This window comes from Engystomops pustulosus, chromosome 6 (genome assembly GCF_040894005.1).
Source record: "Engystomops pustulosus chromosome 6, aEngPut4.maternal, whole genome shotgun sequence".
In the NCBI taxonomy this organism is placed as follows: Eukaryota; Metazoa; Chordata; class Amphibia; order Anura; family Leptodactylidae; genus Engystomops; species Engystomops pustulosus.
This window is the reverse complement of record NC_092416.1, coordinates 44,449,355-44,593,533: the sequence shown is the minus strand read 5'-3', so window position 1 is coordinate 44,593,533 and position 144,179 is coordinate 44,449,355. Positions and strand designations below refer to the sequence as shown.

General features: G+C 41.2%; 3 protein-coding genes across 6 annotated transcripts in view; 2 read left to right on the top strand and 1 right to left on the bottom strand.

The window, feature by feature from the left end:
* Positions 1–46,329: 46,329 nt before the first annotated feature.
* On the top strand, positions 46,330–86,931 carry TTLL10 (tubulin tyrosine ligase like 10). 4 transcript variants are annotated; one of them, XM_072155879.1, is made up of 12 exons: positions 46,330–46,469; positions 54,872–55,223; positions 61,941–62,094; positions 72,381–72,499; positions 73,357–73,468; positions 73,923–74,008; positions 75,763–75,928; positions 80,498–80,669; positions 83,102–83,242; positions 83,503–83,619; positions 84,241–84,334; positions 86,219–86,931. In XM_072155879.1, the coding sequence occupies exons 2-12, from the start codon at positions 54,908–54,910 to the stop codon at positions 86,896–86,898; spliced, it is 2,157 nt and encodes a 718-aa protein (XP_072011980.1). In that variant the 5' UTR covers positions 46,330–46,469; positions 54,872–54,907; the 3' UTR covers positions 86,899–86,931. The 4 variants fall into 4 exon arrangements, with proteins under 4 accessions (XP_072011980.1, XP_072011979.1, XP_072011981.1 ...); XM_072155878.1 differs by lacking the exon at positions 46,330–46,469 and adding an exon at positions 49,307–49,393; XM_072155880.1 differs by lacking the exon at positions 46,330–46,469 and adding an exon at positions 49,323–49,403.
* A 2,910-nt stretch (positions 86,932–89,841) lies between these two features.
* Positions 89,842–129,311, top strand: LOC140134992 (probable pleckstrin homology domain-containing family N member 1). Its single transcript, XM_072155877.1, has 12 exons — positions 89,842–90,350; positions 105,433–105,502; positions 108,076–108,132; positions 114,880–115,026; positions 118,096–118,182; positions 118,873–118,945; positions 119,268–119,410; positions 120,099–120,245; positions 121,321–121,407; positions 124,103–124,178; positions 126,698–126,774; positions 127,956–129,311. Exons 1-12 carry the CDS (start codon positions 90,259–90,261, stop codon positions 128,025–128,027), a joined length of 1,128 nt encoding a protein of 375 aa, XP_072011978.1. The 5' UTR covers positions 89,842–90,258; the 3' UTR covers positions 128,028–129,311.
* Positions 129,312–136,210: 6,899 nt separating this feature from the next.
* TNFRSF18 (TNF receptor superfamily member 18) overlaps positions 136,211–144,179 on the bottom strand; it is a 13,288-nt gene continuing 5,319 nt past the window's right edge. The window contains exons 4-6 of the mRNA XM_072113249.1: positions 142,775–142,881; positions 138,249–138,380; positions 136,211–137,460 (exon numbers count right to left, since the gene is read on the bottom strand). Of these exons, the coding sequence (XP_071969350.1) occupies positions 137,333–137,460; positions 138,249–138,380; positions 142,775–142,881 (367 nt within the window). The 3' untranslated portion in view covers positions 136,211–137,332. The remainder of the gene's footprint in view (positions 137,461–138,248; positions 138,381–142,774; positions 142,882–144,179) is intronic.

The following is a 144,179-nucleotide window of genomic DNA, read 5'->3' as shown; positions in this document are numbered from 1 at the left end:
AAAACACACAGTAAAGGCCCTGGTATTTAAGGTGCAAAATTGAGGTTGAATCTGAAAATCTGAAAAAAAAATTGTCTTTTTAAACTTGTATTTGAATAATTTTATCAATTATTTTGGAGACCACATGACGCAATTCCACTTTAAAAAAAAAAATATCATGTTTTTGAGCTACAGTCAAAAGTGGATCCAGCAGGAGGGAGACTAACAAATCCTGTCTTCATGTTTCCTATTTTTTTTTTAATCAACATCTGATCTTAACTTCATCTCTTTAGTGAAACGAGCAGCAGAATGAAAAATAGTTTCATTTTTTTAAAATTAAAAAAAAAGATTGTATGTTCTCTCTGGTTGTCGAACCAAAGTTCCCAAAATGCACCAAAAATGACAGACGATGATACAACTAGGAATGACATACATAACGGAGTCATGTTAGCTGGGCATCAAAACCTAGCACCCTTCTTTCTAGAAGTTTCCGTGAAGCACCCTAGGCAAGCTATCATCATTAATAAGATAAGATATAAATCCCCGATCAGTCAGATGTCAGTTTGTTGACACTATACGAGTGAGCGAAGGTGGATGCAAATCACTAGTGTTTGCCCTACCCCACTCCACTCATGGAGACACCTGTCTTTTCCACCTGTTTGTCTGCATTCCCATGTATTACACGGTGCATTTTGAGTTCAAACTTTTTGTTTGGAAGCAGTTAGAAATCTCATTGAGCCTGATTTGGCACTTTTTTGTCACCTACACTTTACTTTCTTCTTGACGTAGCCAGTGGAATAGGTGTGGGGGCTGGAATGCCAGTAACGGAGAGGGGGGTTGGGGGCGAAGGGGCGGGAGGTAATTCTCACGAAATATCTTCTGCAACACGCAAGTCAGCTCTACGTTGGCCTATCCCATTTGAGAAAGACACACCTGTTGAACACAGAGATTGGTTTGTTGGAAAAAATGCACCTGTATAGGGAGGGGTGAAGACCTACATGTAAGCCAAGCCCTTAGCCTCCTCATTCTCTTCTTGTTTCTCAGCTTAAACAAGCAGCATCGCTCCAGGGCTCTCAAGAAGAAGAACATCATTCAACACTTGAAGATTGCCTGTTTTTCCTAATGTCCTTGTTTGTCCTTAGTTTTATTTGCCATATTAGTTGAATGCTTTTTGGTTTTAGAATTTTTTTAAAATCTTTTTTGTCTACCATGTGTCACCGGGTAGAACGTGAAGGTAGACCTTACCTATCAAGACATCTGATGGATGCAACGGACAAAGACCACAGAGACCTTTTCGCTGTGTTTTGTTCTTCTCTTTTTATTGCATCGCCCCTGGTGGTATCCGGTCCTGAAGAACTACGCTCATCCTCCTTGGTGAAGTAACGTTACTGCAATTTGTTTTCTGGTGTCGAGATATTATCATTATGTGCCATTGTGAGGAATGTACCCGGTGCCACGTCTAAAAAGGGAAACAGTAGGACAATATTCCCTCTATTTTTGGTTTAAAAGTCTCTTTTCAGGTGGTTTGGAAGAATTGGTGCTTTTTTGATATCAGGTTTCATTCTGTTCTGTAATGCGTGGAGTAAAGAGTATGAATTCAAACTCTTTAGCCCTCAACCAGCCCAACCAGTTAGGGCAGGTACTCACACGCAGCCGCAAGGCATTCAGCATTGGGTACAAAGGCAGAGCACAAGTTACATGAGATTTATGGAGGGGGGAAGTGAGAGGATTCTGGCTTCAGAAATGCACACGTATAAAAGCGAGAGCCCAGAAAAAATAGTCGGTTTTAATTTTTAGATCTTGAAATGTTTTTAGGTTGGGTAAAACTAGCTTGAATTTAAAGGGGATAGATTCATTGAAATGTTGGCGGCAAATGAAATATCTTCTAGTATGGCCTCTTAGCTTGCGAAGAGATAACTATTGTTTCAAACTGGTGGTGCATTAGATCTTGAGTTTCATTGTAAGTCACTGACACCATGTCTCTTCAGCTCTTATCAGTTGTCTAATCTCTTCCTTTAACTCTTTTAATAAAGTCTTGCTAGTTGTCTCAAGCTAAGACTGGAGTTTGACCCCTGTTGCCAGAATGGACCTGCCCTTACCTGCAGTGTCACAATATTTAGAAGTCAACTGGTTTAAGACTAAACAAAGTCATACAGCTGCAGTACTTGGGCTCTAAGACTTTATTAATAGATATTTTGCATTTTAGTTGTTATGGCAGATTTTGGGGTAGTATTGATGGTTTTAGTAGACATCCATAGGACTTTATGGTAATTTAAGGAGCTGTGTGGCATTTGTAATGGAAAGAAATCTCCAGCTTTATGTCTACAACTTCAAAATTTCAGGATTGTAACATTAGAGTTCTTGAGTTTGCTATCTGTAGTTTACGGGTTGCTAAAATTCTCTGTTTTGTTACTACTCTAAAGAGAGATTTGTTGAAGTCATCATTTAACCGTACATGATTTTATATATATAAATTTTTGGCGGTCGCAAAAATAAGAGGGGCCAATATATATATATACATTGGTACCTCTTATTTTTTCAACCGCCAAAAATTTCTTTAAAATATTTTCTTATAGAAATTTCATAAATTTGATCTATCAAATTTAGAACATTGGTGATCTTCTCAAAGATGTGTTCTTTATCTATAATGTATAATTTCATTACTGTATTAATGTTCTTATGTCTAAATATGTTTTCATGGATTATATTATTTAAATGTCACAGCTAAAGCTAATATATGTAAAAACAGACATGAAAAGTCATATTATTCCTTCAAAATGGCTTCTCATCTCTTCCGTTGACCATCTCATCGACAACCCCTATGTTCAGGATGATGTCTTGCTCTGGTGGTTTGCTGCATATTGTTGGTTATTCATGACAATGTGTTATTTGTCTGACTTAAAGAAATAGTCATCTATACAGGTTCCCGCCATAATGTAGAGAGAGAAGTTTAACCCCTTGGATGCAGGGTGGATCTAAAGTTGAGCTAGTCTTTGAGAATCTTAAAAAGTGGGCCTAGTCTTGGATGGTCTTGGTTGTATTAGCTGTGGGTCAAAGTTAGATTTTGCTTTAATATGCAGATGAGGTGAGATGTCCTCAATGTGAGCGACAGCTTTCAGAATGAATAAGATCTTGGCGGTTGTGGCCAGACTCAGCATGTCTTATCTGTTAGAGCAGTAGATAAAGGTTTAGGTTTACAAGGCTTTGTTGAGCACACAGTCTCTTTACTATTGATTAAGATTTGACACTGGGGGTTAACCAGCAGGTTAGTTTTTCACACTGGAGTCACATTCCTCTTTGGGGCAGGAGCTACCTTCTCCAGGTATGGAAGCTTTAGAGGCCTTTATTTGATACTTGATACTATGCACAGGGCCAGGACGTAGCAGCTTGGAAATAACATGGGTAAGAATAGCAGGAGAGGGGGGAAGCTGGGCGGGAGAAGAGTGGCGGGCGGGGAGAAAATAGGTAAAGCAGGTAAAAGAAGATAATTACTGGTCTTAGAGGTGGAGCTGGCTTAGTTAAGTTTCTTGTTTTGCTCCATGCTTTATGTATTCTCTGTTGCTTTGCCCAAGGCCTGGTCACTGCTAATAACGGTGATGATTAACTAAGTGGGAACTGTAACCTGGGCGACCATGAGGTGGGTTTTAGATTTCAAGAGGACCTGATGCTTGAATGAAGCAGAGCTCCGAGCACCTGTGGAACCGTGAGATTTCAACCTTACTTTCTACTACTTCTTCCTGTGCTTTCATCGCTCTCTATTTGTCTCCAATCTTCCAGAATTCCAGGCAGATTTTTTTTTCTTGTTTGCGTTCCTTCCTCTTTACCTGCCTCCTTCTTGCTCTCTGTTCCGGTGCTTGCACGGAAGCCATTAAACTGATTCTTCTTCCCTTGTATTCAGCGCAGGTTGGCAGTGAGATATGTATACGTGTATTGCAACGATTTCCTATGGCTAGGTGTGTTCTGGGTATATATCAACCGTTTTTTGTTTGCTGTAAAACTTTATAAGTACGTTTTGTAGGGAGAATGAACTGGTTAAACACAGTCGCAGTGTGTGAGAAGGTTTTTGATGTGGTTTCCCTGTAGCCTCCTTTGTGCAGTGGTGCAGAAATGAAACGCAGAACCGAGTAACATATAAACAATAACCGGTCTGCCATGTTTGTCGCCTGATTATAAGGCCTCATTGTTTAGTTGTGAGAATCCAATGTCGGATCTATGAGAGGCTAAATCATCTCTATTACTAGATTACGAGTGCATTTGATCCATCTGTGTCCTGCTTTATGTAAGGTTAAAAGGAGGACTGTATATTGCTTAACTTGTAAATACATAGGGACTGTATTGTATATTTAGGTTACCAAAGTTTAATCATATACACACATATATTAAATAGGGGCAATAAATCCTTATTTTTAGTTGATTGCAGTACAGGGTATTGGTTGGATTGGATTGATTTTGTATTTGTGTTATAGGTATTGTATAATAATTAAAATTTAGGAGAAAAAAATCCAATCATGTCCTAAATTTTTGTACATGTTCAAGAAGGGCCTGGATGCCTTTCTGGAGAGTAAAAATATCATGGGTTATGGGGAAAAAACATTTGCTTAAAGGTTGGATTTGATGGTCTTTTTCCAGCCTTATATACTTTACTACATACTTAGTTATACCCAGTGCAACTTATAGTTTTTTATAGAGTTACATAAATATGCAATAATAATATATTTAGTTCCATAATAACATAGATTATTAGATCCAAATTCAGTGTAAAACACTATTAATCATTCAACTTAAATGGATATTTTGTACACCCAGTGATAACACTGTGTCATATACCAATCATTATAACAGTGTAGAAGAAAGTGACAGTAACTTTGTCATAAGGTCTCGTGCCTATCTATATTTATCAATGGGCATGCTGTGACTTCAATATTGAATGGTGGATCCATTTTTTTTAGCAACCAGTATTGAAACTGAAAAACGTTCAATCAATAAGTCGTCAGGATGTGCTAATTATTTCAGATTTCATCAATGACAGCCTAATAATTATATGAACACAGTTGTTTTATTTCAGAAAAGTCTGTGGTGACAAAGTGCCATAAAATTATTGCTTTGATTCTAACTGCTTAATTTTTAGTGTATTTTATAAAATGTTTCCGCTTTTAAAAATGAAGAAAAAGGCCACGTTTCGGTTATAAAACATTTCATACTTTATCTCATAGTGCTCTAGCAGGACATGTAAGGTACAAGTTACTATTGGTGGCATCACGACCACTACTTTGGCCCATAGAATTTAAATACAGGGCTCTAAACTGAGTCCTGAGTGTGAGGAAGGCCTTGTTATGATCTAGTTTTCATCTTATCCACGCGGCCTAAAAATAGTCTCAGGACCCACAGCATATTCCATTGGGATGCTGTGCCTTACGTCATCAACTGTCCCATTCCATGTCATTAGCTGTCACCATGACAATGTCCAGCAACAAATAGATGAAATCAAAAACAATGCAATGACCAATGAGATTACATTATTACATTGGAAAATTACCTTCAACAATTTTCTCAAATTCTTCTTAGAACTACTTCTATAGATATGATCCTGTTGCAGTCTTTTTTGAATTTTTTTTTTTCGAATATTATTTTTATTTGTTTTTTTAGTTTTCAGATATAAGATGTACATACAAAAATTTCATGAAACTTGACATATGTTCTGCAGGAATGCATAATGTAACATCTGCAGCCTTCTATCTTAAAATGTGACTGGCATGATACAACACATAGAGTAAATAATTGGCCGGCCAACTTTCCTAATTAAATGAAAGTGCCCCTGTCTGGTCTTTCCTTTCCCCATGACATCCTAGTAGGCCCTTGATAGTTGCTTAGCTTCAGTGTCCATTAAGCTCTGGTACCACTTAAGTTAAGCTTGATGTAATATGAAGATAATTTAGATAATGTAAAATATATTGATTTACCTTTTCTGGTCATTTTAATGCCTCGTGTCAGTTCAAGCTGCTTGGATTTTTACAGTAATAGGAAACGTAGTTCCTCGGCACCAAGCTCATTGTTTGTTTGCCTCTGTATGACTTGTTCCAACTCACCTTCCCCGTAAATATGGCATGCAGCAGGCTGACTCACAAAATCCTGCTCACTGATGGTTTTAAGTGTGGGTGTTTTTTAAGCAGCTGCAAATCCACATTCTCCTGATTCGAACCTGGAGGCCATTTTGCAGTTTCTTCTTTGCTTTCCTTCCACAAGACAAAATGGTGACATTCATAGTGATAACAATGCCTGTCCACATCCATTTACATGATCCATTTCTGAGCATTTGACGAGAAAATTATCGTTTTTTTTTTATCTTATGAAAATCGTTGACCTTTACTCATTATACTATATCAGTCACGCTGAAGAATGTGGTCTGTTTTAAAAGTCATTTTATTCCATTAGGATGTCTGCATAGTTTGGTTTAATGCCAGGATTTTTAAAGGTAAACTTGTGATTTAGAAAAATTCCATTTGGAAGGAATGGCAACGTAAATTACAGACGACCTAACATGACTAAACAAGTAGCTGCTAAATACCTGAGGGGAAACGAGAAACCCCTTTAAATGCATTGAAGATTCTTCCAGAGCTGTTTGACTGAACTCATATTTCTATGTATGTTTACACGGCTGGTATTAATGTTATTACTATGTTCATCTCTTTTTCTTTCTTCTGTTACATCCTTATTCCTTCATGGGATTGTTGGAAAACAGAACTCCTAAGGTAAGTGAGAACTACACCAATCTGGCTCTCTGTTTTCTCCTCTTATGCCTTCCCTCAGCTGAATACTATCTCTTGCCTCGTTCTTCATGCCCACTGCTATCAGATGCCCCCTGGATTATGTGACGCTATTGCCATCTTACTGGGCAGCATTGGATGTTATCTCTGTTTCTAATACTGCCTGGTAATGATGATTATGGCGTCCCACACACAACGATTAAGATGGCAAGTCTTAGAGAAATCAAAGTGCAATTTTTTTGTGCCCATTAGCTTTTTAGTAGCACCATTGTCCAAAGCCGGTTGGCAGTTTTATTAAAATGTATTTACATATTATCAATAAGTCTTAATTTAAGCTATAATAATAAGCTATAAAAATCACTAAGTGCTTACTATAAATGAGTAAACCTAATTATAGAGGTTTTTGATGTTTGAGAACACATCATATTGACCAGTTTTAGCGGAAAGGTCTACAAGTTGAAGAATCTAATATGGCCATAGACATTATATTATCTGGTAAAACTGCCAATTTTTTTTTTCATTAAAAATGTATGGGTGTGTCCCAACTTACCCCAGTGGTGGTGAGAAAGGATCAAGTTGATTTCAAAATGTCAGATCAGTTCACTAGGGAAATAAGTCACCAGAGAGATATATGGCTTACTGATCTGTTCTTATTTAGAATACATACATGACATGCATTCAGCAGACAACTATCTAACGTGTATGACCAGCCTTATTTTCCTAATGTTTTTTTTCCAAAAATTAGTTCTTTTACCAAGTTCTATACTCTTAATACTCAATACTTCCTTCAAACTTTTGTCTTCTTTATAATATGTTAATAATGGCCATTTTTACTTACTAAGATGATAGATATTTGAAAACATATTTGACTAGGTAATTCTTGACATCTGAGTAATGAAACAAATATGGTCCTCTATGGACATCTTACTAGACAGTGCTGGATTTATTCTACTTTTTCTAACACTGTCTGGTAACGATGTTTAAAGAGAGAACCAATATACGCCATGCACCAGAAGACCTATGGATGAGCCCTTGGAGATATGAAGGACAGTAGAAGGTATGGCAGACATTTTGGCATGACGCTTCCATTTGTTCTGTTGTTTTTTTGTTGTTGTTGTTTTTAGTTCAATTCAGAACATGCTACCATAATTTAATCATGAAGAATCCCCTACTGGCAATATTGTGTAGGCATCCACCAGGCATGATAGTCGATGATCTTTGACTAACTTTAACCAAAATCCAAACAAATCTAAATTTGTTGGTTTCTAATGTTTTATTCAATCCTTTTTTAATACAAGTCATAATTAATGGCCAAATTCTAAGCAAATTCAAAGAAATTCTGAAACGACTGTGTTGGCATGACAAATCTTTTACTTTACAAATCATTACTCTCCGTGTAACTTTTTGAAAAAAATTGTTTAAAGACGGATGAAAATAATTATTAATTAGTGATGATTCTTGATGAACTGTGACCATGAAACAATCGAATTACAGATTCTCAACATATGGCGATTTTTTTTGGATAAATTACACCATGATTCCTATTTTTTTGATAAGGGTAAAAAAGAACGATAGTCCTACTGTTCAAAAAATATTTTTACAGTAAATCAACAGAGCAGCATTGTTTTTCAGTCACCTAATGTATGCTGAGTCTACCTTAGACTTCCGTCATGCAATGGAAAATAAAATATAGGAGAGATCCTGGAACATAGGGGAGGGCCTAGCAATGGTCACTCTGCCCATTTTTCTAGAGTTTGTTTTCTCAACAATATTTTCTCTGATGCTGTAAATATATATGCAGTGGCCTTTTGTTGACTCACGTCGTTGAAGAAAAGAGCTCAATAACATGTCAAAACTTTTTGTCAAAGAGGACCAATTATTGTGTTTGTAGGTAAAGGATCAAGGTTTGTAGTGGTAAGTATTAAAATATAGGTTATTTTTCCAGGTTTAGCATCTATTTTTATTAGATAAAACTGTAAAGACCATAGATTCCAGTACAAAGTAAATTTGACACTGGTGGGAATGGTTGTTAGTAGTGAGAGCATTCCTGTAGCCCATGGATACATATAAGGTTGGCATTTTATTTTATTGTTGTTAGATCTCAATTGCTGATTGGTGCAGGTCCAATGAATAGGGTCCACTACGATTCCAGGACTGGAATCATGTTTTCCAACCCCTTTAAGTTATGGTTTCTAAGGACCTTTTTAATAAAATGGCCACTCCTTAAGCCTCCTTTTAGCCTTTATTTAGACCACTGAAAGCAAAAGGGCAATCAGAATAAAAAGTATTATAGTAACATATTTTAGCAACATGCAATGGTTGGAAGTCCCGTGTGCCTCTGAAGATTGCAGCCATTAATAAATATTTGCAATATTTTATGAAGAGGATTGTTCTACTGCCACATAACTGTAACCTGGGATTGGCAAAGACATCACACTGAGCATCGAGACACCTGACTCATCGCTTAATATTTTTAAAAATATGATTGGAAAAGGTCCATTGATCACTTTTTCCTGTGGTCATCTTGGGGCTTTAAAGCATAGCCAATGGGCAGATAACTTGGATTTTATTGGAGATGATTGTCAAGTCAGATGTATATCCTATAAATTCTGAATCAACAGAATCTGGATCTAAATGGCCTGGCCACATCTACACGATGTTATGACAAGACAATTATAATGGATTTGGATCCCTTGATTAAAAAAACAAACAAAACTATACTGGAAAAACTGTTAGGACTTTCCTTTGTGATTTAAACTTTTTGTAACTTAATTTACTATGATGTTGCTCCTTGTTGCTCCATCTTTTTGAACTAAGTCAGAGAGCCATGCTTACCCATCTGCCATGGGTTACTAAAGGAGAACAACTAAACAAATTTCCTAAGCCTTTGTTATTTACCAAAATTTATGATAACTTTTTAAAATATCTTTTCCATTGAGGATTAATACAACATGAATTTTTAATGTGCGGAAAACCACATACTAAGGTGATTCCAATATCAGCTTTTACAACAGCTTTAGGTGGAAATTCCAGCAGTAGAAGGAACATTTATTCCAGAAGTTGCTGAACTGGTTTCTAGTTAATTAACAAATGGAATTTGGGATTTTCTTAATCTATAGAGTTGTAATAAATAAGATCTAAGTTAGATGTGTAAAATATTAATTTGGCATTAGTTTTGAGTCTGGGTGTGGGGTCTAGGCCTGTCCCTTCTTCCACCCCCTCGAAAAATCTCATTCCTTCCTTTATTTGCTAAGAGGGATGGAGCTGATTAGCCCGGTGCAGGAATAAAGCTGGCTTTTGTTAAACATTTATTTATCCAAGCCTAATGTAGATACACCAGTCTGACACACAATGGAATCCAAGAGAGGGCCGGACCTGGCAAGTGACAGGCGTGATACTCAACTTCAAATATCTAAGCATTGTCTCATTCCACTGGGAAAGCTTTCCCATACTGCTTCCCTCGAAGCTGTGTAATCATTCATATATCAATTGTTCTCCCTGTATACCTTCCAATTCATCGTTCCGAAGAATCAAACAAAGTTGGAACCAGACATTACGATATACACAACTATATACAAAAATATCAAACCATATTCCCAATTTTACCATCATGTTTTTGTCAAGTTTTGCAAGAGGATCATCAACTATATTTGTAATGTAATGTAATGTACAAAAAAAGTTGTGCTAAGGGTGAAGATGCCTATACTATATTGGTCCAACAAAAACCAATTAGTAGAAAAAATATTTTTGGATTTATCCATTCGAGGCAAAAGACAACAGCAGAAAAAAAAGTTCTGTCACTAAAACGGTGGACTTTTAGAGATAGATGTATGATGTGATTGTGTGTTACGTACTTCTACATTGCTTTGCATGGTTCATAATTGTGTTAAATAGATTACATTTTATTTTCCTTCTATAAAGGTTCCAGACCAATGCCTGTTGACCAATGTCTTACCAGACAAGGTTAGATCTAAGTATCCTTGTCTAATACTGTCTGGTAATGCCGTTGGTCACAGTTTGCCAAGTCTTCAAGTTGAACTTTTCAAACCTATCGTTCCCTAGTCTATATTGTAGCCCGCTAGACGTGGAGGCCATACAAGGTTGTAACGGTAAGTTATAACAGGTCATATTAATCAATAACACCCAGCCATCTGCTACAATAAAGTACAGTCCAAGGAAGGAGATCAAGGTCCATCTTATCTCAGAGGTCATAAAGGAGATACAGTATGGTGGCCATACCCAACCTCTGAATGATAACTGTGCTTTTTATATGTCATGAACAAACAATGCATATGATATTCGAAGCAAGAGTTTTCCATGTGATATATACTATAGCCATGATATCAATTACAATATATATTTCATAGTTAAGCAGTTGATAGTATATTGCTGGGAAGTAATCTTCTTCATTGGTTGAATGAATATATAATGTTGTAATCTTTCTATGGATTAATAAAAAAAAACTAAAGTGATTCCACTGTTTCTGGTCTCTTGTTTGCATTCTATTACTTCTCTACAATATTTATGTGATGGACCCACTCCCCCCAAAAAAATAAAACCTGTTTCTCTGCTGGTATTGGTTCTGCTCTGCATAGGATAGTGGGAGCCGCATTATTCTCATTTTACATATGTATTACTTTACAAAGTAGCTCACCGTGGCCCCTCACCACCAGGATATAGGAACATGTCCAGAAAGTATAAAAAGACACCATGTACCTACCTTTTCTCCTTATATGCCAGTGTGCGCAAATACAGCTGTGCCAAATTCATCAGGCTCTGGCCTCCTAATGTATCTGGTGGCCGTCTTCACTGGTGTATAATTGTACTCTATTAGTGCTAGAATTGCACTCCCCTTTACACCCCTCCATGCCCAATTGGCATTGAGGTGACGCAAAGGGGGAAATAATCACAATTCCTGATGGTTCACAAGGAAATGTGATTATTTCAGGGTTTTTAAACCAGAAAACTGAAGTACAAGTCCTGATAAATATCCCCCATTGTGTCCATATGCCATACATGAATGAAAATATTGCTTTAAGTTTTATTGCAGTCCTTGGGAGTGGTGCAATCTAACAATGTGACCCTTGGACCAGAAAAGGTTGTGTATTCCAGCTATAAAAATAAAGGCATGTTTTAGATGTCTTTTACACAAAGGTTGCCTAAAGGCAGGGACAAAGACGTCTGCAAAGTAGTAAGGACCCAAAATGGGACGGAATTCTTTGCTTAGGGTAACACCATTGCACATCGATATCAGAGATATAAAGTATATATTTTAGACTGCACAACACTTAAGAATTAAAGGATATTGTATATGCAATATTAACTGGGCATCATGTTATGCAACGACAGAATTTGCACATTGTACATAACGTCCTATCGGCTGGAAGAATTTTTTAGAGCAGGTGGAGCTGAGCAGATTGTACATAGTGTCCTATCTGCAGGCAGTATGTTATAGAGCAGGAGAAGCTGAGCAGATTGTACATAGTGTCCTATCTGCAGGCAGTATGTTATAGAGCAGGAGGAGCTGAGAAGATTGTACATAGTGTCCTATCTGCAGGCAGCATGTTACAGGGCAGCAAGAGCTGATCAGATTGTACATAACGTCCTTACGGCAGGCAGCATGTTATAAAGCAGGAGTAACTGAGCAGATTGTACATAGTGTCCTATCTGTAGGTAGCATGTTATAGAGCAGGAGGAGCTTTTCATATTTTTGAGAGTAAAGCTTAATATAACTGAATGTATTCATTTAAACCTCTGATGAGACCAGTGGGTGGCCCTACTCAGCAAACATCAACATCAACTTTCATTGCAATAGTGTAAATGCAAAGGTATCATTCAATCATAGAACTGCCCACTAGACTCCTAAGCATTTAAAGGACATTTACCACCACGATAAAGGATTGTGAACCATGCACACTGACATACTGGTGTGTGTCCCCTCTGGCAAAATCTGCTCTACTGTTAGCTTTTTATGCCCTGTTTTTTTTTTACAAAAATAGGCGTTTTAAAATTATGCAAATAAGCATGATGGGTTCTGTGCTCCATAGGTGTTAATGGAGCCTGGATCCTCTTATGCTCATTTGCATAATTTTGAAAGTTTTTTTTTTTTAAAGGGCATAAGAAGCTAAAAGAAGAGTGGATCCTGCCAGAGGGGGCACACACCAGTATGTCAGTGTGCACGGTTTACAATCCTTCACCCTGGTGGTAGATGCCCTTTAATAAGAAGAGGTTTTAACAAATAACTGTGAAATATAACTGGTTTCCTTTAATATTAACAAGAAATGTAGATTTTTCAAAAACTTGAGTCTTGAAATGGAAGATATCTTGTGTGAATAAAAACTATTTATAAAAGAACACAATTTGTTCTTGTATCACCTTACGGCTCCTCGCGGTTGTCAATAGCTACAGAACACGGTGCTCAGTCGTGCATACATGTACAGTAATAACCCAGGAGTTATACAATATGTGGAAGATTAATAACTGTGTAGGTTGACACCTTCAATACAATCAGTGAGCTAGAAAAATGCTCAATTATATTTGCTTCATACATTCACATTTAGCTCTTAGACAGGTTTGAGGTCTGTAGAAAATACCTTACACACTCTGTAGAGTTCATCATCAGATTTTATTAAAAAAAAGGACCAAGGAACAATACTGTCATAAAACTTCCCACATAATAGAGCGGTGCCTGAGTTATATTACCACCCGAAGACAATTTTTTTAATAAAAGTGCCATATTGGACCTACATATTACTGTTACCTCCCCATCACAGACTGGATGGGGCAGATTTATCAGGGCTTGTATGCCAGTTCACGATTACTAGTGAACCGCCAGTAATTGTCAGTATTTTCCCCTTTACACTACCTCCTCGCCATATGGACATGGAGATGTGTGAAGGGGGAGCGACCAGTCAGTAGTGGATTATAGTACAGGCAGTTTGGGCAGTAGCCTGGGGCCCAGGCCTTTCTAGGGGGCTCATGGCCACCCAAACCACCCGCCAAATTTTATATGGAGAAAAAACTTCACCCATGAAATCCTCATACATCTATTGAAGGTCCTCCAAAGGTCCTGAAACTACAGATTGAAAGCAGACAGAAGGGACACATTGTCCAGTCCCCAATAAGCGTGATTCTAGAACCATATGTAGGAAGTGATTCCAGACTCGTAGGGGCTTTAATATTCATACAGCCCAGGGCACATGGCAGTCTTAATCCGCCCCTGCGCCCAGTGGCCTAGAGGGCCGAGACATGGCCTTCCTGCCTTTGTGCACAAACTATAGTCTGCCCCTTAGCACTGACAGGTTAAAGCACAATTTAATGCCAGGCACTGATCACTGGAGTAAAAGCTTTAATAAAAAGTGATCACATGGTCGTACCCTTCCCAAAATGGTATCAGTAAAAACATCGTCTTCTCCTGCGCAACATAACTCCTTATACAGCTCTGAACATGGGACCATAAAAAATCATGGGTTTCTGAATATGGCAAAATGGAAATGTCAAAAAATTTGAATTTTCTAAAGGTATTAAAACACGGAAAAAAACACATTATTTTTGGCTCTAGTTGCTCTTTTTTGGCACCCGATTTTAGCAGGGTTTTGCCCCATGATGATATAATGTGGCGCCAAAAAAATGAACCAAAAAAGGAAACTAGAAGTGCAGGGAAGGTGTCAGGATTCAAAAGCTGCGCCTAAATTAAGAAACAAAAAATGGTGTGAATGTCAGAAAAGAAGCTAAATTGTGGCACTGACATATATTAAATATGGCACCAAGGCAAAGCAACAAAAAAAAAACACCTGCGAATAACAAATGCCCCCCTCTAAATCTGGTATTTCTGTGATTGTAGTGACCCAAGGAATGTGTGCCATTAGGATCACACAGTGAGGAGCTGAAAAAAAACAAAGCGGATCAGAAAATGGAGCAGCTGTGTTTTTTCTTCTTTTTACAATTTTGCTGCATGTGGAAATTTTATTTTACAGTTTCCTAAGACTACATGAAATATTATATAGTGACACAAGATACAAAATAATGAAAAAGGCTGCTAAAAAAATTACCCATTTTGTGAAGGACACCATGGATTATGAGATGAAATTGTATAAACTGGGCAGTTTCTCCACCTCCAGTACATTATGCTCTCCATACAACTTAATAGAGACAGCTGCCCGTGTATAGTGGGTATGAAAATGTTGTGCCCAGTATGCAAATTACCTATTTTATTTTCTCTAATTTACATATGCAGGGGTTTATAACCAACTCCCATGCAAAACGTTTATCAATTTGCGCTTGCATTTGTGCTTTGCTGGCGCTAGACTAACTAGTAAAGCTAAATGGCCTCTACGTATTACTGTAATGCCACAGTTAAACCATAGTTAATGGTATAAACCATTTCTAGAACATCTCCTCTCACCACTCTATCCTGTAGTGTCCCTCTGTTATTCCTCCTGGAAAAATGCATACATTAATATTAAGCACACATGTTGTTCCTCTTGTCACTAAGGCTTGACCTTACACATTCTCTTATTATTAAATGTGTCATTGTGTATTTGGGCCATACCATCTTGGCAAGAAAAATGGTAAGAGAATAAATATATACGGTATATCTTGAAAAATATATATCTTGAAAAATATATAGTCTTGAGAAAGACTTCGGATGGAAGCTAAAACGTAGCTTGGAAATAAAGTCCAACTTTTCTTTTTGTTATACATACAGGCAGTCCCCGGGTTGCATACAAGATAGGGTCTGTAGGTTTGTTCTTAAGTTGAATTTGTATGTAAGTCGGAACTGTATACTTTATCATTGAAACCCCAGCTATTTTTTTTTTTGGTCTCTGTGACAATTGGATTTTAAAAATGTTTGATTGTCATTAGAACCAGGATTAACAATAAAGCTTCATTGTAGACACCAGTGATAACTGTTACAGCTGTTTATAGTAGCCTAAGGCTAATGTACAGTAAATTGCCAACATCCAGAGGTCCGTTTGTAACTAGGGGTCGTATGTAAGTCAGGTGTTCTTAAGTAGGGGACCACCTGTATATATATTTCCAGAAGGAATAACCAGGAAATGAAAACACCATATTATTCCTAAATGGAGATGGCTTATGGTCTAATCCCCCTCTATACAGGTGGCTGCCAATTTCAACAGCCAGTCACCTGGGGTCCACTGATTAGATGTCATGACAGACTGGAGCCTTGTCTTGTAAAGAAACATATTTTATTCTAGCCAATGAGGTTTATATATAATTATGATTATTGCTACTTGAAAGATCCCTATATCACCATGTTGTAGGCAGGGTGTAATAGGGAACCAGCACATTTACAATATACTGCAATACAATAGTTAAACAAAAATTAAAAATAAAACAGAACTTAAAATAAAGCGTGTAGTAGGGAATAGTACTCGGCACAATCCAATTTAAATGGTCACAATTTGAACCAATATTGGTCACCGTAAGAGACTCCGGCAATACAATCCTTTTATCATAACACGGCTGGTGGTGCTCTGCTAATGTGACATACAGTCCAATCAAAATCCAAATCGGGAGAAAGAATGAGCGGCACTCACCATTGCTGTGAAATATCTGTTTCTTTATTTCGGGTGCATAGCACAGGGAGGAGCGGGACCCGCTCCTCCCTGTACTGTACACCCGAAATAAAGAAACAGATATCTCACAGCAATGGTGAGTGCCGCTCATTCTTTCTCCCGATTTGGATTAAAATAAAGCGTGTAAGAAAATATTAAAACTTGTATTTTTCACTTTGCCTGCATTTGGAATTTCTTTAGTATATTGCGTACATTGCACAGGGTATTTAGTGGGCATTTTGCCCCACAGGAAACAAGCTCTCATGTGAGTCAGGATTGTTTTTTTTATGGGGATACACTATAAATATTTCCTAAAAAGGAAATGGGAAATGTCATTAGAGCTGACAGACCATACATTAAGCATACACTACTGGATGACTAATAACATAGAAAAAAATTATATATATATATATATATAAATAAATATATATATAGATATATATATATAGACATATATTATTTTGTATACATCACTTACAAACTTTGCATAAATCAATAGTACTCTGGCCCTTCATTTCCTGATAAATGAGTTTCTGTGTCTATGCTGAATTCCATCTTGCTTTATTAGGTGTCAGTTTTATGTAGAGGGGAGGAGCAGCAGTGAGTCACAGCAGCTAGATCTCCATTCACCAGCACAGAGACCAATGCAAACTACAAATGCAAACTGCAGAGATAAGAATTGCTACACATAAAAACTACAAATCCCCAATAAACGCTGCTATATATTGTAATAAGATAGACTTTAATATAATCCTAATTGTATGTCATTTTAATTGAAAGCAATATAATCCCTATGAAGTCCACAGGATTGTGTTTACTGCGACTCTTCCTCTCGTAATCACTTTATAACAATCGCCTTTACAATGAATCACTCTCCGGAGGAGAACTGAAAGAGATGCTGTGTTACATCCCCATTCAGATCCACCTAGAAATGAGAGGAGAATACAATCATGTTATACTCGACTATGCCATGTAACAACGTGCACATCATCACCGATGCCTGAAAATCTTCAGTCAGATGAATAAACTATGTGTTACCTTGCCTCTACTCAAATGTGCATGAAGGGTTAAATCAATGAGAATGGCACAAGGGTAAATGAGCTTTGCAGGCACGCATGGCTTCCTCAGATTGAAAGTGGACTTCCACACAATTGAACAGATGACGTTTCATGCTATCTGGAAGGTCATAGTAAGTGCACACTGTCTGTCCAGGTGAACTATAGCACATTCATCAGCACAATATTATGTAACACAATCCTTAGAAACATTGCAGATAGATAGCTACGGTGGACTGGGCTACATTGGTCCCACCAAAGGGCCATCACCTGAGGTGCCATCAGCCACCTGTAGAAATGTTCACTTTTGCATTCTAATGCATGACATATGATAAATTAGGTTGAGTCAGGTAATAAGAATATTAACTGTGAAGAGTCATGGCTCCAAAGTAAGTTCTATAAAAGTTCTGTGTTGCTCGACCTCTTGGTTGGACTGACAGCGCCTAGGCCCACTGGAGGGTCAATATCTGTATGAAGGAATGGATGAATCAAACAGTAGAAAAATGTAATATTCAGTAGAAGAGCACAATGGGGCACATTTACTTACCCGTCTCATTGACCACGCCAATCCTGAATGTCCGCGATTCACTAAGATCGTACGTCCAATTTCCTGCATGTGTTGCTTCCCCCGCTGAGGTCCGCCGGAGTTTACCATCTTCTTCCCGGTGTGTGTGAGTGCTGATCTTGCGTCACAATTTGGTTTTTAAATTCCGGGGTTGTCCAACGTCCGCACCCCCCACCGATTTGTGTCGCATGCAAGCCGGCGCCGATGCGCCACAGTCCGATCGCGTGCGCCAAAAACCTGGGTCAATTCAGGGCAAATCGGAAAAAGTCGGGAAACCCGACAAAAATGCGGTGTTCGGACCCTTAGTAAATGTGCCCCAATATTCTGATGATCATCTACATCCATTCCTTCAATGTCACTTGAGTGATGAGACCACCACAGATCTCTAGAATGATTACCTCCATCCGACCCCTCGTCACTCACCGAAATGAGTGGATAGACTGCCATGCGTGTCCGTTCTGCTCCATTCATCTCTATGGAGCTGAAGAGATTGCAGAAAAAAATAGTTTTTACAGTTAGTAGGGGATTTAATAAGCCCCATCTTCAAAAGTTTAAGGATTTTCTGCTCTGGACATGAGGCGGCTGGTGCCTGCAAGGCCGTGAACGGAGACTATAGCTGAAATTTCCGGTAAGTCTAACCCAGTGGAAATCCCTTGTGGATCTACCAAAAGGTGTGAGCCTCTTAGCAGGGCTGCCCTACACCGGCAGAGGTGAATATTCATGACCCTGAGCTATTTAATAATTTGCACATTTGGCAACAAAGTTACCGAATACAGGAAAATGATTAAATATCTAATGAAAAATGGTTGTGATCTTAATAACATAATATTAACAAGAAAAAAATCTCATCATTTCTGTTAAATGATACCACTTGTGAATCTCCAGTACTATGTTCATGGAGATGTTTGCATTGTAACGTGTCATTGATAGAATGATTGATTGCTATTATATGAGCTTAATAGCCTTGCAAATTTTTCTAATTAAGGCATAACCTATATATATTTAGCTGAAAGAACTTTAAAGTATACTCCGATGTTATAATTATATTTTTTTTTACCAAATTATGTGATTCCCCCTTTTAAAACAAACACTTTTGTGGTAAAAATGATACTCATGTTGTGTTCCCGTCCCTTTTTTCTAGAGTTATGGCATTTTCTGTTCTGAACCTAGTGGACGTAGACTAACCTCTTCCTGTTTCTGCCCTGAAGTGGTGTCAAATTTAGGTTGCCCATAATTCCTTTTAGTAATTAAAGGGGTTTTCCCGTGAAAGAAAGTTCTTAAATTTGATGCCCCTACTACAATATAGATTATATTAACCCTTTACTTTGCCATTTTAGTCAGTTTTATTGCTGTTTTTGGTCATATCACCCAGGCACGGTTAGTGTAAGATTCAGCAGTGTAGGACGGCACTGACTGAGCAAACACTTCATGGTTCCTCTGTGCTATGAGATGCTGTGTGCTGATAATGTGCTTAAATTATCAGGGTACATGATTTATCTACACTTTCATTTAGCTTCTGAATAGTCTGACACAGAAAAAGAGAGATGAGACAGATCAAAGTCATGAGATGGATATAACACACAATGACATACTCAGCTCAGCTGTCTCACCTAATCAATCAAACTCAGAGTCAGCACTGCAATGCCCCCTTCCCATCGGATCCAGAGCTTATCTTGTTTGTTGAGCTTCTGTTGTCTCCTCTCCATGCTACTGAGTGTAGAAGCATGGTGATGAACCAGGAAGTGCCAGTGTCTGTAGTATGCTGTTTTATACTCATACTGTTCACCTGTAGAAGCTAAAGGAACCTGCCTGACCATAGTCAGAAAACTTATGATCAGATCCTGGGGCTACCAAAATGGTATACATCAGGACTGATGGAGACAGGTTGGAATTATATCTGTGAAATGCTGTAGAAAAGTTCTGAAGAATCACTGACTGGATGGGAATGGGGGGACTGATACAGAAAAGGGGAAACCATATCCTCTGTGAAACCTTATCAAACCTGAACAACTCTACAGGATCAAAGTAAAAAACAGCACAGCCAGGAGACAGAGCTACAGCATATCCAGGCTAAACTGAGGAGGAAGGCAAAGAAACTGCTGTACATACATAATCATGATTAAAGAAAAACATTAAAAAAAGATTAAATAGAATATAAAACTTCTTACATGTTGATAATTCTTCTGACTTGCCGAAATCTTGCAGAAATACAGAGGGTTAAATAATTTCTATTTCAATTTGATAAAGTAAAATATCTTGTCCTTTTGCAGGCTCCTTCTACAGACAGTGATATGAAGGTTCATCTTAGCCTTTGGCCAAATTCTTTACAAAAAGCTATCCCTCCTCACATCCAACTACACATATACCCTAACTTCAGCTGAGTGTGTAAATGTTTTCAGTGGGCAGAGAGAAATAAGCCACTGACAGACTATAAAAAGAAATAGAGATATATTTTGGCCTCTTAGTACAAAGACACCCTATGATCAGCTTATCATTATGTTCAGCTTATCGTTATTATCATTATGATCAGCTTATCAAGTACAGTGCAGTTCACACATGCGTTCTGATTTCCATTATTATCATTTAAGTGATGGGAGATAATAATGAAGGTCTGAACGCAGGTGTGAACTGCACCTTACTTAAATTCTAATACATCCAATACATTTTTAGAACCCTCAAATAATAAAATCATAACTGACAATAACAAAGTCCATTAAAAGTCCACTAATATCAATGTACATTTTAATTGATGCGTTAGAATTCAGTTATTATCGTTGTATGGACGGAGAAGTTGTGAACTGGGTCTGACCTTGAATAATATTAAAAGGTATATGTGTAATACAAAAATGTATATATATATATATATATATATATATATATATATATATATATATATATTCCATCCATTGTCTATATACTTCACAGCGTCCCTTTAAGGAAAATAAAAGGGTTGCCATGAGTCTCTCTGACGTTTAGGCACCATTAGCAATTGTGAATGAGTTGGTGAAGGGGCCTGGGGAGAACTGAATAAACACGTAAGAGATACATAATGGGACGTCTACATTCAGCTGCCTAATTTTATTTACACATCTAACATTGGGTTTGTAGACTACACCCCTTTCTTCTCCTCTGCGGCTCATTATCCCGCTCTTGTCATGGTTCTGAATGGGGACGCCATTGTCTTCTTTTGTTAATGATAGATAAACACATCACAAACAGCAGGGGATTAAATGACGGCTAAAAAGGTAACCTGAGGGGTTTGCAGCCAAGAAGGGGAGTGGTGGAGACATCTAAAGGCTTCTGGCGAATACACAAGTCCAGGTGATCAGTCCTGGAGCATGGATGGATCTCACACTGTGGATTTGTTTCCAGCCAGTAGTTATTGTCTAATTTGCATGTAGAGAAATGAGGTTTCTTTGCAGAAACAGGCACAGGGGGTCTAGTTAAAGGCGTTAAGCAAATGTGGCTGTAGGAAAAGTCAACCTTTCACTGGTGGATGCTCGGAAGATGCAAATGGAATACTCCTGCAATCAAAGTGTATCAAGGCCGAAACTAGGATCCTCTGCAGCCTCACTTGTAATATTAGTCCTTGCTGCTGATGATTCATGTAAAAATAAGTAACATGTAACCAAACAGTATCCTGAGATTAAGAGGGGATGGTTTATTTGCTAAAAGGGATGGTTTTAGGACATCGGTGGTAGGAGTACAAGTCAACTATTAGACTTCTTCAGGTTATTTTGTAGGTCAATATGTCACATTCACTGGAATTTATCAAGATTCCCCATTGCAAAATATGTAACAAGGCTCACAAATAACTACAAGGCCTATTGCCCACTAGTAAGTTTGGTCTGAGAACCTCCTGAGACTTCCCGGAATGAACCTAGAATCACTGAAATCGACTTGATGCTGAGATTGGTTCAGTGGGGAAATCCTGCAAAGCACAGACCATACTTACTTGTAGGAAACAGGCTTAAATTTTACACCCCAGTTTGGTGAAGTTTTCTATAGGAAAAATTTTATGTAGTCCAAAAAAAATGTCAAGTGTAAATATGGCCAGTGGGTCATGCAATATGAAATTATGTGGTAATGTGGTTGTAAATTGTCACTCTACGGGTGTAGAATAATAATCTTTATTTATTTAGCACCATCATTTTCTGTTGCGCTTTTACAGATTGAAGGAGGACATATATAAATAAAAAAAACATAGTCATAGGAAACAATAGGAATGCAACAGAGTGTGCTGGTCAAAGCCACGGGTAACGTTTTAAAGTGGTTCTGCTTTGTAGTGATAGGACAGAGATTTGGGCCATGGAAAGACCATCTCATATGCCGATCTCTGAGAATGCGGTGGCTTTCAATGAGATAAAACATGCATCTTATGTTACACCAGTTCCCGGCTGTCTTGCACAGTTCAGACTGAATGGAGTAGACCATAAAGCGATCATGCCGTGACAGGAATTGTGGAGAGAATAAGGGAGACTGAGCTGGAGAACTGGAGAAACATACTCACACTGGGAGGTAGTAAACTGAACACCTAATTCACCTTTAAGGCACTTTAAAACCAAAAACCTCTGGTTCCGTTAAATTAACAAACCCCCCAAGAAGAAATGACAATGAGACTTCCTGTTGGGTGGAAAAGGTCACAGCTATTTATTAACTTGGTTTACCAATTTTCCAAAATGAAGCGGCACTGTTGGGTATTCTTTCTCTGTGTCGGGCAGCTGCCCGAAGCGGTTTGCTCGGCCGGACTCCCGGCCAACACTGCGACTTCTGGGCAAAACTCCATCATATCTCCACTAACCTCCTTTTTTTCCGTTAGCTGTGATTTCACGTTATGCAATAAAAAACAGAGACATCAAAAACCACAAAAATAGTAACAGTAGGGCGGGAGGGACAACTTAACCGGTGGTGCGGGCAAGAGGAAGTGCCTCGCCCAGATGCCCGATTTATAAACCACAAGGGGGAGGGGTGAACAGCAGGGGAGGAGAACCTGAAACAGGGCACTAACGCCCCCTTAAAGTGTAAACGCAGAAATATATCTATCTTGTGCAAAAAATATGGACAACCCCAGTCAAAGGGTACCCTCCATAGGCAGTCGGGGTACCCTTCAGACTTCTCAATGTAGGCAACTAATGTGGTGGTTTCCAATAAGTATAATAAGAGGCAATAGGTGGCTTGCACTTGTGAGACTTTTCTGACACTTGCAACACTTCAGATTCAGGAGATGTTCCGCAGACAATGTATTTGTTCTTTAGGACCACCACAGTCTCCTATCCTTCTCCGAGCCATGGGGCTACACTTCATTCATTATCAGTCATAGAAGAAGGGAGAGATTCCACTGCAACGTTCTAAAATGATAGACTGCAAAAGTAATTTGTTACTTTCCAACCAAAGTCTACTTCTCTGAAGAAAATGGAGAAAGCTGGTGCTTATATTCAGGTGCCGCCTTTTGGATTCTTGAAGTGCCCCTGGCTTCTCTACCTTGGAGTGGGGGACTTCGATTTGAAGGTACTAATCTGCGTTTGGAACCTGTCATTTAAAAACGCAACACAGATTCTCTCTTCTTTTATCGGTGATCTTGAACTTTATGATGTTTTACAACCTACACCAATACTGACTTCAGCTCCAATTTTGAATTGGATCATCTAACATAAGACCAGAAAGTAACTTATTATTACGGTGTGATTTAGAATAATTATAAAAGTTGATTTTAAAAGTAAGAAGGCCATGGATAACAAATATTTGAACATTACCACAGTCACAGTGCCTGGATCTATGAGTAAGTTTCCATTGACAGTAGATTTTCTTTAAGTCATGGTCGGATTCATCCACAAACTATGTACAACTATGGCACTGTTTGAGGAAGAAACTGTCATGTTTTTAAAAATTAATCATTGTTTTAATATTATTGCAGAAAAAAGACAGCCTTAGGCTATATTCACACGAACGTATGGGGGACATATATGCTGCCGACGTATATACAGCCGTTATATCTCCCCATACATCGCAATGGCCTCACAGTGCCCAACGTGAGCGGTACGGTGCGGCACTGTACCCCTCCGTACCCCGTAGAAAGATAGGACATGTCCTATCTTTCTCCGGAATAAAGCACCGCCCGCCATATATTCCTATGAAGAGGGGCGGGGGTGAGCTGCACTGAATGTAGCCTTAGACTCATGTAGCCTTTCATAGTTCTTAAAGGGTTAAGACCTGTGACCAAGTTATTTTATGGTACACAAGGAAGTGAAGCAGCTAGAAGGAACCACTCCTCTATGAGGGACAACAAGCAGTTAATGATTTGTCACTGACACCATTTCTAGCAGATTGGATATATGAAACTGATTTTCTATGCTGGGAAAGCAGTAAGATAACACACAGCCGTGGCTCCGGGCAGTAATTTATAGTGAAAAGAGACATTTCTAATAGAAATGTAACCAAATCTTTATGATTCAGGATTACATGATGGTATCACATCTACAATATATCCTGTATTCTGGTTACAGCAAGATATCCCATATCTAGAGGTATCTGGGCAGTCGGGATCCCTAGAATGGGTGTCCTTAGTACCCCAAAATGAATGGAGTGAGCACTCACACTCTGGATCTTCAGGATATGGAGTGCTGGTCTCAGTTATTTTAGGCTGTCCCATAGGACGAAATGGAGTTGCTGCAAATTCATAAACAGACACTCTATTTTAGGGGTACAAGGAGGTTGAAAATTTTTTTTCACTGACCAGTGATCAGTTTAGAACCTGTTCTTTTTGGGTTTACTGACAACATTGGATCAGTGGAAAAAATGAAGTGTCTAAAAGCCCATTGTAAGAATGGGTCAGTAAGGCAGGGCATCTGAAAAGCAGTCTGTACGTGTCCGTTAGCCAGAATGGGCTCAGTGAAAAATCACTGATGTGAAAAACAATGCAAATGTGAAACCACCCATTAGTGTGTGTGTGTGTGTGGGGGGGGGGGGGGGGGGCAGGATATTAGATAATTTACCACTATACAACTATTAAAAGTTCTGCTCCGCTTTCTTGATATGTAAAGTGAAGCCTCCTGTATTTTACCTCATCAGCCAGGCATTCCTGTCCATAGAATGGCCACAGATGGAGGGTCATGTGATCTCTATCTGTCCATGAGCAATCACCCTGCCAGGACCTTTGATCTATTCCTGAACACTTTCATAAGGTCCCGTCAGGGCGATTGTTCATGGACAGATAGAGATCACATGACCCTCCATCTGCAGCCATTTTATGTATAGGGATGTCTGGCTGATGAGGTAAAAGACAGGAGGCTTCACTTTACCAGTGGCGTAAATACCACCGTAGCAGGTGTAGCGGTTGCTACGGGGCCCGTGAGGTCCATGGGCCCGCGCTGCCGGGCCCAAACTGTCGTGCATCTTCACTTCAAAGATCCACCAGAAGAAGGGAGTGCAGGATCGGGTCTCCGCGCCACTGCATAAATTGTACTGCAGGGAGAAGCAGAGGAGGCACAGGTCCGCGGGGCGGAGTTCACACAGACGCTGCTCCTCCTCTCCAGGGTACGGGCCCGCGCGATACCCACTGTGTCCCCCAGTACTTGCACAGCAGCAGCAAGGCCCGGGCTGCTCCCTGCTGCAGCGTCTAATAATAGCGCTGCTGAGCCGACAGGGGCTTGAGGATTGACAGCCGCACAGCGCGCAGCACAGGCCGACCAGGCCCCAGAAGAAGGAAGATCCTGAAAAGCAATCATCGATCAGTCAGGAGGCTGCAGAGAAGATACATCTTCTGGTAAGTATATAAATATATATGTGTGTGTATTTATATGTATGCTGTATGAGTGTACATGCTGTAAATGCGTAGGAATATGATGTATGGTGTGTGTATATTATATCTATGTGTGTATGGTCTGTATATGTGTGTGTATATGACATACAGTGTGTATTTGCTATATCTATGTGTGTATGGTCTGTATATGCGTATGTATATGATTTATGGTGTGTATATACTAAATTTATGTGTGTATGGTTTGTATATACTGTAGATGCGTGTGTATATGATGTATGGTGTGTATATAATATATGTATGTGTGTATGGTGTGTATATACTGTATGTATGTCTGTATATGCTGTATATGTTTGTGTATATGATGCATGGTGTGTGTATATACTATATGTATGTGTGTATGGTGTATATATCTTGTATGTATGTCTGTTTATTCTCTATGTGTGTGCATATGATGCATGGTGTGCATATACGTATGCGTGCATATGCTATATGTATGTGTATGCAGTATGTGTGTATATGGTGTGTTTATTACTGTATGTATATATACACACACACAGACACACACAGGCAGTAATAAATATAATGTAAATATATATATATGGGGTTTGTATGTCTAAATATATTATATATAGAAGATTTATAATAGCTTCTATTCCAGTTTTCTGGTGTAGAAGCAGTGACATAATCGCAAATTCTTGCGCAATGCAAGAATTTGATATTAAAATTGTGAATATGCCACATGTTGTGGAGGGGGCACAGAGGGGCATGGTGGCCGGTGGAGATGGTGGGGTACAGGGCTTAGTTTTGCCAACCGCTGAATACATCCAGAGACATAAGCCTCTTAATGTATCCGACGCGACAAGGGAATGGGGGGCATGGCAGGAGCCCCGACGTATGATAAATCTGCCTCTGAATTTATAATGTATATGTGCTATACATAATGTTTTATACAATGTGTATTTACTGTACGTGTAAATGTATTGATGTGTATATACTTTGTGGATATATATATATATGTGTGTGTATGAGTGTAGAGCTTTAAGTGTGTGTATAAGTATATAAATTTACGTATTTTTAGTAATATAATAAATGTGCGTAATTTTACAAATATATTTATATATTTTAAGGGGAGGGGGGCCCCATGCAGTAATCTGCTATGGGGCCCGGTCTCTTCTAGTTACGCCACTGCACTTTACATATCAAGAAAACAGAGCATACCTTTTATTAGATGTATAATGCTAAATTACCTAATATCTTCCCCCCAGGGCCAACTCCTTTAGCCATGATTTGTATTATAGAGCACTAAATAAGACAAGACGTTCTTCCAGGGAATACATACCATGGCTATAGGAGGCTCTTGGGTGCTTTTGACTTATTTATTTCTGGTGGATCTAATTGGGCTTCTCATAAAACGTTTGAGGTGTTTGTTCCAGTATCATAGTTGTCCATTGGTTGAACTTCACTACTATATCCCCTATATTTTAGAATGGAACAGCATGTGCACCTGTTAGCTGTATGGATGGAAATGTTGCAATTCTGGAACAACCCTTTTGAAGCCCAGAACCCCACACTGAACATATATGGACTATCAATTCTTAAAAGGAAATTTGCTATCAAGTCAATGAAGGCTGTATACAAGGCTATAACAGGAGTTGAATGTTCTTGGTAGTAGGGTTCTTTCTTTTTGTTGATATTTATTTATTACATTTTTATGCGTGGTAAGTGCTCTCTGTTATTGTTAAAGGACATCTACCACCAGGATGTAGGATTGTAAACAAGTAAACTTACATACTGGTGTGTGCCCCCTCTGGCATTACCTGCTCTTCTTTTAGCTTCTCATGCCCTGGTTTTTACAAAAAAAAGGCTTTTAAAATTATGCAAATGAGTCTGAGGGTCTCCGAGCTTCATTAACACATATGCAGCCCTGAGCCCCTCAGTTCCATTTGCATATTTTTAAAAGCCTTTTTGTGTAAACCAGGACATAAGAAGCTAAAAGAAGAGCAGATGCTGCCAGAGGGGGACACACATCAGTATGTCAGTGTGCTTGGTTCACAATCCTTCATCCTGGTGGCAGATGTCCATTAAAGGGTATGTCCTGCATGCTTTATTATAATATCATATGCATAGGATTGTTGGCTGTATCAAGTGTGCAATTATCCCCTATGCTAAGGATAGGGTATAACAATCTGATTGTGGCGGTCCAACTGCTAGGACCAACAATGAAAATTGGACCGTCAGCAATCCGGAGAATGGAGGTCCTGTTCTTATTAATGGATCTATTGACCAGTTGAGCATGTGTCCTGTCACTCCATTCCATAGTAGGAGCTTGTACAGCATCCGACACTCCCTTGGGCAGAATATGGGAGTGCCAGAGATAGCGTCCCATTGTCACGATCAATGGGGGTTCCAGCAGCCAAAATCAGGACCTGTGGATAGGGGATGACTTCCAAATTTGGTACAACCTCTTTAACATCTGCTCATGGAGTTGTAACATTTGGAATTGTTATATACAGTTGTAGCTCAAGTCCATCGTCACTAGTGGGTTCGAATAGTTAAAAAACTTTGTTTCGGTGGGATGAAGATTCCATGCACAACACAGCAAATTCTGATGGACTCACTTGACCAGTGTCTGTTTGGGGACAAATCCTTTCCGAATAGAACATAATGGGGCAGATTTACTTACCCGGCCCATTCGCGATCCACCGGCGTGTTCTCTGCACAGGATTCGGGTCCGGCCGGGATTTATGATGGTAGTTCCTCCGCCGTCCACCAGGTGGCGCTGCTGCGCTGAAAATCATCTCAACGCGCCGGAATGCACCACCTCGGACCAGGTGAAGGTAAGCGCTTCCCAAGCGACACTTTTTCGGTTTTTAAATGCGGCGGTTTTTCCGAATACGTCGGGTTTTCGTTCGGCCACGCCCCCCGATTTCCGTCGCGCGCATGCCGGCGCCGATGCGCCACAATCCCGGGGCAATTCAGGTACAATCGGCGCAAATCGGAAATATTCGGGTAACACGTCGGGAAAACGCGAATCGGGCCCTTAGTAAATGACCCCCAATGTATTTCAACATACCCCAGGGGTATTGACTTATCACCTCTATTTTGAGCACCCTGGGCTGAGTGTATGCTCATATGGGTGTGTCAGGAGGATTTGTTATTGGTCAAATAGTTATTTTTTCCAAAACTTATTGACCTTTTATTTTGACGTTTGACACCATATAGATTCCTGTCTCATCCGTCTCCAAGAGTGATCAATGGGGATTTATTAAGATCTAGTGACAAGTATATAAAATAAATAATGTATCACATCTATGGTTAAGACATCCAGGAAACTTTCTCGGAAATGTGTCATGAGGTCCGAGCGTTGAACATCTAGTAAAGGAATGTTAATAGGTAACTTTTATAGATGATATCTCATCTTACTCATTATATTCCTAAACAGAAGCTCACGTCACGCATAACCAGATCTCTAGGCACAAAATAAAATGGAATACTACAGTATCTAAAGAAGAAGCTCTAAAGCCATACCAGGATATGGTGAAACTGGATGAAACTCATATTGGATATGCAATGAAAACTAGATTGGTTGCCATTAAGTTTGTAGGCAATCCAAACCCTAACCCCAGATACAACAAGACTTTACGTTATGTTGACTTTGCTAAAAATTTGCTACTTATAAAATGTACAGATATATGTATGAGGTTTTCCTCCACGCCCCAGTAGCCTCCTGCGCATGCGCAGTAGCTCCGGCTTCGGACCCGAGACCACGCAGCCGACGGTCTGCTTTCTACACATGCACCCTCCCGGACGAGGGTGCGCAGCTCCTCGTAGCTACGCGCTGAAGATATCTGGGTAGGAGGATCAAGGAGGCTACTGGGATGTGGAGTAGCCGTGCCATGTAGCCTCAGCTCCGCCTACTCCACGACCCAGTAGTCTCTTTGGTAAATTAGCATATTACCACATTTAAAGATTAAAAAAGATAAAGGGGACTAAAGGATTAGCCCTTGAAAGGACTATCCTTACATACATTAGAGGCACATACCACCAGATACTACCTTAATAGGTAGATCCATGGTGGTAGGTTCCCTTTAATAAGAAGCAATCTGCATCCAAGAGAAAACAGCACCAACTCCTAATAAGTAAGTGTTACCTGTATGTGGAGCAGGATTTGGGTGGTGATTGTTTCCATATATTCCATCATTCATCCTGCTCTTTTTCCCCTAATAACAGGTTACTTTGCCTTGAGCTATTCTTTTGTATTACGATGAGGCAGTATTTCTGGTACCTGATCTGGCTTGTCTACATCTCACTATGCCCTAGCTATGCTCGTCTTGACCCCAGGCGTTGACTGAACAGTTTTTCTTGCCCCTCTGCTTCTGACCTCTTGGCCTGTCTATGGATTAGGTCTCACTCCAGAGACTTGCGCTCCACTTGCAACCTGTTGTCAGCAGCCTCTAGAAGGAATGTGGATGGTAACTACATCCCCAGGTAACTCTGTAGGAGATCTCTTAAAAGGAGATGTGTTAAGTTATTATGTAAAACATATATTTCAGGAATAAGCATAATTCATATACAAATGGGTCCTTAAATGATAAGCTAATATGTAACTAGTTGTTATTTAATATTTTGCTCCCCCAGCAGAAAAATGCTATGACATACACTGTAATGAAGAATTAAGATACTACTGGCCCTTTAATCAGTCCGTTGATTTTCTCCGCGCTAAGCAGAAGACGGCCGCTGTTCACATGTCCCGCACCTGCCTGGGCAGGTCATGTGATCACCACTATGTTCGGCTGTAATCAGTTGGTTGCAGTGCATCCAGTATGGCCAGTGTTTTGGTGAGACGTCATCTCAGTGAGGTAATGTGCAGCAATGCCAGTTACACACATCATTACTATAGTAACAGAGCAGTCAGTTACATCATCACTGGGAGCAAGGCATAAGAGGGAGGAAGAGTTACTGAGAACTAAGGGCCATGGGACTTGTAGTTTCCAGTGCTGGCCATCTTGGTGATAACTCCACCTACTTTAGAAAGCCCGTATCAATTTGTGAATCATAAAAATCTAACTATTTAAGCTCAATTTGTGACTAATAACATTCATTTATATATAGCATTATGGGTTTTTGTATCAGACGTTCATTTTTCGGGAATGCCTCTTTAAGGTTTTTATTTCTGCAGAAGTCAGTTTGTATAGTAGATGATGTCACAGCTTATCCTCCCCCTCCTTGTACAATGATCTCTATATACATAACACAGACCCACTATTACATCACTACTGACAATAGATGATGTCACAGCTTATCCTCCCCCTCCTTGTACAATGATCTCTATATAGATAACACAAACCCATTATTACATCACTACTGACAATAGATGATGTCACAGCTTATCCTCCCCCTCCCTGTACAATGATCTCTATATAGATAACACAGACCCATTATTACATCACTACTGACAATAGATGATGTCACAGCTTATCTCCTCCCCCTCCCTGTACAATGACCTCTATATAGATAACACTGACCCATCATTACATCACTACTGACAAAAGATGATGTCACAGCTTTTTTCTTCCCCCTTCCTGTATAATGACCTCTATATAGATAACACTGACCCATCATTACATCACTACTGACCATACATGATGTCACAGCTTATCACCTCCCCCTCCCTGTACAATGACCTCTATATAGATAACACTGACCCATCATTACATCACTACTGACAATAGATGATGTCACAGCTTGGCTCCTCCCCCTCCCTGAACAATGACCTCTATATAGATAACACTGACCCGTCATTACATAACTACTAACAATAGATGATGTCACAGCTTATCTCCTCCTCCACCCTGTACAATGACCTCTAAATAGATAACACTGACCCATCATTACATCACTACTGACAATATATGATGTCACAGCTTATCCTCCCCCTCCTTGTACAATGATCTCTATATAGATAACACTGACCCATCATTACATCACTACTGACAATATATGATGTCACAGCTTATCCTCCCCCTCCCTGTACAATGATCTCTATATAGATAACACAGACCCATTATTACACCACTACTGACAATAGATGATGTCATAGCTTATCCTCCCCCTCCCTGTATAATGATCTCTATATAGATAACACCGACCCATTATTACATCACTACTGACAATAGATGATGTCACAGCTTATCTCCTCCCCCTCCCTGTTCAATGGCCTCTATATAGATAACACTGACCCATCATTACATCACTGCTGACAATAGATGATGTCACAGCTTTTTTCTTCCCCCTTCCTGTATAATGACCTCTATATAGATAACACTGACCCATCATTACATCACTACTGACAATAGATGAAATTACAGCTTATCCCCTCCTCCTCCCTGTACAATGTCCTCTATATAGATAACACTGACCCATCATTACATCACTACTGACAATAGATGATTTCACAGCTTATCTCCTCCCCCTCCCTGTACAATGGCCTCTATATAGATAACACTGACCCATCATTACATCACTACTGACAATAGATGATGTCACGGCTTTTTTCTTCCCCCTTCCTGTACAATGACCTCTATATAGATAACACTGACCCATCATTACATCACTACTGACCATACATGATGTCACAGCTTATCTCCTCCCCCTCCCTGTACAATGACCTGTATATAGATAACACTGACCCATCATTACATCACTACTGACAATAGATGATGTCACAGCTTAGCTCCTCCCCCTCAATGAACAATGATCTCTATATAAATAACACTGACCCATCATTACATAACTACTGACAATAGATGATGTCACAGCTTATCTCCCCCTCCTCCCTGTACAATGACCTCTATATAGATAACACTGACTAATCATTGCATCATTACTGACAACAGATGATTTCACAGCTTATCTCCTCCCCCTCCCTGAACAATGACCTCTATATAGATAACACTGACCCATCATTACATAACTACTGACAATAGATGATGTCACAGCTTATCTCCTCCTCCACCCTGTACAATGACCTCTATATAGATAACACTGACCCATCATTACATCACTACTGACAATATATGATGTCACAGCTTATCCTCCCTCTCCCTGTACAATGATCTCTGTTTAGATAACACAGACCTATTATTACATCACTACTGACAATACATGATGTCACAGCTTATCTCCTCCCCCTCCCTGTACAATGGCCTCTATGTAGATAACACTGACCCATCATTACATCACTACTGACAATATATGATGTCACAGCTTATCCTCCCCTCCTTGTACAATGATCTCTATATAGATAACACTGAACCATCATTACATCACTACTGACAATAGATGATGTCACAGCTTATCTCCTCCCCCTCCCTGTACAATGATCTCTATATAGATAACACTGACCCATCATTACATCACTACTGACAATAGATGATGTCACAGCTTCGGAGTAACAGCGGTACTGGCACTACCCGTGTGCGTTAAAAAAGTCTTAGGCGTGATAGGACCAATCGGAGCAATGACAACTGGCGTTATACTGCAGGAATGTGAAGACAATGGTGGTGCTCAACGTAGTAGAACAGCAATCGCAGATGAAACAAGAGAGTCGTGGCACTCACCAATGCAATCTTCAAGCTTTATTCACATAAAAGCAGGTAGTACAGGACGCCGACAAGCGGCAAGGCGACGGGCCGTTTCGCGCTCAGTAGCGCTTTCTCTAGGCTAGAGAAAGCGCTACTGAGCGCGAAACGGCCCGTCGCCTTGCCGCTTGTCGGCGTCCTGTACTACCTGCTTTTATGTGAATAAAGCTTGAAGATTGCATTGGTGAGTGCCACGACTCTCTTGTTTCATCTGTGATGTCACAGCTTATCTCCTCCCCCTCCCTGTACAATGACCTGTATATAGATAACACTGACCCATCATTACATCACTATTGACAATAGATGATGTCACAGCTTATCTCCTCCCCCTCCCTGTACAATGACCTCTATATAGATAACACAGACCCATCATTACATCACTACTGACAATAGATGATGTCACAGCTTATCTCCTCCCCCTCCCTGTACAATGACCTCTATATAGATAACACAGACCCATTATTACATCACTACTGACAATAGATGATGTTACAGCTTATCTCCTCCCCCTCCCTGTACAATGACCTATATATAGATAACAGGCTAAGGTTCAGGACCAGCACCATCTCTGAAAATAACAGGTAAGTTAGGGGAATAGTCAGAAAACTAGGATTAAATAAAAAAACAATACCGCTAAGTCTTAAAATTGTTCTTATATAATCTACTTCATATGGTTGCCTTGGGAACAGAAGAGAAGTTGCGCCATGGCCTAATCTAAGACAGAAGACCCCTCTGAAAAATCAGAGTGCTGGAAAATAAATCTGGTGCAGTATAAGACTGTTTAGTTGTATTTTGCACCTCCTATTAGTTGGCTTACTTTATGCCACAAAATAAGGACAAAATTCCGTTGTGTAAGCAGTTTTTTTGGTGCATGGACCTTTTTGGTGATAGGCCATGCCCCGTTTTCACCGGTCATGCCCCTTTTTTCGAGCTAGTTGTAGGAGAGACACAAAACTCTCTAAAACCTTTTATAATTGTGTGGGCAGTGGGGAGGACTGGAAGGAAAAAATCTAAGTATATATCATTAATGGGGTGGCTGCTGCATGGGCATATCATTACTAGGGGGGCTACTACAAATTGCATATCATTACTAGGGAGGCTGCTGCATGGGGCATATCATTACTGGGGTGGCTGCATGGGGCATATCATTGCTGGGGGAGGCTGCATGGAGCATTTCATTACTGGGGGAGACTGCTGAACATTACATTACTAGAGGAGGCTGCTGGCATTTCATTACTGGGGGAGGCTGCTGGACATTACATTACTGGGGGAGGCTGCTGGACATTACATTACTGGGGGAGGCTGCTGGACATTACATTACTGGGGGAGACTGCTGGGCATTACATTACTTGGGGAGGCTGCTGGGCATTACATTACTGGGGAAGGCTGCTGTGCATTACATTACTGGGAGAGGCTGCTGGGCATTATTTTACTGGGGGAGGCTGCTGGGCATCACATTACAAGGGGAGGCTGCTGGGCATTACATTACTTGGGGAGGCTGCTGGGCATTACATTACTTGGGGAGGCTGCTGGACATTACATTACTGGGGGAGGCTGCTGTGCATTACATTACTGGGGGAGGCTGCTGGACATTACATTACTGGGGGAGGCTGCTGGACATTACATTACTGGGGGAGGCTGCTGGGCATTACATTTCTGGGGGAGGCTGCTGGTAATTACATTACAGGGTAAGGCTGCTGGGCATTACATTACATTACTGGGGGAGGCTGCTGGACATTACATTACTGGGGGAGGCTGCTGGACATTACATTACTGGGGGAGGCTGCTGGGCATTACATTTCTGGGGGAGGCTGCTGGTAATTACATTACAGGGTAAGGTTGCTGGACATTACATTACTCGGGGAGGCTGCTGGGCATTACATTACATTACTGGGGGATGCTGCTGGGCATTAAATTACTGGGGAGGCTGCTGGGTATTACAATTACTGGGGGAAGCCTAAGAGCAGCAATGACTTGTTCTCCCTTCGTGTTTGTTTGCTCTGAGAATTTACAGGCCGTGTTCAATGAATAACTAGTCTCCAGCTAAGGTTTTTTTTTTTAAATACAGCTTTGAGGAAATAAACGTCACCTTCATTCTAGAAAATGCGGTCAGACCAGTCATTTTGGGCGGTAAGATGTTTACATGTCACCTTGAGACCTCAGGGGATTTTCTCAGGAAGCTTTGTGCTGCTGGCTTCATATCTCGACTACATACTAAATATTTTTTGGGGGATATTAATGAAGAATGGTGCTTCCTGTGCTATTATTGAACTCATGATACAAGAGTGTGGTGGTGCCTAAAAGGTATACGTCTCTGGCATGTGCCTGCATCTACACTAGCTCCTATAGTTTAACTATAATTTGTGACCATAATTTAGTGAAAATTATAGTAAAGCTATCAGCCTTTGAATTAAAGGAGCACTTTTCCAACAAATGCTAGAAAGAGCATACATTTCATTTCAAACGTTAACATATATATTATAGAAAGCTTTGCTGTATTGACCATGAATAAATTTGGGATCTATTGGTTCCCTGTATTGTAAAACAACTACAGATACACACAGTGATGTCACAGTACAGAGATAATACACACAGTGATATCACAGTACAGAGATAATACACACAGTGATGTCACAGTACAGAGATAATATACACAGTTATGTCACAGTACAGAGATAATACACACAGTGATGTCTCAGTACAGGGATAATACACACAGTGATGTCACAATACAGGGATAACACACACAGTGATGTCACAGTACAGGGATAATATACACAGTGATATCACAGTACAGGGATAATACACACAGTGATGTCACAGTACAGGGATAATACACACAGTGATGTCACAGTACAGGGATAATATACACAGTGATATCACAGTACAGGAATAATACACACAGTGATGTCACAGTACAGGGATAATACACACAGTGATGTCACAGTACAGAGATAATACACACAGTGATATCACAGTACAGAGATAATACACACAGTGATGTCACAGTACGGAGATAAAACACACAGTGATGACACAGTACATGGATAATACACACAGTGATGTCATAGTACATGTATAATACACACAGTGATGTCACAGTACATGGATAATACACACAGTGATATCACAGTACAGGGATAATACACACAGTGATGTCACAGTACAGGGATAATGCACACAGTGATGTCACAGTACAGGGATAATACACACAGTGATGTCACAGTACAGGGATAATACACAAAGTAATCTCACAATACAGAGATAATGCACACAGTGATGTCAGATACAGGATAATACTAACAGTGATGTTACAGTACAGGGATAATACACAGTTGTGTCACAGTACAGGGATAATACACACAGTGATGTCATAGTAAAGGGATAATATACGCAGTGAAGTCCCTGTGCAGGGATAATACACACAGTAATGTGCAACATCCCCCACCAGGGCTTAGCTTTTTCTTGGGGCCTGAGGAAGCCCCGGCCCAGAATATCAGAGTGGCGATTGCGGCTTAAGGCACGCTGATGTCACGGTGCTTGGTATGGGGACTGGAGGGCTGTCCTTCAGCCTTGAAGGCCTCTTGGTGTGTGCAAGAAATATGGCGGGAAAGGCTGATGTACTTGTTCTCCCTGGGGCAACCCCTGAGTGTCTGTAAGATAAATACCTGGGTAATGGATGGGGGGCCCGTGGTGCTAACAGCCGTATCCAGGATTTAGATGGAGGCAACATTGTGCAAATTAACCCCTTACCGACATGTGACGTAATAGTATGTCACATGTCGGGTCCCGGTACATGGAGAGGGTTCGCGGGCCAAGCCCTCTCCATAGCCGGTAAGTCTTTGTTGCATATTGCAGTAATGGCTTACCGGTAACACCCGCGATCGGTGCCAGCACCGCCATTTGCCGACGGCGGCTTCAAAAAGATGGCGGCGAATGGGCACTGCCATCTTTCTGAGGATCGCCGCTCCCTGTGACGTCATCAGGGAGCCTCGATCCGTCGCCATGGTAGCTTCGGGTCTCACGAAGACCCGAAGCTTCTTTGGGTTAACTCATTCATTACAATGTGCTATCAGCACATTGTAATGTATGAGTAGTAAAATACACATATACTGGCGTTCTGTAGTATGGCAGTATATGATAGGATCGTACAGACAACCTAGGGTTAAAGTACCCTAGGGAGTCTGAAAAATAGTAAAACTAAAAAAAAAAAGTAAAAAAAAAAATGATAATAAAAAAACCTAAAAATTCAATCACCCCCTTTCCCTAGAACTGATATAAATGTAAATATACAGTAAAAAATCATAAACACATTAGGTATCGCTGCGTCCGAAAATGCCCGATCTATTAAAATATGATAATGGTTTTTCACTGCGTTTAACCCCGTAACGGAAAATCGCGCCCAAAGTAAAAAATGGCACTATTTTGCCATTTAAAAAAATAAATAAATTCTATAAAAAGTGATCAAAAGGTCACACAGTCCTAAAAATGATAACATTGTAAATGTCATCAAAATCCGCAAAAAAAACGGCACCACCCACAGCTCCATACATCAAAGTATGAAAAAGTTATTAGCACCAGAAGATGGCAAAATCCCCCCCAAAATTTTTGTACAGGTTTTAATTTTTTTAAATGTATGAAAACAGTATAAAACCTATATAAAATTTGTTATCCCCATAATCATACCGACCCAAGTAGACATGTCATTTGGGGTGCACAGTGAAATCCGTAAAGCTCACAAGAATACGGCACAAATGCGTTTTTTTACCAATTTTACTGCATTTGGAATTTTTTTCCGGCTTCCCGGTACACGAATATTAAATACCACCATTTTGAAGTGTAATTTGTTACGCAGAAAATAAGCCATCACACAGCTCTGTACATGGAAAAATAAGAAAAAGTTACAGATTATTGAATGTATGCAGTGAAAAATGAAAACACAAAAACGAAAAAGGGCTGCGGCGGGAAGGGGTTAACTTATTAAACAGGTAGCAGGCAACGGGCCTAAACGGTCTAACAGCAGATTCTGGTAATGGAGTGGTCATGGAGAGGGTCCTCAGGAATAAAGCACCAGCCTGGTAGTAGATGCAGGCTGGGATGGAGCTGTGTCCAAACTGTGGAAGCTGCAGCTCTGGATTGGAGTCTCCTGACTCTGGTCCTGGGATTAGGTTCTGGCCACTCTGTGGTAAGACAAGACAGATTCTTGAGAAAGAAGCACGAGGTCTGGACCTGGTTTTATACTCCCCCTGGTCAGGTGGTAGCACCTCTCCAATCACACTCCAGTTTGCAATACAGCCACATAATTGGATAACATCTTACACCCATTTAACTATTGTCTTTCTAGGCAGAGGCTACAGCTGCAGATTACCTGAGATCTCCCTTACAGTGAAAGGGTCTTATTCACAACTATCCCCTTGCTTATACATTGGCAGGGATGACAGGGGTGCGAATGTCATAGTACTGGAATAATACACAGTTATGTCACAGTACGTGGACAATACACACAATGATGTCTCGGTACAAGGATAATACACACAGTGGTGTAACAGTACAGGGATAACACAGTGATGTCACAGTACAGGGATAATACACACAGTGATGTCACAGTACAGGGATAACACAGTGATGTCACAGTACAGGGATAATACAGACAGTGATATCACAGTACAGGGATAATGCACACAGTGATGTCACAGTACAGGATAATATATACAGTGATGTCACAGTACAGGGATAATACACACAGTGATGTCACAGTACAGTGATAATACACAGTGATGACACAGTACAGTGATAATTCACAGTGATGACACAGTACAGAGATAATACACACAGTGATGTTACAGTACAGGGATAATACACACAGTGATGTCACAGTACAGAGATAATACACACAGTGATGTCACAGTACAGTGATAATTCACAGTGATGACACAGTACAGAGATAATACACACAGTGATGTTACAGTACAGGGATAATACACACAGTGATGTCACAGTACAGTGATAATACACAGTGATGACACAGTACAGAGATAATACACACAGTGATGTCACAGTACAGGGATAATGCACACAGTGATGTCACAGTACAGGGATAATACACACAGTGATATCACAGTAAAGGCATAATATACACAGTAATGTCACAGTACATGAATAATACACACAGTGATGTCACATTAAGGGGATAATACACACAGTGATGTCACAGTACAGGGGTAATACACACAGTGATGTCACAGTACAGGGATAATACACACAGTGATATCACAGTAAAGGCATAATATACACAGTAATGTCACAGTACATGAATAATACACACAGTGATGTCACATTAAGGGGATAATACACACAGTGATGCCATAGTACAGGGATAATACACACAGTGATGTTACAGTATAGGGATAATACACACAGTCATGTCACAGTACAGGGATAATACACACAGTGCTGTCACAGTACAGGGATAATATACACAGTGATGTCACAGTACAGGGATAATACACACAGTGATGTCACAGTACAGGGATGATACACACAGTGATGTCACAGTACAGGGATAATACACACAGTGATGTCACAGTACAGTGATAATACACAGTGATGACACAGTACAGAGATAATACACACAGTGATGTCACAGTACAGGGATAACACAGTGATGTCACAGTACAGGAATTATACAGACAGTGATGTCACAGTACAGGGATAATATATACAGTGATGTTACAGTACAGGGATAATACACACAGTGATATCACAGTAAAGGCATAATATACACAGTAATGTCACAGTACATGAATAATACACACAGTGATGTCACATTAAGGGGATAATACACACAGTGATGTCACAGTACAGGGATAATACACACAGTGCTGTCACAGTACAGGGATAATATACACAGTGATGTCACAGTACAGGGATAATACACACAGTGATGTCACAGTACAGGGATGATACACACAGTGATGTCACAGTACAGGGATAATACACACAGTGATGTCACAGTACAGTGATAATACACAGTGATGACACAGTATAGGGATAATACACACATTGATGTCACATTAAGGGGATAATACACACAGTGATGTCACAGTACAGGGATAATACACACAGTGATGTTGCAGTACAGGGATAATACACACAGTGATGTTGCAGTACAGGGATATTACACACAGTGATGTTACAGTACAGGGATAACACCCATTAAATATATAATAGGGAGCCTCAGGCCAGTCAGTCACCCCATTCTACCTTTAACATGATTTTATCCGGTTAAAGGGGGCGTGGTGATTAGGAGTGGGGTTAAGTGAGATATTGTCTCACTGACAGGAGCCGACTCCCATATTTCACGCAAAACAGACAGCTCTTTCGTCAACAACCTATCACTACTATGTACAATCTGCTCAGCTCCTCCTGCTCTATAACATGCTGCTTACAGATATGACCCTATGTACAATCTGCTCAGCTCCCTCTGCTCTGTAACATGCTGCCTGCAGATAGGACACTATGTACAATCTGCTCAGGTCCTCCTGCTCTATAACATACTGCCTGCAGATAGGAGACTATGTACAATCTGCTCAGCTTCTCCTGCTCTATAACATGCCGCCTGCCACTATGTACAATGTGCTCTGTAACATATGGACTGCTGATTTTCACATACATCTCACTGGTTCCTGTTATAGTCTAAAAAACACTTAAAGATGCAGCCACTTAAAACTGTATACAATGTAAATATTACAGGACTATGTAAACGGTAATGTGCTATCACTCCCCTAAATGCTTACATTATGTATACAGGACACCGCATTACAGGCAAATACTTAAAGCTCGGAATAAATAGCAAGGAAGGTTTTTGAAGTGGTGCTAAGAGACGGCATACATGTATCTAGCAACCGGATTATATAGTGTAATCTTCATGTCTTTGTAGAACAAGTCTGCCCAGGACACAGTATTTACTTTCCATGAAAGAGCTGGTAACATGTACATGAGCCAAAGCCTAATATAGAAAGTTATTGTGTGCACTAAAGGTGATTCACCTCATTTCTAAAAGGGTAACTACATTTATATAGGTTTGACTAAAAATACCTGCATTGCTCCCGTGACATATATAGATTAAAAAAAATGCCCCTCCCCCATCGTGTTGCCAGGTTTTACCAGGAAACCCCTTTAAGTCGCTATGGTTGATTCCAAACCCTCTATAAATAGAGAGCAAAACAGGTTGTGCAAGTAGGTGGCGTGGGGGGAGGGGGGCAAATTAGAGCAGGGATCAAAGCTGGTAGGTTTCACAGAAAAGGGCAAATCTCAAAAACTGCCCTCTTCATGGAAGTCATCACATATCGTCAATGCCCCCCCCCCAATCATTCCCCTTCCAATTAATACAATAAAATCAGTGATTCCCATTGAATTATAATATATACAGCACCATGTCTCTGAACTAGTATATACAGGGCTCCCCCAAATTGATTATTTTGTATAAGCCATGATCACCCATTTAATTAAAAAAAAAATTTGTCCCAGCGACAAATGGATTTTCTAAATTTTTGGCTTTACTGGGAAGAAGGATTATCAATAAAACTTCATTACGGACACCTTACGCTGTCTGATGTCAAAATTACCCTTCTATTATTTCTTTATATCTATTGACAGAAGCCACAGGATGATTTATGGAAGTTTCCTTTTTAATTTTTTGCATTTATTTGTGATATAACAGCTCTTGGTCTGGAGTCATGCAGCACCTGCTACACATCTATCTGTCTATCTACCTATCTATCTATCTATCTATCTATCTATCTATCTACCTATCTGTCTGTCTATCTATCTATCTATCTATCTATCTATCTATCTATCTATCTATCTATCTATCTATCTATCTATCTCTCTCTCTATTTGTCTATCTTTCTATCCATCTATCTATATCTATCTTTCTATCCGTCTCTCTGTCTGTCTATCTCTCTATCCATTTATCTATCTATCTCTCTATCCGTCTCTCTATCCATCTATCCATCCATCTATCTATCTATCTATCTATCTATCTATCTATCTATCTCTATCCGTTTCTCTATCTGTCTATCTCTCTATCCATTTATCTATCTCTCTCCGTCTCTCTATGCGTCTATCTCTCTTCTCTATCCATCTATTTATCTATCTATCCATTTATCTATCTATCTATCTATCCATTTTTCTATCTATCTATCTCTCTATCTATCTCTCTATCTATCTGTCTCTCTATCTGTCTATCTCTCAATCCATTTATTTATCTCTCTTTCTATCTCTCTATCCGTCTATCTATCTATCTATCTATCTATCTATCTATCTATCTATCTATCTACCTTCTATCTATCTATCTATCTATCTATCTCTCTGTATCTCATCCTTGTATGTTATCTCTGTCTCTTTGTACAGAAGTTACAGGTTGTTCTATAACGTTCCTATTCTCTATACTGTGGGATATAATGGCCTTTGGACTGGAGAATCATCATTTTGATTGACTGAACCTTGTAGAGGGAATGGAAATCTCAGCAACTGCCTGTAATTAAAGAGACATAATGTATTCCCACTGTACAGTTCTATATTTAGCTGCCTGCAATCCAATCTAATGTAACTGTATGTCTAACCTGAACAATGCAGGGGAGTAATAGAAATACTGGTAATACATCCGCCTTTCATATTTTGCATTCCTGCTTGGCATTACATCTACAGTATGTAAGGAATATTTCCTGGTCTGTGCACTATGGTGGATGTAGTTTGTATTTCTGAACAATGTTGGTTTAATATACTTAAAGGGCACCTACCACCACGAATCTACCTATAAAGGTAGATCGGGTGGTAGGTGGATGTATGGGACGTGAGGATAGCCCTTTTTAGAGCTAATCCTCACGTCCCCGCTAGCCTAGCATAAACTTTATTGCCCTAATATGTTAATTTAATTAAGCGGCTACCGGGGCGTGGGGTAGCCGGACACGAGGCTACACAGCGCGGCTACTCCACGCCCCAGTAGCTGCTTTCCCCCGCCTACCCTGTGATCTTCGGCGCGCAGCTCCTGGCAGCTGCGCGCCCTCGTCCGAGAAGCCGGAGTTCTGCGCATGCGCAGTAACTCCGGCCTCGTTCCCGAGATCGCGCATCTTGGCCGGAGTTACTGCGCATGCGCAGAACTCCGGCTTCTCGGACGAGGGCGCGCAGCTGCCAGGAGCTGCGCGCCGAAGATCACAGGGTAGGCGGGGGAAAGCAGCTACTGGGGCGTGGAGTAGCCGCGCCGTGTAGCCTCGTGTCCGGCTACTCCACGCCCCGGTAGCCGCTTAATTAAATTAACATATTAGGGCAATAAAGTTTATGCTAGGATAGCGGGGACGTGAGGATTAGCTCTAAAAAGGGCTATCCTCACGTCCCATACATCCACCTACCACCCGATCTACCTTTATAGGTAGATTCGTGGTGGTAGGTTCCCTTTAAACTCTTCTGTGGTGTTCATCATTCTTTCTGTTTTATATTCATAGATTGTGTGGAGCGCCACCTATGGGTTAAGTTTTGAATACCTGATATCATAGACACTGATGTTTAATAGTGTAACACAGCATCTACTGTATGTGAGCTCACATCGAAAATCAAAATCGAAAATGTCTAAAATTTAGAAAGACGCTCCACCAGATTGTGTGATGAATAGTTAAATACTGTTAAATACTAGTTTACCTTTGTACCTACTATTAGTTGGCTTTGCTTACACTAGAAATATTCGGCACAATACTTGTGGCCCATCTGTGCTCAGAAGGAGACTTCAGGATGAAAAGATGTAGCTTTAGCCCTGCACAATGATAACACTTTGTAGTTACACCCAGGGGAGTAACTTGAGGGGGTGCAGAGGTTGCGGTCGCAACTGGGCCTAAGAGGCTTAGGGGGCCCATAAGGTGCCACTTTCCCAAATGAGAAGACTATTACTATAAACCATACATTATAGTCGGGGCCCTGGCACAAACTTTGCACTGGGGCCCATCAGCTTCAAGTTACGCCACTGGTTGCACCCAGTAGTAAGGTAAGGCAAACTGTAATATAGGACTGTAGGAGATGATAGACAGATGATAGGTAGACTGATGATACAAGATAAATATGAAAGATGATAGGATATGAACAGGGCCGGATTGAAGGAGGGGCTCCTGGGGCTCAAGCGCCGGGGCCCCCACCAGTTTCCGACAGTCAGCGACTCAGCTCAGCCCGTGGCTGCCCGCATCACACAGGGGTCTAGGATGTCAGCTGTGTCAGTAAGACACAGCTGCCATCGCTGGGGGAGATCACTGGTGCACTGTTTTTGCGGCAGCAAGTTGTGATGGGACACCGGCACCGAGTGATGGCGCCACACTGTTGGTGTCCGATCACTACATGCTGCCAGCAAAACAGTGAGTCGGCGATCTCCCCCAGTGATGGCAGCTGTGTCTTCAGCAGCTGGCAGCTGCCTGAAGAGCGAGGAAGAGCCTGCAGCGTCGTGGGATCACTGGAAGGGAAGGTGAGGTAAGTATGAACTTTATTATTTTGTGGCCATTTTCTACAGGGGACTGGCTGCTAAATTCTACAAGGGACTGGTGGTTGTATACAACAGGGGGCTGTTGGCTGTATTCTACAGGGGGCTGGTGGCTGTATTCTACAGGGGGCTGGTGGCTGTATTCTATAGGGGGCTGGTAGCTGTATTCTACAGGGGGCTGGTGGCTGTATTCTACAGAGGGCTGCAGGCTATATACTACAGGGTCTGGCAGGCTATATAGTACAGGGGGCTGGCAGGCTATATACTACAGGAGGCTAGCAGGCTATAAACTTCAAAAAACATTGTTGGAAGGACCGCCAACAGTTTGCGCCCAGGGGCCCCCACCACCCTTAATCCGGCCCTGGATATGAAATAGATATATAGATAGAAAATAGAGAAATTATAGGAAATAGATAACTGAACAGACAGATGCTAGATATATGGGCAGGAGATAGATGATAAGCATCTTCACTCGCGGTAGCAAAGGAGCAACACATCTTCTTCCCACAAAAATCCACATGCAGGGGGCTCTTTTAGCATAGGGGGCCCTGGTCAAATGCCCAGTTTACCGCCCCCTAACGCCTGCCCTGCTTGTAAGTTACTAGATGCCATTTCTGCCACTATTCTTATTGATTAGTCACTGGGGGGTGAGGGCGTTATCAGTTGTAATTTGTGTCATTATTATTTTTTTATTAGGTGGTGGGCACTTTTTTCAAAATATGACTGAATATTTTAGTGGAAATATCTTCCAACTACAGTATCTAGGATTTGGCAACAAGTAGAATGTAATGGTTACGCATTGAGCAACAATAGGAGGGTATAAGGGGCGTAACTAGGAGAGGCAGGGCCCCATAGCAGATGTTTAAATGGGGCCCCCGTACACCCTTAGAAAATATACACATTTGTATACTCAAACATTTATAACATTTATACGCTCTTACCCACATTTATGCACTGATAAATATGCTGTACAATGTGCAGCATAATATGTATATAATAATGCACTTCTTCCATTCTTTAATGTGTCAGGTCAGATGCCGGGGCCCACTAACACTGTGGGCCCCATGGCGGCTGCTATGGCTGCTACCGCTGTAGTTACGCCTCTGGAGGGTATGACAAAGAGGGGGTCCATAATGGGAGGGCATAACACAGGAAGGGGTAGTCAACAGTATATGAGGCACAGGAAGGAGGGCATTTTGGTATGTAGGGACTATTATGGGAGCATTTTTACAGTGTGGGGTGCATCAAAACTAGCTTGGGCACACTAGAGAGTGGGATAAAATTAAGATATGTGTGTATTGTACATATATATTCTGAATGTATATATGAAATTGTGTCTTTCTGCAAAGTGGGCACAGTTCGGAGCGTACGACATCCAGCAGGTTTGTGTTAATGGACAATGTCCTATACACTAAGGTCTCCAGCTAGGAGTTGCCAGGGAACAGGCGGCTAGAGGAGAGCAGAGGCTGTCGGTGTAGGCAGTACTACACTTTGTCAGAGTTATGGAACACCCTCCTGTGTCCCAGCAACCAGAGAAGCTGCTTCTACAGGGAAAAAAATGACTTCCTGCAGTGAGTGGATCTGTCACTATCACACAGGTGCCGCCAGGTTAGTGCTTGTGGGGGCGCAGTGCCAAAAATAAAAAGAAAATCACACACGATGGGGGAGGGGTGGCACTGAAAAGCCAGGATTGCTGGGGGAGTAAGCAAGTCGCTGCACATTAGCCTCTGCATGTGAAGGGTTACAGAATAGAAGTCTCCTTCCATTAACCCATTCACATCAATGTCTCCAAGGCATTGCAAGATTGTAAGCAAAGTTATAGAAAATCCCTCTAAATATACAAATGTATCTGCTGGTTATTCTCTATATCATCTTCACTGCTTGAGGACACAACTTTGGAGGATCAGGAACAAATGTTACATAAACGAGGAAAGGGTTAATGATGTCTTTTATTTTCTGAATGTACTAATAGCTTGTGCTCACCTCCTATGGGGGTAACAGTGAGAGGATGCAGTATTGCAACACTGTATCATACTGAGACGAAACTCTGCCCCCCCCCCCCCCTTATCGGTACATGGGTACAATACAATGGTCACCGGCTAGGCTCTGCTGCCTAGATTTACATATCAGCAGTGTCAGACTGGCTGACCTGGAGCCCATCGTGAAATAGATCTTGGGGGCCCACCTACTGCAACAGGGCAAAATTGCATGTGTAGATTGGATTCTAGTGATTTAGAAACACATTACAAACGGTTCGCAAAACACATGAGCTTTTTAAGTAGATACTTATATTTTGCATTGTTAATCATCATTATTAATGATTAACTGACAAAAAATATGGGCCCAGATTTACTAAAGCCGCCTTTGCGACAGTTTTCTGTCCAGGGGTGCCGGGTGGAGAGTGAGGGTACCCCCTCCGTCCACAGGTATGTAGATCCCACAGTCACAGCATTGAAACCCATCGGGTTAGCCTAAGGCCCCTTAGTGGTCGATGGAGAAATCTGTATGGATGTTCACTAAGCGGTTAAAGGTGTACCAGAAAAAAGTTGGTGCACTCTGCCAGAGCAGTGCAGGGGGCGCTAGATTCATGAATCTGTCGCACACTGCACCCCCTACAGCCAAACTGCACTGAGTACAAACAGCACTAGTTTTGATAAATCTGGGCCATGATGTTACTTTCACAACAGATGTGCGTTGATAAAAAAATGCATAATTGTTTTGCGTTGCGTTTTTTCTGAATGTGTTTGCAATGTGTTTTAATACACATTTCAAGCTCATCAGGATTAGCTCCTACTTGCACGCATATGAGGCGTGCCCTAAGTGCTTGCGTTTTGTAAGTAGAAACACGTTTTACTGCGTTAAAAAATTTTTTTTTGTCTTAACAGAAATACAGGAGTTACACCCCATATGCCTCAAATGCGTTTCTAAATGCAATCCAAGTGCATCGTGTGAACGCAGTTTTGAACCCGGTCACACATTGCATTTTGGAATACGTTTTTACAATGTGTTTCAAAACATAATGTAAATGCATCGGAAACGCATTGTGTGAACTCAGCCTTAGCCAGAACTTACATCTCCCTGCTGTGTCGGAGTGGCACGTGTGAGTAAGGTCGTTCAGGACATCTTCCCATGGTGTGGGCAGTGATAAGTACCTGGGAGATATGAGTCCTGGAATGAATGACTCTACTCCACAGAAGCAGCTCCGGCACCAGTGATGTCTCAATTGTGCTGTCTGGAGGCACTGAAGCATATATACACATCACATATCTATACAGATATAGAGAATATGCACATCAAATATACACACACACATACATCACATACAAATACAGTATATACATGCTATACACATGCAATATATTCACACCCAATACACACCCAATACCCCAGATGCCAGGGCCCCCGGACACTGTGGGCACCAAAGCAGCTGCTATGGCTGCTACCCCCATAGTTACACCCCTGGTTGCATCATTTGCCTGACCACATTAGCTCCTTCAATTAGCTGGGGCTCTGTCTCTTCTCCTGGTATTGATGGTCAAGCCTAAGAACAGATCATGAAAATAGTCTGGAGCGTTCTTCTACTGTGAATTTTTAATATATTTAAGAGCCAATCACAATTTTTTTGGCCATAGAACATATACTATTGGAACTATACCCCTGTCTAAACAATTTGTTTGGCCAGGAAAGAAAAGAGGCTATAAAACCCACCAATAGTCACCTGCTTGTCTTGAATTTCAGGATTTTTGATGTGAAGCAGGCATCTTTGCTTTTCCTTTGTACTGTGATAATATCTCCTATATAAAGAGAGTTCTTGTGGAACAAAGGGATGACCCTGGAGCCTGGTCCGTTTTCGGTTTCTATTAATAGACCCTGAAGAAATCTGATTTGTGTGAGAAAACAGAAGCGTTGTACGTCTCAGTCTGCTAAAGAAGCCTAAGGTGTGGATGTCATATGAGGAAACGGCTCAGCTACCTCTTTCCTGTGATCAGATGACACCTTTATCAGGCACATTGTACTTGGGGCTTCTTAGGTTATAGAGTTGATTTTGGTGCCAGGGTCTAGTCTTATAAGTATAAATCCTTGTATATGTACAATTTTGTATTTGATGAAATGGGATTCAGAAAATAGATTTGAAAAATCATCTGGAAATAGAGATTCTAGTAAGGTAATATGAAGGCTAGAACTACATGGTGGCTTATGTCCACAATACACACATGTCATGTGTCCGGTTGCAGAAAGGTTGGATTGATACAGATTGACACGTTTTGAGGTCCTAGTAGCTGGTGGAACATAGTGGACAACAATAGACGGGAGCTATAGCTCTAGTCCTGACGTGGACTTTCATGCAACTCTTTGAGAACCTTTTTGTGAACCTTCACATCACCCCGAATCACTTGGCCTTATGCATGAGACCATAGAAATACATGAGACTACGTGCTATCTGTTGGACCAACGGATAGCACATGGTCACAAACAACAGTTATGTGCATGAGCAAATGAAGAATCAGCAGAAAATATAGCTGAGACTATAGGTAAAAGTAGGTTAGTGCTATCTGGTGACTTATGGCCACACTACACACTTCTCAGGCGCCCAGTTGAGGAAGGGTTGGATTTAAAGGGATAGAGCTACTGATAAAACTCTAGTTTCAGACTAGTAATAGGATAAAGTGGTCACATGCTGTTCACATGACTGCTGCAGCCTCTGTGTACAAATAGGCAGGGGCGTAACTATGAGAGGCAGGGCCCCATAGCAGACTTCTCATTGGTGCCCCCTCTACTCCCACATCAAATATACATATTTGTGTACTCACACATTTATACACTCTTATACACGTACACACATTTATACACTTATTCGGATACATTTATGCACTGATCTATACATTTATGTGCACACATGTATGCACTGATATACACATTTATATACAGATAAATACACTTATACACTTACACAGATCTGCAGGAATTAGAGGTGAGAGATACCTAGTCTCGCCGCCCTTCTGTCCCCTCCATGTCCCCTGACATTTGTTATATGAGCTCCTGATTTATGCTGTGTACTTTGGAAGATGTGCTGTACATGTGCAGCATAATATATATATATATATCAAAAAATGGTGGCACTCCATGTTCTTGTGAAAAAAGAATTCTTTTATTCCAAAAGTGCTACGTTTCAGCTCCCATATCTGGAGCCTTTCTGAAGGTTGAGCACCCGATATTTTCTTAACTGGTGCAGCTGAATTGTTTTAATTTCTTTCTTTCTCTCTCTCTCTCTCTCTCTCTCTCTCTCTCTCTCTATATATATATATATATATATGTATATATATATATATATATATATATATATATATATATGTGTACACCCTGCATTCTTTGGTGTGTCAAGTTGGATGCTGGAGCCCCCTGACACTGCGGACCCCATAGCAGCTACTATGCAAAGCCTAAAGCAATAATATGCATTAAACCCTTACCATAGAGAATGCTGAAAAAAATGCATAAAAATGAGAAATATTAAGAATTGTCCATGTGCACCACAAGATCAGCCATGTCCGTCTTCCTTCTCAATGTTCTTTGCCCGACTGTAAGATAACTGGGTGGTCAGAAGCTTCCTTTTTGTTTTTTGGGGCAAAAATATAGTCAAAGCATAACTGTAAAGTTACTGACAAAAAATAGTGTTAGCACAGCTGGAGAAAGCCTTTGATAACAATTTCAACAATACCTGTATTATGCTGCTGGCTTCTTCCTATGCTGAGCTATATTTAGTATTTTTAACATTAGATTTCGTTTCAGCTATTCCTGATGTGGGTGGGCACTTCCAGGTAGCCAGAACAGGACAGCATGTTTGTAATTGGCCGGCCTGAAGCATGTGATGAGTCACATGCTTGTGACATCACTACCGGTCCTACAGCCCCTCTCAACAAGCCACCTGTCATCTCTAGTTGTACTATAAGGTTTCCCATGGCAACAGAAAGCATGGCAAATGGAGATTAGCCTGGGGGGGGGGCAAGGTGAAACCTCTGCATTATAATAAATTAGAGAATTGCATATTTTTGCTTAGTGCAGAGTCAGGCAAAAGATTTTATACTTTACAGTACTAAAAGCTTTAACCATTGATAAAACGTCATCGCTCCGATCATTAGCAGCCAATGATGGAAAAGATCAGCAGAACCTTGTGTTCTCTTTAGGATTTCTACAAGGCAGCTAATTCAGGATCATGTAGAAAACGGCATCTGGATTTCTTGTTTACATTCATTTCTATTTTTAATAACCTAAAGCGGATCAGACATGATACATTATAAACATGAGGGAAATTTATCTTTTATCCCGCATTTGTGCATGTCTTTTCTAAAGTGTTTCCTATGCCGGTTTGTGACTTTTTACAAATTATTTACACCAAAATTGCAACTTTTTCATACATCCACATCTTGATTTTAAAGGGGACCTGTCACCCATAAATGGGGCACTAGGAGCTGCTTACTTAAACAAACGCCGCAGTGTTAGAAGGATAGTGCTACCGGAAACCTGCGGCGGAGTACAATGTAATCGTCGGAGCGCTTGCAAAGCAGTCTGACATATTCATGAGGGGGTGGTCCGAGGTGCTGCCTCTTCCCCGGACCGCCCTGCTCGCTCCATAGGCCCGCGGTGACTGCCGTGCATCATGCAGCAGTCACCGCCCCTAACCACTCCCCAACCCCGCCCCCTCATGAATACATTGGACTGCTTGGCGAGGTAATGCTATGCTTCTAACACTGCGGCGTTTGTTTAAGCACTAGGAGCTGCTTACTTTAGTATGCAGCTCCTAGTGCCTGATTTATGGGTGACAGGTCCTCTTTAAAGATATATCAGGTGCAGCACTGAAAAATTCTTGTGCGGCTAACTTTGCTAGGTGAGTCCAAAAGACGCAAATTATGCACAAATTTACAAATGTGCAAAAAAAGTTGCAAATGTTAGAGTAAAAAAGAGAAATAAATGGACTTTCGTGGACTTTCATTATTGCGAAATGTAATAAATTATAAAATAACTCCTTCTTACCTGTTAAATCCCCTGCTGCTCCAAAGCTTCACTGGTCCCTACTGGTTGTTGATGCAGGGAATCACTGGTCTCATCAGTGATGCTTTTCCTATTATACAACGTGATGTTTTTTCAAGCAATAGAAAGTGATCGCTGAGGGTTTCAGCCGCCCGATCTATGGTAATCACATGATCGCCGATAGGTTTCCAGCCAAGACAACCCTCTTAGAAGTAAGTTGACCATGGCTTACCCCATTTCAGATAGAATATAATAATCAGCTCTGACAGAATATAAATTAGCAATCTGACTTCTGGCCAAAAGTAAGTTTTCCGTCCCCTCCATTGTATTGAGGCACATTTCATAACCTAAGCGCTATATGAAATTTCATCCAAGAAAGTAACACAGATACCTCACACTGCTCAGTTTATGTGCAGGAGATCTGCTTTTGGCAAGTGCAAAATGTTCCTTCAGATTAGAAAGTTATGAGCCATCGTCTGCTTTTCATTTTCCTTCATGCCAGCAGGTTTTTTTTTTTCCTTTCCTTTTAATAAGAAACTTGGCATGTCAGTTCTTTGGTTTCCAGTATAGGTAGATTGGATTTCATCCAGTTCATTGTCTTTCATGTTGTATTCACACTTGCCCTTTTCTGGGTATACAATGACCTGCAAAGGAGCAGAACAAGAAAGCAACTTAAACTGAGATCATTCCACCAGAAGAAACACAACGCAGCTGGCAGAACCAGCGTGTGAAAAATATCTTGTAGGTACAGTCGGAGTAGGTTTTGGTGACTCATTCTTCTCCATTTCACCTGTAGCCAAAAATTTCTGCCTAAAACTAGTGAAAATGTATATATGAGTCATTAATCCTTCCGTTTGACCATGTATTAAATCCCAAGATGGGAGAAACCATATTAAGTCATAAGAAAAAAAAAAGTAAAAAGCAAGGCAGGTTAAAAAAAAAAAATTCCGATAAGACACATCACACAAAATTTATTGTGACAAAAATGAAGCCAAAAAGAGGAAAATCCATGTTTAATAAACTAAATACTCCCCCCATCCCAGGAATAAACAGCATTTAAACCACTTTTATCAGCGGTAACTTGAAGCCATTGGGGCTCATTTACTAAGGGTCTGCGGGACCGCGATTCCATCGGGTTTCTCAAATATTTCTGATGTGCGCCAAAATGCCCTTGGGTATTTGGCGCACGCGATCGCATTGTGGCACACCGGCGCCAGCATGCATGCGACACAAATCGGGGGGGGGGGAGGGGGCTTGGCCGTCACACAACTCAACGGATTTGGACAAATTGCGGAATTTAAAAAAAGAATTGTGTCGCAAGATCAGCACTCACGTGCACCAGGAAGAAGCAGGTGAACACCAACGGACCATGAGCTAAGTAAGTCGCGGCAGACTCGACTACTTGTCGGACAACGCACAGCGGGATCGCGACAGGACCGGGTAAGTAAATGTGCACCATTGCTTTTTTAGTGAGGGGAATAACAAAGTGTCCTAGCAAGAGTCCTAGCTCTCTTCTGTGGGAATAGAGCAGCAGAGTACATGCTCGACCTTGTAGGTGTCCCTAACTTGTGAGTGGTTGGGGTTCCAGCTATTGGATCCATACCGATAACCTCCTCCACATCCTTTGGATAGGGGATAATTTCTTAACTTGGAACAACCCATTTAAGGTTATGTGTTCATGCACAGGTCTCTTATGGCCTCACCTTAGCAATTCAGTTGGGTTGAGGTATGAACTGTGACTTGGATCTTGACTCTTTTCTTTTTCAGCCATTCTGTTGTAAATTTTATTGTGTGCTCAAGATCATTCTCCTGTTGTATGACCCAGTTTTAGTCAATATTTAACAGTTGGATGGATGGTCTCACTTTTGACTTTGGAATACTTTAGTATACAGGGAAGTCAATAAATGGATGGTGCCCGATCATTGCGCAAATTATAAGCATCATCAAAGGTGGAATCCACATGACATGACGTAAATTCGTTATGATAGGTATGAGTCCTAAATTGGGGACCCACACTTAAATTTAGAATCAAAATCCCACAGCCTGACCTTTCTTCGGGGTGGGGGAGTAAATGTAGAGAATCACAAATATGTGTGAAACATTCAGTATTTAATTGTATGTTGGCTGGTGCCATGGATTTTTGGGTCGTTGCAGTACAGGTCTCAGACAGGAGATCTACTCAAATATGGAAATATTCTTTTAACCATCATCTTTTCCATTGTTATAGTTGTTAAAGTTTTGTCTGTGGCTCATAAAATAGTGTACAGAGACTTGCCATAAATTTCAGGGAGCTGGTTGTTGGTTGAACATTCGTTCAGTCGACAGCTATTCCTGTGTTTTCCCAAAGGTGATAGGGGAGTAAGCTGATGCCAGACACCTATGACAACGCTCTGTTTCTGAAAACAATGGTCTGTCGCCGAGAACAAAAGAATAAGGCATGAAGAAATTCAACATAACCAAGCCCCACCAGCATCTGTTATTGTAGAAAAATAAGGACAACCTTATGCACATTAGGTTTAGCGGCCGCATATCTAAGGGTAGGGTGAATGAAACTTTCCGGCTGAATAAAATTATTTTTAGAAGTGCACATCCCTCTGTCAACTTCCCTTGTTCTCAATTGTGAAGTAACCTTTGTTCTAGGGCCGTAGGTAAACAAGTTTAAGTTTTTTAAATTTTGACCCGTGGTAAGAAGCACAATTTTCATACAGTGGTAGAGTAGCATGTCTCCACTATAGCCATTATTGGCTACAAAGTCACATGACATAATCCCCTGACCACAGTCACATGACCTAATCTTTTGGCCACAATCACATGACCTAATTATTTGATCACTTGATACAGGGGATATAAGAGTCTTTTTAAAATTTGGATATGAACCACCTTCCAGCGGTTACTCCGGGGAAATGCTTACATGAAGGCAAACAGTTCAAGGTAGAAATTATTACTATTTTTACAATGCTCATGCTTTTTCTTTTCGCCCTCAGATAACCACATAGTAAGATGGCCGAAATGCAATATATATGGAACTGAAATCTCCCAAAATGCAACTAAAGAGCAGTCCATCTGAGCCAAAGGAACAATTGTATCCTACATCAAACCAACCTTCCGAGCCGGTGGGAATCAAAAGACATGAAAGGCAAAGTACTACAAAGGGTGATATGCAAGAAGCAACAACATCTGCAACCAACGAGTGGTCAGAAAATAATTGTCCACAGGAAAAAAGCCATGATGAAGCCACAAGCCATGCCGTGAAGGTTTCAAGGACTTCAAGAAAAAGACTTTCCACGGCAAGGAAGAAGAAGGGTCGCCAGCTTGGCTCAGACTCACACATTTTGGGTAGGTTAAGAGATTTATTTATTAATATTAACAAAATAGTTAAATATATAATGAATCATGTCATTCCAAAAGATTTTTTTTTGCTTGTAGACAAAGCTTTCACCATTTTCATGACACCAAATTTCAGTCTTAGACCTTGAAATATTTTCATGGAATGTGTTCTACTTTGAATTTTCTTTTAAGGAGGATATCTATTTTTTACTTGGTGTAGTGGTTCTGGGGATATACTTTCTCAAAACCTTAATTATTATTCAATGTGTGGTACAACCTTGGTTTCATGACTTGGCTTGGCTTCCAACTTGCATCCCATGTCTTCATATCAACAAAATAGGTGGCAGGATCTCTTCAGACATATTACTATTCTATATTTCACTCCTCTATAACATAACTTAAAGGGGTATTCCCATCTGGGCATTCACATTTAAATACATTTATTTTCCATATGTAAACATTTGTTCAATTGGATGTTATTAAAAAAATGTTCTTGTGTGAAGATAATTTCTCATAAATGTAGGATTGTTGTCCCTTAGAAAAGAGATAGCTTCCTCGGATACCACCACCCCGCGCTCTGGCAGCGGTGGCCAGACTTGCGCTATTGAGCCCTGGCTGACCACCCGGATTCAGCGATCATTACCACAAGACGGCTGTGCGACCATATGAATGCATTTATGAGAAACTGCTGTTCTGTTCATGGTTTCTATGTGCCTGCTACACTGGCCCTTAAAGAATCTAAGAACCTTACTTTCTGCACCTTACTTTCTATAAAGGAGCTTCTCCCACAGGACACTGACCCTACAAAGGTTCCAGTGGTCTACTTAGTAGAGGATGGGCCCCCTAGCTCCACTTACCCCTTAGAAATATACATACATATATACACAACATATATACAGCTTATACACACATACATATACACCCCTGCATCATATACACAGACACACAGCATGTACATACACATTTAGAACATATACACATCACAAATACACACACAGGGGGAGATTTATCATGCTACCTTAGAGTAAGAATGTGCTTCATTGCCCATGGCAACCAATTACGGCTCCCCTTTAAAATATTCATGAATACTGGTAAAATGATAGCTGAGCTGTCATTGGTTTCCATGGGCAACTAAGCACATTCTTAGTCTTAGGCAGCTTGATAAATCGCCCCCAAATAACATATTCACACTGACACTGTGGGCCCTATAGCTTCTGCTATGGCTGCTACCCCTGTAGTTACGCCCCTAAAAGTTCCTTGCTCTTGCTATGCATTTTGTTGTCTGTTTAGCTTCCTGATTTTGTATCTGTAACCTGCCTGACCAATTCCTGATGCCGATCTTGTATTTGTGCTCTGCCACCTGCCTTGCCTGCTTTTGGACCTCTCATTCTTGCCTCTGATGTCTATTACTTTCTTAGTCACCTGTTTTGTCTGTCCTGGTTTTAATCTGTTCCTGGACTCTAATAATGTGCTTTGTTCCTTATTTTGTTAGTCCTGGTTTAAACCTTTTCTGGAATCTAATTTATGACTTATGCCGCCTGTTTTAGTTTTGGGGTGTATTTTGATTCCTTTGTCCTGTTTTGGTTCTTGTTTTGTCTGTTCTGTTTTTAGCTTTCTTTATACAAGTACATTGGCTCCTTGATACTTCTCCTGCTCTCTTGTCATGTGCTTTGTCTGTGGACCAACATTTCTTTCCCATTTGGTAAGTTTTAACAAATACCAAGACTAATTTTGGAAGAATCATCCAGACAGTCTTTTGCAACAAAGCAATGCAGAAAAAACGAGATCCCATGAAGCATTTGGGGGGTTTAGATTTCCACATTCAGGGGAACCTTGGATTACAAACATAATTTGGAACATGCTTGTTATCCAAATCGCTCGTATAGCAAAGCAAGTTTTCGCATAGGAAATCATGGAAACACAGACGATTAATTCCACAGCCCTAATTTATTTGGTCATGTTTAGTACTAGCCCCTTTATTGCATTGTGTTATACAATTTTGTGAGAGATGTACAGTAGAGGGCTCACATGTTGTAAACCTAGTTGGAATTTTTGAAAAATTAGTCTTGCAAACCACTTGCAGACCAAGATACTTTTAAGCCAAGGTTCCTTTGTACTCAAAATCTGAAATTCCTTTAGATTTATGCAATGCACCATACGTTGAGCACAAAAAAATGGTCTAAAGGAACCATAAGGGCCTAGACGGAGATGTGAAATAAATGAAAGTGTACTTACCCTGCTCCAGCTCCTGGTGCTGTTCTGGTATTTTTGGTTTTTGGTACTGCGACTGCCCAGAAGTTTCGGGTTCTGGGGACCAACAAGTGGCCTCCTGGGACCTGGGGACAACAAAGGAAGTGACATCCTGTAGTCACAGAACAAGATGTCCGGTGGTCCAAGGAGGCCATCTGTTAGCCAGAGCAGGTCCCATAAGCTCCTGGGACCTCCATCCCAAAACAAGAAATATTGGAAAGAAGCCGGAACCACTTCCCAGTCCCGGGCTAATGCATTTTTTGCCACCCCTTCCCTGGCCCCCACTGGGTTCTCCAATATTATTACATCATGTTGTGTCAGATCACACATAGAACATCACTGTGACAAAGTTGATTCATATTCGGCCAGTTTCATGTAAACCTATGTATATAAGGGGTAATGATAAATCTGGCCAGTGTTTAAATTGTGCATGTAGCAGAACATTTCTTATGATTCTCCAGTCATTTATAGAACATCTATAACATGTAGAGACTGTAGAGAACGCCTGAAAATAAGTCTTATTACTATGTAGCTAAGAAGCTATAAAAAGGCAGGGAATATAATCCGGGCTTCACCATACCGTGAAGTGTTAAAGGAAAAGAAACCCACTAATCAGCTTTTCGGCCAGTAAAGCTTGTTATAACTAAGTCCCCTGATTATAGAGAAGGAGAAGAGCGCTGTTCTTCCTCATTATGCTATAAGGTGAGTCATGGCAGCCACTACGGGAGCCACGTAATGCTCTACCAGGCCTATTTATAACCACTGCCGGATGACATCTATATTCCCGGATTGGCATCCAGCCTTATTCTATCTACAGTAGTTGTATTATCAGGAATATGATTTGATTTGCTGTGAATTCTGCTTAAACTCACTAAAACCTACATTTCCGCTAGGATGTTCCCTGTGAGAGGAACCAATTATATAGGTGATATTTACCTAGAGATTTATTGGAGTGTTTGCATTAGTTTTCTGTCTGACTTTGCATTTAAAAGAAGGGGCAAACCGCTTGCACATGTATTTATGAAGTGTCAGCGCCAGTTTTGTGTTGCGGTTGCTCTGTGTCCACTGCGCCACAAAATTCTGCACATAAATGGGCCAATTTGGAACGTGCACCCTATTTATTACTGCGACTCGACTTGTGAATTGTGTCTCTTGCTCTATGTTGAAGGTGCACCAAAAAAAGATGGTGCCACTTCCTGAGCAGTGCAGGGCGCTCCAGATTACTGAAGACCAGTATTCAATATTCTTTCAGTAGTACAGTAGTACAAAGAATACGCTACTTTTGATAAATATAGGCCACTATGTACAAACTGTTCATCTCATCCTGCTCTATAACTTGCCTCCAGCAGATAGGATACCATGCACAATCTGTTTTGTTCCTTCCACTGTTTAGCATTTTCCTGGGTATAAGACAGGATTACCCATGTGACAATTTCCTTTAAAAAGGGATCTTCATGGTAATGCCACACCTGTACTAGATGACTCTTTGCTAGGCCTCTCTGAGTGATAGATAGATAGATAGATAGATAGATAGATAGATAGATAGATAGATAGATAGATAGATAGATAGATAGATAGATAGATAGATAGATAGATAGATAGAGACAGGAGGTGGATAGCTCTTTTCTGTACAGAAGTAATAAGGTCCCTGTGCACAGATTTTTTTAGGGGAATTATGAGCAGAAAATCCACTGTGGATTACAATAGCTTTAAAATCTTTTGAATATATCTATGTATTAATCACAATGGGCAATGACCTCTTTACAACAGAAAGTAATGCCTGCAATGCATCCGTGAATCTGCCGGAAGCCATCAGGACATGGACCTCACCGGATGTCCTTTGTCCAGCCAGTGGTGGATTAAGGGCTCCAAGAGCCTGCAGCGGTACAAAGATTCTGGGCCCTGCACCAATTAAAATAATCTACTCTTAATACAATAAGATACCAATACAGTACTGGAAGCAATCCTACAATATCAATTTATTACCAGTGGTGACATTCTGACCATAGCAGGCACCTGCTATAGCCTCTCGCTGCTGCACGGCCTGCAGCTGAATCCTGTAGCGGGTTCCTGTACGGTCATGATGTCACCACTGCGCTTTTGGGGAGGCACATGGCTGGATCAGTTATATATAAATTATAAATATAGTTTCTGTATGCTTTTACTACCCCTAGACCACCTCCCCCACAGGACCACTCTTGAAAAAAATGTTAAAGCCCCAGACAACCAGGGCTGATTCTAGCCTTTATGCTTCCTGAGGCAAAACTTGAAAATGCTGCTCTCCCCGCACCCGATGATGCCACCTTACACACTAGTAGTCAGTCAGTGATACAGATATTAGTGACCTCTAGCATCTAGTACCTTACAGGTGATGATCTGTTCCACCAGGAAGAGGACTTCTTTATGATTTCTTCCGGCCATGGTTTTTCTCTGCTGAATTCATAGTCAAAAGTCTTCAGCTCTAAGCAGCACAACACCACACTGCGCCCCTAAAAATTTAATGGAGCATGTTCCTAATATATATCATCCTCTCAACATGACTTAACACACTATTCCCCACATAAAACATCCTTTATGTAGTCATCCGAATAAATTATAGTTCATACAGCTCCCACAATACATTAGGTGCTCCTATTTAGCCTCCCCCAATAGTACACAGTCTGCCCAAGTAGTACACAGCCTCCCCCTGTATACACATCCTTTCCTATATACACAGCCCCCCTGTATACCCAGTCCCCATATATATACAGCCTCCCCTGTATACACAGCCCCCCTATATACACAGCCTCCCTGTATAAACAGGCAAGTTATCCACATGATGCCATACGCTGTACATATAAACACACATACACATAGCATAACCCATAACACAATATGCAGCTACACATTACTGACACACACTTACACTTCCAGCCCAAGGTCAATAGAGGCCCAAGGTCAAGGTCTTATATTCAACTGTTGTACATAGAGATCTGATGCAGAATAATTCTTTTCTCGCTTTATATCAGTACTATTTACTCGCTGATTGGGAGTATTATTTGGCCACTGTACAGTAGTAATATGAGAACTATGTTTCCGTGGTAATATTAATTTATCGAATTGTGATAATATTTAGTCACTGTATATAGTGGTATTATTCAGTCAATGGGGCAGATTTACTTACCCAGTCCATTCGCGATCCAGCGGCGCGTTCTCTGCGGTGGATTCGGGTCTGGCCGGGATTCATTAAGGCAGTTCCTCCGACTTCCACCAGGTGGCACTGCTGCGCTGAAGTTCCCCGAAAAGCACTGAAGTACACTGGCCTATTCCTAGTGAAGGTAAGTGCGAGCCCCGCGACAATTTTTTTTTAAATGCGGCAGTTTTTCCGAATCCGTCGGGTTTTCGTTCGGCCACGCCCCCGATTTCCGTCACGTGCATGGCAGCGGCGATGCGCCACAATCTGATCGCGTGCGCTAAAATCCCGGGGCAATTCAGGGAAAATCGGCGCAAAACTGAAATATTCGGGTAACACGTCGGGAAAACGCGAATCAGGCCCTTAGTAAATGACCCCCAATGTATGTTGCTATTAGGGTGTGGTTACAAACACAGCACTAGGGTACTAGGGGGGCCTCTGCTCGATCATGTATTCATTTATATAAAAAAGTAAGTGATCGGTAACCAGAACCAGAATTGTTTTAATGCAGGACACCAGGTTCTGGTTACTGACCGCATACGTTTCCATTGCTCACGCATACGTGAGCAGGCCGAGACCCACCCGGTACTCTAGTGCTACTTGTGACCGCGCCCTTAATTGGAAACAATTAACAATTGGTGTAAATAAGCCACTTCTTACTCAGTCACCTAATGGAAGTATTATTAGGTCACTGATATGGTGATGCTGTCAGGTCACTGGTGTAATAAATAATTTGGTCATTGTATGGTGGTATCATTTATTCACTACATGGTAGTAGTCAGTCAATGTATCACCATTATTTGGTGGTATTAGGCGCTGCACGGTCACAAAATACTGGTAGCTTGAAGTAACTATTTTGGTATAATCCACCTATTGTATGGTACTATTATTTATATACTGTTACAGTCAATCCAGTAACCGCTCACAGCACCCAATGGGAGACACAGTGGAATTACTGCTGCAGCTATAGGTATTTGTTAGCACTGCATACAATAGTATAATAGCAGCAGTATACCCGCCATGTGGACATCAGTCGGAATGTAATCCCACAGTTACATCTTCAGAGACATTGCATTGTATTTGGGAGGGAGTCATTTTTGTCATTGCTTTTCCCATAACCAATATTTGTTTGGTGCTGACACAAGCTTCAGGTCAGAGGATGTATTGTTGTATGTACCAACAAGCTGGCACAGACAGATATGGCGGTGGAGAAATAATTCTTCAGTAGGGTTTTTGTTCTCTCTACAGATGATTGGCCTCGTGCAGTTTGGCATTTACCTTATCACTTGTCTTACCCCATACAGCTGGATCGGAGAGGACTGATAGAGAAGCTGCAGAGGCTTCCAAAATGGAAACATCTTCTACTTCTCATCCATCCAATCTCCCAGAAAAGAAGCCCGAAGAGCCACGGGGTCCAGGAACGTTCTTCTACTTTGGGGGTGGCAATGGGGCACAACTGTAAGTAACTCACTTATTATGTGTAGGTTACAGTGATAGTAATAGTATTGTAGCAAATGTATAGGATGTGTAAGTATAGGGATTGTTTCTTCACTATATAGCAGTATTTGATCACGGTGTGGGGTATTATTCAGTCTGAATAACTCATTGGGGAAGATTTATCATACGCTGGCAATCTATGTGGGTGGCAGCGCTTTGCTGCGCCAATGGGGCAGTTGTACGGCAGGTCTGGCGAGTCCACAGGCGCAGGAATACAGACATGGGTGCTTGTACCTCGAGGGGTTGGGGAAGAGGCCCCTCCAGGATACAAAATGCAAAAATATTTTAATCCATGTTATTTATGTATATATAGATTCAGGTATTACAGATTTTATATTAGGGTACAAAGTGATCCTTATAGCTTTTATAGACATGTAAAGCGATTGTCAATTTGATGTATTTTCTTGGTTGGTCATTTTCATCCATAACTTGAGTAAATGTTCTTCAAATAGAAGTTATGATGAAGGATGACCTTTGCCACAATGTCTAATCCTAAGTGCCATAGAGTTATGGGGGAGATTTATCAAACGCTGGCATTTGTGTGACCACGCCCACAACCTTTCCCGCTGGTATATATATCTGTCGGTGGCTATGCCGACAAACCTACGTTAGATCCTCCTAAAAGTAGGGTTTTAGAGAGTATGGGACACCCCTTGCCCACCTTCTCTCTGTCGGTGGCTGCTCCCCTCTACACACCCTCCATGTCCACAAATATATGTCAAAAATATAATCGCAATATCTTGCAGTGCTCAAGAAATTACATTTATTTCAGCGCTTCTTTGCCATAAACTGGCACAGCAGCGCTGATAGAGCTCCCCCTTAGTATTCACCATGCTGTCTAATTCTAAGTGCCAAAGAGTTGGGTAATTTGCCAAGTAAAGTTGCAGTTGGCCACAGCAAATTGGGGCTCATTTACTAAGGGTCCGAACGCTGCACTTTCGTTGGGTTTCCCGAATATTTCCGTTGTGCACTGAATTGCCCCAGGATTTTGGCGCATCAGCGCCGGCTTGCACGCAACAGAAAATGGGGGCGTGGCCGTCGGACAACTTGACGGATTCGGGCAAACCGCAGAATTTAAAAAAGGATTTGTGTCGCAAGATCAGCACTCACATGCACCAGGAAGAAGCAGGTGACCTCCGCGCCGGACCCGAATCCACATCAGACTACACACTGCAGGATCGCGACAGGACAGGTAAGTAAATCTGCCCCAGTGTTTTTTAAGCAACAGTGGCACACAACTACAGATAAAACCCCTCAGAGAAATACCGTAACCAGTGAAAAGGGTTCAAAGGATTACAATTATTATTTTCAATGCGTTTTTCACACGCAGATTACGCCCGTGAAAAGGACTCAGGACGGAGCTCTATCTTTTCTACAGCAATTGATGAGTGAAAAACGCATTGCACTTGCATGTGTCTCAGAGTGCAATGTGTTTTTGGTGCGTCTCCATAGACTTGTATGTTGCCTTTTTCACGCGTGTGACTTGCAAATGTAGAGCATGCCGAGATTTAAAGGGGCGTAAAAAAAATGCATGTGTGTGAAAAAGCCTGAAAAGTCTGAAAAAGCCCATTGATTACAATGGGTCAAAGTGCAATGCAAGTTCTGCGTGTCAAAAGCATGCGCAGAACACGCGCGTCAAGAACGCAAGTGTGGAAGGGGCCTCACTTTACTTTCTTGCCATGTGCACAAGATGATTAAACTGTGTAATAATCTTTTATCGACTCCTGGACAACCCCTTTAATTGTATCTAGTTTTACAACAAACATTTTACTAGGTGATTGTTTTTTGTGTCAGTCTTCCAACAGGGACTCATACAGTGAGTAAATGTGGAGTGCCCTCTGCTGGTTACATAGGGATAGGAGGCACGTAGATTTCACTATGGAAAGCAGCAGGAGTGGGAAATCAGCACTCGATTTTATAGAATTTGTACCAAAAACTACCCAAAATCAGTTTTTCTGCAGAAAAATTGCCAAGGTAATTGCTGCAGGCAGGTGTGAGATTCATCTCATACAAAACAAAGAAGATTCCCTGTCAATTATATCCAACGATAAAACTTGCTACCTCATTTATCTTCAACACCATTGTATAAAGGGTCACTGCCAAAAAGTGCCTTTTGTTGTATAGATAAGCGAGTTTCATTCAGGGGAGCAGATATGATATTAAAAATGAATTTCTGCATTGTCAATTGCTGTGGCCTCATCAGACAATTTCTGTCCGGTAAGCTGCTGTGATATCAGAATACTATAGTCACGTAAGCAGCCTGTGACGTCACAAGAGAGATTCAGGTCCCTTCCACACTTGCGTTGCAGATCATGTCAGAGACGGATCAGGGTTTGGTCAGTGAAAAACAGAGTTCAATCAGTTTTCAGTCAGAGTTTGTTCAGTGTCTTAGTTTTTCACATGCGTTTTTAATTCATTTTCAATGCGTTTTTCCCGCGCAGATAACGCACATGAAATGGACTCAAGACTGAGGTCTATCTTTTTTATGGCAATTGATGCCTGAAAAATGCATTGCACTTGCATGTGTCTCAGAGTGCAATGCGTTTTTGATGCGTCTCCATAGACTTGTATGGTGCGTTTTTCACACACGTGACTAGAGCATGCCGAGATTTAAACGTGTGTTAAAAAAAATATGCGTGTGCGTGAAAAAAAAATGTAAGTCTGAAAAAGCCCATTAATTCCAATGGGTCAGAGTGCAATGCAAGTTCTGCGCGTGAAAAGCATGCGCAGAACAAGCGCGTGAAAAAACGCAAGTGTAGAACGGGGCCTCAGAGAGATAAGCAGCTGATACATCACGCAGGTAAGCTACTATGACATCTTTGTTCCAATCAGATGTGATGCTGAAGTGACATCAGAATATTGGGTATGTCAAGTGGTTTGGATGCATTTCAAAAAACAACATGTGACTTGTCTGAGCTGCAACCTTCTGCCATCTTTGTGCTCCTGTACAGCTTGTCCCTGCCCCACTATTGTCAGCTGACCAGGCTGTGACCTCTGAGAAGAAGCAGGAGGTGGAGCAAGACAGGAGCACAAAGGTGGGGGCCAAGCTCTGAGGAGTAAGTACCACAGACAAGTCACATGTTGTTTTTTGAAATGCATCCGAACCAAAGTCCTGCCCCTGTGACTACCCCAGGATTTTGTCAGGGTGCAAGAGTAAGTTATAACATACAATTATATTGTAATGCAAATGCTTATAAAAGGTAGAAAGGCAGATTTGCACTGCAGGTGAAATAAGCTTTTGCAACCTGTCTTTAGTGAAAATGAGGTCCCTGGTGACGGGTTCCCTTTAATCCCTGAGTGTTTTTTTTTTATAAAATTCAGGATAATGAAGGTCTGTTGCTCCTGTGCCTGCTCGGCGCTTCTCCTCTTGCACTGCTCCAGAGAATGATGCAATCACTGTGTTGTGCCTTACAGGCAAAAGTAATCAATCACTTCACCATCCTCCAGCTGCTGTGCCACCTAGCTCAGGTTGATTAGTCCTGTCTGGACAGTTAGGGAAGCTCCATGTAATGTGTTTATGAACGGCAAGCAGCATGCAACCCTGACTTCCCAATGTCCTGAATTTTATAATTGTTTTTTCAGTAAAACCACCCAGCTCAGGTATTAAACAAGATATGTTTCTTCTTCAGTGTAGCTACAGCATTCTCAAGGTATGTTTGGTTCAAAATGCATGAAATCAAATGGTAGATTTCATAGGGATTAGGGATTAGCTTTGGATTCATTTAAAAAAATGCACTTGTCTGTGATTCAGACTCCTCAGCTCTTGGCTCCCACCTTTGTGCTCCTGTACAGCACCTCCCTCCTGCTCCTTCACAGAGCTCACATCCTGGTTAGATGACATCAGTGGGAGAGGGAGGACTGCATGCATAAGCCCGTATCCAGGACCTTCCCCCATTTTGTCCCCTTAAAGAAAAACACATACACACAAATTAACTTTCCAAAACTTGTGGAGTGACATCAGGGAGACGACCACAGCTTTGTTCAAAATTGTTACAACCTTATAACTTGTACTCATAGAGTATCAACTTTATTTCTATTCATTTATCCTTAAGTAATTACCTAACATATTAAGGGCACCTGAAATGCTGGCCTCGTTAGAGGGAATGTAGGTACTTACCCCCAATTACAGCACCGCCAGCTGTGACATTTTCAATATCTTTAACATGAATATAGGGAGGGAGGGATGGGAAGAACTCCAGGAAAGAGGGTGCGTGAGATCACCAGCCCTCTTTTAAAACCTAAGCCCAGCCTCCAGGTGTGGCTAAAACTAGCCCGCCCCCGTCACGTAGCCCCCATGGCCAACCCTTTAACCATTCACTTTCAGGGGACGTATTAGTTCACCTCCAATTGACCCCACTCCAGCCTGCCTGCAGTCACTAGCCCCACGGCTATATGCCTACGGGCTACCAAGAACTGTACAGTAGGACAAAGGTGGAGGCTGAAAGCTGTGGAGTCTGCAGCACAGACATGTCATGTGTTGTTTTTTGAAATGCATCCAAAACAAAGCCCAAACCTGTGACTTAACAGAGGATTCTTTCAGAGTGCAAGGTAAGTAATAACACACAATTATATTGTAATGCAGATGATTACAAAAGGCAGAAATACATTTTTGACAAGACAAGATTTGCACTGAAGGTGTGAAGGGCTTCTGCAACCTCTATTTCGTGAAAATGAGGTCCCTGGTGACAGGTTCCCTTTAAAGAGGACCTGTCACCCTGAAAAAGTGCAGCAGTGTTATACTTTTAGCGTTATCGGACACCTCCGATAACGTTAACACCGATGCAATGTACAGTACTAATGCCGGACTGCTCTCAAAGCGGTCCGGCGTATTCATGCGGGGGGCGGCCCGTGGCGCTGCCTTTTCCCCGGATCTCCTTGCTCGCTCCATAGGGCTGCGATGAATGCTGCATGTCATGCGGCAGTCACTGCCCCTAAACCCGCCCCCTCATGAATAAGCCTTAGAGCGGTCCGGCCTTAGTACTGTAGATCATAGCGGTGTTAGTTAACGTTATCGTATTCTGATAACGCTAACAGTATAACACTGCTGCGTTTGTTTTAGCACTAGGAGCTGCTTACTTTAGTAAGCAGCTCCCACTGCACTTTTTCAGGGTGACAGGTCCTCTTTAAGGTAGCTTTGCTGCTAAGTTTTCCTACTTCCATGCTGGAAAACAAGTTTGCATATGTAATTCCATGCGGGTTTCAGCCATATAAGCTGCTATGACATCACTGTGACATCAACACACTTTCCATCAGGTAACCTTCTGTGACATCACAACTCTTTCTTGTAGAACAATAGAAATCCACACTCTGTAATGGTGGTGCTCAATGTAGGATTCTCACATCTCTTTCTGGTAACCTACTGTGACATCACAACTTGAAACTGCCTGTTTGTAATGGTGGTGCTCAATGTAGGATTCTCAATTCAATTGTATCCATCCAGAAAACATGGCACAAAATGATTCTTTCTGTTTATCAAGTGATTATTTCACATAGTATAGCCTTCACCGTAATGCATGAGCAGGTGGGATTATATACAACAGATCAAAAATTACGACATTTCGGTCATCTCGACCTTTGTCAATTTAGATCTGTCTTTTTAGAAGTAGGCACTGAAGCTTTGTGAGGCAGTGTAACCTTCTGTGAATCAGAACTCTTTCTGTGACATCACATCTCTTTCTGGTAACCTTCTGTGACATCACATCTTTCTGGTAACCTTCTGGGACATCACCTCTCTTTCTGGTAACCTACTGTGACATCACATCTCTTTCTGGTAACCCTCTGTGACATCACATCTCTTTCTGGTAACCTACTGTGACATCACATCTCTTTCTGGTAACCCTCTGTGACATCACATCTCTTTCTGGTAACCTACTGTGACATCACATCTCTTTCTGGTAACCTACTGTGACATCACATCTCTTTCTGGTAACCTACTGTGACATCACAAATTGAAACTGCCTGTTGTTTTGCATCTCCTAGTCTTAACACATTAACACAAAGGGCGGCCATTTACCCATCTCAGTGTTGGGAGATTACTACACAAGCCAGTTGTGTCCTGGTGCTCTCCATGTTACCAAGGATGACCCTTGACTACATCCGCATCCTGAGCTTGGTAGGCCCATGTGGCTAGTCACTGTGATGCTAGAAGTTAGCAGTTCCAACCAGAGAAAGACCACCACCCCAGGACCCTTCCATCTCTGGATGAGAAAGCTGCAGAACCACAACCATCTGCTTTTAACACTTAGTAAGACGAGGATCCAAAGCTTATATATTAGAACACCACATATGGACACATATTAGTGGTTCAGTCATTACTCTAAACCAGCAAACTTTACACATTCTGCTTTTACCCAGTCCCCTTTATAAGCTCAACATTCCCTAATAGACCTTTAACTTCTTCTGTGTAATCTGTATTATGAATGAATAAAGGAAAAAGCTGAGTCACAATTGGATTCCTCAGGGTAGGTAAGTCCTGTGACTCCATGATGTAAGTTTCTATGTATAAATGAAACCCAAGCCACGCTCAGGGATTTTTCTCAGTAAACAGAAAAGGTATAATTGTGGACTCTCATTTTTGTCTTGTCCACCAGGCATATTCTCATTGGTTGGAATAAAAGTAGGACGGATCAGAAAGATATATTTTTATCTATTGGGATTTCAAAAAAGTCTCTAAGCATCATTCTTGTTTACTTTGTTTCTATTAACACATCTTCATTTTCTTTTATTTTTGCTTAGCTATATAGTAGTTGCCAAATGTTGAAATATTTTAAATCTAGGACCTACAACCTGAGTTTAAGTTAGAACTCTGCCTCCCCTGACCTTGACTTGCTCTTGACCTGTCCAGGACAGCTTTCACTAGTAAAACACTATCCCGAAGGAGGGGTCACCTCCTCTCAGCAAGTTCTATCTCTGTATATCGGAATGGTAATAGTGATGGGATCAGTTTGAAGTAGCCCTATATCAAATAGGTAGCAAAGAGGGTTCTATTACAATTGATACACTCAATGAAGGAGTTTAGGTCCTGCTCCATATTTTAAAGGTAACAGGTCTATTGTTGAATTGCATTTCTAAACTACTATCTCCTCTATGGTAACACATTCCTCCAAGCCAAACATCCTTGTGTATGCAGGTGGAAGAGAAAGTTGCTGTCTGAACAAACTGATGTCTTTACTGTTGTTTGTAGAAACATTTAGCATACAAAAATGCACAAGATGCATTAGTTTTACATACATCCAAATTGTCCCACCGACAGAGTTGAAAACAGAGATAATGCAGGGAGACGTCAACTCTATGCATTATCTCTGTGTTTTTGCCTCTGCTTTGTGTAGCAGAGCCGGATGCCATGATGTGATGATGTCATCTGACTACCAGCTTCAGTGCCACACACAGCAGAAGGAGAGGAGAGCTGCTGTGTAGGAGCAGGAAGAGCTGAGTATCAGTGTTTATTATTCTTTACATTAAGCAACACTAAGAAAAAAGGAGGTAAGGGGCCACAATATCAAGGGAAGCATGTGGGGGATAGAATATGAGGGGAATCTACTAGGGAGATCGCAATGAGAAAGGGGAGTTGCTGGGGGGACATAATAAGAAGAGAAACTGCTGTGGGACCAATAAGTGGGGGCTTTAATATGAGGGGGACCGGGGGGCATACTATCCAAGGGGCTACAATGTAAGGTGGGCCACAGTGTGACCAAGAGCTGTGAGGACACAATGTTAGGGGGATAGAGAGCACTAAGAGGGAGTTATACTGTGTGTGGGTGGTGTAAGGGCCCCATTTGTTGTCCCTCTTTTATTGTTACAAAAGTTGGGAGGAATGGTTATTTCAGTCACCTTTTTTGTAATACTGCTGTAGATCCCGGCATTGCCCAGGATAGTAAATAACTGCACTTAGCTATAACCAAATAGAATTGGTTAACAAAAAAATAATATATCTATCTATGCATCTATCTCTCCCTGTCTGTCACTCACTCACACTCACTGCCTGTCTCTCACTCAGTCACTCATTCTCCCCGCCTGTCTCTCTGTCATTTACTCTCCCCACCTGTCTCTCTGTCACTTACTCTCCCCGCCTGTCTCTCTGTCACTTACTCTCCCCGCCTTTCTCTCTGTCACTGACTCTCCCCACCTGTCTCTCACTCACACATTTACTTGCTGTCTCTCTGTCTCTCACTCATACTCACTGGCTGTGTCTCTGTTAGTTACTCTCTCTCCCTGCCTGTCTCACTCACCCCGCCTGTCACTCACTATACCTCACACATAAGCTGTATTATACTCATTGCCTCATTAGAGTAAACAATCAAAGATCAGAGCTCATATTAGTGCCCTTTGTCAAAATAGAATCTGAGCTGTGATTGGTTGCTTATTGGCACAACAGACAATGGCTACTGTATATGGTGGTTATCGTATTACCTCACATATTACTTCAAATATTAGCTCATATTGCATTTTGTTTGTGTTAACACATGCATTTTCAAATGCATCACAGCAGTTGAGAAGAGGAAATTTGCCTAATTACAAAATGTGTGCATTAACACAATGCTAACACGTGTTAACATTTTGTTAACATATATTTGCTAACATCGCATTACGCTTGCCTTTTCCAAATGCAATGTTGACAACAATGTAATTAGGCAAATCTCCTCTTCTCAGCTGTTGTGATGCATTTAAAAACATGTGTTAATGCAAACAAAACGCTATGTGTGAACACATCCTAAGCTGTATTATATTAATTGCCTATAGTAACCTATCAAAGCTCAGAGCTCAACCAAAGAGGCAGAACAGCAACCAATTACAGCTCAGCTTCCAACTGTCACAGCAGCAGCAGACAGTGGCTCCTATATATGGTGGTTATCATATTACCTCATATTACCTCACATATTACTTCAAATCTTACGTCACTCATAAGCTGTATTATACTCATTGCCTATAGTAACCAATAACACCTCAGAGCTCATATCAATGACCTGTTACAGAATAGAATCTGAGCTGTGATTGGTTGCTTATTGCCACAGCAGACAATGGGGCAGATTTACTTACCCGGTCCATTCGCGATCCAGCGACGTGTTCTCTGCACTGGATTCGGGTCCGGCCGGGATTTAATAAGGTAGTTCCTCCACCGTCCACCAGGTGGTGCTGCTGCGCTGAAAAGCATCTGAAAGCGTCGGAATTCACAGAGGCCAGCTGAGTGAAGGTAAGCGCGTCCCGAGCAACACATTTTCCGTTTTTAAATGCAGCGGTTTTTCGGAATACGTCGGGTTTCCGTTTGGCCACGCCCCCGATTTCCACCGCGCGCATGTCGGCGCCGGTGCGCCACAATCCGATCGCGTGCGCCAAAATCCCGGGGCAATTCAGGTTCAATCGCCGCAAATCGGAAATATTCGGGTAACACGTCGGGAAAACGCGAATCGGGCCCTTAGTAAATGGCCCCCAATGGCTCCTGTATATGGTAGTTATCATATTACCTCATATTACCCCACATATTACTTCACATCTTACCTCACACATAAGCTGCTTTATACTCATTGCCTATAGTAACATATCAAAGCTCAAAGCTCCTATTAATGACCTGTGGCAGAACAGCCACCAATCACGGCTCAACAGAGAATGGTTCCTGTATATGGTGGGTAATAAGTGGTTTTGGGAAAATGTCGGGAGAAATTTCAGCTCAAACCTGGTCTTAGATGCTCCCTGAGTCACAGGCAACAACTGTGCAAAATTTGGTGATTGTAAATGTGATGGTGCAGATTCCTTTAGCGAACACACATACATACAGCTTTATTTATTAGATTATGGCTTTTTAATGCTCTCCCCTCTCCCCTCTTCTATCTGACCATGTGCTCCCAGGCCTGGGCAAGGAGATATTCATGTGCAAGGGGTCTAAACCTAACTTCTTGACCGTTACTGTATTCTACTGTGTGAGCCATGATGCCTACATCACAATGTCAGCTCTTATACCACAATGGGGCATGACCCTCTTCGTAAATGTCCAATATCAAACCTTACCAAAGTGGTCTAATAGCATATGCTATAGTCTCACAGCCCCATCACATTTCCAATGCCCAGTTCCTATTGACAAACTACATCTCATTATAGGAAAAGCTGTAATAACTAATAAAAGTAGCAGCCTAATGTTTCCATAATGGTAGAAACCACCACTACAACAATAATTTATTTCTCTATCCTCTCCAATCTGGCCCTGTATTCACTGTATTGGGAATATAATAAATATGAGGGTGTGTTTCTTGTAGGGTAAGTGCTTATTGCTTGAAAAAAGGATGGCAACGAATCTATGACTCTAAGAGGGATGACTACAAGCTGAAGTGGTGTGAGACCAAGAGCTCTGCTACATACAATGCTTTCCGAGACGGTAAGTGATTAGTAAGGTACCAAGATTAGAAGGGACCAAATAGCAAAGATAAAAATGGGACCCACATTTAAGTATAGGGTTCTGCTATCTGGAATATTGAAGTTTGGGAGGAATGGCTACTGACTCTTTCTATCCGCCTGCTTTATGAATTGTATGGTCAGATATAGGGGGTTTTCTGGAAGCAGAAAACCACCCGTTGACCAGGATAGGCCCCCAGAATGTGATGAGGGCTACACAAGCAGGCTACTGCTCCATTAATTTTTTATTGAACAGCTGATAATACCACACACTACGTTGGTCAACTGTCGAATTTGGTGGCACCCAACAAACAATGTCAATATCAAATATTACGGGAGAGAATGGTCCAAAATGCCCAATCCTTGCCGCAGGGAGAAAAACTCCTGTCTGTGGTTGAGGCTTACTAATAAAAGGAACTCTCCAGTCAAAGCTAATTAATTGAGTAATACAAGGGGCAGAACCTGAAGGGAGGAGCATGACTGATTTTTATTGTATTCCAAGAACCTCAGTAGAACTTGGATCCATGCTCCTCCCTTCAGGCCCTGCATAAGGTGTAATTCAGTTAATCTGCTATGACTGGAATGGTCCTTTAATTCCCATTAGCCCACATGTATGGTTGGTGAAGCTGAACAGAGGTCTAGGCTACACAGTTGTTGACCAACAGGTTCCTCCATCCATGTCCATCCTATAGCAACGAATAAATATTCAAGCCCTATGGCCCTGTCCATTCCTTAGCTCTAGTGAGAGTGATATTATAAACAGTTGTATTATAGGGGGTCACCTTTTAGTTTTTTAGCGGTGGTAGGCTTTTATAATGAAACTCCTTGATTTTTTTCCAGGTGACCAACTTTTGTACCAAATACCCAACAATAAAGTGCTCACCACCAAGATTGGGCTCCTAAACAGCTTGAGAGAATATGAGAGGGTCATGCAGAAAATCAACAAATCCAGGTGAGGAAAGATATCTACCCTCTTGGGGCTGATATGCCGATAAATGTTTGGCTAAAGTCACAAATAGTTCAGGAAGGGCCCATATTTTTTGAGTGTACAAATATCACATGAAATAAGTTGTTGATCCAAGCATTCATTCTGAAGGCCAGATTTGAAGTAAGGAGGAATTTTATTTTCCTAATATGTGTAAAATTGTCTTCTGCATCATGGAATTTTTGACTTCCTCTGGTTCCTTGGTTTTGTAGCTCAGCCCAATTCACTTTAATGAGAGAGGGCTACAAATAAGTGATGTGATAAATTGTTGAGATGGCACTAGCCTGTGAAGTGGAAGTGATTCTTATTGTTGTTCTGCAGCTGATCACCGAAGTTTCTTGGTGTCAATTTAATATTATTGATAATTCTCTGAAAGACCCTTTACTAAATCTTTTAACGATAGGTCAATTGTGTGATTCAGGGTGCTGAAAATGGCAGATTTTTTTCCTGAGACCCTCCGCTTGGATGTGAAGGATGAAGCAGAAGCCTTCTTTTCCACATATGAAGGTAACAATACATTATACCAAGTGAAGTTTTTATATTCTGTCATGGGTGCCCCTCCGACCCATGTCTTGTATCACAGGCGTACCCGTGTGCCTTGGTGCACCCTACCATATCAGCTGCAGCCTCACTTAGCTGTCCACGTTCCAGTGGCGGCTCCTCTAGTCCGGCTAATTGGTACTGCCGGCCTCCTGACCTGATAAGTATCCAGCCGGATCTTTGTGCCTGATAGCCTAGATGAAAGTGTTTTTGTTGTGATTCCTGTGTATTATCCGTTGTGACCTTCTGCTATGTTTCTGACCTCAATCCCTTGCCTCCTGTCTTGACTTTCTGCTACGTCCCCAACTCTGATTTTGTACCGCCTGTCTTGACCTTCTGCCTGTCCGAGACTCCGATTTTGCCTGCTGATTCCGTACCTCGTTTTTGCCACCACTTGAGCAAAGTCGTGCCTGTGGAGCGACCTGGTGGTATCCCACCGCAGCAAGTCTAACACACTTTGCGCCGGGTTCTGGTGAATACCGCTTACCACTTAGATTCCACTTCCAGGTGTCGGCTTACATCATCTCTCGCTGTGGTTTAGTGGGTCCACCACCTCTGACCCTGACATATTCCACCTAGAAAAGATTTGTTTAAAGATTTTTTGCGGATGGAACCAGATAAATACTAAATACTAAAATGCACCCCTGATGTCCTGTATTTCCATATATGCAGGTATTTTAGGGGGTGAAAGGCAGGAGGGTATATTATATATACTGGATGTCCAACATGCTCAAATACAATGGGGCAGATTTATCAAGCTGTCTGAATGTCAGAATATTCTTAGCTGCTTATGGCAACCAATTACAGCTCGGCTTTTGTTTTACCTGTGCTCTTGAATATTTTAAAGGGGATTTGTGATTGGTTGTCATGAGCAACTAAGATAAATCTGCCCCTATATATGCTATATGAGTGTCAAAATCAGGAATGGAAGTTGTACTTTGTCCCAAGTGCAGGTTCTTCTGTGATGTAACTAAAGGACCCAGAGGGTTGTCTTCTTTTAAGATGAAGAGGGTGTTAAATATGTTGGAAATCCACCATTTTGATTAATTTTACACTATGGGACCTAGTGGGACCATTGCTTTATTGCCTAATGCAGAGAGTCAATGACACTGGCAAGGCTAGTCAAATACTCTATAATCACTGACTATCTTAGTCAGGGCCATAGTTTTTTGCAGGATGCTGTGAGCTAAACACATGAGCACTACTATGTTTTACTCATTGTTTCCCTGTTTGGGTAATGATATTTGTTGTTTTTGTTCCATTCTGGGAATATCCATTGAATTGTTTAATGTGTAATGATATAATTAGCCCCATACTTGGGACAGTTCTTGGGACATTTCTATGTCTATTTTTGGAGCTCCGCTGCCCCTCAGATTCATTTAAGTGGCTTTGGCCCTTTAATAAATGTTCTTATGCTCTTCTTTCTTTTTTTCAAAAAGTCCCAAAAAGTCTTAAAATGCCTGAAAAGTCCCAGCACATAGACCAGCAGAAGACTGAAGTGACTATAAGCCTTTTTAGTCCCAAGTCATGAATCTGGCTCTGCAGGGTGTTGCACTGGCGGTAGTTCTATGTTTATGCCTGCTTAATGAAGAGGCGGAAATAGTCCTGTGAGACTCCTGTGAAAAGTCCACAAAGATCTCAATGCAACTTATTTGAGACTTTTTTACACCAAAAAAACCTTGGAAACCCAATGATAAATAACCCCCTATATCTGTATCCAGATGGCCAAACATGGATCTGCAAACCCACTGGGATGAATCAGGGACGTGGTATCTATCTACTGAAAAACCAAGAACAAGTCAATGTTCTCCGCAGCCAAATGCTCAATGTAATAGAAGATTCCAGGAAACTTCCAACAAAGAGTCCACAGGCCCGGATAGTGCAAAGGTAAGTGGACACTTCTGTTAGTCTGTAAATGTGTACATTAGGATTAGATTGGCCTTTTATGTCCCTATTACCAGCACTGTGTCATGCGGGACTGGTAGGCGTGGCAGGCTACCTCGGCCGGCTGGAAGCTGAAAGTAGCGTGGCATCCATGCCCCTGTTTCTTTACACGCGGTACGGACCGGAGTGATGGCAGCGCGGGTTGCCGGAAGGGACCTCACAGGTAAATAAATGTTTATTTTTTTTTTAACCAGCCCTCTCCCGACCACCAATAGGTTTTTTATGCTCTTGGACATCCCTTTTAATAATCACGAATAGTGATGAGCTTTTTCAAATATCTGTACAGTAACCCACGATGAGTGCTTGCACTGTTTGAGGGTGTTAACTGTTTAAATGCTTCATTTAACTCCTTACGGACGTTTGATGTGTTAGTACCAAGCCCATAAGAAAATGGCAAAAATGCATTTCATTCACCAATCTCACTGCTCTCCCGCTTACCGGTACACGGCATGGAATATTAAATACTGTCACTGAAAAGTGCAATTTGACACACAGCTCTTTACATTGGAAAATAAAAAAGACATTTTTAAATGTGAGGAGTGAAAAATTAAAACGCAAAAATTGAAAAAGGGCCTCGGCGGGAAGGGCGGAGTGTGTGGCGGAACTAAAATGACATTGTCGGGGCTGTGCAATTCGCCCTTCATTGCTGTCAGGTTTAATTTAGAACTTTTAACACCTGTTGTGGTTGAACCCAACCCAGATCGCAAAATTAGGCTACATTCACACTGCCGTATGGGGGACATATTTCCAGCCGACGTATATAGGGTGTATATACATCCCCCATAGATGGCAATGGGCGCACAGCCACGTATGGGAGTGGTACAGTGCAGCACACATGCACCATCCATACTACGATCCCGCGGGCACACATCGTATGGATGTTGATTTAGGGAGTAGTGTTCAGCGGACCCAAACTTTGCGGTTCGGGTCCACTAAAACCCTACTTCGGAATGGACCATCAGAATCCTTTTGGTTCATTTGACCAGAGGAACAGCAATCTAACAGAAATATAGTTGAATTTCAGTCACAAGTTATGATCATGATTCCATTTGTGATAATATTCACATAGTTTCATCCAAAGTGCCCTATGATTTACCGTCAGCTATTCTTGCATCTAACCTAAGCATGTGGAATTCTCTTCTATTTCACAGGGGTGAAGAGAACCAATATTTGCATGGTGATTTACAGAGTTTTGTTTGCTCAGGAGATTTGACTATTCTAGTAAAGAGTATCTCTGACCTCAGTCACATCACCTGCCGAAATATGCATTTACAGAACCTGATCATCCTGATCATCTCTGTTCTAAGTTATATGGAAATATTATATGGAGTTATGAAATGTGGGCAACATCTAATTCAGGATGAGAAGGTCCAAGTTCCTTTTGACTAATAGAGAATTAATCTCTGTCTGTGGAGATAATGGGGGTGATAAGCAATAACACCATAGCCATAGCATCTGCTATGGGACCCACAGTGTCAGGGGGCACCACCATCTGGGTTATTGGATGTGAATATGCTGTATGTGTGTATTTGTGATATGTATATGCTGTATGTATGTATATATGGTGTGTATACACTGTATATATATTTTTTAAGGAGTAAGTGGAAAAGAAGTTCACTATGGGGCCCTCCCTCTCCTAGTGACGTCACTGACCACCACTATAATTGATCTGCTTTTAGCAGACCCAAAATTCTGGCCATTGTAGTGCATCACACTGAATGTCTATGAAATTTGCTATATGAACATTTTCTTCTCCTCTTTTGAATTACACCACACTTTCCTATTATTATGATTCTTGTACAGTATTGTGGTAGTTACCAAAGAAAAGTGAAATCTTAAATTGTACTTTCATGCTAAAACATTATTTTTTCTTTTACACCCGACATCCAACTTACAGACAATCCAAGTTACAGACTGACCCCCCTGCCCCCTGTGACCTCTGGTGAAGCTCTCTGGATGCTTTACTATAGTTCCAGACTGCAATGATCAGCTGTAAGGTGTCTGTAAAGAAGTTTTATTGATAATCCTTGATCCCATTACAGAAAAAATTTTGAAAATCCAATTGTCACTGGGACAAAAAAAAATTTGTCTGGAGCTACAATTACTACTTACATACAAATTCAACTTAAGAACAAAACTAAAGTTGCTTGTGAAAAGAATAATGCATAATCTCACAGATATTTAAAGTGATGACACAGGGATCTAGAGAGAGCAAGATCATATCTTTCCTTTTATAACAGCTCCCCCTGGTGGACATGTTCTGATTAAGACTCTAACATACAGCAGGATGTGGTTGATATACATTTTACACGCATAGCTGAATTGTTTAGGGCATGGTCTCAGTGTAGTCCGCTTCATATTACAATGCAAGTTATCTTGTTTTTTATAAAATAATTTTTTAGATTATCAGATAATTCCATGGCAGTTTTGGTAGAATATTCATGCAGATAGTAGTTATTCTTCATATTAATCCAGAACGTGGCACATTTAAAAAAAATTATAATGTAGGAAACCTTATAACAAATTTAAATATTCCCTAATGATCATTGTACCGCATTGTGTTATGCTGTGAAGAACTTACCGGACCCAGAGATCCACCTCCAGGGATCTGACAGTCAGCAAAACGACAAAAAAGGATGACAAAGAAGAATAAAAAAAGAATAAAATTTAGACTCCCATAATTTATCAGTCTGAGATCCGAAAGAAGAATTTAAGTTGGCCATGAGTGGCCACATAAGCAACAATAAAAGTCGTAAATAAATCGGACATTGAAGGATCTATATTGTTTAGACACCAAGCTGTTCGTTTTAAGAAAAGTATAAAAATGCTAGTAAAAAGTCACTAAAAATCATTATAGCTTCCCTCCCCTCACTGGAGAATGGAGAGAATTTTTTTGTCAGCTCCTTTGTTTTACGAATATAAAGATAGAAATGACCTGAAGAACAATATACAAAGACACATAATGGCCCCACACGGATAATACCATAGAAAACCATAGCAAATAATGGCATCCATGTAACAGCACAATAACCAGCGCTGACGGCTCCCAGGACCAGGGCTTTGTAACCATGGGGTAACAGATGATGGGACGACTACTATAAGGTCCACATTCAAAGGGGTCATTTTTAAAAAAAAAGAGGGTATTGTGTTTGGAGAATGCGTCTCTGAAAAGAGCTTTAGGTATAAATCACAACCACAATTCGCAACCGATTTTAAAGCGAAAAAAACATTTGAAAAGTGTTTCTTAAGCGGCTGTTCTTGAGTTTAGTCTAAGTTCACATGTGCAGTAAAGCCTCCATCACAGACCTTTGCAAAGCTTTTTCATACGATAAAAAGACAACACCCAAACAGAAGCCCAATAGAACCTTACTGTAGTCATTAGCATCTTTAGGTACCTGCTTATAGTATAGAGTTCTGCCAACTGTGTAGGGTTATACCCCATGTAGTAATTTTCTGCATAAAATGGTCTCAGAAATATTAGAGGGTCTTTACTATGAATTCTCCACCAGTTATTTTTGTCAGCAAAGGCGTATATTAAGCCCTATCCCTCCAAGGGCGGGTGTGAGGCATGAAGTTCCTTTGTCTGGCCCAGTCTAAAGCCTCTTAGTAGATTCGGCAGGCTGTATGCAGAATCTTTTATGTATGATAGTAATGGAAGCTAAAGGATCTTTTAAAATGTGTATTTATTTCAATGGATGTCTGTAAGTGCTGGTTTGCACCACATCCATTAGGCTTCCATTAATATCGAGTTAAAAAATTTATAATAACTTCCTGAAACAAAATAGAAGCTTTTTTATGAATAGAAAAAATGGTGTTGTAGAGGACTAGAGGGGGCTATATACCAAATTCCAGGACAACTGGAGCAACATCAGCTTGGACCGAATAGATTCGGATCTGATTCAAATCTTACGAAAGATTTGGCTGAGCTATAGAGAATCAAATCTTTAATGATTCACTCAGCGCTTGTCCTCAATGGGGCAGATTTACTTACCCGGTCCATTCGCCATCCAGCGGCGCGTTCTCTGCAGTGGATTCGGGTCCAGCTGGGATTCATTAAGGCAGTTCCTCCGACATCCACCAGGTGGCGCTGCTGTGCTGAAGAGCATCGGAACGCACTCAAGTTCACCGGCCTATTCCTAGTGAAGGTAAGTGCAAGCTCCGCGACATTTTATTTTTTTAAATGCAGCGGTTTTTCCGAATCCATCGGGTTTTCGTTCGGCCACGCCCCCCGATTTCCGTCACGTGCATGCCATCGCCGATGCGCCACAATCCGATCACATGTGCCAAAGTCCCGGGGCAATTCAGGGGAAATCGGCGCAAATCGGAAATATTCGGGTAACACGTCGGGAAAACGCAAATCGGGCCCTTAGTAAATGACCTTAGTAAAGAGCCTCCACAAACCGGACATAAAACTTTACAGCATGTTCTTAACCATTTCTTACCACTTTATCTGACACTGAAGGGCAAAATAGCAGCTTATAGTAATATGGCAAAACTGTTTGTGTTCTTCAGGTACATACCAAACCCTTTACTTTTGGAAGGGAAGAAGTTTGATATTCGCTCCTATCTGCTCATAGCTTCTGCTGTGCCCTACTTTGTATTCTTCTGCCATGGCTATGTTCGCCTTACCTGCAACCCCTATGATCCAAAGTCAGATGACCTCACAGGTCACCTCACCAACCAGGTATGTGGATATGTCCATAGCTTTTTTTTTTAGTCATCTAAGAATTATCTCTATTCCTTTTCTCTGTATTCTTGAATCATTGAGAAGTAATCTTTTATCAAGCTGCAACAGTACATGTTATCTCTGGTACTATATATCCAATAACGCCATAAGTACATCTACCCCAAAGATAGTCCCTTAAATGACATCTACCACCAGGATCAATGATTGTAAACCAAGTACACTGACATACTGGTGTGTGCCCCCTCTGTCAGGATCTGCTCTTATTTTAGCATTTATTCCCTGTTTTTTTTGTTTTTTTTTAAAGGCCTTTAAAATTATGCAAATAAGCCTGAGAGGCTGCAGGCTCCATGAACACCTCTCAGGCTCATTTGCATTATTTTCAAGCATTTTTACTTAAAAACAATGAAGCTTAAATGAGAGCAGTTCCTGGCAGAGGGGGCACACACCAGCATGTCAGTGTGATTGGTTTACAATCCTTGATCCTGGTGGTAGATGTCCTTTAGAGAGTAACTCTAGTGCCATAATGATATTTAGAAATTGTAATATGCAATTCCCTTAGAAGAAGGCCAATAATGTGTTCCTCACAAAGATGAGATACTTGTCAAATATCAGTAGAGACTAACCTCTTTCTGAATCTGCCCTGAGTCAAATTTAGGATGTACAATAGCCATGAAGCATTATTTTTTCATTTACTAATTTAGCATTAGATTCCTAAAAGTAAATTCATTAAACACTGCAAATTGTGTATACGGGATGTATATAGTGACAGCTTCTACTAAATGAAGCAGCATGGAGAATGTAATAAATAGTAGAAAACAGCAGTGAAATAGTTACATGAAGTATATAGTCTGTGCTGTATGGGCACTACAGGTTGGCATGACTCAACTTGGACCAACATTTTTTTAACAATTCATCTAAAGTGGTAAAGGTAGAAATAAAATTCCTGTTTCCCATTATTAGGCATTATGGACATTCTGATAACTTAGAGCATACTTAGAGCATAGCCTCACATGTCACATGTACAATGATGCAACAAAATGCTTAAAATTTTTTTTAAAAAATGTGCAAAAATATTCTGGTTTATATAAGCACAATTGAATTGAAATGTTAAAACTGAGTAGAGAGTATAATTTCATTTTAATAGCTAAAGCTATGTCTAGTTTTGCTATTATGCAAACCTATCTCCCACAGTTATGAATATTGAGGCAGATTTGTTGGGGCTCTAGTGGCACTTTGATCGTTTACACATAAGTAGATCTAGGATGTCATTGGGATACTCTCTTTACATTTCTCTAAATTATCCTGTAACCACCCATGCTCCCGGTTCTTCCTATAGACACAAAGCCTTGGTAGCTCTTTATGGTTAGCTGACAGCTGTGTCCTGTTTAGGTTACTGTTATGTTCTTTGTTACGTCTTGCACTGTAGCATGCTACATGGCTTTTCCAAGTTCAAGTGAATGTTATCTGTAGCCTTCAGCCATGCAGGTGTTCCTGAGCAACATATCGATAAAATAAGAACTGCCAACATCATTGAGGAAGAAGATGAACAGCTTAACCATATATTCATATATGAGCTAGTATTATATACGTACAACTAAAAACCCCTGGCCACGCACATTTTATATACCCTTGTTTGGATAATAGCCATTCAGTGAAGGTTATGTACCTTTATTCTTTTTTTTGAACATTTTTCTTATTTTTTTGCACCTTTTTGGGAGTCCTCATATACAAACACCTAGGCTGGCACCTCTGCCCGCATCCTCCACCATTTGTAATGGGATTAGCTCTGGGATGGCCGTCTCCTGGGAAAGAAGGGCACTGTTTGGCACATCGCAGTTACAATCCACTCCAGCCAAGTATGGTGCAACTGGCTGCAACCAGTTTTATTAGCTTCTTTGAAGCAGGAAAACATGACAAAATAAAACAATACAAAAATAAAGCCCTAGGCCGTCTGGCAACTATCTATCCAATGCACTAGTTTCTCACTACAGAGAAACTGTCCCAACTGTACAGCTTCACCAACAGCAAAGGTGGCAACTGGAAGGTTCTCCCTGGAACAGAGAGAGCCATCATCATGTGCCCATTTCTCCATACGTCAGCAACCTGGTCCTCCAGATCGGGTTTTGGCTTCCTAGAATGTTTAGGATAGAAACCTAGGGGAAACATACACACACATTTTAACACTTTTCTCCTGGTCCTGTCACAATATTTATTTAAGAAAGAGGCTCTTACATCCTCGGCCTTCATTGGGGACGAGAGAATTCTTCTTCCTAGCATTACAACTATCATTTCATTAAGCTATATATATTTTTTTAAATGGAAAATGCAAATCTTTGACAACTCTGATAAAAATGTTTAGGCATGCTGAAAATTATATAGTTTATGTTATTATTATTTAACAAAGTTTCTGAGTCATTTTTGCCTCCTAGTACATGCAGAAGAAGAACCCTCTGTACAACGAGCTCAAAGAAGAGACAGTCTGGTCAATGGAAAGATTCAATACTTATGTCAATGAGAAGTTTGTCGAAAAAAAGGGTCTACCCCAAGACTGGGTGCTGAATACATTCACGGTAAGATGCTACCATCATAAAACTTTATTCTGTCCTGTCGGGGACCTAAATACATATCACTCATTTTATTTAGGAATGTTCTGGAGCATCTACAACAGTTCTTAGACATAACTTATTCGGGGCTGAGCAGTGGACCCCTGCTGTAGGGTTTCCTGAAGGGCCAGTCACCCTCATAGCATTAGTAGATGTAGGAAGCGGCGTTCTGTAGGGACGTCTGCTGCTGTTTTCGCCTTATGTCATTTTCTTCCTGTCTCTGACAGAAAAGGATGCAGCAGATAATGATCCACTGTTTCCTGAGCGTGAAATCAAAGCTGGAGTGCCGCAGGGGATTCTTTGACCTCATTGGTTGTGATTTCCTGATCGATGAGGATTTTAAGGTATTAGATGCATGCTTGTTGTAGTCACTATTATTTTTTGGTGATATTTACTCAGATCTTATTCCTGAGTATATGGACCTCACATCCAGGTGACAAATGGGCTACTAACAACAGACCATGGGTACATTGTTTGTGGCCTGTGACGTGCCCACTGCTCCCACCTCCTTAAGGAGGTCTTGATCTAAACACAACCCATTTAATTCAGAACAAAATACTATTATAAACCTCTCTTAAAGAGGACCTGTCACCTAAAATTTCGGCACTAGGAGCTGCTTACTAAAGCAAGCAGCTCCTAGTGCTTGAACAAACGCCGCAGTGTTAGAAGGATAGCGTTACCGGAAACCTCTGACACTAACACTGCGGCGGGGTACACAGTAATCATTGGACCGCTTGCAAATTTCCGGTAACGCTATCCTTCTAACACTGCAGCGTTTGTTTAAGCAGCTCCTAGTGCTGAAATTTTAGGTCACAGGCCCTCTTTAAGGTCCCTGGTCCTGATGCATAATGTTATCAGGAGATAGTACACACCCCTTAGATGATAATAAGGACATTTGTGACTTCATCTTTGATACTTTATCATTTTTTGTATTTCCAATGAACTTTTCCACTTTTACCTTCTAGGTGTGGTTACTGGAGATGAACTGTAATCCTGCCCTGCACACTAACTGCGAGGTTTTGAAAGACGTTATTCCTAGTATTGTCCATGAGACTCTTGGTAGGTTCCACACATTGGGGGACATGTATCATTATTTCTGCTGGTCAAATTGTCTCACTTTTCTCGATTTTGTTCTGTGCGACTTTTCACTTATATATCACTTTTTTTTCTTATTTTTGCGACTTTTCAGGCGCAAATCTGCACCTGGTCCAGTGCAGGTGCAAAGGAAGGATTCTTTTCATGGACCCTATTTTAACATGTAAATTGGAATTATTTCACTTGCTTTAAATGTTTAACATTTTCCACAGTAACCTGTTTTTTTAAAAACATTTTTGCATTTACATTTTTTTACATTTATTGGTTACGTCTGAGGGTGCAGTCACACGTTGCGTTTAGCGCATGCATTTAAAAACGCATTGCAACAGCTGAGATTTGCCAAATTAAACAGCTGTTAACACTTGCATTAACACGTGTGTTAACATTGTGTTAACATACATTCAATAACTCAATGTTAACGCATGTGTTCACATCGCGTTTACTATGCATTTTGTAAATGCAAATGTTAACAGTAATGTAATAAGACAAATCACCTCTCCTCAGCTGTTGTAATAGGTTTAAAAAAGCAATCAAAACGCAACGTGTGACCTCATCCTTACCACCACGTGTGACCTCAGCCTCATATGTCGTCAGCTCCCTGGGGTGTGACTAGAGTGCTTAAAAATGCAGGACACAGCCTCAAATCTAAAATGATCGGTAGTGTCCACCCCCCTCACAAGGTCTGTGTCCTCCTGTATATAACCCCCTCACGTGGCTTGTGTCCATGTGGATTTGAGACATTTGCAACAAAAAGTCTCAAAAAGAAGCCAAGGATAGGAAAAACTGAACATGTATCACAAGAAAAAAGACATGATAATATATAAGGCGCAAAAAAATGCTGCCAAATTCACCACCGAAAGACAAAACTCTGATATTTGTTGATAAATGTAGTTTACAATTACACTTACTAATGAAGGGGACTTTACACATTAGATGATTGATAAACATTGATGATTGAACGATTGAATGATTATTCTGCCATATACATGGTAGTTTATAAAGCTCAAACAGGTTCATTGACACCCAGTCTTGGACGGAGGTTTCTTGGAACCACCAGATAAAATTATTTTGGGGGTCTACCCTTTGTCATTCTGTAGGAAATAGGCCCTGCTAACATCTAAATTAGGTTGTCTTATACTGTACCTCTGTGGTCAAGTATAAAAATTGAGCTTGGGCCCACCAGAAGAATCCCTGGTACTCCAGTGGGCTAGTCTGACACTGGTGACACCAGATGAAATACAAAGGGTCTTGGGAATGTTCAATCATGGACCATTGTAGATTAGTGACTGTCAGGTGAAATTGTAGGGGGATATTTATCATACGCTGGTGCTCGTGTGCCAGCGTATGATAGCCCCGCCGCTGCAAATTCGCAACCCGATACATCAAGAGGCTTCTGCCTCGCCGGCAGCAGCAAGTGCGCAGGCGCGGGGACAGTAACGCCCCGCGCCGGCCCACTCCCGGCCGGCTGCACCCTCCACTCGTCTGGCCACCCCCCCCCCTTTCAAGCCCCTTCACGCCCCACTGGCGTGAAGGTGGCGGATTGGGGAAAATAATCGCAAAAGCTAGCAATAAGCTAGCATTTGCGATTATTTCAGGGCCTCTAGATATCACCCTTAGAGTCTGTCATCAGTCAACTAAAACAATTGCTCATTGTTAAATTTGAACTATTATACAATCCATTTTGATCACCTTTAAACTTTTCAGAAAATTAAGTGGTTACCCTCATAATTATGAAGTTTGAAGAGTTTGGTCTGGTCAATAACTTTTGAGACCAGGTTTTTGAGTTGTTACTTTTACTCACACTTACTTCTTAACACTGCTTCACAAAACCTTTCTCTTCGTTCTTAGACTTGGCTCTTGAAATCTTCAAGAAAAGCACAAAAGGCCATCGGATTTTGCCCCTTAATACTCAGAGCAAGTTCATATTGTTGTACAATGGGGAGACAAACGAGCAGACCATAAAATTCAACTGGCCTCGAAGCAGTAGTCCTGTAAAGACACAGAAGACCATGCCACCCGAAAGTCATAATGGACTGGTAAAACCAATTGAAAAGCCAAGTCATAGACCATTAAAAACCTCCACCGACAACAGTAACCTCATTATACCCAGAAGAGCCATCTCAAAGTCTCCTCAGAGGGCAACCTTAACAATGACACCCGTTAACATGACAGGACTTTATGAGAACCTAACTCTATATTCAAGAAAAAATAGAGCCAAAAACTTTGCTGGCCCTCCAAATAGTAGTATAATGGAGATGAGGGGAAAGGCCGAACAACAGATCCCTGTAGCAAAAATATCCTTCACGGGTCCACAAAGGTTTGGAATCATCGGTAGAAAAACTCCACATTTCATGAGAAGGAGCACACCTGAGGTGATCATAACCACCAGCACTGTCATCACCCATGGTCAGAAGATTCATGATTCCAGCAGAGATCCCTGTCTAAAATCTGAAGATGCAAAGGAACTTAGTTGTCCAGAAGAAACTGGTGGTAACAACCAAAAACTTTCAGAGCCGCCTAAGGACTGAGTCCCAAAAATGCAATAAAATAAGTTTACGTTAGAGCGGATTATCTGTGAGTTCTGATTCCCATTATTCACACCCTCATCATCTTCATCATCTTGATAGATTTCTTACAGTATTTGCTGATAATTTCATATTTATTTTGTTAAAATGTGCTGCATGTTCACCAGTCTATGGGTTGTGTCTTAAGTTGGAACTTGGCTTCTTTCTGGACGCAAAATGTTTTACCACTTGTAGCCTACTTTCAAGGGTGGCGCTGTTTCCAATCCCATGTAACCCTATATAATTTTGTGTTGCTCTATGTTGTACATGGTGCTATGGGCAAACGGGTAATTTCTATTAAGCCAATATTAATATTTTTTTGAACATGTATTATATTCAATTTACTAATATAAATGCTTCTACTAGATGTTGCTATGTTACAGTGAATTATTGTTGATTGTTGATTTTTATCCCTGATTTTCCATTAAAAAACACAGTGATACATTTGTTTTATGTTCTCTATGAAGGTCCTCCAGGGGAATTGCATGGGATACCTTAGGTGCCTCGGAACTTGTTTTATGAAGTTTTATAACTTACTAAAAACACAGAATGTTATATTACAATCTGGTCTACATTCAGGGCACTGGCCCACGTCGCTTGTGAGCCAGAAATCATCCCACACAAAAGTGTGGAGAACACAGATGTTAGGGAACCCTGGTTGTGGTTGGGTGTAGATTCTCCTAGATGGGTTGTTAAAAAAACCACAATTTTGGGGAAGCTGACCCCCCATCCCATCACCGGAAACAAACTGTAAGAGTAGCCTTGGGTTGTTAATACGGTTAATAGCTTTGGTGGCGTAGGGCCCTGCCCGACTGCCGAGACTAGTGTCGGGGCCCGTCGGTGGGCCCAGCAGGAGCATGAACATTGGCACTATTGGAGCGCCAGGCTGGGGGCCCCCAACCAATAAATCCGGATCCGGGGGCCCGGCGCTAGCGCTCCAAGAGCACCAATGATGATCCGGCTCTGCGTAGGGGGCAACGTAAGACTCAGCGATCTGTAATTTGTAGAGGTGTTTTCCTTTCCAGGGCGCCAAGACTTTACAAGGGTCTCACACTTATTAAAACTGCCCGTGGTCCACCAATGGGAAAAGGGGAATAAAAACACTTCATTTAAAATAAGGTGATGGATCCTCACGATCTGATAAGAACTTATTAAGACCGTCAAGCTAAATACTACTGTAAAAACCAGGGAAAGTTATTAGAAGTGTTTAAAGCATTCCTTCTCCATCCCTTGTGTGGCAACACCCTGGCATAGCAGCTGATTGGTGCTAATTGATAGGCCATTAGCAGTTAATGTGTTCAAGAAACTGCTGTCAAGTGAGTGTATCAGCAGATGTGACCCTTCAGAGCTGCAGACAGTGGTAGGTTTTGTCTCTGGAGATCTGTATAAGCATACCTTTGTGTATGTTGTTTATAGCAGCAGGGGGAAGAGCTGTGCTGTGTTCAGTGAAGAGGCGTTGCACACCAGTATACACACAGGGGGTTATTTATCATACGCACGGCACTCATGCTACCAGCCTACCTGGTGTAGAAATATTCATCAGCAAGCAAACCTTTACTATGGAAATCTTGCACTCTACAGCCTGCGCTCCGGCCTACCCCCTTGACATCCCTCCACGCCCCCTTGGCATGGAGTTTAAAGAGAGGGGGAAATAATCCCAAGTGTTAGAAAATCAGTACAATTTGTGATTATGTTCAGGGTTTCTACAACAGTTTTCTGATGTAGAAGTCCTGATAAATAACCTCCACAGTGTTCCTGGTCCAGGTGCAATCCTGGAATATAAATGCATTTTTAACTTTCCACTGCTACTAAAAACACATACAATTATATTGTTACACAGCTCTCCAGAGCCAATGCCTACTACTGCCTTCAGCTACGTATGGTAAAAAACTAATGGTACCTTCCCCCTCAACTTAATGCAAATTGAATGAGCAATGGAGAAATCAAAATCAGGTCAATATTCAGTGTGAGAAGCTTTTGTCTTCAAAACAGTATGAAACAGTATGCACATAGTTTTTAAAGGAACTCATCAGAGAGGTAGTCCCAAACATCTTGGAGAACTATGCAAACCATTTCTGTGTAAATAGGCTTGTTCAAATTCTTCATGTCACTTCATGTAATTCCAGACTGGGATGATATAGAGACCTGTTGAAACTTGGGTTTGGCTGATTATGGCTGAACTTGTTTTAAAAAAAGCTGTCCAGATTGAGTTACTAAACCTGGACCCCAACCAGTGACGCCAAAAACAATTGCCAGTGGTTGGGGAATGATGACCCTCCCCAAAAGGGTGGCACCCTGCACTGCCAACAGATTAGTGATGGCATGCGCGGCCATGGTTAATTTAAATGCCATTGCATTAAAAAAAGTTACAGCCTGCGATCAATGCGGCCCGGCCCGGAACTTCATTAGAAGTTTGGGGACTCAACACGGCAAAGTTTGGTACGAACCCAAAGTTTGCTTATTGGGTATGCTCAAAACAAATGTTGTCATTTCCAGTTCTTGAATGTAGTTGTTACTGGAACAACTTTCATGCCACTGACCTACTGCAGAGCACACTTATAGCAAGTCTATTTCAAGAATTTTCCAAAATTTGCCTAAAAGGTTTGCACGATAACCATAAAAAGCCACCAATGCAAAACGAAAAAAAACCCCGCAGATAAGTTTCACTACGGTTATACTTATTTTGTGATATTCTCAACTTTCTTAAGAACTTTCCACCTGATTCATTTCTTTATCTATCTTTATTATGGTGAAATTCTCCTCCCACACTGAGATATTAGCAAATACCTGACGGCCTTGCAGAATTTTTTTCTACGTGTCACCCAATGCTGACATCCCTGACGGCTTTATGTACATGTAATGATATGGCACAATCCTCCGTCACTATACAGCGGGGTTGGACTTAGTTCTCTGGGTGACTCTTTAGTGTCGCTAGTGATTAACCCTGTAGAGGGGGTGGGTAGGCGGCGTAGATGGGGTTAATCTTGTGTCATTTTCTCCTTTGTCAGTGTCTTCTCAATCTCTCGCTCTCCTTTCACCCTGTCTACAAGTTCTATTCTTTCTTGAAACTGAGAAACTCGCTAAGTTTCCCTCCCCCCCTCAGGTCATCTCATTCTGCAGGAAAGAGAAACAAGCTTGAACTTAACAGGAAGCTCTCTCCATTTCACACTACCGGTTTGTGAATTTTCTAGCATATTGTCCCTGTCCGGCTCCCCCTTTCCTCGCTGTGGAGATTTGGAGGAGGAAGGATGTGTGAGGCAATCCCATATCTTCCCACATCTAGCACTATGTGAGGCTGGAGTGCAGTAACACAGCTGTCCTGTCATGGGTTGCTGCAGCGTTACAGCGCGGGGTACCAAGGAGAACAGCAGTGATGGGCATGAAGAAGCAGAGTTACTTCAGAAAGATGAAAGCAGGTAAGTATCACTTACTGGCAATCAGAAATGACAATATTTGTACTGTGATGCATTTATAGCAGAGCTGAATTTGTCATTTAATGCAACTTTGCTACTGCAAAAAACTACACATAAAACTTCTGCACTAACTTTATCTGAAAAATTATAATACAGAGACACGTGGATTGGAAGATGAGTTCACCTCTGCTATATCTGTATGGAGATATTTCAAATGGTAAAACTAACAATTGCATCCTTTTTTTTCACTACAAGAATAGCCATCACAAGGGAGATGTTATAATAAGTCTACATCATGCAAAATACCTTTCACGGCAGTCTGTATTCTGCCAATGCATTAATAGTGATGGGTAGTTATCTGGCCTCCAGGGTGTTGCAGTGTTATTGTGTTACTACCGGAGTAGCCATTGCGTGAGAGATGTTATTAAACGTCTACATCATCTATATACAGATACAAAAGTCTCCATCAGAATGTCCTGTTCCCTGCAGTCTGTATTCTGCCAGTTCAATATGGGCACGGTTTATAGTGATGGGCAGTAATCTGAGCTTCATGATGCTACAATGTATTTGGTCACTACCAGAATAGCCATTGCTAGGGAGATGTTAAAATAAGTCTACATCAGCATATACCCTTCAGTATTCTGCCAATGCACTGCGGACACAGGTTACTGTGAGATGAGGATGGGCAGCAATGTGGTCTCCTTAGTGTTACTCCCATGATTCTGATTGTACGGTGAATATCACATTGTCTCTGGTCTGTCACTGTGTCGGACAGACATACAGATGTAGCAGTGTTCAATGGGGCACAGGTATCATAAGTCTGGCTTTGTTTTTTGAGACTTTTCTGCTGGTCAGATGTATCTTAGCTGTGTTTCCTTATCAATGCATATGGGGCACATTTACTAAAAACAGTGCAAACTGGACTATGTGTAGTGTGCAGGGTGCGCCAGGTTCATGAAATGTGTCTTGTGTTTTTCATGAATCTGGCGCTCGCTGCACTGATGTGACAGAGAGCACCACTTTTTTAACATGCGACGTTCGACACAATTCTATTGGACTTTGCAAGTTAAATGTTGCACACAGTCCAACTGAGCACCGAAACGCCTATTTCAGTTAAAATTTGTGTTGCATGAAGAATAGTGCAGCTTCTACACAAAAGGGTTGTGTACGGCACAAAATTGCCCAGCCACTTCTTAAAGGACACCAGTCATCAGGTCTCTGCCACTAGTCCTGTCACCTCTACCTGTTGGAGCAGCTCACAAGGATCCCATCCCAGCCTTTATCTAGTTATTTCATACATTATTCATTGTGAAATCATCTATTCTTTATCATGTAAATGAGGCTGGTCACATGGTCAGAGGCAGTGATGTCACTCCTGTTACCCCTCCCCTCTCCTCCCCCTGCTCATGTCTGTGTGTAATGTATAGTAAAGCATGGCTAGTGTGTGCTGCATCTGCTGACATGCTGCATCCTCCTAATATACAGGTGAGAGACACAGACATCAGCTACACATGAATCTGACATGTTCTGCTGTAACATGGCTGCCTGGAGCTGCTGTATCTCTCCTATACACACACATGCACACACTGGCGCCAGCGCCAGGAAGCACATCATTATACAGCCTCACATCATTATACAGGCTGTCAGTCAAGCACTGGGGGGTGTGGCTGTGCCTCCCACTCATGAATAGAGTGGACAGCTTGAATATGCTAATGCTTCATTGGACATTTCACAGGTCATTTGCATACAGCTTTAGGACCTCATTGCTTAGGTTTACAGGCATGTAGAGGGACAATGAAGGGATAGAGGCAATGCTCTCTAATGGCAGTTTATGAAAATATATTTAGTTTAGGGGGGTTATTTTGCATGACGGGTTCTCTTTAAATACGCAGTAAGCAGTTTGCACATAAAAGAATGTGCGAAATCCATCATAAAACAGGCACAAGGACCTTTGTTAATGTGCCCCATGGCTTTTGGTCTTAAGTAAATTTGCAATTTTTTATAACAAAAGTCGGAAAAAGTCTTCAAAAGTTGCAATTGGCGCTAAGCTAATTTCTTTGCCTAGTGCATCTTTTTTAAAAAGTCGCAACTTTCACATCTAAATTCAGGTAATATCTGGCACAAAAAAAAAGTTACAAATGAGCACAAGCAAGTGTCAAAACTTAAAGGATGAAAGATTATGCAAATAAGTTTAAGGGGCTCCAGGCTCCATTAACACCTACGGATTCTGGAGTCCCTCAGGCTCATTTGCATACAGTCCTTCATCCTGTTGGTAGGATGAAAAAAGAAAAGGGCAAGCCAAAAGCGTGATACAAGTGCCCCATTGTGTTTAATTTGGATGTAGTAATAACCTGTTCATTAAAAGGTTGATGTTTCCACTGCTAAGCGAGAAGATGGATGTTAGAACAGTCAGGGTGTGACTTCTGAGACCACTATAGTCAATATGCCGGATTATTTATGCTGTACATATTACGAGTGGGAAACAACAAGTTTATCTGCTTTTTCCAATAACTATATATAACACATTATGAAATGATAAACCAAATGACAAGTGAGCTCTACTACATATACTGGACCCGTATGCCATGAAACTAATTGTACATTCTGTATCCAACACCTCTCCTCGCTGTATCACACATGCAATGGCTTTTCTTCCTATTTATTCTAATCCGGATATTTCTGATATTCCAGATTACAATGTTATTACCTGATCTTGTCAGCAAGGTCATGGGAAGCTGTAGTGGATAAATCATGTCACATTCTACCTTCTAGTGATTGCAGACCCCCAGCAATCAGTTCTTATATGAGAACCCCCATCAAATGTGTTCTCCCAGCTCCCAAATCACCCCAAAATTCAAAACAGTACAGTATAGGACAGTTTATATGCAGTGTTGGTCTGGCTCACCAGAGTTCTAGAGGATCCTCTGGTGGACCCAGCCTCTAACCCAGTACCCCAGAGATACAGCAGAAGACAATTTGGAGAATTCTAGAGACTGTTTTCTAGAAGTTGATGGAGGGTGGGCCCCCAGCATAATTTATCTGGTGGGCCCAAGGAACCCCAGTCCCACACTGTTTATATGCTTTCCAGATATATGTATTTTATATTTCCCAGTAATCTGTCATTTCCATGAAAATTCCATATTCTTCTTGATATTTCTTATTTCTATAGGCGTTAATCATTCTGTAATGTGGCAATGCTGGGTACTTATGGGCAGCACAGATTGCAGTATATGTGGGCACCAGCAGGTATGGCCACGCCCCAAATGCAAAAAAGGTAAAAACTGCATAAAAATTAAAATTCTGATACTATTGAGCACTCGATAACAGTAAAGGTATTTCTGAAAAGCTTATAAAGTGACAAACTTTCATAGCTTCAGAGGAAGGGAGGGAACAGCTGTTTGCGCCAATGACGTGACGGTGGGTGTGTCTTAGACTAGCTTGTGGACACCATAAATGATTAGTAGTCACAGATCACGGATATTTTATATGGAATTTAGCTAAATGGAAGGAGCAAGATGTAAGGAACTATAGCAACAGATAATCATCCAGTGTGGGTGGTGAGTACGACATGACCGCTCCTGACTCGATAATCACTTAAAAGTATAAATTTAGACATAGAAAAACAGCAACACCCTGTAACATAGCAACACTTCTATACACAATATAGCTGTGAAAGCGTTATCTCTTCTTCTTAGAACAATTTCTGTAAATTTAGATGCTTAGAGGTTTTACAGGGTAACCAAAGTGACAAATGCTTGATCTAATATCACCTGACCACATGTTACATGTAGGAAATAGTAGCAACCTCCAGCGTGACCCACCCTTTAGCAAATTTCTAAATAACCCTCATATCATGGCTCGTAGACCTTTACAAAATCCCGTCACACTGTAGTTTCTGGTTGAATGATGTGACATTTCAGGAAATTCTGATAAATATCTAAAAATCATAATACATATTTTGTGCTGTAACGTCATAATGACTGATAGTTTTGGAGCATCCAATTAATTTTACAACATTGAAGACTTTGGGGGCAATTTAATGTTTTGCTGTTAGGAAAACTTGGCGTGTTAGGAAGACAAAAAATTTGATTTTGATAAATGCCTTGAATATTCCGTTGTTTCAAAATTTTTTTTTAGTTGGTAGAAGGGATCAAGGATTGGGGTGGGCCAGGGACACTTTGGTCAAACAGGAAAATGGAAAATAGTCAAAAATCTGGCTTTTATAGAGTATAATTCTGGTATCAGGTATGTCCAATAATAATTAAGAGGCTAAAGAACCTTTACAGCCCTGGTGCATTTCACACCAGTGGGCCAGATAATTAAGACTGGCCCCAATGATTTATAGGAAATCTACCATCAAAATCAGAGACACTTACTCATAGATCCAGGCATTGTGACTGTGGTAATCTTCTTATATTTTCTATCCATGACCTCTCTCCATCTAAAATCAACTTTTTAAATTATGCTAAAGTGCCTGAAGGTTTCCTGGGGGTGTTACCAATGGCCATCTGTGCTGCAGCTTCACAGGCTGTTACACTATGCAGGATCCCTTCCTCTCTGCAATTTTGTGTTGAAACTTCCTCTGCTGCTGGTAGATTACATGAGGCAAAGAGAGGGGGGAAGTGCTGAAGGAGCAGGGAGAAGGGGAAGACAGTGTAACAGCCTGTGAAGCTGCAGCATGGAGGCACTCTGGTAACATTCCTATTAGCATAACTTTAAAAGTTGAAAAAGGCCATGGATAACAAATATAAAAAGACTACCACAGTCACAGTACCTGGATCTATGACTAAGTGTCCCTGGTTTATCATGATTGATTTTGATGGTAAATTTTCATTAATGAACTGGAACTGCACATTCAGTTAATTTAAATAGCAATGGTGTAATGCTTCCTGTCCCCTGTAGGGGCACTGCAGGATATTATACTGATCACCGGAGGTCCCAGCTGCAGATTTTCAAAGGGAAATTCTTCCAAAAACTACTTTACAGTTAAGTCTCTAAAGGTAATAGGACTCAAAGGGTGCGGAGAGGAATTAGACGTTTTTACAATAGGTTGGCACTGCCAGTTCTGGTGGCAGGACATTTCTACTTGCTTATTATAGAGGTGCAGGGAGCATGCCTGGGATTACCGGTGTTGCTTGCTTACTAAGTAGACATAATTATAATAATTACAGAAAGTTAAAACATTGATATCAGATAATAATCTGAAATCTCCCATTAAGGGGCCTTACTCATGGGCGTATAATTGGGTGAATGGACGTCCACCCACAGGAACATTAACAATTATTGCCCTGTGTAAACTGTAATGGGAATGGGGAATAGTCATGTTTACTGTCATCAATTCCTGTACAGTAGTTTGTAATGGGGGCTTATAGTGTGACATAAAACACAATAGCACCCATACAGGATATAGAAGGTATGCATGTATTCAGTAGATGGAATGACATTTTGGGTATTTGATGGTCCTATCATGTTCAGATCATATGTGCTGGATACACATCCTGTTCAGATCATATGTGCTGGATACTTACCATGTACAAATCATATGTGCTGGATACAAATCATATACTGATCATATGTGCTGGATACTTACCATGTACAAATCATATGTGCTGGATACATATCACGTACTGATCATATGTGCTGGATACATATCATGTACTGATCATATGTGCCGGATACATATCATGTACTGATCATATGTGCTGGAAATATATCATGTACTGATCATATGTGCTGGATACTCATCATGTACTGATCATATGTGCTGGATACTCATCATGTACTGATCATATGTGCTGGATATATATCATGTACTGATCATATGTGCTGGATACTCATCATGTACTGATCATATGTGCTGGATACTCATCATGTACTGATCATATGTGCTGGATACTCATCATGTACTGATCATATGTGCTGGATACATATCATATACTGATCATATGTGCTGGATACACATCATATACTGATCATATGTGCTGGATACTTACCATGCACAAATCATACGTGCTGGATACATATCACGTACTGATCATATGTGCTGGATACACATCATATACTGATCATATGTGCTGGATACTCATCATGTACTGATCATATGTGCTGGATACATATCATGTACTGATCATATGTGCCGGATACATATCATGTACTGATCATATGTGCTGGATACTCATCATGTACTGATCATATGTGCTAGATACACATCATGTACTGATCATATGTGCTGGATACACATCATGTACTGATCATATGTGCTGGATACATATCATGTACAAATCATATGTGCTGGATACATATCACGTACTGATCATATGTGCTGGATACACATTATATACTGATCATATGTGCTGGATACTCATCATGTACTGATCATATGTGCTGGATACATATCATGTACTGATCATATCTGCTGGATACATATCATGTACTGATCATATGTGCTGGATACACATCATATACTGATCATATGTGCTGGATACTCATCATGTACTGATCATATGTTCTGGATACACATCATATACTGATCATATGTTCTGGATACACATCATATACTGATCATATGTGCTGGATACTTACCATGCACAAATCATATGGGCTGGATACATATCACGTACTGATCATATGTGCTGGATACATATCATGTACTTATCATATGTGCTGGATACACATCATATACTGATCATATGTGCTGGATACTCATCATGTACTGATCATGTGTGCTGGATACATATCATGTACAAATCATATGTGCTGGATACATATAATCTATAAATCATATGTGCTGGATACATATCACGTACTGATCATATGTGCTGGATACTCATCATGTACTGATCATATGTGCTGGATACTCATCATGTACTGATCATATGTGCTGGATACATATCATATACTGATCATATGTGCTGGATACTCATCATGTACTGATCATATGTGCTGGATACATATCACGTACTGATCATATGTGCTGGATACATATAATGTACTTTTCATATGTGCTGGATACATATAATGTACTTTTCATATGTGCTGGATACATATCATGTACTGATCATATGTGCTGGATACATATCATGTACTGGTCATATGTGCTGGATACTCATCATGTACTGATCATATGTGCTGGATACATATCATGTACAAATCATATGTGCTGGATACTCATCATGTACTGATCATATGTGCTGGATACATATGACGTACTGATCATATGTGCTGGATACATATCATGTACAAATCATATGTGCTGGATACATATAATGAACTTTTCATATGTGCTGGATACATATCATGTACTGATCATATGTGCTGGATACATATCATGTACTGATCATATGTGGTGGATACATATCATGTACTGATCATATGTGGCGGATACATATCATGTACTGATCATATGTGGCGGATACATATCATGTACAAATCATATGTGCTGGATACATATAATGTACTTTTCATATATGCTGGATACATATCATGTACTGATCATATGTGCTGGATACATATCATGTACTGATCATATGTGCTGGATACATATCATGTACTGATCATATGTGCCGGATACATATCATGTACTGATCATATGTGGCGGATACATATCATGTACTGATCATATGTGGCGGATACATATCATGTACTGATCATATGTGGCGGATACATATCATGTACTGGTCATATGTGCTGGATACTCATCATGTACTGATCATATGTGGCGGATTCATATCATGTACTGATCATATGTGCTGGATACATATCATGTACTGATCATATGTGCTGGATACATATCATGTACTGATCATATGTGCTGGATACATATCATGTACAAATCATATGTGCTGGATACATAGCATGTACAAATCATATGTGCCGGATACATATCATGTACTGATCATATGTGCTGGATATTCATCATGTACTGATTATATGTGCTGGATGCATATCATGTACTGATCATATGTGCTGGATACACATCATGTACTGATCATATGTGCTAGATACATATCATGTACTGATCATATGTGCTGGATACATATCACGTTCTGATCATATGTGCTGGATACATATCATGTACTGATTATATGTGCTGGATACTCATCATGTACTGATCATATGTGCTGGATACTCATCATGTACTGATCATATGTGCTGGATACATATCATATACTGATCATATGTGCTGGATACTCATCATGTACTGATCATATGTGCTGGATACTCATCATGTACTGATCATATGTGCTGGATACATATCACGTACTGATCATATGTGCTGGATACATATAATGTACTTTTCATATGTGCTGGATACATATAATGTACTTTTCATATGTGCTGGATACATATCATGTACTGATCATATGTGCTGGATACTCATCATGTACTGATCATATGTGCTGGATACATATCATGTACAAATCATATGTGCTGGATACTCATCATGTACTGATCATATGTGCTGGATACATATGACGTACTGATCATATGTGCTGGATACATATCATGTACAAATCATATGTGCTGGATACATATAATGAACTTTTCATATGTGCTGGATACATATCATGTACTGATCATATGTGCTGGATACATATCATGTACTGATCATATGTGCCGGATACATATCATGTACTGATCATATGTGGCGGATACATATCATGTACTGATCATATGTGGCGGATACATATCATGTACTGATCATATGTGGCGGATACATATCATGTACTGGTCATATGTGCTGGATACTCATCATGTACTGATCATATGTGGCGGATTCATATCATGTACTGATCATATGTGCTGGATACATATCATGTACTGATCATATGTGCCGGATACATATCATGTACTGATCATATGTGGCGGATACATATCATGTACTGATCATATGTGGCGGATACATATCATGTACTGATCATATGTGGCGGATACATATCATGTACTGGTCATATGTGCTGGATACTCATCATGTACTGATCATATGTGGCGGATTCATATCATGTACTGATCATATGTGCTGGATACATATCATGTACTGATCATATGTGCTGGATACATATCATGTACTGATCATATGTGCTGGATACATATCATGTACAAATCATATGTGCTGGATACATAGCATGTACAAATCATATGTGCCGGATACATATCATGTACTGATCATATGTGCTGGATATTCATCATGTACTGATTATATGTGCTGGATGCATATCATGTACTGATCATATGTGCTGGATACACATCATGTACTGATCATATGTGCTAGATACATATCATGTACTGATCATATGTGCTGGATACATATCACGTTCTGATCATATGTGCTGGATACATATCATGTACTGATTATATGTGCTGGATACTCATCATGTACTGATCATATGTGCTGGATACTCATCATGTACTGATCATATGTGCTGGATACATATCATATACTGATCATATGTGCTGGATACTCATCATGTACTGATCATATGTGCTGGATACTCATCATGTACTGATCATATGTGCTGGATACATATCACGTACTGATCATATGTGCTGGATACATATAATGTACTTTTCATATGTGCTGGATACATATAATGTACTTTTCATATGTGCTGGATACATATCATGTACTGATCATATGTGCTGGATACTCATCATGTACTGATCATATGTGCTGGATACATATCATGTACAAATCATATGTGCTGGATACTCATCATGTACTGATCATATGTGCTGGATACATATGACGTACTGATCATATGTGCTGGATACATATCATGTACAAATCATATGTGCTGGATACATATAATGAACTTTTCATATGTGCTGGATACATATCATGTACTGATCATATGTGCTGGATACATATCATGTACTGATCATATGTGCCGGATACATATCATGTACTGATCATATGTGGCGGATACATATCATGTACTGATCATATGTGGCGGATACATATCATGTACTGATCATATGTGGCGGATACATATCATGTACTGGTCATATGTGCTGGATACTCATCATGTACTGATCATATGTGGCGGATTCATATCATGTACTGATCATATGTGCTGGATACATATCATGTACTGATCATATGTGCCGGATACATATCATGTACTGATCATATGTGCTGGATACATATAATGTACTTTTCATATGTGCTGGATACATATAATGTACTTTTCATATGTGCTGGATACATATCATGTACTGATCATATGTGCTGGATACTCATCATGTACTGATCATATGTGCTGGATATTCATCATGTACTGATTATATGTGCTGGATGCATATCATGTACTGATCATATGTGCTGGATACACATCATGTACTGATCATATGTGCTAGATACATATCATGTACTGATCATATGTGCTGGATACATATCACGTTCTGATCATATGTGCTGGATACATATCATGTACTGATTATATGTGCTGGATACACATCATGTACTGATCATATGTGCTGGATACATATCATGTACTGATGATATGTGCTGGATACATATCACGTTCTGATCATATGTGCTGGATACATATAATGTACTTTTCATATGTGCTAGTTACATATCATGTACTGATCATATGTGCCGGATACATATTATGTACTGATTATATGTGCTGGATACGCATCATGTACTGATTATATGTGCTGGATACATATCATGTACTGATCATATGTGGCGGATACATATCATGTACTGATCATATGTGCCGGATACATATCATGTACTGATCATATGTGCTGGATACGCATCATGTACTGATCATATGTGCTGGATACATATCATGTACTGATCATATGTGGCGGATACATATCATGTACTGATCATATGTGCCGGATACATATCATGTACTGATCATATGTGCTGGATACATATCACGTACTGATCATATGTGCTGGATAAACATCATGTACTGATCATATGTGCTGGATACATATCAAGTACTGATCATATGTGCCGGATACATATCATGTACTGATCATATGTGCTGGATATATATCATGTACTGAGCATATGTGCTGGATACATATCATGTACTGATCATATGTGCTGGATACACATCATGTACTGATCATATGTGCTGGATACACATCATGTACTGATCATATGTGCTGGATATACATCATGTACTGATCATGTGTGCTGGATACACATCATGTACTGATCATATGTGCTGGATACATATCATGTACTGGTCATGTGTGCTGGATACACATCATGTACTGATCATATGTGCTGGATACATATCATGTACAAATCATATGTGCTGGATACTTATCATGTACTGATCATATGTGCTGGATACACATCAGGTACTGATCATATGTGCTGGATACATATCATGTACTGATCATATGTGCTGGATACATATCATGTACTGATCATATGTGCTGGATACATATCATGTACTGATCATATGTCCTGGATACATATTATGTACTGATCATATGTGCTGGATACATATCATGTACTGATCATGTGTGCTGGATACACATCATGTACTGATCATATGTGCTGGATACACATCATGTACTGATCATATGTGCTGGATACATATCATGTACTTATCATATGTGCTGGATACATATCATGTACTTATCATATGTGCCGGATACATATCATGTACTTATCATATGTGCCGGATCCATATTATGTACTGATCATATGGAGAAATACCACACTCTGATCATATGTTTTGGGGCACCTTTTGACAAGTCAGCAGTTTCTTTTGGATTAGTCCCAGAATCACATGTTCCCCTTTGTTGTTATCAGTTTGCTGAAAGGGAACAGGGAGGGTCCTGCTTTGGGCAGTAATAACCCAGCGTGACCGAGAAGTCAATTATGTAATAACTACACAGCACAGAAGCGCTAAAAATAGAGTCCTCTAACTCTGTATCACCAGAAGCCTGACATTAGAGCACTAGTACATAGGGTCATTCTGGTGATAGATCTGTTTGGATAATTCTGACTTTTAAAGCGGTATTCCCATGAAGACAAGATTCTTAAATATACTCAACAAAATAACACTATCTCTAATTCACGGTTACTAACAAAGATACATGATTTTACATAATTCCCCCCTGTCTCTATCATTCCTTCTGTACACAATTTTGGTTGTCCCTGCCGGCAAGCAGCAGGGTGCAGATACTTAGTCTACAAGCTACAGACAGATAAGGTCTTTATAGCAGTGCTGACTGTGTTTTATTGATTAGCTGAGTTAGCAGAGCTGAGAGTGTCATTGTGTGTTATATCCCTCTCATGGACCTTATCATCTTTCTTTTTATGCTGCAATTGTCAGCCCACAGCATCACAGAGGAATCATGAAGTGTCTGCTTAGTGAGTTATAGATTTCTCTACATAAAAAATCAAAAAGTTATGGATTTTTGAAGCTGCAGAGTGAAAAATGGAAATGCAAATACAAAAATAGGGCAGGTTGTTAAGGGTTAAAAGAGAGTTGGTATAAGACCGAGTCAATGCATAAGAGGAGGCATGGCCCTTTAACTGTGTATGTTCAGTTTTGCAGAATCAATTCCAGTTCTTATCCGTCTCTGATTCTCTTCCTCCGGCTGCAATCACAATGATTGATCTCCGTTATCTCGTCATGTAGAACGCGTTTGTTAGAGCTGTGTTTTATGGCGTTATGACTCTGACTTTATAGAAGCATTTTTCATCCACGCCTAATAAAATGTATAAATGGTAATTAAGGCAATAAATGTTATACTAATTATCACGGCGCTCATTTATCCTGCTGCTCAGCGTTACCATTAAAAGTGCCAGAAATGAAAGACAACTTTTTGCTTATTGAGTTGTTATTTTTAGTGATAATTTGTTTTATTATCCCCCTCTGGGCAGATCCGCAGTCACGGGGGAGAGCTGGAATCTCAAGTTACAGAAATGGAAGGATTTACACTTTAGAAAAATGAGGAATTCAGGTTTTACTTTTTGAATGGTTACGTCTACGAGGGGTGTAGGAGTTTTCTCTCCTCCTTATAAGCTCAGAGGGAAGTTGGAATCAAGCTCATATTTTCCATCTGGCTATAGAGGAAAGTATATGGTTTGATCTGTTAAAGATATTCCCAGCAAATCGCAAAACCTGTTTTACAAGCAGAGATTTAGGTTCAAATTTTTTTTGTTATTTGCGGGCCCTTTGCTTGGTGCGCCTGGAGCCTCAGGCTACTGCTGTGGATGTGCATTAAAGGAGTTGTACCAAGTCTGATTGTTATCCTCTATCCACGAGGGGTCAGCACTCTGATTGTTGTTGTGACATGTTGTTCTCATGCATGCTTGAGCCGCTCCTCCTTTGAATAGTGAGAACAGAACCGGGTAGTTGGACCCCACCCATCAGATTGTTATTCCATATAACCCCTTTAAGAGAGGCTAATCTGTAGTAATGTGGCATTTCCCTCTGGTTTAACCGCTAATCTGGTTTATACGCTATATTGGACAAGACCTTTCAAAAATGATTAAATTGCCTTCATCCAGATAGATGTGATGTGATGTCACAGTACAGGGATAATATACACAGTGATGTCACAGTACAGGGATAATGCACACAGTGATGTCACAGTACAGGGGTGATACACACAGTTATGTCACAGTACAGGGATAATACACACACAGTGATGTCACAGTACAGGGATAACACACAGTGATGTCACAGTACAGGGATAACACACAGTGATGTCACAGTACAGGGGTAATACACACAGTTATGTCATAGTACTGAGATAATACACACAGTGATGTCATAGTACAGAGATTATACACACAGTGATTCCACAATATATGGATAATACACACAGTGATGTCACAGTACAGGGATAATTCACATAGTGATGTCACAATTCAAGTATAATATACACAGTGATGTCACAGTACAGAGATAATATAGATAGTGATGTCACGGTACAGGAATAATACACACAGTGATGTCACGGTACAGAGATTATATAGAAAGTGATGTCACAGTACAGGGATAATACACACAGTGATGTCACAGTACAGAGATTATATAGATAGTGATGTCACAGTACAGGGATAATACTCACAGTGATGTCACAGTACAGAGATAATATAGATAGTGATGTCACAGTGCAGGGATAATACACACAGTGATGTCACAGTACAGGGATAATACACACAGTGATATCACAGTACTGGGATAATACACACAGTGATGTCACAGTACAGAGATTATATAGATAGTGATTTCACAATACAGGGATAATACTCACAGTGATGTCACAGTACAGAGATAATATAGATAGTGATGTCACAGTACAGGGATAATACACACAGTGATGTCACAGTACAGGGATAATACACACAGTGATGTCACAGTACAGAGATAATATAGATAGTGATGTTACAGTACAGGGATAATACACACAGTGATGTCACAGTACAGGGATAATTCACATAGTGATGTCACAATTCAAGTATAATATACACAGTGATGTCACAGTACAGAGATAATATAGATAGTGATGTCACGGTACAGGAATAATACACACAGTGATGTCACGGTACAGAGATTATATAGAAAGTGATGTCACAGTACAGGGATAATACACACAGTGATGTCACAGTACAGAGATTATATAGATAGTGATGTCACAGTACAGGGATAATACTCACAGTGATGTCACAGTACAGAGATAATATAGATAGTGATGTCACAGTGCAGGGATAATACACACAGTGATGTCACAGTACAGGGATAATACACACAGTGATATCACAGTACAGGGATAATACACACAGTGATGTCACAGTACAGAGATTATATAGATAGTGATTTCACAATACAGGGATAATACTCACAGTGATGTCACAGTACAGAGATAATATAGATAGTGATGTCACAGTACAGGGATAATACACACAGTGATGTCACAGTACAGGGATAATACACACAGTGATGTCACAGTACAGAGATAATATAGATAGTGATGTTACAGTACAGTTATAATACAAACATTATAAATACAATATAAAAAAACTGAGTCAGACAGAGGAGACCAGACAGGACAAATTTTCATTTATTCACCATGTTTTAATCTTTTCCAGGAAAACATCAGCAGTTAGCACACCTTACAGTCCAAATGGAGGTCCTTGCTGCATCCCACAAGATCTGGTTGTGAGTATACTCAGGATTTCTCTCTCAACTGGTTTTTATTTCGTTTTTTTTACCTGAATAACGAAAGTTAAGCAGTCTGGAAACATTCCACGCTTATACGCTGAAGTAGTTACTAAAATAGTTCCCAATATCAAATATCTTCTCTTTCTCGGTGAACAAGTGCTTAAATTCAACTAATAGGGGCACATTTACTAAGGCCCTTGCGGCAGATTTCTGTCGGACTTTGCACGTTCTTTCTAGTGCAAACTGTTTGAGACACGTATGTTTCGCACATGACCCTTTTGTGTCTCGGCTGCACTATTCTATTATAAATGTGTTCACTGAAATGTGGACCATGCGCCACATTTATCATGCAAAGTCCAACGGAAGTGTGTCACACGCCCCATGTTAAAGGTGCACAAAAAAATGTGGTGCACTCTGTCAGTGCGGAGCGGGGGGCACCAGATTCATGACGAACAGCCAGAAATCCTGAATCTGGCGCCCTCCACACACTGCACAGGCAAACTGCACATAGTACAATTTGCACTGCTTTTAGTAAATGTGCCCCATTGTGTCCTCATCCCGCTGAACATGTAGAGGGCTCAGCCCTGTATGTAGCCCTTACTGCTGTATAGATGATATAGCCGTATAGCAGTAAGGAAGTAGTTAATGTAGTAGTTAATGTGTACAGGACCCCCACTCTTGGGAACAGTGGGGGTCCCAGCAGTCAGAGCATCACTGATCAGATCATTGACATTATCTGACTTTATCTGCACAATACCATCACCATACAGATAAAATAAAACTTACCCTGCCGAAATTTGCAGGTTTGTCTCACATTAATGTATGGAGGATCTACATATAGGATACTGCTGTAATCCACAATGGGCTGGTGATCATTGTTATTACCCCTAGTAATCTCACACTTCCTCTCTTTAATGGTCAGGAAATATAAGAGGGATGGTAAGGGATGCCGCCATGTAACACTTCCTCATCCCCAGTGTGACAAGTCCCCAGAGAATAACAATGCCACGTCTGTCCCACATCTAAACAGAAACTCATACAAATATGATCTAAAAGGCCTGAGGGCTAAACGTCACATGAGCCTTTGTGTACTGGGTAACAATGTCCTAACATGGATCTAGTGGAGAGAATGACAAGAAGTAGCAGAAATGGTCATCATTGTCATCTCTAAATACAACACGTCTATTCTTAATCTAAGATGATATGCAGATTTCATAGCAAACATTGACTTACTGCATAGCCACCCACCACTATCTGTACCACTTACTGCATAGCCACCCACCACTATCTGTACCACTTACTGCATAGCCACCCACCACTATCTGTACCACTTACTGCATAGCCACCTACTTCTATCTGTACCACTTACTGCATAGCCACCCACCACTATCTGTACCACTTACTGCACAGCTACCTACTTCTATCTGTACCACTTACTGCATAGCTACCCACCACTATCTGTACCACTTACTGCATAGCCACCCACCACTATCTGTACCACTTACTGCATAGCCACCCACCACTATCTGTACCACTTACTGCATAGCTACGCACTTCTATCTGTACCACTTACTGCATAGCCACCCACCACTATCTGTACCACTTACTGCATAGCCACCCACCACTATCTGTACCACTTACTGCATAGCTACCCACCACTATCTGTACCACTTACTGCATAGCTACCCACCACTATCTGTACCACTTACTGCATAGCTACCCACCACTATGTGTACCACTTACTGCATAGCTAACCACCACTATCTGTACAACTTACTGCATAGCTACCCACCACTATCTGTACCATAGCTCCACCTCAAGGACTCTGTTACAACACACTTTGCCCAGCCTGAATCTACTTTCCCAGACTGTGTGCACACCTTCCTGAGGACCTGAGTTCCAACCAGCTAACTCCATCCAGCTGAAGTTTTGCTGCCATTAAGGACGTTGCCTGTTACAATAAAGAACTGTAATACTTCACCAACATGCCTCTGAGTGATCCCTGGATCCAGCTGTACACCATCACGGGCTCCCCATCCTTTATTCCCAGGGATCCCTGTCTATGCACTGGGGTTGCCCCAGGGAGAAGCCTATTCTGTCAGCCTCTCCCTCCATTTTCTTGCACAAACCACCTGCTGGAGACCTCCCAGGCTGTGGACGAGACCTCCACTCCTGATACCAAGCCCCATGATCATCGCAGTGCACTAGGTCAGCCACTCCAGTATTCAGGACCCCGGCTTCCTCCAGCCACCGAAAAAGGTCAGACCGCCTTGGGGGATGTCCATAATAGGCCGAGCTTTACTGAGATTTTGTGGTGTTATTTAGGATAAAGAACGCTATTTCCCAGAACTTTTATCTCTAGCATGACCCATCTTTAAGAGATCTTACTGCTTCTACCTCTCCTTCAGCCAGGGTGTGGAGCTCAATCATAGGGAACTCCTATCTAAACCTTGTCCTATCTGACTTTTTCTCACATGGTCACATTGCTCAACAATTATGACTTTAATTATGGATATCAGTATTTTCTGAGAAGCTGGAAATATATGACCACAATTTTTATCTTTCTGTAGATCCTGACCAATGGAAAGGCTGGTTTTCACACAGTACACACACAATTTGTGTCTAAGGTAAGTTGTCATCATACATGGTATTATAGATGATTGCCAGAAACAAAATATATGAATATTGTGTTATGGAAACGTGCAATGGTTGTCTCCAGATTCCCATCAGGGATGTTCCTTGAGCCCAAAAACAGCTGACTTTAGTGGAAACAATGGTGACATCCTAAGACAGCTGAAAAAGTGTGACAATAGTCCTGGAAACATGGTCCTGGTGGCCAGGTCTAAACTACTCTACAGCTTTATGGGAGTCTTGCGTCACACAAATCACCCCAACTTTGTATGGGGTTATTCATAAGCTCACTTTATTGCTTTTTGGCTGTCAGCTATCTCCTCTATAGCCACACACACTTGGGTCAGCTGAGCAATGCAGGTGTCCAGAAGGCGAAGGAAGCTGTCACCCAACCCATCTCCTGTAAATAAAAGGGTTGGGTAATACACATCCTATTACGGAACTGTTGTGATTGGATAGTCAGTATTGAGAAGGAGGGTAAGTTCATGATCACTGGAACTCTAGGACTGGAGGTCCAAGCGATCAAACATTTATTATCTTTCCTGTTGAATGGTGAGATCAGAAAATGAAAGCAATGATTAGATGGGTGGCTTTGGTCAGTATTTGCACAATGAGCATGCTCCTCACTCAGATTGTCCAATGGTCTTGACCATTAGGCTGCCCGAAAATCAGAAATCGGTGTCCGTTTCTCCTGGACTATAGTCTGTGAGTGATCTATGTAATACGGTTCTGATTGCGACATCCTCTACTCTTTAACCCATTCCCGCCACAGCCCTTTTTCGTTTTTGCGTTTTCATTTTTCACTCCCCACCTTCAAAAATCTATAACTTTTTTATTTTTCCATGTACAGAGCTGTGTGACGGCTTATTTTCTGCGTAACAAATGACACTTCAAAATGTTGGTATTTAATATTCCGTGCCGTGTACTGGAAAGCGGGGTAAAAAAATTCCAAATGCAGTGAAATTGGTAAAAAAACGCATTTGTGCCGTATTCTTGTGGGCTTGGATTTTACGGATTTCACTGTACGCCCAAAATGACATGTCTACTTTATTCTTTGGGTCGGTACGATTACGGGGATACCACATTTATATAGGTTTTATAATGTTTTCATACATTTAAAAAAATTAAAACCTCCTGTACAAAAATTTTTGGGAGGTGTCATTTTTTGCTGATTTTTATGACGTTTACAATGTTATCATTTTTAGGACTGTTCGACCTTTTGATCACTCTTTATAAAAAAAAAATTTAAACGGCAGAAAAGTGCCATTTTCGACTTTGGGTGCGATTTTGTGTTACGGGGTTAAATGCAATGAAAAAACGTTAGTATATTTTGATAGATCGGGCATTTGCGGACACGGCGATACCTAATGTGTTTATGATTTTTTACTATTTATTTATATTTATATCAGTTCTAGGGAAAGGGGGGTGATTTGAGTTTTTAGGTTTTTCTATTATAATTTTTTTTAAACGTTTTTTATTTTTACTATTTTTCAGACTCCCTAGGGTACTTTAACCCTAGGGTGTCTGTACGATTCTATCATATACTGCCATACTACAGTATGGCAGTATATGGGGATTTTACTCCTCATACATTCCAATGTGGTGAAAACCCAAGGCTATCATGGCGACGGATCGATGGGGAGTGACGATCCTCGGAAAGATGGCGGCGCAGATCGCGGGTGTTACCGGTAAGCCTTTGCTGCAATATGCAGCAAAGACTTACCGGCTATGGAGAGGGCTCAGCCCTTGAGCCTTCTCCATGCACCGTGACGTAATACTACGTCACATGTCGGTGAGGGGTTAAATGGATTGTCCACTTTCAGCAAATAATTGAAATGGTTTTTGTAATGAAAAGTTTTGCAATTTTACAATTTACTTTCTGTATGAATTCCTCATGGTTTTCTAGATCTCTGCTTGCTGTCATAGAGAAATCTGCCCATGGTCATGTGATGTGCACGGGCCGTTATTACACAGTATTAAGAACTTTGTGATATGACACGCATCTGTGTGACATCACATGGCTGTGGACAGATTTCTATCCACAGGAAGTAAAAATGTAAGCTTTCAATAGAAGGACAGCAAGCAGAGATCTTGAAAACAGTGAGGAATTGATACAGAAAGTATATTGGAAAATTTTATAACTTTTTCTTACACAAACCATATTTGTTGAAAGTGGACAACCCTTTTAACTGTTTAGATGCACAGTCCATCAAAATAATGGGGGTCATTTCCTAAGGGCCCGAATTGCACATTTTCGCCGGGATACCCAAATTTTTCCAATTTGCATCGAATTGCCCCGGGTTTTTGGCGCACGCAATCGGATTGTGGCGCATCGACGGCGGCATGCACGCAACGGAAATCGGAGGCGTGGCGGTCGGAAAACCAGACGGATTCAGAAAAACCGCCGTATTTTTTAAAAAAATGTGTCGACACGCACTTACCTGCACCAAGAATAGGATCGTGAACTTCAGTGAACTCCGACGGACTGCAGCGCAGCAGCAACACCTGGTGGACATCGGGCGCACTACCTTAGTGAAGCCCGGCAGAACCCGCATCCTCTTCTGAGTACGCGCCGCTGGATCTCGACTGGACCGGGCAAGTAAATCTGCCCCAATGACTATAAGCTCTGATTCATTAAAAAATAAGGATTTTCATGGAGGATTTTCAGTCGCGTGCAGGTGATCTTACAAATATTCTGTTTTTCTCTCAATATCAGTTCCTCTGAAAAACATGACTTTTTCCTGTTTGCCAATAACAGTCATATCCTGCAATAATCCTGTCATCTCCTAGGAATTCATCAAAAGCAGACATGTCACCAGCTGATCTGAAGCCGTGCACCCGTGTTCTTTGTAGATGGGGCGTATAGTCGGCCATTAGTGTAAATGTGACAGTATGATGTTATCAATCGGATAATCAGGAGAAAACTGAGATGTAAATAAACCTGTCATTACAGAGATAACACAACATGTCTTCTAGGGCGCCTCAAATGTTGTTCTGTGTTTCTTTTAATAAATAATTTAACAAAGAAATGACAGTAGATCTCATCCAAAATAACCTCACAATTGGGCAACGCATCACAAGAAAAAGCAGCAGGGAGCTGCCCCCATAGCACATAGTTATTATTCCCCTCAGTCGCCATACTTATGATTTATGATTTTATGTTTCGTTGTCAGTGGCGTAACTTGAAGCTGATGGGTTCCAGTGCAAAGTCTGTACCAGGCCCCAACTATAATGTATGGTATATAGTAGCCTCTTGGGCCCAGTTGCAACCGCACCCTCTGACCCCCTCAAGTTCCCCCCCTGTTCGTCGTGCTTATCCATGACATGGGCACTGTCAAAATGGTCACTAATATCATACTCTCACCCCTGCGAGTGTGTGGCTCCCCCCCTCTCCTTTTCCCCATTAAACACATGAGACCAGAATTGGATACATTTGGCCACAGTAGCCATTTTATTTACAAAACAGCATATAACAACATTTGCATAACAGTATACATCCCCCCGTCAATATCCATGCAATCTCCTTGCTACACCCTCCCCCCAGAAGGAGGTCCTTGGAGCTCCAAAAATAAATCACCAATCTGCTCTGCAGTCGGCTTCTGTAAACCTCTTGCCACCACTCCCCAGGACAACACCCAGCAGGACCCCAAAACTGCCAGATGGCAGTAACAACTCACTTTTTGTTGGCAAAAATTGATCCCTAATTTTTCCTCCATCCCTCCAATTCCACCAACTCCAAGGACCTTACTCCTCTCCATTTCGCTGCCATGACAAGTTGATAGTAAAAAACAAAAAAAAAACACCCTTCTGCGGGCGGTCGGGACTTTGGGTACCTAAAATGGCGATTTGGATCAGCCCAAATGGGAAATTGACAGCAAATAAACTCTGGTCCCTTGACGACATAGACACCTAAGCATAACTCCGGAGTAACTATATGGCGCAAGGAATCTAATTGTTTCTCCAACGTATATATAGTACTTATGATGCACAAATATTGGAACATAAAAATTAGGCTCCCTTGAGTTGACGATGGAGACTACAGCAGACATAGCTTATTGTCATCTGTTTATTTTGTATCTGTTATTTCTCAATTTATAATATGTTTATTTGGAAAATGTAAAACTTCAATAAAATTGATTGAACATAAAATGGCGATTTGGCTACTTCTTCCTAGCCCCCAAGTATACTCAGCCCCACTTAAGCTCGACCCCTTGACTACCGTTCCCTTATTCCAGGCCCTGTCATGCCGGCCTCCCCCTACTCCGTACGTGCCCGGCCTTTTCTTATGATACATACAGCATAGAATTTACCACTACAATTGCTTAAATTGCACAGATTTAAGAAACACTCCACCTAGAGCTACAGTTCTCCATATGCTTCATTATATTTCATGTATTCGTCTGTAACCTGTTATATATGACCTGTTTATATAATTTATCACTTTATGATGATATTATGCCCCTAGCCACTCCCTTGGCCCTACCCACATATGTATTTCCACACAGTATAATATCCAGCTCTTCTGGACCTGATCCTCTGCAAGCACAGGGCTGGGTGGAGAAGGGGAGAAGGGGAGCTCCTCACCCATCCCCTCTCTATTGTGTACCAGTGCTCACCACACCACAACTGGGTGCCATAGACCTCAAAGGGGGCTGTGCTCTGGCTGCAAATTGTTGTGTTGTGTGAATAACTCTGTATAACGTTCTGTGACACCTCACCATGTACTGTATAATGCCCTCTATTTCTATTTCTCACCAAGACTTTAAAAGGCCCACACCTTATATAATTCCCCCTCTCTGCTAACCTTCACATTGCTACCCCCCTCATTACTCCCTTTCACATTGTGCCCCTCACTTTGGTCCCACTTACATTGATGCCCCCCCCCCCCTTTCTGCTTTCCTTCACATTGCGGCCCACCCACTTTCCTTTTTTTCACATTGTGACTCCTCAATCTGCTTCCCCTCACATTGCAGCCCCCTTCTCTGCTCCCATTGTGACCCTCCTCTCTCTGCACTCTCTGGCATTGTGCCCCTCTCTCTCTGCCCTGCTCCCTGCTCCCCCTCACATTGTGGCCCCCCTTTCTGCTACCCTGCACATTGTGGTCCCCCTCTGCCTGCTCCCGCTCACATTGTGCCCCCCCTATCTTTCCCCCCTCACATTGTGGTCCCCCTCTCTTAGCTCCATCTTGCATTGTACGGAATCCCGTGGAATAGGTGATAGGCGGACAGGCGCTCGATCGATGAAAGATTCTGGAGGACTTTCAGGTCTTTCTGCAGATCACATGGTGCTGGTACCAGGGGCTGCGGCGTGTATGTGGTTGTTAGGCTTGTAGCCACGGCAGATAAAAAAGGAGCAGTCACCCAACTTTCCTGGAATCCTGAATGCCCCGGTACGAGGCTGAAACGCGTCGCAACAATAAAGCTCCTCATTTGAGACAAGGTCCTCCAGAATCTTTCATCGATCGAGCGCCTGTCCGCCTATCACCTATTCCACAGGATTCCGTATATTGCTCCTACTCGACGGAGTGGTTCCCTGGGTCCACCCGAAACGAGTCCACAGGCTGGACAGGCTGCCATCATCAACATCATTTAAGGTCTACATCTCATCTGAGACCAAGTGAGAGTCAACATTGAGTATTTGTATGTACCTCATCTTACTGTAAGATATCACACTAGGGTAGTGCCCCTCTCTTGTGCTTGTTCCCCCGGTGATCTAACATGCAAAAATCTTGCGGTTAACACCATACCTCAGGTCTACAATCTCCATCTTGCATTGTGCCGCTCTCTCTGCTCCCCCTCACATTGTGGTCCTTCCATCTCTCCATACAAAAATTGGCAAAAGAAAATTTGGCAAAAGTATAAATAGCCATGACAGAGATAACTATCATTAACTTATAGTACCGCCTACCTGACTTATCTACAGCTTGAAATGAAAGAGAAAGCAGAGACTAGTATAAATTAATGAGAGTTATTCTCAATTCTCACCAACCAGCCTAAGGCTTTCCCCATGGCCATGTTAGCTCTGCAAATAGGATGAGCTGCAGCAGCAAACAAAGCTGCTTGTACAGATGAGTAATTGTACCTGTGCAACCAGTAAACAGGACTTCCTCTGGGACTGTCACCAATCCAGGATTTACTCATGCCCAATCTGAAGGCTGATCTTTAGTTTTATTGTTCTGCCACTACAGGAAAATAAATCTTTGTATAACTGCCCACCTGCAGAGTACATAGGAGAAGACATGGGCGTAACTATTATGATAGCAGGCATAGAGAAGCAAAGACTATGAGAGACGACTCCAGGCAGTGCAACCTCATCAGATGTCATATTGACTTTTTTCTAACCTCAGTGTTATCCCTTTTTTTTTGCATCAGAAGAGCATCACATGGGCAGCTAGAGACTGCACTAGCTGTAGGTGGAGGACAGTTGTGTACATCCAGGAGGCAGCACTCCATTAGTTAATATAACCTATAATTAGAGGTGGCTGACATGAATCAGTGCCCTCCCTCTACCCGTGGAGAACCTGTGTGGTGCAGTGCTGGAAGTGTGATGTCATCTCCTGCTGAGATACAGGAAATACAATGAGATCACATGACCTGAGTGACAACAAATTACAACCAATTACGAATCATTACTAATGTAATAGTCATTGATCTGCACATAAGAATGGCAAGTCATATAATGAATGGGGAAATGTCTCTTTAAAAAGTTTTTTTAGTGAGTGTATTTTTTGTGATTTCTTGCAGCCTATTCTGTTTTGGGGGAGAACCCGTGAAGAACTAAATCAAATGATTCTGATAGAGCCGATCCAGGGTTGGGAAGGACGAAGCATCAGATCATATGGAAATGTCATCATGTCCTCTCTGGCTGTTATGCAGATCAGTCACACTATGGTGAGCAAGTACTTTGTTTATCTTAAAGGAAATCTACATCAAAATCCAGCATAATAGACCAGGGGTAACTAACTCATAGATCCAGACATCGGGACTGTGATAATTTGTTATCCATGGCCATCTTCTTCTAAAAACATCTTTTAAAAATTATTCTAATGAGCCTAAAAGGCTTCTGTGGTTGTTACCAGAGCCCCTCAGTGCTGTAGATTTACAGGCTGTAACACTGCGTACCCCTCCCATCTGCTCAGTCAGCAATTTCCCCCTCCCACTGCCTGATCTAATCTGATTGGAGCAGAGGAGTTTTCCGAACACAGTGGGTCATTAGCATCATTTTAAAAGTTGATTTTAGAAGGATGGAGGCCATGGATAACAAATGTAAGAAGATCACCACAGTCACTGTACCTGGTTTATCATGATGGATTTTAATGATTTTCTTCCCATTTGTTACTGGGACATATGTATTTTAGTAATAATAGCTGGAGTATAGCCTGACAGTAAGCGGGGGGCATAGTTAGGGGTGGGCACAGGGTATTGGACACAGGTTGAGAGTAGAAATGTGATCTCAGGGAGAAGCCCGGAAGATGTGAATGGGAGGTTAGAAATAGTGAAGAGAATAATCTTACTGGATTACTGGAAGATTGAAGAGAATGGGTTGAGACTGAAATGAGGAAGTGGAGACAGGGAGGTGCATTTGTGGATGAGCGGGATTAGTATAAACTGTATTCAGAACAAGACAGGCGACCAGTCCAGTGACTGACATAAGCTGGAGGCGTCCATATAGTGTCTGGACTCATAGACAAGTGTAAAATCTAAAATAGTTTACAGTATTAGATGTAGGAAATGGTAAAATTTATCTGAACACAATCAATATCTTTATGACAGAAATCTATCTTAAAGGGGTTGTCCACTTTCAGGAAGTAATTGATATGGTTTGTGCAACATCATCCACCAGGGCCTAGCCTTTTCTTGGAGCCTGGAGGCAGCCAGGGCCCAGAATACTGGAGTGGCTGGCTATTGCGGCCTAGGGCGCACTGTGGTCACAGTGCTTAGTATGAGGACCAGAGGGCTGTCCTACAGCCTGGCAGGTCTCCAGCAGGTGGTGTGTGTAAGAAATTTGGAGGGAGAGGCTGATGTACTGTTCCCCCTGGGGCAACCCCTATGGTGTCTGTAGTATGAGTCCCTGGGTAATGGATGGGGCGCCCTTGGTGTACAGCCATATCCAGGGAACAGGTGGAGGCAACCTTGTGAAAAATAACGGTTCTTTATTAGAACAACTGCAGGCAGCGGGCCTAACAATCTTGTTACAGATGCCGGATTGTTGGAGATTCCGGATTACTGGAGTGGTCATGGAGAGTGATCCTCAGGAATAGATCCACCAGCCTGGTAGTAGGTGCAGGCTGGGATGTAGCTGTATGGAAGCTGCAGCTTTGTCCTGGGTGTTCTGTGTGTAGCACTGAAGGTGTGCGTCACACTATCTCTCTGGTCACTGACAATCTGCAAGGTGTGCTTTCTAGGGAAAGCTGATGATAAAGAGGCCTTGCCCCTTCCTGTCCAGGGGTTTTGTTATTTCTTGGTCAGGTGGTGGCTCACTCGCCAATCACACTCCAGTTCACATGAAGGAATACAATTGGATAATAACTTTAGTTAACCCTGGATCTACCGCTGTTAACCCCTGATGACCAAGTCTAGAACTTTCCTGGAGGGTTTGCGACTCCCTCTGTCAGCTCCTAACCTGGAGAGGGCACTGTTCGCAACTACCCCTCTGATCATGTATTTGCAGGGGTGTTGCATTTGTGTAATGAAAAGTTATACAAATTTCCAATATTCTTTCTGTATCAATTCCCTAGTTATCTAGATCTTTTTTTTGCTGACATTCTAATGGAAGCTGTGGATAGAATTCTGTCCATGTTCATGTGATGTCCCACCGGTGCATGGCTCATTATATCACACAGCTCTAATTACTCTCTCTGTGACATCACATGACCAGGCATATAAGGAGCTGTGCACCTGTGTTACATCACATGACAGGGGATATAACAAGCCGTGCACCTGTCTGACATCACATGACCAGGGATATAACAAGCTATGTACCTGTTTGACATCACATGAACAGGGATATAAGGAGCTGTGCACCTGTGTAACATCAAATGACAGAAGATATAATGAGTCATGCACTTGTGTGACATCACACGAACAGGGGTATAACGAGCCGTGCACCTGTGTGACATCAAATGACCAGGAATAAAACAAGCCATGCAGCTGTGTGACATCACATGACCAAGGATATAATGAGCCATGCACCTGTGTGACATCACATGACCAGGGATATAACAAGCTATGTACCTGTTTGACATCACATGAACAGGGATATAAGGAGCTGTGCACCTGTGTAACATCAAATGACAGAAGATATAATGAGTCATGCACTTGTGTGACATCACACGAACAGGGGTATAACGAGCCGTGCACCTGTGTGACATCAAATGACCAGGAATAAAACAAGCCATGCAGCTGTGTGACATCACATGACCAAGGATATAATGAGCCATGCACCTGTGTGACATCACATGACCAGGGATATAACGAGCCGTGTACCTGTTTGACATCACATGACCAGGGGTATAATAAGTCATGCACCTGTGTGACATCACATGACCAGGTGTATAATAAGCCATGCACCTGTGTGACATCAAATGACCAGGGATATAACAAGTCGAGCACCTGTGTGACCAGGGTTATAACGAGCTGTGCACCTGTGTGACATCACATCACCAGGGATATAACGAGTTGTGCAACGGTGTGACATCGCATGACCAATGAAATAGCAAACCATGCACCTGTGTGACATCACATGACTAGGGACTGGTATTTATCACTTTTCATTACAAATCAATTATTTCCTGAAAGTGGAAACCCCTTGCTTGCTATAGATGGAGTATACAAAAAAGTAATATTTTTTAGACAAGACTTTTGTGAAAGTTCCTTGTATCGTTTGCTTTAAATCGGGTAAAAAATAGAAAATAGTTGCAAAAACATTTGTAAGGTGACATCTATATGTGTCCTACACAGGAGATGACGGAATGCTTCATGGTATTGTTTCCTCGGCACTTGTTACTTCTTTCAATGGATCATAAGGAGAGGAGATTTATCTATCAGGTAAAGAATAACAGTCTTATGTCCTTCCCGTTCATGGCCAGAAGTGTGTGCATCTACTGTATGTTTCATAGATAATTGGCATTGTTACATCCTACATCACAGACAGGACTTCATCTATTATATTAATGGGGTTAGATAATATTTTTGCTTCAGAGATTTATAATTATACAATATAAAAAAGTGTTTAAAAAAATCTACCATCAAAATCAAGAACAATAACCCAGACACTTACTCAAACATCCAGGCACCGTGACTGTGGTAATCTTCTTATATGTATAATTTATGGCCTCCTTCCTTCTAATATCAACTTTTAAAATTATGCCAATGAAACTGAAGGGCTCTGTGGGCATTACCCGAGCACCTCTAAGCTGTAGATTTACAGGCTGTTACACAGTGCAGGAGAACATTCCACCCTTGCCCTCGGTAAGGGAAGTGGATCTGTAAAGTATAATAGCCTGTGAAGCTGCACCCCCCCCAGAGCCCTTTTGACTCATTAGCATAATTTTAAATGTTGTTTTTATAAAGAAAGAGGTCATAAATAACAAATATAAGAAGATTACACAGTCACATTGTCTGGATCTATGAGTAAGTGTCCCTGGCTTATCCTGCTTGATTATGTTGGTAGATTTCCTTAATATTCAGCTGTCATGACAAATATTTCCTAACTATGCAGTATTCTGCGATTTTCAGGGCCTTCTCCCGCTGTCAGGAATGAGCGTTGTCTGTGCTCAGTCCAATACTGGATATACATTTGAAATCAGTGGTAAGTATCTTAACCAGTTTATACATCATACAATACATATATATCTAAGGTCATGTGCAGGGGGTATAGAGTGTCTGAGGCTTCTTACTGTAGAGCTGTGGGCATCCTGCATGTCATATAGCAGACATATTGTCACCTAGACGCAATGATGTACAGTATAACCTACACCTGGTACATAGTCTGGGTATATGTTGGTATATACCTGGTGCCTAGCATATGATGTATATACCTCGCCAGATTCCCCCTGCACATAAGGATTGGCAGTTGGCATAGAAGTCCAATACTTTTAGCTGAATATCTATTTTCTCTACATCCTCTTAAGGTCCAATGATTGAGCCGCGACAAGTGTCCTGTCTGAGCTCCAGCGAGAGGAGTCTTTGGATTTCAGCTTTACATAAGCACATCCAAGAGGCGAATACTCACCACTCTCCGGTCTCTCCAACTATCAGCATTTTATCATATCTGGTAAGTTGAGATGGTAACCGATGAGCGGTAAACTGGGTCACATCGTATGGGGAATTAGTTTTGCCCATAAAGCATGAAAAAATAGAAAAAAAAAGGCATAGGATCATCAGAATTCTCAAATGTTCTTAAATATTGTCAGAAATTTCAGAAATAATCCAACCCAGATACTTGTCTGTGTGTGAAGTTACATACCTGCCTTTTACTATATAAAAGTTTATAAGTCTTGCAATATCCCAATTTCATCCTTTCTCATATATATATATATATTTTTTTCTTCTGTATATAATATATACATGTATGTATGTATATATATATATATATATATATATATATATATATATATATATATATATATATATATATATATTCTTCTGTTTAAACTGTGTATAGAGCAAGCACTTTAGTATGAAGTACTAAAAATAATCAAATCTTTATGTTGTGCATGCAGTTCCATATAATCCCACTAGATGGCAACATTTCCCCAGTTTGACTTCACTTTTACAATTTACACCTCTACAGGGAAAGATCACTTTTACCATTTATACAACCTGGACATGATCAGTCCCCCAGAGTATAAGACAATCATTGTACAAGTGAAGAAACATTATTAAAAACTAAAGTAAAAACTATATATTTGTGCTAGTTTTTTTTCAATTTTGTATTTTCTTTTTTTTTTTTTTTTTTAAAGATTCCATGTGATCAGTTTTGGAAAAAGCGAGAACTTATAAGGTATCTGACGTCATGTCCCATCCAGAAATGGGAAGGGAAAGCTATCCATCACATGGGGCATGTCATCTTCCTGTCTACAGTGCAAGCAGCTCACACAATAGATGGGGTAGGTACAATTTTATCATATCCGCGGGTGATATTTAGTCCCTGTGCTATAGTATTGAAGTTATATACACCTGGAAAATATGCAAGTAAGTTTTGCAGGATGAGATAAAGAAAACATTGCCACTTTTAGCTACCTTGTAAGGCAGCCCCGTTACCATCAAGCATGACTTTCAGGAAGCCTAATAACATGATCTGGGATAAAAGACAAACCAGTATATCTATTGCAGATGGAACAGATTCCCAACTGTAGACAGCACTGTTTTGATGTGGGTTAATCTCCTCAGTACAGCATAGGGAACTGGTTTTAGCTGAGTGAGAGGCCTTTGACTAGGGTCAGGGAGTAAGAGTTCTCCTTAAGAAGACTTTGCCAATTGATGCTAAGGGGGATGTCATAAGGAGAGCTATTACTCCTTGTCCCTAGATAAGAGCCAAACCAGTTCCCTACACTGTACTGAAGAGACTCATCTACATCAAAACAGCGCTGTCTACAGTTGGGAATATGTTCCTTTTGGTGTAGATATACTGGTTTGGCTTTAATTCCACATCATATTATTAGGTTTTCTGAAAGTGATGCTTGATTTTAAAGAGGCTGCCTTACGAGGTAGCAAAAGAGGCATGGTTTTCCTTGTCCAATGCTAAAAAACTTATTTGCATATTTCCCAGAATCCCTTAGTGGAGCATCAATGGCTATAATTCTACACACCTGCTAGACGGCCTTAATGGGCAAAGTGTCTGAAAGGAGAATTCTTACTTTCTGAACCTTATACATATATGGTCATTCCTATGTATAGATGCACATTGCCTGTGCTGTAATAGTTCTACTTTACTGTAAATTGTAACAAACTTTGGATAAATCAGGTGTAGAAGTGTGTTTAAGAAACTTAATCTCCCATCTTGTCTCACATCAATTCATATTCACATTAACACATTCACATTCATTTTCTTTACATATAATACAGAAATACTGGGAGTTATTCCTACCGAATGGGCAAGGCATGATGTCAGGAGAGGTGATGGTTCATAAGAGCTTTCTGATTACATCTCATGTCATAATTTATACTGTAATGTATTTATAGGACTTTGAAGAACGCATTATGGTGTTATTCCCTGAAGACTTAGTGTTCCTCTCTGTTGATGCTCATAAAACATCAGTAATACATCAGGTAATTGTCTCTCCCATACTCTGCATTATTCACTATATACCTAGAATTATTTTTATTGGCTGCATTAAATGTGTACATTAATTGGGCTGACCTAGAGGGCAAGGTTTAAGAATGAAAGGCCCTAGGATTATTCCATCCCAACTATTATTTGTGGCTGTAACATCCCCACCGGGGGTTAACAATGTATTAGAGCAACTGGATACTCAGTGAACAGTGGCTTGTTAGATGGCTGCCTATACACGGATGTTATGGTAGCGCAGAACTAGCACATGGCTCATCCACGCCGGTCAGGCCCAGGAAGGAGAAGCAAAGAAAGGGGGAGGTCGCAAGATAATAATGTTGCCCCTGGGGCACTACCAGGTGAGAACAGATGGTAAGGGGGAAGCCCGGGATGGTAGCCGCTTAGCCAGGGTCTTACACTGCAGCATCAGCAAGATATAAGCAATCTGCATTGTAGTACTAATTCAGGAGACAAAGAACAATGGGGCACATTTACTTACCTATCCCAGTGCGTTGCCCGAGGTGCGTTGTTAAATCCTGCGCTTAGCCTGAATCAGTCGGATTGTCCGTCGGCCTGCCACCCATTTTGTGTCGCATGAAAGCTGCGCCAATGCGACAAAATCCAATCACGTGTGACACAATCCCCTTCTAAATCCCTGTCCCAGTGATGCGATCCCAGAAAACATCGGAAAACCCGACCGAAATGCGGCCGCGGGACCCTTAGTAAATAAGCCCCAATGAGTGGAGTAAAAGACCTTGAATCTGAGCTAAACCCATATTTTTAGACTTTTTAATCCAGCTTTAGAAAGTTCCAGGGTGCTAGCCAAGCACAGCCTGCTTTACCTCAGGAGACTCTATAAGTATAAGATATACATTTAACATAAATAATACACATTAACCCTTTTTCAGTAATACACACATACATGTAAAATAGTGTTCATAGGAAATACCTATTTCTGTCATCAAGAAGGGCTGTTATACCACAGTGTAGTGCAATGCAGCCTAGGAAAAGGGTTTACACTGTATCAGTACCCACGAAAGATGATTTAGAGTCTCTAAAAGTCACAGAACCCTGAAGCGTAATCAGTTCTACTGGGTCCATTAAGCAAGAACTCCAGGCTTTAAATTGGTAATGATCCAACACCAGTGTTTTGGAACATGTGCTTTCCGTTGTTTCACCAGAAAGCAGACATCCTAATGTATTTCTATGAGCTCATCCCATGGGCTGTGGTTTCCATGTCCCTGTGTATGAGCTGTCTGCCATAAATTACAGAGCAGGTCCTATTTCTGCCCATGTTCCTGCAGTCCTTTCTTCTCTCATTGCCACATGAATGGACCTCACACTTGAGCAAATAATGGACCTCAGGCATGGTTTGTAGCCTTACAGAGATATTTGCACTGCTAGCAATGTAGCCATTATATGTTACCTAAAAGAAATGACTGGAATTCATAGTTTGTCAGGTCATCATTAGTACATGTAACTGGATGAAAAATCAGCAACAATCATCAGTGGATTATAATACAGGCGCTTTGGGCGATAGCCCATGGCCCCATGGCCACCCAAACCACCCACCAAATGTTATACCTTCACCCATGAAATCCTTCTCTATCTACTTCTGCTCTCAATACACATGTATACACAAGTCATTTCAGGACCTTTGAGGGCCCTTATTCCAGACTTGTAGAGGCTATAATATTCATACAGCCCTGGGGTCATGGCCATCCTAATCTGCCCACTTGACCGAAATGGTCATTCTTGTTCTTCTTACTAAATTCATTTATTATCTTGCATAGATAAGTTATTAAACTGTGTGTTCTTTGTATAAAGAATTTATAATCAGGTTTGAAGCCCCTATAATATCAGTATTCCCACTAAACCAATGAACTTAATTCCTAAGGCCGCATTTACATCAATGTATGCCCGCCAGGCTGCGACCCAGGGGCGTAACTTGAGGGGGTGCAGAGGGTGCGGTTGTAATTGGGCCCAAGAGGCTTAGGGGACCCATTAGGTGTCCATTGTCCATATGAGGAGACTAGTATTATAAACCATAGATTATAGTCGGGGGCCTGGTACAGACTTTGCACTGGGGCCCGTCAACTTCAAGTTTCGCCACTGCCGCGACCCCTCCCATTGTATGGGCCGTGCAAAGGGGGAAAGATAAGACGTGTCCTATCTTTTCCCCATCTACAGAGCGATACAGAGCCGCAAGTGTGTGGCACTGTATTGCTCCGTGTGGCCAATGCCCTATATGGGGGACGTATCTACGGCTGCAACATGTCCCCCATACGGTCATGTGAATGCAGCCTAACTCTTTCTCCATTTAAGAGTCTAATGACCTAATTCCTTGAGTCATCACGGTGGTTCTCTGTACAAGAACGTTTCCCCATTGAAGCCATGCGCAGGGCACCTCCCTTCACTGTGCATGTAGTATAAGATGGACAGTGAGACCCTAAACCGCAGCTACATGGGTGAAAAATCTCCCAAAGCTTTATGATAATAATAGGTCAATATCTTTGCCATGGGGCCTATATTCTTATGTGGCCGCGCATCTCCCTACCCCGTATGTGCATGGATTGCATGTGTATGACACATAAAATAGACCCTAAATAAATTTCCTTATGCTGTTACTTATGGTTTATAAAATGTTTATTAAAAAATACAGTAATAATGAGATCATATATTGTTATGATACAGGGTACGCTGCCATTGAATGCTATTCACGTTGAGGAAAGCCTAACGTGCAATGAGCGCCTGGAGTTCCAGATAACAGGTAAGACGTTTACTTTGATGGTAAATATCCGTAAACTGTAGGAGAAAAAACTACTTGGTAAATAGTGTTGTTCTATGTGATAAGGATTAACTATTCTCGTACACCAGAATCAGAGCAGGAGAAGCAGGGAAGACTGCTATATCAGCTCCTCCTGCTCTATATTATCCTGCCTATAGAAACAACTCTATGGACAATTTGCTCAGCTCCGCTTGTGCTGTAACATGCTTGGCCACATTTAGTTAAAGGAAACCTACCACTGCTCGCATGATAAAATCATGCGAGCAGACCACCTGGTAGGCTATTTAATACTGATGCCGGCACATACTTTAGTTAGGCACGGCGATCGTTAGTTTAGATAAAAAAAATGTTTTACTTGCATATGAAAATATTCCTCCGGTGCTACCCCTACGTCATCTTCGGAAGGGAGATGCCTTCCGATGTTTAATTATTCACGCCTCCTTCATTGTAGCCGTTTCCTTCGGGTGCCGAGAGCCGTGACGTCACCAAGCTCTCGGCACCTATCGCGCATGCGCAGATACTAACTCTCACACAGCCAGACAGCGATAGGTGCCGAGAGCTTGGTGACGTCACGGCTCTCGGCACCCGAAGGAAACGGCTACAATGAAGGAGGCGTGAATAATTAAACATCGGAAGGCATCTCCCTTCCGAAGATGACGTAGGGGTAGCACCGGAGGAATATTTTCATATGCAAGTAAAACATTTTTTTATCTAAACTAACGATCGCCGTGCCTAACTAAAGTATGTGCCGGCATCAGTATTAAATAGCCTACCAGGTGGTCTGCTCGCATGATTTTATCATGCGAGCAGTGGTAGGTTTCCTTTAAAGAGTTTGCGCCAGTTTTATGTCGGACTTTGCACTAGAAAGAACATGCAAACTGCTTACACATGTATGTATAAAGTTCTGCACCTGTTGTGTGGCGGCTGCTCCGTGTCCGACAAAACAGAAAAATGTGCACCTAAAGGGCTGTTACTGCTTAGTCGCAGTTTGTAGCACAGGAACAAAGTGCACCAAAAAAATGGTGCCCACTCCGATTTCCGGAGCAGTGCAGGGGACGCCAGATTAATGAAGACCATGCGCCAGTTTTGATGAACTGGCGCCCTCTGCACACTGCACAGGAAAACTGCACATTGTACACAATGGCCCACATTTATCAAAACTAGTGCATTCTGTACTATCTGCTTAGCCCCTCCTGTTTTATAGCGGACTGCCAGAAGATTGTACATTATGTATAATCTGTGCTCAGCTCCCCCTGCTCTATAATTTTCTGCCTGTAGATAAAACTCTATGGACAATCTGCTCAGCTCCTTCTGTTCTATAACATGCTGACTGCAGTTAGGACATTATATGCAATCTGGTCAGCTCCTCCAGCTCTATAAAATGCTGCCTGCAGATAGGACACTGTGTACAATCTTCTCATAACCTTCTGTTCTGTAACATACTGCATGCAGATAGTACACTATGTACTATCTGCTAAACACCTACTGTTCTATATCATGCTGCCTGTCCATAGGGTACTATGTATAATCTGCTTGGCAACTTCTCTAAAACATACTGCATGAGTAGCATGGTAGTTTTCATCTAAGATAGGACTAGAAAAAAGAAAAGAAGCAAATTGTATTCCAGTAAATTGTATGTTCCAGGATTGTAGCTGGACCTGTAGTATTGGGGAAGTGTCTTCACTCCACTGTGTTCTTTGATCTCTACCTTCTAATTACTCCCTAGGCCAGTGATGGCGAACCTTTTAGCGACCGAGTGCCCAAACTGCAACCCAAAACCCCCTTTATTTATCGTAAATAAGTAAAGTAGTAACTTATTGCTCCCTATTCAACAACTTTCAATCATATTGGCCTTCTGAGGACAGCAACATAGTAGAAAGGTGGAAAATTTTCACAATTTTAGCTTCTTTCCAGTGTCCCTCTGTACAGAGAAAATCGTGGGGCCAGCAGGGGATCCTCCAAAGATAATTCAGCCCTGTCTACTCATTCTCCCTACAGTCCCAAGTAGCAAAGTAAGTGTCAATATATGACTGCAAGCAGCATCTTTTAAGTTGCTTGGAACTGCAGGAAAATTCTTTGAGTCCTGTCTGGTGTGCTGGGGCGATGGCCCGGGTGCCCATAGAAAGGGCTCTGAGTGCCGCCTTTGGCACCCGTGCCATAGGTTCGCCACTACTGCCCTAGGCGCTCCCCTCTGGAGTAATCGAGGAGACGAGATGTGAGATCTCTGCACCAGCGACACTTTCTGCTGCTTTGTATGGTCACAATTGCAGGTAGACTTCCTTAATGAAAAAAATGACATTTTTGAACGAGGACCTGCAGCAGCTGGAAACAGGATGTTTGTTGTAGATGTACAAGATGTTACAGGATGAGAGCATTTATTATCAGTGCATCAGAAATCTAACTAATCGACCCGCCTGAAAGGCCAACTTAAAAAAAGACAAACAACTTCCAAAATAACAAAAAAAAAATCCCCTAAAATTTTAACTCAAATCTTCTTCTAGGTGACCTCATGGAACCCATGTTAATTTTATGTATGACTCCTGAAGACTACACTCATTGGGTATTCCACTTACAGAAGGTATTTATTGTGTGTATGTATTGCACATTTCTATATACATTTGTGCATTTCTTAGTGTGAGCATTTTTTATTACATTTATGTTATGTTCTTAAGTGAGAAACAATAGTACTCTGAACAGTTTAAGGTCTAAAATGTTATATGTTGGTCAGATCCCACAAACTGCACACCCTGTACTGAAGGGGAGTCCTTGCATTATACCAAAATATGATGCAAGGACTTCCTGTATGCCGGCTGGATCCTGTACAAAACCCCCTCATACGTGGTTGTGCACATTACTTACTGGGGGGCTGTATGGGCACATTAATTACTAGGGGGGGGGGGCTGTGTGAGGACATTACTTACTGGGGGCTTTGTGGGGGGCATTATTTACTGCACAACCTTCCCTAGTCCCTATCATGTCTCCCCCCCCCCCACCTCTGTGGTGTAGCTCTGTGTGATGCGCACTGCTTTCCCCGGCAGGTCATGTGATCATGACATCATCACAGGTCCTTCAGCCTCTGGGTGTATTATTCTTTTGGAGGCTAGGACCTGCTGAGGAAAACATGTTCTCATAATGATCTATGGCTGAGGACACAGATCACGATGAGAGATGGGAGGATGCCCGGGCAAAGGGATAAATGTCCTTGCTTCATATTTCAGTATAACGCAAGGACTACTCCACGGGCTTCACACGTCCAAGTCCGCATATGTTCACCTGCTCTCCTATTTCATCTACATCTAATGGACAGAGGAACTCAATGAACATTGAAGAGATGAGTGGACCTGAACTTTACCTTTGGCGTCTTCCATTTGGCAGCTCCGCCTAACACGGATATGTTGCTTGATGGGCTGAAAGCAGCCAATCAGGAAACTTTTCTCCCCTAGCATCTAGGCATAGCTGTGTTTGGCCAGGTGTGTCCACCTGGTGTCCACCTGGCCAATCACTGACATGCCTAGTTGCCATTGGCTTAAAGTTGCCAGATTAGGCAGAGCTGCCAAACAGAGGAAGCCAAACCTAAAGTTCAGGTCCAAATATCCCTACTCTCCATAAAAGACTTTTTTGTCTGCAAGTTTTGACCCTGTGATCGATGCTCCCATAAGATTATTTTGCAGATTAATTGCAGTCAAACAGTATACCCAATCTTTAATACTTTCAATCTTTAATACTTTTTGTTTAATTGTTGTTTTTGTTATGTCGCAGCCTCATCATATTCCTTGTGGTGTCACCCTTCACCCATTTCCTTCTGTGCCACCTAAATATAGAAGAAGATAGAAAAAAGTTGCAGATTGACTACTAACAAGCACCATGGACCGTTGACCTCCCCAGGTGTCATTCTATGCTACATCTTTAGGAGGTGGAACCTACAATAGAAATTCTCCATCGCGCACATGAGTCATCCAGACATTAATATTGTGATGGAACTTGTCTATTGGATAATGGTGACTTAGACGTAAATGAAAAGACAATCTGAGGAACCCATATGTGTGACAGACCACGAGTGGGAAGATTAAATCATTTTTTAAAAAATATCCTAAAATGATCAGTTGGTGACTTAAACCCAGATGACACTTCCTCTTCACTACTTTATATAACCTCTTTTTTCCGAAAAGATTTTTTTTTTTTTAACTTGAGGACCAAAAATCTGAATGTATGGACTTGGTATTACTGGAAAGATGCTGTACAGTAAAACTGTTGCCTGTCTCTTTGAAGTTATGAGGATCGATATCATATAAGCTATTTTACCTTTGCTCAGGATAATTTTATATAAATGTATTGCCTTTTTACATTTTGGGGTCTTCAATGTCATCTTCTCAAGAGTACCAGACTGGGGTTCCTTGGGCCCACCAGATAAATTATGCCATGGACCAACCCTCCATCAACTTCCAGAAAACAGACTCTAGAATCCTCCTCCAAATTGGGTTGTCTTCTGCTGTATCTCTGGAATCCAGAACTGGGTTAGAGCCTGGGCCCACCGGAGGATCCTTTGGTACTCTGGTGGGCCAGTCCAACACTCGTTGCCGGTATCCACTTGGAAAAGACATAACATTTTTGGATACATGGATTGCTGAGATTGCCTCAATTTAAATCACTTTTGGAGGAAAGTGGAAGAAAAGGACACATGTTCATTTTCATGCTGAGAATCAAAGCAATACAGGGTCCAGATCACAGCTCGGATCATAATGTCTTATGGAGGTGGAGGTGGACCAGACTGTAAATTTTTGAGCCAAAGAAATAAAAAGATACTCAGGGACTTTTACAGTAACCTGATATTGAAGCATTGTCATTGTTGGTGTGATGAATTATTCCTACCACAATTTCTCTTTATTTAGAATCTGAAGACCCCAGATCTTTGGTTAAAAAACAGCAACCTAGACCAACAATGTCTTACAGACCAATCTGTAGACCACCCGACCACACCGAGAATGTTTCTCTACTAAAAATGTTTATTTATTGTCTGGACTTTTTATTTTTATAATTCTGTCAAAAATTAACAAATATTTCAGTTTTCTGTAATTTTTTCACTTCACTGTTGGATAAAATGTATATTTTATCATGTTTACTACTCAATGATATCCATAAAGCAATAATAACGATAACAATTTTTATTTATATAGTACCAGCATACAGATCAGAGGGTACATGGAGATGAAATTAGACATTACAGTGTGATAAAGATATCAGCCAATAGGAATGAGCTCACAGGAACTTACAAATTATGAGGAACGAGGAATGACACCAAAATACAGATTGGATCTATTAGTTGGTTCGCAGATATGGTACAAACTTTTCAGGAGCTGATGTGAATTAGACATTTTTTTGCTTTGCTAGTATTTATTTTTTCAACTGACAGATAGCTACAGTACTGCAGGCATTCATACCAGAATTTAAAAGAAAAAAACCCACACAAAACAAGATAGGAGTTTTACATGAAAAATCTTTTTTTTTGGGGGGAGGGGGTGTTATATACCAGTTTCCAAAACAATTCAAGCAATATTGGTCTAGATCATTGTATTCAATGATGGATCTTCATATAGGTTGTATGGGCGGGCGCCCGGGGTTCTTGACTTGCCATATGCCCGGGCCCTATATGAAGATCCGCCATCAGTCTGAAAAACCTCACCTTCCGTCTTCTTCTCCACAGCCCCGCTGCTCGTAGTCGGAGTGGAGTTTCATGCAGTTAGGGAATGTGATCGGCTTTCCTATCTAGATGGGTTATAAGAGCATGATTGAAGGATGATTATTTAACTTTATGAACCATATAAGATTAAGGATGTAGAGTATATAGAGTAGTAAGTTTTAGATTCTGCCTCTATGCTGCCATCCCAACGAGCGCAGCATAGAGGCAGAAAAGTATTGATCTGGTGATCATTTGTACCAGAGTCTTATAGCGACACTGGTACAATTGATCCGTGGGCCCCTCCAGCACCCAGGGGCCCCGGCACTTGGCCGGATGCTGGCGCCGGGTCTGGATAGGTAGAGGAGTAGACTATATGAGGGAGTAGATGTAGACATTTGTGGGCAAATTTGTAGATATAAGTGATCACTACAAATTATTTTTGGAGGTTGCAGGACAACTTGTGGCAGGCCTGGACTGGACCCCTGACTCCGTGCTCTGGACCAGCGATATTAAACTCTGCATGAATGATAAAGCTGCCTCCTAACACAGTTTCTAATCATATTTAATAACCTGTGCTCATTTCCCCCCCTGCCGATTAAAGTCAAGCAGACAGGGCTTTTGGGAGCTACAGTTTAGGGCTCAATGTCCTGTCCTCTTTCAATCCAATCTCCCCCATTACTAAATCTTATTTTTTAGGTTTTTACGGTGAGAAACGGGCAGATTCTGGAGAAGTTTTTTAGGAGTAAGAATATAAAAAGTTAAAGTTTTTGCATAGGGGGTAAAGAAAAGTGTAGCATAACTTCTACTGCCTACTAGTCACTATATGGTAAGACCACAGAGATGGAAAGGTTAAAGCTAGGCCAGATATTGATGGTTAGGTCAGATAATGTAGAAGATGGCAGAAGTAAAAGAGGAAACATTTTTGAGACACTGACCGGATATATTAAACTGTACAATTAAACAGAAAGCTGAAACAGCTTGCACATGTATTTAGTACAGTTTACCTTACTTAATGTCACAGGTCGGCCGCGGGTGCATGGAGAGGGCTCACGTGCTGAGCCCTCTCCATAGCCAGTAAGTCTTTGTTGCATATTGCATATCGCCGCCGGCAGCATGGGCACCGCCACCTTTTTTTCGAGGATCGCCGCTCCCCGTGATGTCATCGGGGAGCCTCGATCCATCGCTATGGTAGAAGACCCGAGGCTACTTCGGGTTAACCCATGCATTACAATGTGCTATCAGCACATTGTAATGTATGAGTAGTAAAATCCCCATATACTGCCATACTGTAGTATGGCAGTATATGATAGGATCGTACAGACAACCTCGGGTTAAAGTACCCTAGGGAGTCTGAAAAATAGTAAAAATAAAAATAAAAAAAAAGTAAAAAAAAATTATAATAAAAAACCCTAAAAACTCAAATCAACCCCCTTTCCCTAGAACTGATATAAATATAAATAAACAGTAAAAATCATAAACACATTAGGTATCGCCGCATCCGAAAATGCCCGATCTATCAAAATATGATACCGGTTTTTCACTGCGTTTAATCCCGTAACGGAAAATCGCGCCCAAAGTCGAAAATGGCACTTTTTTGTCATTTTAAAAAAAAATAAAAATTCTATAAAAAGTGATCACAAGGTCGAAAAGTCCTAAAATTTATAACATTGTAAATGTCATCAAAAGCCACAAAAAACGACACCACCCACAGCTCTGTACACCAAAGTATAAAAAAGCGCCATAAGATGGCAAAATCCCCCCAAAAATTGTTGTACAGGAGGTTTTAATTTTTTTTAATTGTATGAAAACATTATAAAACCTATATAAATTTGGTATCCCCGTAATTGCACCGACCCAAAGAATAAGGTAGACATGTCATTTGGGGCGCACAGTGAAATCTGTAAGATCCAAGCCCACAAGAAAACGGCACAAATGCGTTGTTTTACCAATTTCACTGCATTTGGATTTTTTTTCCTGCTTCCCAGTACATGGCATGGAATAATAAATACCATCTCTATGAAGTGCAATTTGTTATGCAGAAAACAAGTTGTCACACAGCTCTGGACATGGAAAAATAAAAAAGTTATGGATTTTTGATCATGGGGAGTGAAAAATGAAAATGAAAAAACAAAAAAGGGCCAGGTCCTGAAAGGGTTAAATCTGGGCCATTAAGTTTTAGATAAAGAGACAACACAATTTTAAAGACACAGGACAGGTCCTGGTGTTTTGTTGTAGAGCAGTTGTGAGTTGCAAGAAGTGGTATATAATCTTCAGCATAATTTACTTATAGTTTGTCAGTTATAAGTGACATAGAAGACAAATGGACAAGGACCTAGAAACACCAACATCAATGGCATAGGATAAAAAAGGGAACACCTGATAATTTTGAATGGAACAAATAATTAGATAGGTTAATTATTGATAGGGCAAATTATTCAAAAATTCCATTCACCGAGTTTGCCGAATTTTCAGTAAAAATTTGATTCGACCTGAATCGAATCACCGCGAATCACATTAAAAAACAGGCATTTTCTGGCTGCAGAGAGCCTGTAGAGTGTTGTAGAAAGTTGTGCGATGCTTAAATATGCATAGGGAGCGTGGTTTGGTCTTCTAACAATGCTGTGTTTTAGTATGACACGCACATGACAGCGTCGGCTCTTAGAATTGCTTCACTCTTCACTTCCATGTGGACTTACATAGGCCAAATTCCCCAAATAAGCGAAGCGGGAATGCAGCCTGACAAGGTAACGTCTGTGCCAGCTCGAAAGGACCAAGCTGAGGGCCAAGATCCCACTATAACATCAAAGAGTGCACTCTTTTTACACTGACATCAGATGATTCCATAGATTACTACAGAACCTGTTCTGTTAAACGGGGATACATGTAGAAACCCCTCTAAAGAGTGAAGAGGGTGTCGGCAGTAATGCTGCATTGACGTCACTGATCATTTTTTCCTTCATTTCGTCCGTCTATGTCCGCTTTCAATCAGTCAATAATCCATCAGTATTGCTAAAGCCAAAATCAAACAGGAGTGGATCTAAAACAGAGATGGCCAGTAAATGGGATATTTGCATGTCCTCTGTGTTTTGTATACACTTCTGCTTTTGGCTAACAGATGAAATAAAGGGGAAAACCAAACATAGTGGCAACATCATAGAGTGGTGGCGGGCAGCATTAGAGTGGCACAATGACAAATTTTGGAGCTGGCAGCAACATGGTAGGCCACAGTATGGCACAATGACAGAGCGGGGAGGTGTCGGCAGCAGCATGAGGTCAGAGAGTGGCACAATGAAAGATTCTGGAGGCGGCAGCAACATGGTAGGCAACATAGTGGCACAATGACAGAGTGTGGTGGTGGCGGCAGCAGCAGCAGCAGGAGGTCAGGGAGTGGCACAATCAAAGTGTGTGTAGGTGGGGGGGCAGCAGTAGCAGCAGCATGAGGCCAGAGAGTGGCACAATTACAAATTCTGGTGGTGGGAGAAAAATGGTAGGCCACAGTGTGGCACAATGACAGCAGCAGCAGGAGGTCAGAAAGTGGCACAATGACAATGAGTGTGGAGGTGGGTGACAATTCCAGCCCCTGGTAACGATGGTGGGAGGCAGATGGAGCAACTGGCAGCCGTTGTGTGGTATCAGGCAGGTGGCAGCATCAGAATAGTGGCTAAGGGAGGTAGTTAGAATCCAGACTCATTTCTCAACATTTCGGGGAGCCGTCATAGCTGATCAGCTTCTCTACTGCAAACTCCATAAGTTGCGGCGACACATCAAGCTTGATATCTACTTTAGCAACAAAAAAGAATTGAAATTTGGCGAACACAGAGCCCCAAAAACTCCCACCCTGGACTTTGAGATAAACAATAACTCCAACAACTATGTTGATTTGACATGGATTTCTTTATATCAACTTTAGCAACAAAAAATAGAATTTGAAATTTGGGGTATACAGATCCCCAAAATGGACACCCTGGACTTTGAGCAAAAATCACTCCATCACCTACTGAGTACAAGCAGCTAGATGCTGGAGACAGCACACACAGTGTGAAATGACGGGATTGTAAATGGCTGCTTGTTTTTATAGGGCTGTGACATCACATAAGGCTTGCTGGACGCTGATTGGCTTACATGTCTGCACACAGGGCCGGATTAAGGATGGTGGGGGCCCCTGGGCGCAAACTGGTGGGGGCCCTTCCAACAATGTTTTTGGAAGTATATAGCCTGCCAGCCCCCTGTAGTATATAGCCTGCCATACCCCTGTAGTATATAGCCTGCCAGCCCCCTGTAGAATTTAGCCGCCAGTCCCCTGTAGAAAATGGCCACAAAATAAAAATTTTCATACTTACCTCACCTTCCCTTCCAGTGTTCCCACAATGCTGCAGGCTCCTCCTCGCTCTTTAGACAGCCGCCGGCCACTGAAGACACAGTTGCCATCGCTGGGGGAGATCGCCGATGCACTGTTTTGGCAGCAGCATGTAGTGATCGGCCGCCGACAGTGTGACGTCATCACTCGCTGCCGGCATCCTGCTGCCGCCAAAACAGTGCATCGGTGAACTCTCCCAGCGATGTCAGCTGTGTCTCATTGACACAGCTGACATCCTAGACCCCTATGTGTGACGTGGGCGGCCACAGGCTGCTGCGCGTCGCACACGGAGACAGTCAGCGACTCAGCTGAGTTGAGTCGCTGACTGTCGGACACTGGTGGGGGCCCCTTAAAAAGTGAAAGTGGTGGGGGCCCCGGGGCTAGAGCCCCAGGAGCCCCTCCTTTAATCCGGCCCTGTCTGCACATGTGATCGAGGGTGTTCCTTTCTTCTTCCCAGAGTTCTCTGCCCTATGTAACATGTTGTGCTCGCGGCCATTTTGCTATTAAAGGGGAAAAAAATAATTCTTTCCCTCGAATCACCGTAAATTTTGGATTTGTGCCGAACAGAAGTTTTCCTGAAATTCTAAACAAATTCCACTTTGTTAGAATCGATTCGCCCATCTCTAGTTGGAAGCCATAAACAGTTATTGAACAAGCCCCTGATTTGAGATGAGAGAAATGATTCACTTGTCATGGAAGGTTTATTACAAACGGTAATGAAAACTTCATCCATTTCTGAAAATGGTATTAATAAAAATTGCCTTGTTCATAGTAAAAGAAAAAAAACAATGACATAAAACAGACAAATACAAATATGTGGCAACTGTATAATATGGAAAATGCAAACATGGGGAAAAGAACTATAAAAAGTAATCAGCTTTCACCTCTCAGCTTTCAGAGGTTCCTTTAAATATTAAAGATTTTAACTGGTTTCTATGATATAAAAACTATATGTAACTATGAGTTTCACATCGGTTGTGGGGAAAATATTTGAGGGGTATGTTAGAGATGCTACCCTGGAATATCTCACTGTAAATAACCATATAACCCAGCATCAGACTAATCTGGTACAAAAAAATGAGAAGGTTGGGACTAGGGGAAAATCTGGGTATTTGGCTTCGAAATTGGCTTGTTGATAGAAAACAGTTGTCATTAACAGCATATTGTAAGATGGGGTCATGCTCGAGAGAGGCCTAGATGCCGTATTGGAGAGCAAAAATATCAGATCTTATCAGAATAAAACTTTTGTGAGTAACTAATGTTGATACATGAAGTTATTCTGATGCCACATTAGTAGTCGGAATTACTTTTCCCTACTTTGGGCCAATTGTCATCAACCTTGCAGATTCTTTTTTTGCCTTCCTCAGGATAATGTAAGACTAGTACCGTATATTGCGGCGTATAAGACGACCTGGTGTATAAGACGACCCCCCTACTTTCCTGTTAGAAATATAGAGTTTAAGATATATTCGCCGTATAAGACTACCCCTTTTCCAACAGCCAGCTCCCCCTGTATATTGCCAGCCTGTACCCCCAGTATACAGCCAGCCCCCCTGTATATAGCCAAACTGCCCCCCCGTAGTATACTGCCAGCCTGTACCCCCAGTATACAGCCAGCTATTATACAGCCTGGCGGCCCCCCAATTGTGCAGAATGCCGGCCCCCCCAGTTTGCATCCTGCCGCCTCCCCCTCTATATAGCCAGCCTGCTTGGCACACTAATAATAAAACAGCTTCTCACCTTTCCCCGCGATCCACCGAAGCTCCGCTGCTACACTCCAGCCGGCGGTGACAGCTCATTGAGCGCTGGCGGCTCACAGAATATGACATCAGCCGCGTGCCGACGTCTTATTCTCTCTGCGATGCCGGCACCCACGGAGCTGTCACCGGCGGCCGGAGTGTAGCAGCGGAGCTTCGGTGGTTCGCGGGAAAGGTGAGAAGAAACAATACCCCAGACCAGACTGAAGATTTTTCAGTCTTCAAAAGTCGTCTTATACGCCGGTATATACGGTAGTTTGGACTTTATGAACTGTCTTTTTCCAACCTTTTTCACTTTGATTCTAAGGAAAATAAATTGTCTACCTCTGCCCTATGGTCCATTTCCCGGCTCTAAGTGTGACACCAGATTGAACACATTTTAAGGTTTTATTTAGCATTTTTTCTGATAACATGCACACTGTAAGCCTCAAACAGTTATATCACAGACTTTTTTAAATTAATACACAGACTATAAATTACAGGACAATATAAGAAAATGTTAACCTAAAACCTATGTAAAGGCCTTTAACATCAAATGGGTAGAAGTAAAGCTTACTCTCTGAGGCAGATGTAAAAAAAAAATAGCATAAAATGAATTCAACAAATACCCCTGAAATCCGCATTCATATCCTATATATTCATCATATCATATCAATACCACATAAAATATGGGGAGCTGTTTTAGCAGATTAGTTTAAAGGGTAACTGTAGTTTGCGATTATTTTTAATACTTTATTAAAGGGGTATTCCCAGGAAGACAAGTTTCTTAAATATACTCAGGATAACAAAATAACACATTCTCTAATTCACTGTTATTAACAAAAATACAGCATTTCACAGATATAATCCCAACCTGTCTCTATCAACCTGTCCTGGTGTTTACAATTACAGTTGCCTCAAGATCCGACCATAAATCATCTGACTATGATCGGGCAGAGCAGATTCATTATCTGCATCCTGCTCCTCCCCCTGCATTAGAAGACCAGCTCAAACACAGGCACTTCCTGCCGGCAAGCAGCATATAGAGTTTACTCTACAAGCTACATATTAGATAAGGTCTTTATCCGGGGGGAGGGATATGTTTCCACCCAACTGTGCACAAAACAGTAGAATAGCTAGTAATAGAATAAAACATGTAATTTCATGTAGGTGGTAAATGGTCCAGTTTGAACACTTGCAGTAAACCTGAAATAAACCAAGGAACTACAATATTCCACTGTAACTGTTTGCTGGGGAATTGTGTATTTTGGCTTTAGAGTATCTTTTCGAAGACCATCTAGCACCAAATAGTTGTACCATACAAAAGTATTTTATAGTTTTGTTCTCTGCCTTAAGTCATTTTAACTTATTCATTATGCTTTTCTGCCAAGCCATGTTCCTCTCCATGTTCTTCTTCTGGATATTGACAGCTCCAGGAGTCCAAATCTTCCTTTGGGTTTCTGTTCATAATGGGATGAGGGTGCAGTGGCTCTCCTAGAAATATTGAAACGGGACAAAATAGTAAAATAAAAAGCAGAAAAAAATAAATACTATTAAACATATCTTGTACAGATCTAAAAAAATATTTACATGTTATATGCTAGTTATGGGGGGTCTCCATTTTAAGATTTTTGGGAGAGTGTTCCTAAGAAGGACATTATCAAACACCTTTTTTAAAGGCCACACATTAGATGAAAAATATCATTAATATAAGTGGTTCCCAACCTTTTCATAACCAGGGATCAGCTGAAAGCACATATTTTCTTCTACGGACAATTGCGGGAGGAAGAGTGATGAAAAGCTTGAGTGTGCTACCCTTACACTGTACCTTACCCAATTCTCTTGAGTGGCCATCAAGTATGTAATTCCACCTTATTGGCTCGTTAACTGTATGGTTCCCCTCTTTACTTCAACCCTCCCTTATAGTACCCTCTTCCTGCAACCCTTCTTTAATACCCCCTTCCTGCACCCCCCTTGTAATACGCCCCTATTTTTCTGCCCCCTCACAATGCACCCTTTTCCTGTAGCAAAACCCACTAATACTGCCCCTTTCCTTTGGCAACTAAAATGCCCATTTTCTGCAGCTTCCAGTTATAATACCCCATTTATTGCTGCAGCCGTACTTTTAATGCCCCATTTCCTGAAGCTTTCCTCCTTATACTTCCCACTTTCTTTTGTTGGGTTTGCCTACTACATGGACCAGTAACATGGTCATAACATGCATATACGAGTTAATTATTTTATTGTGATATACACATTTTTTTTATTACTATAATATATACCTGCAATTTTCAACAATGGAGCAGATTTCATTTTCCATATGATGAGATGAATGGCGACTGTTATCAACAACAGGATAAACACTGTAAGCGCCAAAACTATTGCCAGAAATGTCCAGTTATTGGGAGATGGTTCTGGGGAGAAATGAGAGAACATACTTTAAATGTTGAGGTATCTTGTATTGCTGTCTCGAGAACGCCGTAGATTACCTTCTGGTATTTATTTCTCACCAGGAATGTCATCTTTAGCTGGTGTTGGTTCCACTAGCTTATGCTATGCTTATTTTTAAAATGCCTATGTCAGCGTTCTAAATTATTTTAGTACTTTATATAAGTTTGATTAACATTATTTGGCTCCGGCAGTGCGTGGTCAATCCTGGCTGCCTGCTCAATACACATGACAGGAAGTGGGGGGAGGGAGCTGCATGAGTGTGGGGAGGAGACTTACCTTATATAAACTACTGAAAAGATTCAGATTGCTGACAAATGCTTGTTTTTAACCTGTCACCAGCTAAGAATGGCATTCCTGGTGACAGCTTCGCTTTAAAGAAGTTTTCTCACACACATAAGTTAGGCCCTATCCCCAGTGCCACACTTGGCAATTTCTGTCAGCTCCATAAAAATGAATGGAGCAAAACGGTCATGCACGGCCGTCTGCTCCATTACTCTGACGGAGGGATAGGGGTCTGACAAAGGTACATGGGACCCCATCCGACCCCTCATTTTCATGATCTGTGGAGGTCTCATCACAGGCCCTGTGGATAGTGCCTAACTTGTGTTGTTGGGAAAACCCATTTAAGGGTTCGAATTTTGAGACACCCAGTCATTGTAATAGAGCATGCGTGTTTTATATATATATATATATATATATATATATATATATATATATATATATATACAGGCGGCCCCCTACTTAGAAACACTCGACTTACATACGACCCCTAGTTACAAACGGACCTCTGGATATTGGTAATTTATTGTACTTTAGTCCTAGGCTACAACAATCAGCTGTAACAGTTATCAAATGTGTCTATAATGAAGCTTTAGTGTTAATATTGATTCTTGTGACAACCCAACATTTTTTAAATCCAATTGTCACAGAGACCAAAAAAGTTCTGGCTGGGGTTACAATGGTAGAATATACAGTTCCGACTTACATACAAATTCAACTTAAGAACAAACCTACAGACCCTATCTTGTATGTAACCCGAGGACTGTCTGTATATGGGAAGTTTTCTGCCACATAATGCATTATATTGCAATCCCTGGTGCCCGATGGGGGAATATAAAGGCCGACGCACAATGATCCAATGTCTTAATAAATTCCCCCCATAGTGTCCACAAACACTGTTACGCCTCTTGAACCCACTGGACTGCTGATTATGGAATAAATATTTCTAATTAAAGAGAAGTTGCTAGTTTCAGCATGTTTTTATGGCATTTTTCTACAGAAGATCAACAGGATGTATTCAAAACTAGAGGCACGTTTCTCATCTGTTGGCTGCACTGGCTATAAGTTTTCCACAAATGCAGGAAGAAAGTCAGATACATCTTAACTACTGCATCTACATTTCCGGACAGCTTCTTGTACACAGGAAAAGGGACGGATATCTTTTTCATCTGTACTTACCACACTCAAATTGAGTTTCTTAAAAAAAGCTGTGCTCAATTTTCTGAACATTTTTACTACAGGGAACTCTGGTTGGAGCAGTTTAAGTTTTCCAACTGCTTAATAAAGTGACCTGATGTGAAGGTGGCGGATTGGGGCAAATAGTTGCAAGTGCTAGCAATGAGCTAGCATTTGCAATTACTTCAGGGCCTCCGTGACACTGATGTGGCACAGAGGTCCTGATAAATATTCCCCAATGGCCCAGATATAAAACTGCTGTGCCAGTTGTCTGAAAAGAATTGGCCATTTATCAACAGTGGTACAAACTGCTTGAGGAATGTGCAGAGTGCATAAAAAAATCCAGATTCATCAAAAGTGGCGGACAGTATTCACTAATCAGGCGCACCCTGCACTGTTCCGGAAGTGGGCACTAACTTTTTTTGGCGCACCTTTAAAGAGTGTGTGCCACAATTCTGTCGAGTCGCAGTAATAAATTTGGTGCACGATCCGACTCTGCACCTTAAGGTCGCGAATTTTTGGTGCGGCAGACACAGTGCAGCAGAGACACTGTACTGGCGCAAACACTTCATAAATACATGTTCAAGCAGTTTGCACATTCTTTTCAGTGTAAAGTCAAACAGAAAACTGGTGAAAACACTTTAATAAATGTCAGCCAACGTCTTTGGAGCTTGCACATGTATTTAAGAAGTGACTGCACTTTGATTGACAAGACAGAAAAAAATATGCACCTAAAGGGGCACGTTAGTGCTCAGTAAGAGTTTGCAACACATTTAATACAAATACTCGACAGAATTGTGTCGCACACTGTGGGGCTTATTCACCAATGGTCCTGGTCAGTTCTGGTCGGACAATGCACTTTCGGTGATCGCGCAGGACAGGTAAGTAAATGTGCCGCTGTATGTTAAAGTTGAACCAAAAATAAAATGGTGCACCCTTTCCGAGCAGGGCGGGGTGCACCAGATAATCCAAGTGGTTTGCACTACTTTTGATAAATCTGGGCCACTGTCCTACTGTGTCTACAACCTAGAATTTCATAATGCTATAGTTTACTTGCATCAGTTTTCCGATAAGACATTGTGGTCAACATGACAGATGCTCCTTAACATAACTAAGGCCTCTTCCAAACTAACGTATGCTTGCCCAGCACATAGCCCGGGCGACCATATAGCAGTGCGCTGGTAAGAGGAGGGGTGAGTGCTGCTCACCCCTCCCCTCTTCATAGGGAGCCATGCAGCCTGGCCATACGGGAAAAGATAGTGCATGCTCTGTCTTGTTCCTGTTGACAATACGGTATGGTGACACACGTGTGGGCTCACCTCAATACGGCCATGACATAGGTGTCTATGGCGATCGATTTCCGTCTGCTCTGCTCTGTTACGTAGGGCTTTACGGCAAGCCACCAACACCATTGATTTTATTTTCCATTTGTTCTTCACCAAAACATTACTATACAAATATGCAAATGATGCTGAAGTGCTTATGAGCAAAGCACCTTAGGGCTTCAGCTCCACTGCAATAACAACACTCCATTTTACACTTCCACTTCCCAGCGCCCTCTGTTATCCTTTTGCCCTCAACTATGTCACTCCGGAATCGAGAAAGATACCCTGTCATGTTTTTCAAGTTAGGCTCCTGGCAATCTCTGTCTGCCCCATAGAGATGAATGGAGTAGAACGGACATGCATGTCCGTCTGCTCCACTCATCTCAGGGAGCGATGAGGGGTCTGATGGAGGTACCTTGGACCCCCTCTTCTTGTGATCTGTGTCGTCTAACTTATTTTCCCAGAAAACCTCTGTAATCCTCTGTAAGTTGCACATTGCTAAAGTGAAGTTTTGGCATAGAAGAAGCAGTAGCCCAATAAAAACAATGGTATGGGTAGCATGTGTGGGCACAGCCCTACATAACATAGCAAAAAGTTTGGGTAGGTAAATTGTGACAACAGATTCCCTTTAACAAAAAACTTTCAGCTCCCTAATCTTAACATTTGGACTTGTGGTTGAAGTGTCATGCATCATGTCTTTCCTGAGAAAAACTGTAAAGTTTAATCATCCACCAACTCCCCCACCCTTGATAAACAGTGTCACCCTAACTGGGAAACTGATATGAAGGGGAAGATCAAAACTTGAAGCAATACTCGTAAGTGCAGCAAAATTTACATATGTTGATTCCAAAATTTACATATGCATAAAAATAATAATGAAGCTTTTTCTGCATTGAGGACAAGAATTCTTATGCGTGTAATGCAGGACACCTAGATGGCTACATGTATAGGAAAAAAGCAGGTCAGAAGATGATAGTCTTGGGAACTGGTCCAATATAAAGCCATAACATCCAAAAGTCAATGGGGCACATTTACTAAGGGTCCGCAGCCACGAATCCGTCGGGTTTTTCCCGAATATTTCCGCTTTGCGCTGTATTTCACGGGATTGTGGCCCACGCGATCGATTTTTGGCGCAATCGCGCTGACTTTCGCGCGACAGAAATCGGGGGGCATGGCCACCGGACAACCCGAAGGATTCGGAAAAACCGCAGAATTTAAAAAGCCATTTGTGTCGCAAGATCAAGCACTCACATACACCAGGAAAAAGCAGGTGAACTTCGGCGGACCTCGGCGCAGCAGCGACACCTGGTGAATATCGGCGCATGGACCTTAGTAAATGCCGGCAGAACCCGAATCAGCGAGAACCCGCCGCTGGATCGCGACTGGACCGGGTAAGTAAATGTGCCCAAATCTCTGTAATTGAGGGCAACTTCTACATCTACAGAAATTATTTCCACACCAATATAGATGCTTCTTTACTGTAGGATAATGGGGGTAAAGGGCTCTACAGGATGGAGGTAGGTATTTTTAGTCATGCAAAACATGTTATAAGATTATGTTATGTTTATCATTGTTACCTTTAGTCATTGTTGTATCCTTATCGTTCAGTTTACTTTCAGGTTTTGGAGTTGAAGATAGGAAGGAATGAATTTCATATCTGCTTGTTCCTGTTTTCTGAGTTTGCCTGGAAAAAAAAGCGTGAACTTGAAGTGGAGATGATGTGAATCTACTGGTTTGCCTTGGATTGGCTCCGAGTCCCCAGAGTTGGGGATTCCCTGGTGTCCATCCTTTAACTTCAGAACAGGGATGTTAAAGGGGTATTCTCATTACAGCAAATTAATGTCATTCTTTTTATTATAAAAAGTTATACAATTTTCCAATATACTTTATGTATCAATTCCTCACAGATTTCTAGATCTCTGCTTGCTGTCATTCTATGGAATGCGTTTGAAATCTGACCACAGTCACACAAGTGCACGACTCATATATCATAGAGAGTAATCAGAGCTGTGTGTTATATAACGAGCCGTGCACCTGCGTGACCATGGTCAGGTTTCTCTCCACTTGTAGTAAACATAGACGCATTCCATACAATGACAGCAATCAGAGATCTAGAAATCTGTGAGGAATTCATATAGAAAGTATATTGGAAAATTGTTTAACTTTTTGACATGAATTTGCTGTAATGAGAATAGCCCTTTAATGTTGAGCTTGCTGCAGGGTCACTGGGTTACTACACTGGGGAAAGTCTTCATTATTAACAGCTAGAATGATCAGAGCAGATTACAATAGGAAGCAGTGCATGATCTAGACAAGGGTCCGGGCAGGCAGCGCTAATACACCGCAGTATAGGCTAGCAGCATTTTGGCACATCAGGAGAAAATGGGAACTGTAGGTCAGAATGTACAGCAAACAGGAAGAAGAGGTCAGAGACCAATTGGGGACAAAGGCCTTTAGTATGGAACATTACAACTACTTAGCTGCAGAAAACTATTAGATTGAATTGTATAGACACTAAACAAATCAAAAAGCCTTCATTAGTGAAGAAGCAGGGATTAGGAACAGTTTGGAAATTCCTCTGAATCACTCTCTAGCCTGACTGATTTGGCAATCTTTGTGCAACGCTGCGTAATCTGTGTGCGGTATATAAAGAAAGGAATTATTATTAATAATTATTATTATTAGCCTCTGACGAAACAAATTTAGCTTTAAGAAATCACACCTTTTTTTAGGATACATTTACATGAACGTGCAAATGGATGTCTGAATGCAAACAGATTAGAAAGAAGCCATGTGTGTATTCTGAACAGCCAACCAATTGTAACTCCCTTCCATCTTGACCCTCTTCCACAATCTATAGTGTAATAAGAAATAGGCTAGAGTAAAAAGAGTATACCGTCAGGATCTGACAACCTCATTTGTTTGTTTGTAGTCTGTAACTATACGGACCGGGGTGGATTAAGATTACCATGGGTCCTGGGC

What these genes read in the sequence shown, in the direction of transcription:
- LOC140134992 (XM_072155877.1), top strand. Translation starts at nt 90,259, where the DNA reads ATGGGTTGCTGCAGCGTTACAGCGCGGGGTACCAAGGAGAACAGCAGT. An exon ending in CTTCAGAAAGATGAAAGCAG is followed by an intron (nt 90,351 to 105,432) that starts GTAAGTATCACT and finishes AATCTTTTCCAG; the next exon opens with GAAAACATCAGCAGTTAGCA. An exon ending in AAACATCAGTAATACATCAG is followed by an intron (nt 121,408 to 124,102) that starts GTAATTGTCTCT and finishes GTTATGATACAG; the next exon opens with GGTACGCTGCCATTGAATGC.
- TTLL10 (XM_072155879.1), top strand. Translation starts at nt 54,908, where the DNA reads ATGGAACTGAAATCTCCCAAAATGCAACTAAAGAGCAGTCCATCTGAG. An exon ending in CAGGTCACCTCACCAACCAG is followed by an intron (nt 80,670 to 83,101) that starts GTATGTGGATAT and finishes TTTGCCTCCTAG; the next exon opens with TACATGCAGAAGAAGAACCC. An exon ending in TGATCGATGAGGATTTTAAG is followed by an intron (nt 83,620 to 84,240) that starts GTATTAGATGCA and finishes TTTACCTTCTAG; the next exon opens with GTGTGGTTACTGGAGATGAA.